Raw genomic sequence first — 144179 nt, forward strand, 5'->3', positions numbered from 1 at the left:
GTGTGTTTTTTTTTTTTTTTGTTCTGGCTGTTGAGGGCGTACTCCACTGTCAGTCTGCCCTAAATAATTATCTGTACCTGAAGGGTAGGCTGTGAAACAGATTTAGCCGAGGTAGGACAAGCTAAGGCCACTTTCACATTTGTGTTCAGAGCGGATCCGTCTGAGACGGATCCGCTCATATAATGCAGACGATGGATCCGTTCAGAACGGATCCGTCTGCATTATATTGTAAAAAAAATTCTAAGTGTGAAAATAGCCACAGACGGATCCGTCCAGACTTTTACATTGAAAGTCAATGGGGGACGGATCCGTTTGAAAATTGAGCCATATAGTGTCAAATTCAAACGGATCCGTCCCCATTGACTTCAATTGTAAGTCTGGACGGATCCGTTTGCCTCCGCACGGCCAGCGTTCAGGTGCCCGCCTGCAATTTTTTTAAATTGCATTGTACTCCTTTTGAGCTAAAAATAATTTTTTTAATTGGTCTTTATTACAAATATAGAACCTTTATTTCTGTACAGGGATCTGAATTTTCTCTCTCTTCAGTCAGCTACTGTACCTAATCTCTGTTCTCTGAAATTATAAACACTCATTATAGCACAGTTCTTATCTTACTGATAAGAATGTGGCTTAAATAGGTGTTTATGACCTCTTAGTAAATTAGAGATAACGGTTATTAGATGACTGGCACAAAGTGAACTTAAAAAGTACGATTTACACAGCTAAACAGTTAACCCTTTGTGACAGAACGACTCAATATTTTTAATAAAGACCAATTGAAAAATTATTTTTAGCCTAAAATGAGTAAAATGTAATCATAATTTTTTTTGCCCCCGATGTTGTAAATAGCCTTTAAGTCCTTAGGGTGTTGAAGTGCCTTGTGAGTCAGACCTAGGGGCTGTGGGATCACACATAGCAGATCATGGGGAATCTGCTTGGCAGACTGGGTGGGTACCCGAAGGGAAAGCCAGACAGATAGTGATGGAACGAGAAGGAAAATAAGCAGTTGAAGAATGTCAGGTTATGTTGAAGAAATTAGGATGAAATCAATAGAAGAATCCACAGCACTCGTCCATTCCAATAATCCAGTGTTTATTTACCCTTTCAGGACCCTACGATATTTCACCTTAAGGACCAGGCTGTTTTTTGGAAATTTGACGTGCCACTTTATGTGGTAATATCTTTGGAATGCTTTTACTTATCCAAGCCATTCTGAGATTGTTTTTCGTGACACATTTACTAAATAATAGTGATAGAATTTAGTCAATAGATTTCATTTTTATTTCTTAAAAATCCCAAATTTACCCAAAATTTGAAAAATTTGCAACTGGCCATAGTCAGCAGGCCTCTGACAAGTGGGCCCATATTTAAAACTCCTTCTTTCGTCGTACATGTATCGGGTTGGTACTCAAGGGGTTAAGGGGGAAAGCGAACATCTACAAAATGGCTTGGCTTCATTTACAACTGGGTGGGATATTTCAGTGCTTACATATAGCTGATAAGATATCAAGTGTGTGTGGTAAGGAAGCAATGTGAAAGTACATTGAGGACAGACAAGGCAGTCTAATGTGGGGCTTTGGTAATGTAGCAGATTGCAAGCGCTGCTAGTAATTAACCAGTCCGTTCTCCTCTCCGTACTTTCACTTCACTCCATCTTATCAACTGTACTTAAGATCATCATTTATGGTAGCAAGAGTAGTTAGGAGGGCTGAGAAAGCTCTTTAGCTAACTGCATTGAAGCTCTAAAGTGTACCCTCCCAGCTGTGTTATTAGGACGGGTTTTGTGTGTGCTAGTAGAAGAGTGGCCTCTTTCCTCTGATGCTTGCCCCCTATAGAAAACAAGCTATTATAAATAATGAAGGCTATTTGGGAAAGTGTTTATAATAACATAATATTTAGGTATTTTCAGTCATTTTATTTTTAAATTCTCGGGGAACCCCTTTAAAACGGCCTGAGGAGTTTTATAGGCCAGAGAACACTGTACTGAAATTCTGGGAAGAGGGTATGCAAAAGATCGAACATTGACTGACAGAATAGCTATCTTATTGTCATGCCTTCAGCAAGTTTATTGTTAATTTATGCATAACTTTCATACATAGTTAATATGTTTTCTGTATAATTCTCTGTTAATTGTGTAACAGCTCCATTTAGTGGCCGTTTTACATACAATTGCAGCTATTCATACTACAAGTTGGGTCTACTACAGCTTCCTTATCTTAGTGACATTATCATCCCTGCACATAGCAGCCATTTTCTTCATTCACAGTCATCACTGCCTTAGGATGGCACATGGCTTGGAAGCCTCTTGAGACATCCTCCACATCTAAGCTCACAGTAGCATGGCTGTTTTACCGCACACTGATTTACATCCTTGCAATAAAGATAAAGTTGGACGTTACTCCATTGTCAATTCATTGCCGGGATAAGGTTTAGCTGTCTGTCAAGCTATGTACCTTCACACATAAGGAGGACAGACCAGTAAAACAGCGGCTGCTTACGAGCTAGATACGAGGAACTGCGACTCCATGACCGCAGTGAAACAACGGCTTTTTACAAGTTAGATACTAGAAACTGTGATTCCTCAACCCTGCGAGTCAACAACATCTAACAGGCTAGACCGCATGGTACTGAACCCTGCAAAGTGCAGTCATCCACAACATTTGCAAGTGTGCAAACCTGTTTGCAGGGCAATTATGTCGTCAAGAGAATCCGAACTGTATGAGACGAGGTCTCGCATCTTGGCTAGCTCCAGAAGTTCAAAGAGATCAGTCAGCAGCTCCACGGTCGCCATTGTCCGCACAAAAGCTGAAGCCGGCAAAACCCGCACTACATTTGCCGAGCAAGAAAGACAGTTAAAGGTGGAAAAGGCTTGTATGGAAGTGGAGAAAGCACACATGGAAGCAGCCCTGGCTGAACAACAAGCAGCTCTGGAAAAGCTAACTGTGGAAAAGGAATCTGAGGCTGCTGTAGTAGAGGCGTTAGAAGAAGCAGCAAACTCCGCAAGTGATAGACCCAGCAGCATAGTTGAGCCTGAACCTGCTCATAACGATAACTTGCAACACATTTCAGATTCAGTCATGCAGCACGCGGAGTCGGATGACAGTCTAAATTCAAGTCCAAAAGCAGTGTCAACCTCTGCTGAAGAAGACGCCTGTCACACAAGTGACCAAAGTTAACCAAAAAACCCGCTTTGAACGAGACAACAGTTTCATAGGACATCAACTCCCAACGCAACCTGCATTCAGACCCGCAAATGATCGCAGTATAGTCAAATCCTTTAAGAAAGAACAAGTATACGGTGACTACTACAGCAACAATCCACCAAACAAAGAACCAGGTATGCCAGAGTTCTGGAAATTGCTTGCCCAACGTGAGTTAATAACCAAGGGGCTCTCCAAGTTTGACAGACCCGACAGCTATAGTTCATGGCGATCTTCATTCAGAAATACAATAAGAGACCTAGATCTGTCTGCATGTAAGGAAATTGGCTAGGAAATGTCAAGTGGCTAGGAAATGAATCGGCAGAGCATGCAAAACGGATTAGAGCCATTAATATTAACTACCCAAGCACTGGGTTAAACATGATATGGGAGAGACTTGAGGACTGTTACGGCTCACCAGAAGTGATAAAGAACACACTCTTCAATAGAACTGAGGATTTCCCCAAAATCCAAAACAAAGGGTTCCAGAAACTGAGTGAAATTAGTGATCTGCTGACAGAGCTCCAAGTTGCCAAAGCTGAAGAAGATTTACAAGGTCTGGCATTCTTAGATACTGCACATGGCGTAAACCCTATAGTACAAAAACTACCTTATAACCTGCAAGAGAGGTGGATTGCTCAAGGTTCCAGGTACAAGCAACAGCACAATGTCCCATTTCCTCCATTCTCATTCTTTGTGAACTTTATGCACCAGCAAGCAAAGACTAGGAATGATCCCAGCTTTGACCTCTCAATGTTTGACACCACTCACCCCAAACCAAGTAGGCCTGTCTTACTCCGTAACATGAAAGGTACACCTGTTGCAGTACACAAGACCAGTGTATCTTCCAAAGATCCTTCAAACAAAACCTACAGTACCTCAGAGGTTGAGAAGATCTCAACAAAAGACCCATGCAGAGAATGTCCTGTACATAAGAAACCACACTCATTGCTGAACTGTAGAGGATTTAGAGAAAAACTTCTCAGGGACCGCAAAACTTTCCTCAAGGAGAACCACATTTGTTACAGGTGTTGTGCATCAACCTCTCATCTTGCAAAAGACTTGTCACAACCAGACAGCTGTGACAGAAGCCTTTCAGAACCTCCTCCTTGAGTTTTCTTTGTTTTGGTTTTCAGTTCCTTATCTCGTTAGCCTCTCTCAGCTGTCATGTAGTTGGACTGATTGCATCCCTTTAAATTCCTCCCCATAATGCATTAGTGTGTGGTTTATACAACTTCCTGGAGTATGTGTGCATGCTGATCCTATTTCCCAGTCTTCTACAAGATAAGTGCTGTACACTCATTTGTGATTTTCGGTTTGCTGGATACCAGGTGACCCTGACTCCCTCCGTGTCTAGTGTAGGGAGCCGGTGGTCGTGTCCCCTCACTATTGTAGGGTGTTCAGGTGTTATATAGTCGAGGTACGAGGATATGCGATCATCCACCATTGGGGTGTTCGCATAGGCTGAGCAGTCAGGGAGAGTGCCAGGTCTTATGCAGGGGTCTCCCTTTTGTTCCTTAGTTTTGGATCCAGTGAGTCATATATTCTTTTTGCATTGTCTTGTTTCCTGTACACCTTCCGTGACAAGACTGTACCGTAAACATCAAATGCTCTGAATGCAACAGGGAAGAGCACAATACAGCCTTCCACCCTGGGCTAGCTCCATGGACTTTCACACCTCCAGAACAGGCTGTAGAGCACAGCGGGGAGGAGAGAGACACAGTACCTCCTGACGTGACATCCCTGTGCACCGAAGTCTGCGGAAAAGGTCTTAGTAACAAATCTTGCTCCAAGATCTGTCTTGTCACAGTTTATCCTATTGGACATAAAGAGAAAGCAGTAAGGTTGTATGCCATCCTTGGTGATGAGAGTAATAGATCTCTTGCTAACTTGACTTTCTTTGATATCTTCAATATTAAAGGACATAGCTCTCCATATTCATTTAAAACTTACACAGGTGTGAGTGAAGAAAAAGGCAGAAGAGCTACTGGCTTCCAAATCGAATCCATAAATAGTGAAGCATCCCTATCTTTACCTACCTTGATCGAATGCAATCAGATGCCAAACAATAGAGAAGAGATTCCTACACCTGAGGCAGCATTACATCATGGACATCTAAAATCCATAGCACAGCTCATACCTGCACTCGACCCAGAGGCCCAAATAATACTTCTGCTAGGAAGAGATATCATAAGAGTCCACAAGGTGAGGAAACAAATAAACGGTCCTCACGATTCTCCATAGGCCCAGAAGCTTGACCTGGGGTGGGCCATTATAGGTGATGTCTGCTTAGGAAATGTTCACAAGCCTACCACAGTGAATTCTCTTTACACGACTACCTTGGCGAATGGATGTCCCTCTTTCAGCCTTGTCCTAACAGATTTCTTGTAAGAGAGAAGCCGACAAGTTTGCTGTATCGTGACTTTTCAGAAATCGAGAACCATTCTTATGGTGAAGACCAAGACCACTTGGGCTGCAAGGTGTTCCAGAGGACAAAGGAAGACTACAAGATAGCTCCCTCTATTGAAGATGAGGCCTTCTTAAACATAATGGAGCAAGGATTCTTCAAGGATAAAACGAACACCTGGGTTTCACCATTACCTTTCAAAACACAGAGATGCCGTCTTCCCAACAACAGAGATCAAGCCTTTAAACGCTTCTGTTCACGCCAATGCAACTTTCAGAAAAGACCAGAAATGATGGAACATTTTTTCTTATTCATGGACAAGATATTGGAGAACAGTCATGCAGAAGGAGCTCCACCGCTAAAAGAAAAGGAAGAATGCTGGTACTTACCAATCTTTGGTGTTTACCACCCTAAGAAGCCAGGACAAATCTGAGTAGTATTTGATTCCAGTTCACAATATGAGGGAGTCTCTCTCAATAATGTCCTTTTGACAGGACCAAACCTCAACAACACACTTCTCGGTGTCCTCATCAGATTCAGCAAAGAACCCATTGCTGTAGTTGCCGACATACAACAAATGTTCTATTGTTTCCTAGTTAAAGAAGAGCACAGGAACATCCTAAGATTCTTTTGGTTCAAGGACAATGAGCCTACCCAAGACATCATCGAATATCGCATGAAGGTGCATGTTTTTGGCAACAGCCAACAGTCCATCTCCTGCAGTCGCTATTTATGGACTCAGACTTTCTGCCCAAGAAGGTGAAAAAGTCTATGGGGAGGACGTTAAGAAGTTTGTTGAAAGAGACTTCTATGTAGATGATGGCTTAAAGTCGCTTTCCTCACCAGAGGCTGCAATTGGTCGACTCAAAGTATGCTTGCTTGTTCAAACCTCAGGCTACATAAGATAGCTTCAAATAGCAAAGTTGTTATGGAGGCCTTTACTACTCAAGATCATGCCACTGATTTGAAGGATCTAGACTTGGCAACAGACCCATTACCCATGCAGCGCAGCCTAGGGCTCAGCTGGGAGCTCAAGTCTGACGTGGAGTCCTGTCCACCATCAACAGTCTATACAATCCACTTGAATTTGCAGCCCCTTATGGTCATCCAAGGTAAGACTCTGAAAGAGGCACTATGGGTAACATGGAGAGACTCTCTAAAAGCATTATCTAACGTGTGTATACATAGGCCATATGCCCACTTCTCTCCTGCTGAGGTTTAGTCCAAGCAGCTGTGCGTGTTTTGCGATGCCTCAGTAAAAGCAATGGCTGCAGTCTTTACCTTAAAACTATAAACATTAAAGGCCAGGTCCAAATTGGTTTTACAATGGGCAAAGCAAAGCTGGCACCAAGTCCTGAGCTTACCATACCAAGATTGGAACTTTGTGCTGCTGTTCTAGCAGTAGAACTAGCAGATCTTGTTGTGTCTGAAATAGATGTAAATCTTGATAGCACAGTATTTTATACGGACAGCAAAGTAGTGTTAGGCTACATTTACAATGAGACTAGGAGATTTTATGTCTGTTCATAATAGAGTCCAAAGAATCAGGAGGTCTACACAGCCTACCCAGTGGCACTATGTACCTCAACCCTGCAGACCATGCTACAAGAGCCATTCCTGCTGCCCACCTTAAGGTCACCACACAACACATTAGAGGAGGCCATGCTAACAGTAAACGCTGGGCAGTCATATTTATGTGCATGAGTATCAGGGCTGTGCATATAGAAGTTATTGAGTCTTTGGATACATCCAGCTTTATAAATGCCCTCAGACATTTCATTTCCATTAGAGGCCCAGTTAAACGTATCCGCTCTGATAGGGGTACCAACTTCGTTGGAGCCTGCAAAGAACTGTATATCCCATCAAACATTGACAGTGATCATGTAGAGAAATATCTTGCTGACCAAGACTGCAAATAGTCATTCAATCCCCCACACTCTTCTCACATGGGAGGCTCTCGGGAGCGTATGATTGGCTTAGTCCACCGGATTCTTGATTGTATCTTTTTAGAGCTGGGAACTTCAAAGCTCACTCATGAGACACTCTCAACCTTCATGGCCGAAGTAGTGGCGATCATAAACGCCAGACCTTTGACCTCAATATCTAATGACCCAGAGGATCCTTTCTTGCTCACTCCTTCCACTCTTCTCACCAAAAAGGTCGGTACAGCATCAGCTCCCCCTGGGGAGTTTAGTACTAAAGACTTGTACAAATGTCAACGGAAACAAGTGCAAACCCTAGCAGATGCCTTCTGGAATAAATGGAGGAAACAATACCTCTCTACACTATATGTCCAGAATAAATGGCAAACCAGCAAACCCAACATGGAAGTTGGTAATGTTGTCCTTGTTAACTTCTTGGGGACACATGACGTACCGGTACGTCATGATGTCCTGGTACTTAGGGACACATGACGTACCGGTACGTCATGTGTAGTTCCGATCACCGCCGCCCGGCGGGCGGTGATCAGAACTGTGTGCCTGCTGAGATCAATCAGCTGGCACCCTGGGACAATGAGCGGGGGGGTCCCGTGAATTCAGACCTGCAACAGACGGTCGGCGGTGCCATCGGGTCCCCGTGCTGCTGTAATGGGGACCCGGTGGCATGGAAGGCAGCGCAATGCTTCCTTAGGCATCGGCACTGCCTTCCGGGGAAAAGCTTGTGAGATCCAGTCCCCTGGATCTCACAGGCAGGTAGCTGTATGAGTAATACACACTGTATTACTCATACAGCCAATGCATTCCAATACAGAAGTATTGTAATGCATTGCAAAGGGGATCAGACCCCCAAAAGTTGAAGTCCCAAAGTGGGACAAAAAATAAAGTGAAAGAAAAGTTAAAAAAATAAAGTTTTCCCCCACAAAAATTTCAAGTTTAAAGTAAAAAAAACAAAACGTAATTTCCCCCAAATGAAGTAAAAAAAAAGAATTGGTAAAAAATAGGGGGAAAAAAAGTTGACATATTTGGTATCGCTGCGTCTGTATCGACCAGCTCTATAAACATATCACATGACCTAACCCCTCAGATGAACACCGTAAAAAATAAAAACTGTTCTAAATAAACATTTTTTTTTGTCACCTTACATCACTAAAAGTACAACAGCAAGGGGGTGTGGCTTGGCCGCTGAGTGGAATGGCCGCCTGATCTTAGAGCTCCTGCACCAGAGCGACTGCAATAGCGCTTCCCAGAGCTTCCATCGCACTCTCCACTGCCCGATTGCCCTGGAAAGAAGCTGGAAGTCCTACCAGACGACATGGGAAGGACCAAGAGACAATTACCTAAAATGCAGAGCGGGAATCTGGACGGCTTCTTTGAGAGGGGCCCGTCCAAAGATGGCGCCGGATCGCACAGCGACACTTACCCGCCATCGCCCTGCAGCAGCACTTCGCCGAAACACGGCTCACCGTTATACTCGCCTCCTCCGGAGCCCGAGGCCTTCTCCATGAGCGAAGCAGAGTTCCCAGCGCTCCCTCCGACGCCAGGTGAATTTAAGTCCTCTGCGAAAGCAAGCCCAGAAAATGGCGCCGCAGCATACCGGAGCCGCTCACCCTCGGCTAGCCCTCAAAAGCAGAGACCGAGACTGGATTCATCCACTTGTCCAGAGGTCAGTACTGCATTACAGGGGGGATCAACAGAGGCTTTCCATATAGCCCCTATTCTTACATATCAAACTTCTGATAAGCCGCTCTGTGAAGACTCCATAAAAAATATGCTCCTTGCCCTGCACCAGTCACTCCGTGCGGACATGGCAGAGATGATTAACCCCTTAGCTGCCAAAGTTAAGGACAATGAAAGCAGAGTAGCCCATGTGGAGAGTAAAATGGCCGAATTTGCGACCTCACAGAATAACATCATAGATGCACATAATGATCTAGCAGATGAACTTGAATCTCTAAAATACAAAATCGCAGATATGGAAGATCGTTCCAGGAGGAACAATGTGAAATTCCGGGGTATACCAGAAGATGTGGCTCCAAGAGACCTGCAAACATATCTCAAAAGCCTGTTTAAATCACTTTTGCCGAAAATACCGGTTCCGGATATGATCATAGACAGAGCTCACAGAATTCCTAAGCCGGCTCATTTAAGCGCGGATATCCCAAGAGATACCTTAGCCCGCATCCATTTTTTTCACACAAAAGAGGCCTTGATGTTAGCAGCCAGAAACTGTGAACAGTTGCCAGCTCCTTTTCAATCGGTCAGGTTGTTTGCTGATTTATCTATGGCGACGCTGCGGCAAAGAAGAGAGCTGCAACCGGTTACATTAGCTCTAAGGGAAAATGACATCCAATACAAATGGGGTTACCCACAGAAACTCCTAATACGAAAGGATAGCAAAACTCATGTGGTAAAATCAGTTGAAGAAGGACAAAATCTCCTCCAAGTGTGGGACATTCGTTTTTCTGTGGGAAAGCGAGGAAATTATCGGCACAATGATCCCCTTTCTTCCCCTAACGTAAAGGACACCTGTTTTCTCAAGTCAAAATTGATGGGACTTATATATATCCCATAAAGTGTCTTTCTATTTGTTTGGAAGGGTTAAGGAATGGTGGTGAATAATTGTACCGTCTTGGAGGGGTTTTATATATTTTCCTTTATTATCTAGGTGCAGTATACCTGAGTGAATAACTACACCGGTTGAGCCTTCCCTTGGCCTTTCTTGTGGACTTACGCCTCTTGAACCACACAGTCAGGCGTCACTGCCTGGTATTGTAGTATCATCCTTTCTTTCCCTGTTGTGTTATCCCTCTGTTCCTTTTTCTTTCTTTATTGTTATTTTACCATTTATTGCATCAGTCTTACCTAGCATAGTTACCTCTGGTAAGAATAGTGTCACTGAGCACAAGACTGTCTAGCTAATTGTTTAATATCTATTTTGCACATATAGTGGCTACGGCCCCTCCTCACTCATATGGACCTTAAAATCTTATCACTCAATGCTAAAGGACTTAATTGTCCTCAGAAGAGGTCATATGTTTGGAGAGAGGCGAACAAAGCAGCAGCTGATCTTGTATGTGTTCAGGAGACCCATTTGTTGCAAGAGGATGCAAAGCGCATTCATCATCAATCTTTTCCTCACATTTTTCATTCTCATTTCAGCAAGAAATCTAGGGGAGTTTTTATAGCCGTTAAGAATTCAGTCGCATTTAAAGTGCTTTCTTCTAAGGCGGATCCCAATGGCAGGTACATCATCTTGGTATGTTCGGTTAATAATGTTACTTATAGATTAGTCAATATCTACTTCCCAATGCTCATCAAATAACCTTTTTGCGTAAATTACTTAAAAAGGTTAATGCCATGAAAATAGGTAAAACCATTATGTGCGGGGACTTCAACATGATAATGGATAGATTACTGGATTCTACCTGCTCCACAAGACGGCTGGAGGGAGGAATCGCATCTCTCTTGCAGTCTGAGGGTCTTATTGATGTTTGGAGAGCCCAGCACAGTGCGGAGAGGGACTATACCTTCTTCTCACCGCCCCATCATTCATACTCCCGTATAGACATGTTTTTAATTGATCATACCACCTTGATGCATACAAAATCCTCAAGTATAGGACTCATTCAATGGTCTGACCACGCCCCAATTACTTTGACCCTGGAAAATCTTTACCAATCCTCAAGAGCTCCCATTTGGCGAAATTATGTCTTTCTTTTTCATAACCGAGAAGCGGTGGAGGAGTTGTCTAAAGAAATGCAGGAGTTTTTCTCTTTTAATGAGGGGTCGGTCTCAGATAGTTATATGTTGTGGCAAACCCATAAAGCTTTTATAAGAGGCTCCTTGATTAGATTAAAACATAAATTGAGAAAGGTTAGAGAAAAAGAATCTTCACAACTGTTGCAATCTATTGCAGATCTTGAGAAAGTTAATAAGGCAGCACCGACGGTCCACGTCTCTAACTTACTGAGGGTAGAGAGGGATAAATTGAGATGTCTGCTCTCCCATAATTATTCCAGGAATTTGCTCAGAATGAAGTCGAGATACTACGCTCAGGGCAACAGAGCAGGTAAACTTCTGGCTAATCAAATCAAAATTCGCCAATCTAAATCAAAAATTCCATATCTCTTGCATCCATCTTCTAATGCTAAGTTGTTGGATCCTAGAGAGATCGCAGAACAATTTCGTTCTTATTATCACACTTTATATAATCTTAAAGATGACATTCCCACACCAGATAATTACCCCAGTCTTGTGGAGGACTTTCTAGCCAAATCTGACCTTCCTACTGTCTCCTCAACACAACTACAGTTGTTAAATTCCCCCGTCACTCCAGCAGAACTTCACAGGACGATCATGTCTCTTCCGCAGGGTAAATCCCCAGGTCCGGATGGATTGGCAAGCGAATATTATAGGAAATTTCTCCCTACCTTGGCACCATATATGTTAGGAATTTTTAATAAAGCCTTAGAGGGAACTCCTTTCCCTTCGGAAATGCTCACAGCTTTAATTGTTACTCTGCCCAAGCCTGGGAAATCTCCAGATACTCCCAAAAACTTTAGGCCCATTTCTTTACTTAATTCGGACATAAAGATATTCGCCAAATTGATTGCCACTAGATTATCTCCTATACTGCCTTCTCTAGTCAAAGACGACCAAACAGGTTTTGTCAAAGGCCGGATCTTATTAGATAATACCAGAAGACTGGTAGATCTGTTTAATTATGTAGAACAGAAAAATACTCCTCTGCTAGCTGTGACACTTGATGCTGAGAAAGCGTTTGACCGCTTGCACTGGTCATTCGCTTTCTCAGTCCTCCAGAAGATGGGGTTCAGTGGAAAAATAATGAATGCTTTTCATGGCCTATACCATTCTCCTACGGCCAAAGTATGGGTTAATGGGGTAATATCGAATCCCTTTCACATTACTAATGGATCACGCCAAGGGTGTCCTTTGTCGCCCCTTTTGTTTATTTTAGCCTTGGAGCCCCTCGCTCAACATATACGAAATTCTCCCCTCATACAGGGGGCAGTAATAGGTGGGAGAGACCACCGGATTTCACTTTACGCAGATGACATTATTCTCACCCTGTCGAACCCCCTCACGTCTTTAAGCCACGCCTTAGATATTATAAAGCACTTTGGCTCGCTATCATATTATAAAATCAATAATTCCAAATCACAAGTCTTACCGATAAATATCCCTCAAGATGAAGTTACGCTTCTAAAAGGTATGCACTTATTAGATTGGCAGGAAACTGAGCTCCCATACTTAGGAATAAAACTCACATCCCCGTGTTCGCTTTTATATAAACGCAATTATGAGCCCCTCCTTACGACAATGACTTCCGACCTTACTCAGTTCTCAATGAGAGAAGTTTCATGGATAGGAAGAGTAGCGGCATTCCAAATGATGACATTACCTAAATTGATATATGTTCTGCGTGCTCTCCCGATCCCGGTCCCACAAGTATTTTTTAAAAAGGCGCAAATGTGTTTATCTAAATATATTTGGAGGACATCCAAACCTAGGATTGCGCAAAAACAACTTTTCTTGAGGAAAAGTGCTGGAGGAATTGGACTGCCCTGCATCCAGGATTACTACAAAGCAATAGGTCTTTCGTTAGCTAGGGAATGGTGGATGTTAGATTGCACTAAAGCCTGGCACCAAATTGAGTCACACTCGATTGGCGGAGGATCTCTGAGGGATCTTCTGATTAGAATTATATGGAATATGAGGGTTCCTGATCTCACCCTTTTGACAATGAAACATGTGGGAAAATTATGGCTTCTAGCACACAACTCTTCCCCAGATTCTAAAGATTTGGTATTTTCCCACTCTGACATACACACTTTAGAGTCCTCTCTACAGAACATTAACTTGGCTAAATGGCGAGATGGTGGGTTAGAGAAATTCCAATTACTGCCTGGAGAAATATTTAATTATCTTAGAATTAAACATTTCCTTACAACTATACTAAAATCTCCCCCCAAGGTTCATGAAGGAATCCTTCAATTGTTTCAAATCCCAGGCTTGTTGAGGAAAGGGGCGACTGGTTGCATTTACAACTTCCTTGGTGACAAAACAAAATTTATCAAAACTAGACCTTTCAAACAGTGGGAACAGGTGATAGGCCGTTCATTCTCAGATGACTCGTGGTCATATGCTATTGGCTTCTTAACATCTAACTTCAAGTGCATCACTCATTACGAGGCGGGTGTTAAGACTCTCCTAAATTGGTATTTTACTCCTCAGAGATTACACACCATATATCCTTCTACCTCCCCTTTGTGTTGGAGAGGGTGCGGTTGCGTCGGATCACTCTTTCATATCCTCTGGACATGCCCGGTTATAGATACTTTTTGGAAGCAAATCTTCACATTAGTTGGGGAATTGGCTGGTCATGCCATATTGTCGTCTCCAGAGCTTGCTCTGTTATTTGTAGATATCCACTGTATCCACCCGACGATTAGGCCAATAGTGGGACAAATTTTTCTCAGTGCCAAACTGATTGTGACACGACATTGGAAACGTCAAGCTCCTCCTGAACTCTCGGAGGTGGTCAATGAACTGAATATGTCCTGTAGATATGAACGATTGCTCCCACCTTCAATACTTTCTCAGGTGCGATATCAGAACAAGTGGTCTCCCTGGACCTCTCATCCTTACTTCTCCCAATAGGTTACACTTCACCTATATAATATCCAGTACTGTATTCCCCCTGAAAGATAAATCATCCTCTTAGACAATTTGGCGTACATTGAGGTCTCTCCTAATATTAATGACACTAGATGGGTCTTTTTGGGTTTTCTTTGTGTTTTCTTTATCTCTTATGAACGCATACATACTACTTGTTGACTCAAGATTAGTCACCCATGGCTACACCTCGATGGACTTCTGTTAACAGTCCTTGCAAGCACTTGCACTAGTTTGGAGCTGAATACTATGATAGTCTCTGTAACTTACGTGGTATTGGCTTATACGATTTGTTCATGTATCTTAAATGTTTTCTTCTGCCTATTATGGGTTGAATTTTGATCTTGCCTTGCGTGGTGAGGATATGTCTAAAATATATGCCCTTACTGAGTGGCTGCGTCCACCTTAACGTGTCTTTTCTATATTATGCCAAATTATTCTTTCCTACTGTCTATTACTAATGTTTTTTATGTCATGAAAACCTTAATAAAAAACATTTGATTTAAAAGTACAACAGCAAGCAATCAAAAAGGCTTATGCCCACCAAAATAGTACCAATCTAACCGTCACCTCATCCCGCAAAAAAATGAGCCCCTACCTAAGACAATCGCCCAAAAAATAAAAAAACCTATAGCTCAGAATATGGAGACACTAAAACATAATTTTTTTGGTTTTAAAAAGCTGTTATTGTGTAAAACTTAAGTAAATTAAAAAAGTATACATATTTTGCCACGTCGGTAATAACCTGCTCTATAAAAATATCACATGAGCTAACCCCTCAGGTGAACACCATAAAAAAATAAACATAAAAACGGTGTAAAAAAAAAATATTTTTTGTCATCATACATTACAAAAAGTGTAATACCAAGCGATCAAAAATTCATACGCACCTTAAAATAGTTCCAATTAAACCGTCATTTCATCCCGCAAAAAATGAGACCATACTTAAGATAATCACCCAAAAACTGAAAAAACAATGGCTCTCAGACTATGGAGACACTAAAACATGATTTTTTTTCTGTTTTAAAAATGATATTATTGTGTAAAACTTACATAAATAAAAAAAAAGTATACATATTAGGTATCCTTCTGCGCCCTGCCGTGTGCCCGTACAGCAGTTTACGACCACATATGGGGTGTTTCTATAAACTACAGAATCAGGGCCATAAATATTGAGTTTTGTTTGGCTGTTAACCCTTGCTTTGTAACTGGAAAAAAAACATTTAAAATGGAAAATCTGCCAAAAAAGTGAAATTTTGAAATTTTATCTCTATTTCCATTAATTCTTGTGGAACACCTAAAGGGTTAACAAAGTTTGTATAATCAATTTTGAATACCTTGAGGGGTGTAGTTTCTAGAATGGGGTCATTTTTGGGTGGTTTCTATTATGTAAGCCTTGCAAAGTGACTTTTTGGCCTGAACTGGTCCTTAACCACCTCAGCTCCCCTAGCTTAAACCCCCTTAATGACCAGACCACTTTTTACAATTCTGCACTACACTACTTTCACCGTTTATTGCTCGGTCATACAACTTACCACCCAAATTAATTTTACCTCCTTTTCTTCTCACTAATAGAGCTTTCATTTGGTGGTATTTCATTGCTGCTGACATTTTTGCAAAAAATTTAATTTTTTACTTTCAGTTGTAACATTTTTCAAATAAAACTACATTTCTATATACATTTTTCTCTAAATTTATTGTTCTACATGTCTTTGATAAAAAAAATGTAATAAGTGTATATTTATTGGTTTGCGCAAAAGTTATAGCGTTTACAAACTATGGTACAAAAATGTGAATTTCCGCATTTTGAAGCAGCTCTGACTGTCTGAGCACCTGTCATGTTTCCTGAGGTTCTACAATGCCCAGACAGTAGAAACACCCCACAAATGACCCCATTTCGGAAAGTAGACACCCTAAGGTATTCGCTGATGGGCATAGTGAGTTCATAGAACTTTTTATTTTTTGTCACAAGTTAGCGGAAAATGATGATTTTTTTTTTCTTACAAAGTCTCATATTCCACTAACTTGTGACAAAAAATAAAAACTTCCATGAACTCACTATGCCCATCACAAAATACCTTGGGGTGTCTTCTTTCCAAAATGGGGACACTTGTGGGGTAGTTATACTGCCTTGGCATTTTAGGGGCCCTAATGCGTGAGAAGTAGTTTGAAATCCAAATGTGTAAAAAATGCCCTGTGAAATCCTAAAGGTGCTCTTTAGAATTTGGGCCCCTTTGCCCACCTAGGCTGCAAAAAAGTGTCACACATGTGGTATCGCTGTACTCAGAAGAAGTAGGGCAATGTGTTTTGGGGTGTATTTTTACATATACCCATGCTGGGTGAGAGAAATATCTCTCTAAAAGTCAACTTTTCCCATTTTTTTATACAAAGTTGTCATTTTAGAGAAATATTTCTCTCACGCAGCATGGGTATATGTAAAAAGACACCCCAAAACACATTGCCCAACTTCTCCTGAGTACGGCGATACCACATGTGTGACACTTTTTTGCAGCCTAGGTGGGCAAAGGGGCACAAATTCCTTTTAGGAGGGCATTTTTAGACATTTGCATTCCTGACTTCTTCTCACGCTTTAGGGCCCCTAAAATGCCAGGGCAGTATAAATACCCCATTTTGGAAAGAAGACACCCCAAGGTATTTCGTGATGGGCATAGTGAGTTCATGGAAGTTTTTATTTTTTGTCACAAGTTAGTGGAATATGAGACTTTGTAAGAAAAGAAAAAAAAAATCATCATTTTCCGCTAACTTGTGACAAAAAATAAAAACTTCTATGAATTCACTATGCCCATCAGCGAATACCTTAGGGTGTCTTCTTTCCAAAATGGGGTCATGTGTGGGGTATTTGTACTGCCCTGGCCAGCATTAGGAGTTTCTGCTATTCTCCTTATATTGAGAATACAGGTAATGAGATTTTTCTTTTGTCCTTTCAGCCTCTGGCTGAAAGAAAAAATGAACTGCACAGATTTCTTCATTCGCATCGATCAATGTGGATGAAAAAAATCTCTGCCCAAAAAAAAAAAAAGGGGAAGGGGAAAGGCGTCTGCCAGGACATAGGAGCTCCGCCCAACATCCATACCCACTCAGCCCCTTTGCCCTGGCAAACCCGATTTCTCCATTCACATCAATCGAAGTGGATGAATAAATTATTGGGTTTTTTTATTTTATTTTTTTATATGCAAAGTGTTTGCCAAAGCATATGAACACCGCCCCTCAGCTCATAAGCCTTGGCAAACGTATCTTTTTTACTGCAGAGGAGAAATCTTGTCTTGCAGCGCCGCATACACCGACTTTTGTGTAATCTGACAGCAGCGCAATGCTTCTGTCAGAATGCTCATCACTGCTGCAGCTGGTTGGTAAGGTAAGTAAAAAAAAAAAAAAAAAAAAACAGGCCGCTTGGGTTGAGGTACCAGAAACGACATGGGGCCACGGAACCTCCTGGATACAGGAAGTTCTCGATGATCTCTTCCTGAAATTTGAGGAAGGATCCTGTTCTCCCAGCCTTACTGTAGAGAACAAAACTATTATACAGAGCCAATTGAGTTAAATATATAGACAACTTCTTATACCAGCGTCTGGTGCGGCGGGACACTAAATAAGGAGCCAACATCTGGTCATTGAAGTCCACCCCTCCCATGAGCAAATTATAGTCGTGGACCGAGAGGGGCTTTTCAATGACACCGGTTGCTCGTTCAATTTGTATTGTCGTGTCTGCCTGAATGGAGGAGAGCATGTAAACGTCACGCTTGTCTCTCCATTTCACCGCAAGCAGTTCTTCGTTACACAAGGCAGCCCTCTCCCCCCTTGCAAGACGGGTTTTAACGAGCCGTTGGGGGAAGCCCTGGCAACTAGGTCGCGCGGTGCCACAGCAGCCAATCTTATCTAAAAACAAATGCCTGAAGAGGGCCACACTTGTGTAGAAATTGTCCACATAAAGATGGTACCCCTTGCCAAATAAGGGTGACACCAAGTCCCAGACTGTTTTCCCACTGCTCCCCAGGTAGTCAGGGCAACCGACCAGCTCCAGGGTCTGATCTTTACCCTCATAGACACAAAATTTGTGCGTATAGCTTGTGGCCCTTTCACAGAGCTTATACAATTTGACCCCATACTGGGCGCGCTTGCTTGGGATGTATTGTTTGAAGCCAAGGCGCCCGGTAAAATGTTTAAGGGACTCGTCTATGCAGATGTTTTGCTCAGGGGTATACAAATCTGCAAATTTGGTGTTAAGGTGGTCTATGAGGGGCCGAATTTTGTGGAGCTGGTCAAAAGCTGGGTGGCCTCTGGGACGAGAGGTGCTGTTGTCACTAAAGTGCAGGAAACGCAGGATGGTCTCAAATCGTGTCCTGGATATGGCAGCAGAGAACATGGGCATGTGATGAATTGGGTTTGTGGACCAATATGACCGCAATTCATGCTTTTTTGTTAGACCCATGTTGAGGAGAAGGCCCAGAAAAGTTTTAAATTCGGAAACTTGGACGGGTTTCCACCGGAAAGACTGGGCATAAAAGCTTCCCGGGTTGGCGGTTATAAATTGAGTGGCATACCGATTTGTTTCTGCCATTTTGTTTCTGCCATGACTAAGTCCAAGAGCTCCGCAGTCAAAAAAAACCAGTGCAGATCCGATCTGAACTCCAGACTGGGCGGTGAAAGGGGGAACTACTGGTGCGGCTGAAGTTGGGGGGTGCCAATCAGGGTTTGCTAGCACCTCAGGGACTCTAGGGGCTCTAAGGGCCTGACTGTGCGGTGGCTGTGACGGGGGAACTACTGCACGTGCCACCGTACCAGCTTCAACTGCCCTTCTGGTGCTCGCCACTTCACCATGTTGTACGGCAGTGCTGGTAATAGGTCCAGGATGTGCTGCGCTGCTGGTGTATGCCTCACCACGTAATCCGACAGCGCCAGCCCCACTCTGCTGCCCTTGAAGCGGATCCTGCACAACCTGTGGTCTAGCAACACGGGGCCGGGTACGCCTGGTGGTATCAGGGACCTCAACCTCATCATCCGAACTTTGGGTCAGACTGCCACTGCTTTCTAAAGGTTCATATTCTGACCCGCTGGATTCATCAGCTGAGGGTTCCCATTCCTCATCCGACTGTGTCAGAAGCCTGTAGGCCTCTTCAGAAGAATACCCCTTATTTGCCATTTGGTCAACTAAATTTAGGGGGTATTCCCTGAGACTACCCAAGAAAAAAGCAAGCCTGTCTTACAAACGGGAGGCTAGTGAAGTACCGGAAGCCGCTGCGATTGATAAAAAATATCAAAACTGATTTTTTTATCGCCGCAGCGCTTGTAAAGTGATTGTGCAGTGATCAACAACAAAAAAAAATGTTGGCACTGTGGCAGGGCGGGCGTGGGTGAACGCACGTGTGGGCGACCGATCAGGCCTGATTGGGAAAACACCGCGTTTTGGGTGGAGGGCAAGCTAAGGTGACACTAATACTATTATAGATCTGACTGTGATCAGTTCTGATCACTTACAGATACTATAAAAGTACCAATGCTGATTAGCAGTGACTGCGGTGCGGTGGGCTGGGCGCTAACCGACGCTAACTACCTAACAAAGGGGCCTAAACTATCCTAAAACCTAACCGTCAATACTAGTGAAAAAAAAAGTGACAGTTTACACTGATCACTTTTTTCCCTTTCACTATTGATTGACAGGAGTGATCAAGGGGTTAATTGGGGTGATGGGGTGATCTGGGGCTAAGTGTAGTGTTTGGTGTGTACTCACTGTGATGTGTGCTTCTCTGCTGGGAACAACTGACCAGCAGAGGAGCACACAAGCCATTTAACACCTTATATTTATAAATATAAGGTGTTATATGGCTTCTGATTCGATTTTTTTAAAATCACCAGCCTGCCAGCGATGATCATTGGCTGGCAGGCTGGTGACGAAATACTACTTTAACTTTTGCCGGCCCGCAATGCGCATGCGCGAGCCTGCTGTGTGCATCATCTCGCATCTCGTGAGATGATGCACGGATGCGTCGCCGAGGAATGAATCGACCGCCTCCGGACCGCGATCATGCGTTAGGCGGTCCGGAGGCGGTTAAAAAGTGGGTTTTTGAAAATTTCTGAAAAATTTCAAGATTTGCTTCTAAGCCTTGTAACGTCCCCAAAAAATTAAATGTCATTACCAAAATGATCCAAACATGAAGTGGACATCTGGGGAATGTAAAGTAATAACTATTTTTGTAGGTATTACTATGTATTATAGAAGTAGAGAAATTGAAACTTGGAAATTTTTGGAAAATTTGGTATTTTTTTTATAAATTAAAATGAATTTTTTTAACTCCATTTTGCCAGTGTCATGAAGTACAATATGTGACGAAAAAACAATCTCAGAATGCCTGGATAAGTCAATGTGTTTTAAAGTTATTCACACATAAAGTGACACTGGTCAGATTTGCAAAAAATTGCCTGGTCCTTAAGGTGAAAATGAGCCCATTCCCTAAGGGTTTAAAGACCCTCAGTCGAAAAGAAATGGCTGGCCTTTGGGACTAAATGTGGTATCCTATAGATACCAGATGGGGAGTGTCATGCCTTCAGCAAGTTTATTGTTAATTTATGCATAACTTTCATACATAGTTAATGTTTTCTGTATAATTCTCTGTTCATTGTGTAACAGCTCCATCTAGTGTCTGTTTTATATACAATTGCAGCTATTCATACTACAAGTTTGGTCTACTTCAGCTTCCTTATCTTAGGGACATCATCATCCCTGCAAATAGCAGCGATTTTCTTCATTCACAGTCATCACTGCCTGAGAATAGCACATGGCTTGGAAGCCTCTTGAGACATCCTCCACATCTAAGCTCACAGTAGCATGGCTGTTTTACCGCACACTGATTTACATCCTTGCAATAAAGATAAAGTTAGACGTTACTCCATTGTCAATTCATTGCCAGGATAAGGTTTAGCTGTTTGTCAAGCTATATACCCTCACACATAAGGAGGACAGAACACTTATATCTGGTAGCTTTATAGGCAGAGTTTCTTAAGAGCTCATTTGCTATTTGCATTAGCATTGTTATTAGTCAAAACCATGACTGAGAATACAGAGTTCATCTCCTGTTTGTCTAGCACTGATAAATTATCATGCTCTTGAGTCTTGACTTATATTTGAATGTTCTTTCAGCAAATTTTCTATACTCTACTGACCTTTTTAGAAGTAATACCAAATGCACCTAATATCTGTTGCTAGAACAGTTCTTTTATTGTGCTTTAAAGTCTCAACCATGTGTATTACAGAAGTATATTTCTCTATCATCCTATAATATAGCACCTTTTAAGTACCATGTGGTAGCACAGTGCTCGGCTCTGTCCTGTACCGTTGTTGCAGTGATTCTAATCTGAATGTACAATTGTAATAAATTATCCATCTTAATATTATTATAAATATTCACTATCCTTTCAACAGACAAAAACATGCACACATCATGTAATATATCTTACCAGAGAAAATGTCTCTTTTCACACTTATCGGACTCTTTTCCTGCCCCTTTTCCTCCTAACGTTCCCTGTTCTGAGAGACCAATATTGACAGCTCACTAAAGGACCAGATTAAATGCTGCCCACAGAAGCGTTGGAAGAGTAGATTTAGGGTGAACTGACAGTCATCTTTGGTCTCTTAATATGGAAAATGTTAGTTTAGGAGGGGGTAGAAAAGAGCCCGATAAGTGGAGTATGAGGCATTTTTCACTAATAAGACATATTACAAAGTATCTTATATTTACAACTACTATTGTTTTTGCAAAGTTCTGTGAAAAATTAGTGACCATTTAAGCATGTCAAAATAATATATTTGACATTACTTGATATGACTTAATGGATTTGCTTGTTTACTTTTATTCATTTTGGGCTAAAAATCATTTTTTCACTTGGTCTTTATTAAAAATTTTCAGCAGTTTTTGCTATACATGAGGCTAAAAATTAGTCTACTTGCAGACTATCCCTCCTGAGTTCTGTCAGCTGACGACTGATATGAACTCTTATCTCTGATCTCCTGATTTAATAAACACTCATTTAAAGGGGTTGTCTGGGTTCACAGCTTAACACTTTCGTCCCCCATTAAGCACCACTAAGTTGAGCTCCGATGCTCTCCCTTGCCCTGCGCAGTATATCACAGTGCAAGGGTTTTTTCTTAAGATCCGGTGACATACCAGGCTATGCTAGGCAGAAGCTTCTGCCTAGCAGTGAGCCCGGTGACGTCACCGGCTCTAATGGGCTGTCTTTCGCACTGCCCTAGCCAGTAAAACAGGCCAGGGCAGCACTAAACACCACCCATTAGTGCCGGTGTTGTCACCGGGATCACTGCTAGGCTGAAACCTCTGCCTAGTAGTGTAATAAGGTAAACAAACAGCCCTCGCCCTGTGTGATGCAGCACAGGGCAAGGGGGAGCATCGGAGTATAAATGCTCAACTCAGAAGGGCTGAATGGGGGAAGTAGGGGTTATGTCCGAGTTCAGCTCTGAACCTGGACAACTACTTTAAGCCATATTCTTTTCAATTAGATAAAGAGTTTATTTGACTGTAAACTTGACTGTATAATGCCAGTTTATCAGGTCAGGAGATCAGAGATAAAGCTTCACATGAGTCGTTAGCTGATGGAACTCAAGAGGGTTAGTCTGCAAGTAGACTGATTGTTAACATCATGTATCACAAAAGTTGCTGCAAATGTTTAATGAAGACCTATTGAATAATTATTTTTAGCTCAAACTGAATAAAATGCAATCATAGAAAAAAATTGCCCTGAAGGTGTCCATAGCTTTGAATGTAATTAAAGTAGTTGTCCCCAAAAAACTATATCCTATATATGTGTGCTTGTGGAGGTCATAGAGGAAGCTCTTGCAGTTATCCCCACTTTTGTAGCCAGAAAATCTCCAAAAGAGCAAATCTTGTAATAAAGGACCTTTGATGAACCTTTTAATTCAGATCAATATTTTCTGAATGGGTTTATGAACAATCTGCAAACAAAAAATATTTATTCAAATTTGATGGCATAAAGACTGATATGATGAGTGTCACTTTCATGATGATGATGATGATGGTAATAGTGGTTATTATGATGATGGGGGTTTGTACTCGTATTTTTTTTAGAATGTTAACCACTTCAGCAAGCATATGGATATATATCAATTAGCAACCCAACTGTTTGATATCATATTCTGCTTGTGCCTTTTAGAGGCAAAGTTCTCGTGTTCAGGAGACAATAACTATATGACCTAAAAAGGATTATGTGTTGACAGTTGTAGAAGAAATCAAAATATGCAACATAAAGAAATCAATTGTATTGTACTTGGACAAGTAAAAGAACTCAGGTGTGATGTTTAAAAGTGTCAAAAACTGTTACAATCAAAGGCTTAAATGATTGCTTTGAGATTTCTGTGTCTTTATAACTTTGCACTTTATATTTGGACATGTCATTGATGTTAATGTTTGTTGTATTTGACATACGGTTATGCTCACAAGAAAGGTCCTTTGTTGATGGTTTTTGATATTTAGATGTTACTTTTTTGTTTGTTGTATTTGACATGAGGTTATGTTCACTAGAAAAGTCCCTTGTTGATGGTATTTGATATTTTGATGTTACTCTTTTGTCTATTGCATCTGACATGAGGTTATGTCCACTAGGAAGGTCCTTTATCGATGATTTTTCATATTTAGATGTTACTTTTTTGTTGGTTGTATCTGACATGAGGTTATGACCACTAGAAAGGTCCTTTATCGATGATATTTCATATTTAGGTGTAACTTTTTTGTTGGTTGTATTTGACATGAGGTTATGTTCACTAGAAAAGTCTATTGTTGATGGTATTTGATATTTAAATGCTACCTTTTTGTCTATTGTAGCTGACATGAGGTTATGTCCACTAGGAAAGTCCTTTATCGATGATTTTTCATATTTAGATGTTACTTTTTTGTTGGTTGTATCTGACATGAGGTTATGTTCACTAGAAAGGTCCTTTATCGATGATATTTCATATTTAGATGTTATTTTGTTGGTTGTATTTGACATGAGGTTATGATCACTAGAAAGATCCTTCATTGATGTTATTTGATATTTAGGTGTTACTCTTTTGTCAATCTTATAGTTGCCCGCTTTTGAATCAATCATTGACTCAGTGGAAGATATTGGATCTAGCCTCATCTCTTCCTGACACAAGAAATCTTTCACGTCCTTTAATTCGGTGTTTTCACAGGTTGCAGATAATGGGTCACTAATATTTTCCATTTGTGTATTATCATGCTTCATCACATGTAACATGTCCTCTAAACTGCCCCCTTCTGTGAAATGATGTGGAACCTCCAATATGTCATTATTTTTCTCCTTTGAAGCACATGTCATAGTATCCTGTGTGCTGGAGAGGTCTCTTCCTAATTGAGTTATGGAGTATTCTTTTCCATCTGCTGCACATTGTTTTTCATTTAGATAACCCAAAGACACTTTATTGGCCCTTGTTTCCTGTAGACCCCCTGTATCTGTATGTGATTTAGCTTTCAAGTTGTCTTTGTCTCTTTCTATACAATGTTTTATTGGTGTTTTATCATATCTTGATAGTTTCTTTGTAGTATTCTTTGCTTCTTTAACATTCAAATTGTTTTGATGAACATCTACAGTTGTAGCCAAAGCCATGTGACATAGAACAATTGGTTCTGTGCTGCAAGTTGCTGTCTCTGTAAGAACTGAAGGAATCAGTTCTGGGGTCTGATCTGGTACATACATCTGACAAAGATTGCCGTATTTGTTTTTTTGTTGATTGGGTGCCTTGTTACTGCTTATGAGGTTTTTCATTGCAGGACACAGAGGACTGTTTATGGCTTCTTCTCTGCTCATGAGACCAGTTTGACGTAAACAAATATATGGGGAATCCAGAGCAACTTCTTCTTTATGGATGGCAAAGTTAAGTAATGTGTGTCCTTCGACTATCTGGCCACCAAGATCAACCTTTATTAGCTCATTTTTCTTTTCCATCATACAGATGTTCTTTAGTTCAGTATCTTCCGACTTCATAGTGCATATGTTATTACTATTATTTGAAACTTTGTGCTCTTTATCAATGCAGTCATTCAGAGCAATTTCTTCTTTATGGATGGCAAAGTTAAATAATTTGTGTCCTTCACCTATCTGGCCACCAAGATCAAACTTTATTAGCTCATTTTTCTTTTCCATCATACAGATGTTCTTTAGTTCAGTATCTTCCGACTTCACAGTGCATACGTCATTACTATTATTTGAAACGTTGTGCTCTTTATCAATGTAGTCATTCTGCTGTTTACTTTTATTCTCATTTAAAACAACTTTGTTAGACCTATAGATCTGGACATCATTAAGTTCAATATTTTTAGTATTGTTATTAGGTATACCTTCATTTAAAATGTGATCTATAACATTATTGCTAGTTTCCACCTTCTGGCTGTTGTTCTGCTCATTTGTTATTGTGCTTAAACGTATAACATCATTACTTCTATCATTCGGCTGGTTGTTGTGCAGACTGTCCATACAGTCTTGTTTACCTAGATCCAAGTTTTTTGAGGATGGTCCGCTTTTGTCCCACAACTGAACATCAGCTACCGGTTCCATTTCTACATTACTAAGAACTTTTATTGCATCTAAACAATTGCTAATGGCTGACTTTGTGCCAGACACGTTTTCCATTTGTATTTCATCATTAGTATATAAGCTTTCTATTCCATCTTCTCTAATCCATCCATTTGTTTGTCTTTTTTCTGAATAGTTGCTTTTCTGTTCGTTTTCATCTGTTAAATTTTCTTTATTGTCCTTCTGTGTAGCACTAATGCTATCTTGATTCACACTTATATTTTTCATTATTGTAGTGGGTTTAGTGCATTGCCTCTCTTCACATATTACATCATAATCCTTTTTATCATTTCTACATGTGTGTTTCTGTGAATCCATATTCCTGGAATTTAGGATTAATGTCTTTGGACCATATACTTTCATAGTTATGCTCTTAGCCTGGATGGATGGAATAATCTGTTCCTTTAGAGCTGCACATTCTGGTTTTGGACGTTCAATACACGTTGTAGTCATTGTGGTGATATGTAATACCAGAGCCTCTGCTTCTCTAATACATTTAGCACTTGAAGAGTCTTTCACAATACGTTCCTTAGGAGGCAGTGAAGACTCTGCTCCTTTTACAGAGTGGATTGTACAGTTTTGTTCAAATTTCTCTTTTAGGGCAGAAATAATTGTGCTTTTGTTGAGTATTTTGGGCACATTATTTTTTATATTTGCTGACTTTATTTTACTTTCTTTTTCTTCCGCAACAGTAAATTTTGTCAAAATGGCTATTACTCTGCCTTTCCCATTGCTTTTATTCCACTGATTTCTTTCATTATGAAAGTGTAGGTCATTCCTTGCTTTTTCATCCTTAATTAGTTTTAATCTCGATGGGTCTAATTTTTTTACAGTATTGCCTTTGGAAATTCTACTTGTACAACGATTTTCCTTAAAAGTTAATTTGCCTACTTCCTTTGGCCTCTTCTTTGGAGGTTCATGGTTTGGATTTAAAAACTTGGACTGTAAGAGCTGAAATCTGGAAGGTCTTAAGACATTTTTGCCGTTATTGTGTTCCTGCTTATTGTGTTGTGGTTTGTCTCTCTGAAGCTTAGGAGTCTTTTCATTTTTCGTTAATGTTGTGTCATCAGAATCATTCAAATTACTGATGTACTCCAGTAGACTACTGAGAACAGCCTGTTCACCTGGGTTCCCAATTTTATTGGCCTTTTTCTTCAGAAGGATCAGATCTACTGATATCCTACCACCATGGGTTTTTATGATGCTGTGTAAAAGAAAATGAATTGACTTTATAATCATTATATTTAACATCAGTACTATACTCACTGTATAAATCTGCTTTACTTTGTAGAATAGCATACATTAGATGCAGCATGTTATAACATAAGGAATGGTTTTCTATTAGTCACATCAGCATTTATAGATGTAATTACAATAATGGTTAATTTGGATGATAACTCTGGAGTGATAGGTATTATTAAATGTCTATATACCACTTATAGATGAATAGATAGATGATAATAGATAGATAGGGGGCATGGCTAGAGGGGAAGCAGAGGAAGCGGCTGCTTTGGAGCAGAAGGGGCCCACTGAGGAGAAGGACTAAAAGAGTTTGTTGTTAGAGCCCCCTCAACAGTATTTCTAAATGACATTGTATAGAGCAGGGATCACCAACCTCCGGCACTCCAGCTGTTCTGAAAATACAACTCCCAGAATCCTTCTTTCACTTCTGGGAGTTACAAGAACAGCCAAGAAAGCGTGCATAATGAGAGTTGTAGTTTCACAGATTGCTGATCCCAAGTATAGAGAGACACTGTGGGAAATAGACTGAGCGGCTGCCAGGCCTCGTCTGGGAATGCAATCTTGACTAGCAAAGAGTAGTGGGGGTTGTGAACAATTGTCTGGGGTGGGGACCACATTAAAAAAATTTGGGGTCCAGTCATTTCTAGTTATGCCACTGAGAGATAGATGATAGATAGATACTCTTCAACTGGATCAACACAGCCTTGTGGTAGCAAGGGTGTACCTCCTTAGCATATATATCAACAAAAAGAGAACCGGTACAAGATATTACCCAATAAAATGAAATTTTATTATGACATAAAAACATACAGACATAGATGTAGAGACCATACAGCGTGCCTCAAGAGACAGTCCACAATAAGTCCACCATTAGCAGATATTTACTCGTTTGATTCCCTCAATCACAGTGAGGGTGTTGTTGGATAAGAGGTCTAGATCATCATATAATATTCAAAAAGCTGTGTCTAGCCATAAAACCACAACTACCTCAGCTGTGAGGCGAATCTAGCATAAATGAATATCGGGTCTAAATAACATCCATATATTCTGGTCCTTACCATCCACACAATTTAGTATATCATAAGCCTGCCATAAAGAGTGTGTCGGACCGATCTGAGTTTCTCACTTACCCGATATTCAGTGGTGTACGTGTGGGCTGTTTCTATCTGGCGTACTCCTCGACGTACGTTTCGCTAATGCTTCATCAGGAGGATTGTGTGGATGGTAAGGACCAGAATATATGGATGTTATTTAGACCCGATATTCATTTATGCTAGATTCGCCTCACAGCTGAGGTAGTTGTGGTTTTATGGCTAGACACAGCTTTTTGAATATTATATGATGATCTAGACCTCTTATCCAACAACACCCTCACTGTGATTGAGGGAATCAAACGAGTAAATATCTGCTAATGGTGGACTTATTGTGGACTGTCTCTTGAGGCACGCTGTACGGTCTCTACATCTATGTCTGTATGTTTTTATGTCATAATAAAATTTCATTTTATTGGGTAATATCTTGTACCGGTTCTCTTTTTGTTGATATAGATAGATAGATAGTCAGATAGATTAGATAGTCTCCAATAGGAAATGTGAAATGTTTAAACATTCAAAGTTTTACTCATCTCTATTAAACTGGAGATATTAAATATGGTTGCAATGAATTTTCTTCATCTGGGATATTTTTTCATATATGATTGTGTTTGGCATTCTTCCTATGAACATTACATAAAGTTTTGTGCATCTTAATTAATATCAAAATAGAAGATGAACATTAATTAAACAAACATGCATAAAATGAAGCAAGCATTGATCAAATCTACAAGCATACATGCATGACAAATGATTCCATGCAAATTGGATTACGCCTGATATCTCAAGGGCATTCCTATATATTTGCAGATTGTGCAGTGGTGTCTAGAAGTGCCTATGTAGAGCTATAAGATGTTCTCTCTACCATTGGTGTAGAGCAATACATTCTCAAGTCATTTGTGATATCACATGTATTTTTATACGCTATTGAACTGCAGACTATATACCGTATTCCATTGTAGAATCAAGGCAATCAGTATTATTCCAAGTTGAGATCTTATTTTTAGTGTCTTTGCTTAATTAGTTTTCAATTGCAGCAAACCTTTTTGTATTATCCCATCAACATAGCTGTATAGTGGTTTGTGTTTTTTTTCTGTGATGAATTGTAGTTTTTATTAGCAGCATTTTTCGTTGCATGTCATTTTTTTATTAAAAAGGTTTTTCTGGTTTGGAATATTGATAGTCTCTCCTCCCAATAGGCCCTCAATATCAGATAGATTAAGGTCTGACGTTTGGCTCCCACATTGATTAGCTGTTTGAAGGGGTCCAGCACTTTATTGTTTACCTGCACAGCGGCAGTTCAGTGTATTGCAGCGCCATCCCGTTCACTTAGATGGGACAAATATTTTACAGTATCTTTTTAGCTCCATTAGGGGGCTTGAGGCTGTAATTTCTGATCCCTGCATTGCAGAAGGAGAGCGACTGCGTGTTACAATTGTGCTGCTGATACTGCCTTGTGGTTACAATGCGCAGTTCTAGGATCCCAATAGTGGATACATCCATCACCGGCTGTGAAAGGGTCAAATATTTTTTCACAGACATAGCTGACTCTTCACGTTATGTAACCATTGCAGACAATGAAGGCGCAGCTATGTTGATGCCATATAACCATGCCAAGATTGTCTGCCATGGTGGTGTGATTTAAGGTCATTATCCAACATTGTGGGGGTAATAAGTGTTACAAGTTATAAGTGGAATAATTCTATTTTTCTACAAAGCACACATTAAATGGATTTAGGTAATTTTTTTCTCGATGCAGACCTTAAAGTGTATAAGGATATAAAAACATTTTTGTCTAACAGATAGGCGTTGTTTTTAAATATAAAATAAAAAAGTCACCTCTTTAATCTCGCAGTGCTCCAGCAATGCTAATTGAATGGTCCTCGCCAGTCTCTGTATACTTGTGTGCAGCTTATCATGTGCTAACTACTTGACTGCTGCAGTCAGTCACTGGTCTCAACAGTTTAGTGCTGTACATACAGACAAGACTACTGAGACCAGTGACTGCTGGCAGCAGTCTTATGGTTACATGGCAGATGATCAACATGTACTATCAGATCACCTTGGCTGACGCTGCAGGTTTTAAAGCAGTGAATATTGTTTTTAAATTTCCTTTTAAGCATTATGCCCAGGACAACTATTTTAAGCTGGTGGTTTAATGCATTTTTAAGGACCAACTTGAGGTTCTCAGGCCCTGAACACTTTGGAGGATATTGATCAAGACCAGCGCATTCTGTTATCCCCTGCCCTGCCGGAGAATACAGCTATTTTAGGAGGAAGCTCGGGCCTCGTTATAAATTAGGCGCATCCTCCGGCAGTCCATGCTCCTAAACAGAAATCTACGACAGCTCTGAGCGGTTGTAGATTTCTGGGTTCATTTGTCTCAGAAAACTGGTGTAAATGAAGATACATTTTTCATGGCTGTGGGCTACGTCCCCTTCTTGCCCTTGCCACGTTTCTGAAAATTGGCGAAGGTGGCGTAAACACCGGGAGAAGTGACAATATTAAAAAAAAGTTGTAGTTAAAAAGTCGCAAATACATAGTTTGCGACTTTTTAACTCCACTTTTCAAGTGCATGGGAAACAATAAATCCCCTTTACATTTTTTTTTTTAAAGTTGCCTTTATGATCCCCCAAGAACCATGGCCTGAGAATGACTTTACCCTCTGGTTTGTTTGTAAGTTTAGGCAGCTCAGAAAGATTTTCATCACAGTTAGAAAGGATGTTTGATGCCAGCAAATAAGCATAAGGCCTCTTGCACACAATGTATGGCTTTTTTTGTATTTTGCGGTCCGCAAAAAATACGGATGACGTCCGTGTGCATTCCGTTTTTTGCAAAACGGAACAGCTGGCCCCTGATTCGTTATGCGGACAATAATAGGACATAACGGGGAAAAAAACTTTGTGTGCAAGTGGCCTAAGGGTCCATTTACACGTCCATAGTGCAATACACCCGGCCAGCACCCCCATAGAAATGCCTATTCTTGTCTGCAATTGCGGACTGGAAGATCGTCGGCGCACTCCGGAAATGCGGATGCGGAGAGCAATTTGCGGAGCGGATGCGGACCCATTATTACAGACGTGTGAATGGAGCCTAAGAGTCTTTGTGTTTTGGTGATGCCTTTATAAAGATGATGACTGTTACATCACCACACTAATTTTCAAATACAGGTTGAACTGAATCTACTCCTATGCACAGGGTGCACAGTAGACCATAAATGTCCACTCTTCACCCTGTCTTCAACAATGCAAAGTTTTAAAGGATAAATACACTAGAAATGTATCTCAGCAGATGATGTTGGTGAGAATTTGTGATATACATGTATTACTTAACTAATGCAGAATGGTTTGTAAAGGGCTCAAGGTCCTATGGAGCTTGTCAGAAACTTCCGATAATACAAATTTTAGACATTTTGAACAAAGATTTGTCCCAAAAGTCAAAAGAAGGATAAAATGCATAATTACTGAAGTTGTTAAAATTGACTCGAGCAGGTGGCAATTTGGTGATATGTTTGTAAGATAATCACAAATTGTACTAAACATTTATTTTGCCTTTACAAAGTTCTTGTTGGCTCATATATGTCAGTGGCTAACTAACTGCATGCTTAAAATGTCTCTTTCACCCACACAACACAACAGAAATAACAGAAAAAAATCATAGTTTATTCACAAACATATAAAGCAATAGTGGAAAATCTCCCAGAAACATCAAGGTCAGTCCTATTTAAGGGTATATTCACACATTGCAGAAATGTCTGCACCTGAAAATCAGTTACATTAGCCACCATGGATTTGCAGGTGACAAATCTGCAGTGTTGCACAGTAGAAGAGAAATCATGCCGTTAGGAGTTTCTGCCCCAGAATCCTCACTTAACTTGACATTGATGTGAATTTTAAATGCAGAGGCTGAAATCTGCAGGAAATCCGCATCGTTCCACAATAAAATCCACAGAAACATATGCACAATTTGGTGCGGATTTCTCTGCAGAGGATTTCAGCCAAAACCACTGCTGACAATCTGCAGCAGAACGACCACATGGAAAACCGCCTTTAATCTTAAAGGGGTTGTTCTGGCAGTCAGGATGTGAATTTTTGAGAATCCCATTAAGATGAATGAGACCGTAACAAATGTTTGCATCAAATCTGCTGTGTATGAATTCACCCTTATTTGTATTTTACATATATGTGCACCTGAATGCAGATCAGCCCCCTGCCAGGGGGATTATATATGCATTATTCCATCCGCCAACATCAGAAGATGATTGCATAGTTTGTGCATACTCAACAAGTGTTTATATAATGAGCTCATACAATTATGCATCCATACATGTGCATCTGTGATTTCATATATTTAGTTTAGAATAGGAAACATGTGGATGTGGCAGTTTTCATTATGCACAGACACACATTCTACTGGGCTGTCTGCAGAAAGCAGTTACAGACCTGATATTTTATATCTGGCATTTGCAGAAATTGTAGACACTGGGCTGTACAGTTACAGTTATGTAATATTTTTATTTGTGCTACAACTTTTACTGTACAAATCCATCTCCAGGAAGGAGACGGTTTTTCAACTTTTCTGAGAGGTCAAGCTGCATGCTGTTCATAAAAGTCTATGGAGAGGGAAGGGGGAGAAGGGAAAGTAGCTGCTATGATGTCTGCCACTTAGGCACACATAGAGGAGATTCTGTTCCCTCATGTCTCTGTACAACATGCTCACTACACAGTGGACGGAGTTGTGTAGTGCCAGAGCTATCTGATATTGATGACATATCCAAAGGATTCATCCTAATTTTAGCTCTGTTCACATCTGTGTCTTGTCTTCCTCTAATAACAGAAGCTGCAATGCAATCTGGGATTCCGCGTATGACAGTTACTACAGTTAGTACCAACGTTCGACAGATCCAATTTACTTTTAATGGGCGCCAGTCAGTTTCTTTCAAGGTTATTATGACAGAAAAATAGCACTGCACATTATTTTCAGCAGAACAGAGACCCCAGCGCAAATGTGAATAACACTGTATATGTCATATGTGTAACTAATCTCACATGAATTCAAAGATTGAAGAATAAATAAGCTTACCCAGGCTAATTGATAAAATCATTTACTAAGTAAGAATAAATATATTAAAGACAAGACAAATATCTCATATACATAGTAAAAAATAATAATAATCCCTCTAACCTATGTTCAAATGAATGAGCAAGCTCCAGTTGCCACGCTACAAAGTAGCACATGACTGATGCCCGAGGTTAAACTTGATGCATAGTGACAAAGAGCTTTAAGCTCCAGGAGACATCATGTGGAGAAGGATGTCTGTCACTTCACCATGTGCTACGTTGGTAGAGTGGTTGACTGAAGCTTGCTCATTGGTTTTAACATGTTACATTAATTTGTACTATGTATGTGAGCTCTTTGTCTGTCTTATCTTTAATATATTTAAACTCACTTAGTAAATATTTTTATCACTTAGGCTGTATAAACCTATTTATTCTTAAATCTTTGAATTCATGTTATAACATAAATGAAGTATGGTACGTAAACAGGGAATTTCTGGCAATTTAAAACTACTTCTATTCAAATCTTATGCAAAGTTATATGCAACTATATGAGACATGCTATTTTTTTTATTGACAACGGAAAAAAAACTAGTAATAAGTATGTCATGTAGAAATGTATTTGTGCCAGAGGTTCCTAGCCATTGTAAATTTTCTTAGATCTAGTATTTTAGGGCCCACTGGAAGTGCAAGAAAACTAAAAGCAACTTTGTGCGCAATCCTTGATTCATAAGCATGCAAAAACTATGCATCAAGTCTTCTGCAAATCATATTCTAAGTTCTGTCTTCTGAAGTTATATAATAGCACATGCAACATGTATATTTCTCCACATGCATACAGTTCCGTAGTTGGTTCTCTCCTTATTTATAACTGAGGTAGGATGACTGATGCAATTGACCAAAACAATATGAATATAAGAATTACATATACAAAATTTTTTTTAAAAATTCAAATACCCACAAGTGCACACTAAAATACTGCTAATTTACACTTCTTTCAGCATTAATAAATTAAAAATAGCAGTTTTACTTTTCCTTTGAAGAGACTTGATGGAGCTTCTCGCCCAAATACATGAGCCTTTCTTTTAGTTCAAGTTCCTGGTATAGACCCTTTGGTACATTGTTTATACCATACAGCAACCCAAACAGACACCCAGCAATAGATCCGGTAGCAGCACTTTCTCCTGCAACAAAAAGGTAATATTCTATAAAATATTGATAAGAGAGATAGATAGATAGATAGATAGATAGATAGATATAGTGCAAGCATGAAATGTGGGATCAAGATAGGAGATCACAAAATTCAACTTGGCACTAGAAACTACATACACACATAAAAATGTGAATATATTTTTACCTCTACCATGGGCAGATCGTTTTTAAATGGTCCTCATTAAAAGTTATAAAATTTTTAATGGTTTAGAAAACTCACTCAAATATTAGGGGTACAGATAGGGCGATCTGTCACAAAGACCGGGATCGTAGAATGGTGTGTTGTCTTCCTGGCGCTCGAGTTCGACACATCGCGGATTGGGTTCACAGATTACTGGAATGGTCTGGAGAAGATCCAGCGGTCATGGTCCATGTCGGAACCAATGTAAAAAAGTTAGAGGTAGGTGGAGCGTCCTTAAAAATGATTTTAGGGATTTAGGTCAAAGGTAGTATTTTATGAAATACTACTGGTACCACGAGCCACACAAGAAAGGCAGCGGGAGATTAGGGAGGTTAACAAGTGGCTCAAGAACTGGTGTAGGAAGGAGGGGTTTGGGTTCCTGGAGAACTGGGCTGACTTCTCTGTTGGCTACAGGCTCTATCATAGGAATGGGCTGCACCTCAATGGGGAAGGGGCAGCTGTGTTGGGGGAGAAGATGGCTAGAAGGTTGGAGGAGTGTTTAAACTAGGGACTGGGGGGGAGGGTAATTATGTTATACGATGGGAATATAGTTCTGATAGAAACCTGGGGTAAGGTAATGGGACAGGGGGAGAAATGGAAGGAGGGACTAGAACAGCTCAGAAGCAAAAGTGTAGGATACAAAATATACATAAACCTCTTGTATGCATACTATGTATGCATACTATGTATGCATACTAATGCCAGAAGCCTAAATAATAAAACTGGGGAACTAGAATTAGTGATGTGTGAGGAGGACTATGACATAGTGGGAATAACTGAGACATGGCTGGATGATAGCTATGACTGGGCAGGTAATGTACAAGCTTACAGTCTGTTTAGAAAGGATCGCCAAAACCGGAGAGGGGGAGGGGTCTGGCTTTATGTAAAGTCCTGTCTAAAGCACACACTCTGGGAAGATATAAGTGAGGGACATGAACATGTGGAGTCACTGTGGGTAGAAATACATGGAGGCAAAAACAATAATAAAATACCAATAGGAGTTTATTATAAACCACCTCATATACCAGAGTCCACCGAAAATCTGCTACCAAACGAGATAGACGAGGCGGCAAATCATAATGAGGTGGTTATTATGGGGGACTTCAACTAACCAGATATAGACTGGGAAACTAAAACTTGTATATCTCATAAAGGAAACAGGTTCTTGGCAATAACCAAAGACAATTACCTTTCCCATCTGGTTCAGGACCCAACTAGAGGGACCGACATACTGGACTTAGTATTAACCAACAGATGTCCAGGTCAGGGGACAGCTGGGAAATACTGACCATAAAGTAATAACCTTCCAATTATCATTCTAAAGAGTGTTTCTTCAGGGAGGAACAAAAATACCAAACTTCAAAAAAGCTAAATTTAGCCAACTAAGAGAGGCCATAGGCCTAACTAACTGGGAAAAAGTCCTTAAAAATAAAATACAGCCACAAAATGGAATATTTTTAAAAGCATCCTAAAATCTAATTGTGAGAGGTACATACCTTATGTAAATAAAAGGTTAAGGAACAAAAAAAAACAATGTGGATAAATATAACTGTAAAGAAAGCAATAAATGACAAAAAGAAAGCATTTAAATCACTAAAACAGGAGGGTAGCGAGGAAGCACTAAAATGTTTTTCAATTATATAAATGGTAAAAAGTATAAATCTGAAGGTGTCGGCCCTCTACAGAGTAATGAGGGGGGAGTTGTAAAGAGCGATGAGGAGAAAGCAAAGCTATTAAATATTTTTTCTCCACTGTATTCACTGAAGAAAATAAACTGTCAGATGAAATGCAGAATGTAAAAGTTAATTCCCCATTAAAAGTGCCCTGTCTGACCCAGGAAGAAGTACAGTGGCGTCTTAAAAAGATTAAAATAGACAAATCGCCAGGACCAGATGGCATACACCCCATACCCTAAGAGATTTAAGTAATGTCATAGCCAGACCTTTATTTCTGATATTTAATGACTCTATACTGACAGGGAGTGTTCCACAGGTTTGGCGCATAGCAAATGTAGTGCCAATATTCAAAAAGGGTCCAAAAACAGAGCCCGGAAACTATAGGCCAGTAAGTTTAACATCTGTCGTGGGTAAACTGTTTGCATTGCAATACCGGATCCGTTTTTCCGGTGTCCTCAGGCAAAACGGATCTGTTTTTTTCTTTCTCATTTTTAAAGGTCTGCGCATGCGCAGACTGGAAGGCTGGATCCGGCATTCCGGTATTTTGAATGCCAGATCCGGCACTAATACATTCCTATGGAAAAAAAATGCTGGATCCGGCATTCAGGCAAGTCTTCAGTTTTTTTCGCCCGAGATAAAACCGTAGCATGCTACGGTTTTCTCTTTTGCCTGATCAGTCAAAATGACTGAACTGAAGACATTCTGATGCATCCTGAACGGATTGCTCTCCATTCAGAATGCATGGGGATATGCCTGATCAGTTATTTTCCGGTATAGAGCCCCTGTGAAGGAACTCTATGCCGGAAAAGAAAAACACTAATGTGAAAGTAGCCTTAGAGATACTATCTTAGAGTACCTCAATGAAAATAAGCAAATAACGCCATATCAGCATGGTTTTATGAGGGATCGGTCATGTCAAACTAATTTAATCAGTTTCTATGAGGAGGTAAGTTCTAGACTTGACAGAGGCGAATCAATGGATGTCATATATCTGGACTTCTCTAAAGCATCTCACACTGTACCGCATAAAAGGTTAGTATAATAAATGAGAATGCTTGGACTGGGTAAGTAACTGGCTCAGTGATAGAAAACAGAGGGTGATTATCAACGGTACACACTCTGATTGGGTCACTGTCACTAGTGGAGTACCTCAGGGGTCATTATTTGGCCCTATTCTCTTCAATACATTTATTAATGATCTTGTAGAAGGTATGCACAGTAAAATAAAAAAAATTGCAGATGACACTAAACTGTGTAACGTAATTGACACAGAAGAGGACAGTATACTGCTACAGATGGATCTGGATATATTGGAGGCTTGGGCAGATAAGGTTTAACTCTGACAAATGTAAGGTTATGCACATGGGAAGGAATAATGCAAGTCACTCGTACATACTAAATGTTAAAACACTGGGAAACACTGACATGGAAAAAGACCTAGGAATTTTAGTGAACAGCAAACTAAGCTGTAGAAACCAGTGTCAGGCAGCTGCCCAGAACTGTACACAGTACTCCATGTGTGGTCTGACTAGTGATTTGTAAAGTGGCAGGACTGTGTTCTTATCACGGGCATCTATGCCCCTTTTGATGCACCCGTGATAAGAACACAGTCCTGCCACTTTACAAATCACTAGTCAGACCACACATGGAGTACTGTGTACAGTTCTGGGCTCCTGTGAACAAGGCAGACATAGCAGAGCTGCAGAGGGTTCAGAGGAGGGCAACTTAAGAAATAACTGGAATGGGGCAACTACACTACCCCGAAAGATTATCAACATTAGGGTTATTCATAATTTTTTTTAAAAAAAACGACTGAGGGGAGATCTAATTACTATGTATAAATATATCAGGGGACAGTACAGAGATCTCTCCCATCATCTATCCCCAGGACTGTGACTGTGACAAGGGGACATCCTCTGCATCTGGAGGAAAGAAGGTTTGTACACAAATATAGAAGAGGATTCTTTACGGTAAGAGCAGTGAGACTGTGGAACTCTCTGCCTGAGGAGGTGGTGATGGTGAGTTCACTAAAAGAGTTCAAGAAGGGCCTGGATGTATTTCTGGAGTGTAATAATATTACAGGCTATAGCTACTAGAGAGGGGTCGTTGATCCTGGGAGTTATTCTAATTGCCTGATTGGAGTCGGGAAGGAACTTTTTCCTCTTAAGTGGGGAAAATTGGCTTCTACCTCACATTATTTATTTATTTTTTTGCCTTCCTCTGGATCAGCTTGCAGGATAACAGGCCGAACTGGATGAACAAATGTCTTTTTTCGGCCTTGTATACTAAGTTACTATGTTACTTGCCAATAGCACGATTAGTCAAAAGAGAGATTGTATACAAAGATCGTCATTTGCTCTGAAGGACCTTATTACATAACAACCCATTGATTTAAAGGGAATGTATCATCCGAAAAAAAACTATTGTGTAAATTAGAGTTTTATTTATTCATTCATTTCAAGTCATTTTCTATAAAATGTATATATAATTGATTTATAATATATAATATATTTAAATAATATAAAGTAATTCATGTACATTTAATTTATATAGAAAAATTTTCTTTAAAATATAATCCTGAATATTGTAGTTTCCACACTGGCCCCTGAGACTTTCAATAAGGTGACACTTGCTGTTCTATAGGGGTCACCTTTCCACAGTCATCTCATTATCATCACAGACAGGATTACAGTGAATAAAAACACTCTCCCAATGAGTCATCTCCAGACACCAGTTTCCTATGGTCCATGTGGCTCCTGTAAAGTATATATGTGAATGCTGTCCACAGAGCAGAGAAGCAACTCATGTACAATTTATTTATTTTTTTAAGATAACAGAACATAAAAATTTTAATTAAATTTAATTAAAATTAAAATATCTGCCTTGTGAAAATTGGTTGCAGCTTTCCCGAGAAAAAAAATACTCGGGAAATACTTTGGTCTGAAGCCTGTATTGCAGGGGATCTAGTCTGTGGTATGTATCAAGGGGTGTGGTCTTGAATCTGTAGTACGGTGGTGCCTCATCTGTGGTCTGTATTAAATGGATATCCACAAGCCTTAAATGCCCAATAGGTGTGTCCCTATCTCAAGAACGAGACCCCTGTGCACACTGCAGTGAATTGAAGGGTGACCGCACATGTGCAGAGTAAAAGGGTAAAGGTTTTGTGCCAAATAATAATTTTTATTCAAGGGATACAGTATATATTTTTTGTGCTACTAGGGGCCAGCGATGCAAGCTTTCTTTACTGCATTCACGGGATGAGGAACAAGGATGCGAGCTTCATCCTTGTTCTTATGACAACGGTGGGGCAGGGACGACCTGGCCGCGCACACCTCCACAGCGTGGCCGGCGTCCTCCATTCCCCAGGAGACAGGAGGCAGGGAAACTGAGCGCTGATGGCGCTCATCTACAATAGACCTGGAGGGACGGGTCATGTGACACTGGCCACGTCACATGACTCTATTACCTCCGGTACAGGCAGCCTGCTGGCCACAGGTTGCCTGTTATTGGGTCTGTTTTACCTACCTGCTGCGTTTGTGTTCTCTGCATTTTCTGACCTCGGCTTTCATTTCTGACCTCGCTTCTGTTTTAACCCCGGTTTTTGTCTTGACCTACTGACTATTTGACCTCGGCTTGTTGTTTTACTCTCCTATTGTTTATTGCTTGTGTACTGACATCCTCTCCTGGTATTGACCTCGGCTTGCTTCATCTTGCTTTTGTGTTTTGTGTGTCCTGTTGCTTGTCTGTATTCCTCCCCTTCCCTACTCTGCACTTACCCAGGTTAGGGACTGTCGTCCAGTTGTGCACCTTTACCTAGGACAGATCGTGCAAGTAGGAAGGGAGAGAGGCGTGGGTGGCAGTCAGGCGTGCACGCTTCCCTACCCCCCTGTGACATTTTGCCTTTAGATATATAAAGCTTACATTCCTTTCTAATCATTTATATGTACAGTAGTCGGTGATATATACTATGATTTTCAGAAATAGTGACTTACCTCCATGGAACATGGCTCGACTGCAGAGCTCTTTCCAATCCCCACCAGCTCCTAATAGAGCATCATATGCAATCATTGGTGCATCATGTCCTCTTCTTCCTCCACGGCCCTCTGAACTCCATTTCTTATATGTCTATATATTAAATGTCAGTACATGTTAAATTCCTCAACTTGCCTGGAATACTAACTCTTTATGATATAAATATTCTTTGCAATGCAATCTGAAAGCACCATGTTATAGAACAGGATAAACAAACACATTGATATATAGTTTTGTGGGAAAAGATTCAGTAAAACCTGTAGTTTGTACATGTATACAATATCTTTGCTTTTTTCACTTTCTGTGGTACAGGGAGAAGGTGTTATCAGTGACTGACTGCTATCTCTTATACAAACAATGCTATCAGTCACTGATAACACCTCCCTCCTGTACCAACAGTTGTTAGAAAAAGCAAAGATATAAATGTAAAAATTAAAGGTTTTACTGAATCTTTTCCCACAAATATTTAGCAATCTGCTCGGGGGACTGGGAACTTAAAGTGGCCCTGGAAAAAATACTAAAAGTGGCCCCCTTTTGTAGTTGGGTCCAAATTAATGGAAGGCAGGGCCAGCAATACCATATTGTGGCACATTTTACCACTCCAACAGAGCCAACTACCACAGTCCATCATAAAATACTGCCCCAAAAATTATTTCCACTGGCCGGCTGTGAGGAGGGCCCAGGCGGCCCCCTGAGCATTAGCCAGCTGGGAATATACCATGTAAGGTCTATGGCCAACCCCTGACCTGCTCAGCTTTTCCTGCTCTATAACATGGTTTGAGTTGCATTTTGTGGTGACAGGTCCTCTGCCCATTTTAACACAACTGGTGACCGTTAATAAATCATCATGAAATGAACTTCCTATTTCAAAGTATTAGATAAGGCCTCATGCACACGGACGTTTTTTTTCACGGTCCGCAAAACGGGGTTCCGTTGGTCCGTGATCCGTGACCGTTTTTCCGTCCGTGGGTCTTCCTTGATTTTTGGAGGATCCACGGACATGAAAAAAAAGTCATTTTGGTGTCCGCCTGGCCGTGCGGAGCCAAACGGATCCGTCCTGAATTACAATGCAAGTCAATGGGGACGGATCCGTTTGATGTTGACACAATATGGTGCCATTTCAAACGGATCCGTCCCCATTGACTTTCAATGTAAAGTCTGGAGTTCTGTTATACCATCGGATTGGAGTTTTCTCCAATCCGATGGTATATTTTAACTTGTAGCGTCCCCATCACCATGGGAACGCCTCTATGTTAGAATATACTGTCGGATATGAGCTACATCGTGAAACTCATTTCCGACAGTATATTCTAACACAGAGGCGTTCCCATGGTGATGGAGACGCTTCAGGTTAGAATATACAAAAAAACTGTGTACATGACTGTCCCCTGCTGCCTGGCAGGTGCTGTCAGGCAGCAGGGGGCAGACCCCCCCCCCCCCTGTTTTTAACTCATTGGTGGCCAGTGGGCCCCCCCTCCCCTGTTGTTAACTCGTTGGTGGCCAGTGTGCGCACCCCCCTCCCTCCCTCCCTCTATTGTTTTAATACATTGGGGCCAGTGTGCGCGCGCCCCCCCAACCCCCCCTCCCTCCCTCTATTGTTTGAATACATTGGGGCCAGTGTGCGCGCGCCCCCCCAACCCCCCCTCCCTCTATTGTTTTAATACATTGGGGCCAGTGTGCGCGCGCCCCCCCAACCCCCCCCCCCCCTCCCTCCCTCTATTGTAATCATCATCGGTGGCAGCGGAGTGGAAGATTTTCATACTTACCTGGCTGCTGGCTGCTGCGATCTCTGTGTCCGGCCGGGAGCTCCTCCTACTGGTAAGTGACAGGTCTGTGCGGCGCATTGCTGTCACTTACCAGTAGGAGGAGCTCCCGGCCGGACGCAGACATCGCAGCAGCCAGCAGCCAGGTAAGTATGAAAATCTTCCACTCCGCTGCCACCGATGATGATTACAATAGAGGGAGGGAGGGGGGGGGGGGGGTTGGGGGGGCGCGCGCACACTGGCCCCAATGTATTCAAACAATAGAGGGAGGGAGGGGGGGCTGGGGGGGCGCGCGCACACTGGCCCCAATGTATTCAAACAATAAAGGGAGGGAGGGGGGGTTGGGGGGGCGCGCGCACACTGGCCCCAATGTATTAAAACAATAGAGGGAGGGAGGGAGGGGGGTGCACACACTGGCCACCAACGAGTTAACAACAGGGGGGGGGGGCCGCACAATGATATTCAAACTGGGGAGGGGGGGGGGGGGTCTGCCCCCTGCTGCCTGGCAGCCCTGATCTCTTACAGGGGGATATGATGGGGTTAATTGTACTATCATATCCCCCTGTAAGAGATCGGGTGCTGCCAGGCAGCAGGGGGCAGTCTTGTACAAAGTTTGCAGTGTATTCTAACTAGAAGCGTCCCCATCACCATGGGAACGCTTCTGTGTTAGAATATACTGTCGGAAATGAGTTTTCACGAAGTGAAAACTTAGATCAGAAAAAGCTTTTATGCAGACGGATCTTCAGATCCGTCTGTATGAAAGCAACCTACGGCCACGGATCACGGACACGGATGCCAATCTTGTGTGCATCCGTGTTCTTTCACGGACCCATTGACTTGAATGGGCCCGTGAACCGTTGGCCGTGAAAAAAATAGGACAGGTCATATTTTTTTCACGGCCAGGAAACACGGCTCACGGATGCGGCTGCCAAACGGTGCATTTTCCGATTTTTCCACGGACCCATTGAAAGTCAATGGGTCCGCAAAAAAAAACGGAAAACGGCACAACGGCCACGGATGCACACAACGGTCGTGTGCATGAGGCCTAATTCCCATAACGTTGTTGGAAATATATATGCTGCTCCTCACTGCAGTCAAGCTAGTGGAGGATCGAAGGTTTTGGATCCCTATCTGGAATACCCTTTCATAAAACGATTACAAAATTAACAGCCATACCTTGTCTCTCTCATCAGCATCATACTTATCAGGAAAATTGGGCTTGTTCATATTTTCTTCTTCTAGTTCTCTTTCTTCCAGATAAAATTGCCATTTAGCTTCAAAGTAGAACCAATGCTCTTGGTATTCTATATACAATCAAATCCATCAATGTGGGTCAATAGGCAAGAATAATTTTTAAGTATATACAAACAATATGTTTTATGCTTCAGAATATTATGAAGGACAGGGGTGTAAAACTTCTGTACTATATTAGACCAACTGAATTATCATGGATTGCCTAATATTCTTATATAGTGGTATATCAGATACTGGTTCAATTAATAAGGAAACCAGAAAGGCTGACATGTAGGCCATCAGCACACCTTAACACAACAGTCAGTCTCCTTTTCTATTTACAGTTGTTGTAGGTCCTGTAATTTTATCTGTATTCTAAAAGTCATATGAAATAGTAATATATATATATATATATATATATATATATATATATATATCAAGCATTATATAAACAAAAGGGTTAATCTATCAGTCAAGACACTAAAAATATAGTCAATAAATATAGTTCGATATGTAATCAGCAGCACTTATACTATTTCTTACAGCTTGACAACATTGATACCAGTCAGCTTATCTGCAACCTGAATTTGTTTAGGGTATGTTCTGTGGTGTGATTTAATTTACAGACCTGGGCTGGGGTCTGAATATGTGTTGCTATAGACGCTAGAAATGGTTGGAAAAGCAAGGAGCTAAAGTTATTTCTGCAGTAAACTCTGCAGTCATCAGGAAAAGTCATCATGGCAGTCTGGGCTGAATGGAGAACAGAAAGAAAAGAACGTCTACAATGAGTAACAGGATTTGACTGTACTGTAACCATTTATATGGTCTGCAGAGCTCTTGTGCAGAACTAGTATATATTTTTATATATACTGTGTATATATATATATATATATATATATATACAGTACAGACCAAAAGTTTGGACCCACCTTCTCATTCAAAGAGGTTTCTTTATTTTCATGACTATGAAAATTTTAGATTCACACTGAAGGCATCAAAACTATGAATTAACACATATGAAATTATATACATAACAAAAAACTGTGAAACAACTGAAAATATGTCATATTCTAGGTTCTTCAAAGTAGCCACCTTTTGCTTTGATTACTGCTTTTCACACTCTTGGCATTCTCTTGATGAGCTTCAAGAGGGAATCACCTGAAATGGTTTTCACTTCACAGGTGTGCCCTGTCAGGTTTAATAACTGGGGTTTCTTGCCTAATAAATAGGGTTGGGACCATCAGTTGGGTTGTGGAGAAGTCAGGTGGATACACAGCTGATAGTCCTACTGAATAGACTGTTAGGATTTGTATTATGGCAAGAAAAAAGCAGCTAAGTAAAGCAAAATGAGTGGCCATCATTACTTTAAGAAATGAAGGTCAGTCAGTCCGAAAAATTGGGAAAATTTTGAAAGTGTCCCCAAGTGCAGTCACAAAAACCATGAAGCGCTACAAAGAAACTGGCTCACATGCGGACCGCCCCAGGAAAGGAAGACCAAGAGTCACCTCTGCTGTGGAGGATAAGTTCATCCGAGTCACCAGCCTCAGAGATCGCAGGTTAACAGCAGCTCAGATTAGAGACCAGGTCAATGCCACAGTAGAGTTCTAGCAGCAGACACATCTCTAGAACAACTGTTAAGAGGAGACTGTGTGAATCAGGCCTTAATGGTAGAATATCTGCTAGGAAACCACTGCTAAGGACAGGCAACAAGCAGAAGAGATTTGTTTGGGCTAAAGAACACAAGGAATGGACATTAGACCAGTGGAAATCTGTGCTTTCGTCTGATGAGTCCAAATTTGAGATCTTTGGTTCCAACCACCGTGTCTTTGTGCGACGCAGAAAAGGTGAACGGATGGACTCTACATGCCTGGTTCCCACCGTGAAGCATGGAGGAGGAGGTGTGATGGTGTGGGGGTGCTTTACTGGTGATACTGTTGGGGATTTATTCAAAATTGAAGGCATACTGAACCAGCATGGCTACCACAGCATCTTGGAGCGGCATGCTATTCCATCCAGTTTGCGTTTAGTTGGACCATCACTTACTTTTCAAGTTGACCCCAAACACACCGGCTGTGTAAGGGCTATTTGACCATGAAGGAGAGTGATGGGGTGGTGCGCCAGATGACCTGGCCTCCACAGTCACTGGACCTGAACCCAATCAAGATGGTTTGGGGTGAGCTGGACCGCAGAGTGAAGGCAAAAGGGCCAACAAGTGCTAAGCATCTCTGGGAACTCCCTCAAGACTGTTGGAAGACCATTTCAGGTGACTACCTCTTGAAGCTCATCAAGAGAATGCCAAGAGTGTGCAAAGCAGTAATTAAAGCAAAAGGTGGCTACTTTGAAGAACCTAGAATATGACATATGTTCAGTTGTTTCACACTTTTTTGTTATGTATATAATTCCACATGTGTTAATTCATAGTTTTGATGCCTCCAGTGTGAATCTACAATTTTCATAGTCATGAAAATAAAGAAAACTCTTTGAATGAGAAGGTGTGTCCAAACTTTTGGTCTGTACTGTATATATATATATGTCATAGGATCAGTTTATGGTAGTGTTATGCAATACCTTACCACAGTACCTATTTGCATTAACAAGCCATTTATTTCCATGAACACCTTCTCAAATATGATGGTAACTGAATTACCCTTCATATGCTGCTAGATGTGACTATACTGCTAACTCTACCTATGCTGCTCAATCTGCATATGTTGCCTCAAACTCTAGAGATCGTATTCTGTTTATCCTGCACCCTTACAATTCTCCCAACCATGCAATAAATCTCGCCACGCTACCTCTAAATTGTCATGCCTTATTCATGTAATCTCAATAGGAATGAGACCTGTTTTTTCAGGGTGATGCCAATCAAGGACCACTTATGGTCAGACTAAATGCTACCATCCATATTCATGGCACAGTTTAATTTATGTCAAATGCAATTTCAGGCAATTAGTCAATAAACACAGCAGAACTATGATGTTTAAATATCCACTTTATAACCATCAGAAGTTTCGGTCCCTCCAAACCTTCTTCAATGGTATATCTTGTGCCTCCATGTGAAACTACATGTTAGCCTGGACTGTCCACATAGCATTTGAGCTTCATGGTTTGGGTTTCCTTGCAATCACTATTGAAGCAGTGGAAATACATTATCTGCGGCGATATGTTCAGTATATGGACTGGAAGATATCCTGGCCCATGCGCTCAACATAGCCATGGGGCTCTTTACCAAAAGAGTGACCTTTTGGTATGTGCTAGTACACTCATTTTCATTTATAGTAAACCTATTATTCTTATTATTCTTAAATATCAATAAAAAAATATTCCCCATGTTAGGTAACTTTTGTAACATGGGGTCTTTGTATAACATATGGCACTATATGCCCTACAAACGCATATGCCTGGGCTTTACATTCAGCACATATGCCTATATTCAATGCATATGCTTATATCTTACCTGCCATATGACGAATGGTTTTCTTACAGTATTCTTCAGCCATTGGAATGACCTTAAGCATATCTCTTCCCCATTGAGCCAAAGGCTTTCCTTGTATTGCATAAGAAGCAAACAAAGCACTGCAGAGCGAACCCAGAAATCCTGCATGTTTGAATACATAAATGAATCACTAAGTACTGAGATATATGATGCGACAGAGAAAAAATAAAGGTATACATAGCTATAGGTACATAAATATAATCTATTTATTCATCTGTCTAGGTTGAACCAGTATGATTAGGAATATACACTAATGTAGCTTTGAATTTATCACTGACACTTGACACTATGCCAATGAGACATTAGGAGATGGGCACTCAGGTATGTGACTACTTGATGTCTTAGATCTTAGGGATGTGGTTGGTGTTATGCCCAGAACATGTTCTGTGGAGCTATGCCAAGCATGAAAATGGAACAGTGGAATTGACCCTAGCAATGGATCAGTCAGCACATAATATTCTCTAAACTACATTAGAAAATATAAAAAATACTTTTGTGGCGTATATCTGGTGCAGATTCTGTTGCACGCCATGGTGCGGCAGAATCTGTGACTACAAGTGGTCCAGGCGTCTAACAGAGATCGCCTTGACGCTTGGCAGACGGGCTCGGATAGTTTTGTACAAAACGATTTGCCAAGTATCTCGCACTTATAGTGTAGCACTTGTTATTATTATGCAATTTTGTACTTTATATTGCAGTTAATTGTCGCATTGCATGTTTTTTGTCTTTCTATGTTGTTCCCTGCTATAGCAATGCGCTCCTGCGGTTTGGTATGTGCTGACTGACCCCCTTTTTTAGGTTCTTCTTTGCAGTTTGTCTTGGAGGTGTGGCTGCCTCCTCAGTCTTGCACTCCTGACCACCCTGTCTGTCTCACAGGCTGATTTTAATTAGTGTTAGTACATAGTCTGGCCTGCTCCCCATCATTCACTGAAGCCATGGCACCAGGAGTGGGATAGTTTGTGGACTCCCACTGCAGTCCTTGGTAGCCGTTTGGCGCCGGTGGTGTTGTGGAGTGGGCCTGCTGTGTAACCTGCACTCCCTGGTGTATGGTAGCCATCTTGGCACCTAACAGGTAGGATTCAATGCAGGAATGTGGAACCTACACTCCCTGAAGTGTACGGTAGCTGTTATGGCACCTAACAGGCAGAATTTAGCGTAGGAACCTGTCTAACAGAGATCGCCTTGACGCTTGGCAGACGGGCTCGGATAGTTTTGTACAAAACGATTTGCCAAGTATCTCGCACTTATAGTGTAGCACTTGTTATTATTATGCAATTTTGTACTTTATATTGCAGTTAATTGTCGCATTGTATGTTTTTTGTCTTTCTATGTTGTTCCCTGCTATAGCAATGCGCTCCTGCGGTTTGGTATGTGCTGACTGACCCCCTTTTTTAGGTTCTTTTTTTTTTTTTTTTAATGGACGGGGATGGGTCAGCAGGCCCATCTCATTCATCATTTTCTACGTCTGATTTAGGTGTAGAAAATGGTCTAAATATAAGACAACAAGGAAGCTGTCTTACATGTATAATCGGCACTGGATGCTCCAAAGTTATGTAGAGGCCGGCGCCTCTACATAATTTCGGTGATCCACTGCCAGCTATAGGGCTTTTTAAGACCAGTGTCTAAAATGCCAGTCTTAATAAATGTGCCCCACAGTTGCTATAAAAACACACAATACTTTACTTTGCACTGTATTTTTCCTAATAGAAGATAAGGGGAAAGGAAATGTCTCTCCATAGAAACTGAGCAAGAGTATGCCCCAGGCGATATCCCTTTCGTGTTTTAGATAGTATATTACTGTGTTATACTTTTTCGCATTCTTTTTATGGTACTTTGCAACTGTTTGAAGCTGTCTGTGTTGTTGATGTTGTACCCCAAAATAGTTTTGACCTAGGTGACAGATAGGTGGCTTATGACTCCTGAACATAGCTTTGGAATGACATAGCTTTGGAATCTGCCACTCCAAGACAGGTGTCTGCAGTCACAGGTTCCATTATGAAGCCCTGTGATGGCAGTTCTAGGAATGTGCTGGCGCCAGTGTTGTGCTGCATTGATCATGGGAAGGGGCTAGACACCTTAGATATAGGACTCGTTTTTTGGCACCAGTTAGTTGGGTGTATGCCTGATGTGGGACACAACCTAGAAATAGAGAGTCAGAGCCGTTAACGAGTGAGCACATGGCTGAAATAGCAGATAGGCCAGAGAAAGAGTACTTGCTGAGCATGACTAAGTGAGATTGCCATGTTCCAGATGCACTGGCAGGGTCGCCTGGACCTCCCTGGATGCCTGAGCCCCCAGCAGGAGGCCACTGAGCTGCTTGAGTGGAGATGTCAAATGGGACTGGTAATGCCCTAGAAAGCGAGAGTACAAAATAGTGTTGGGGTCTAAGCTGAGCTGTTGCCGATAAGCAAGAGAGCCCCAAAGATTGTGTTCATTGTGCTCCAAGTGCCAAAGAGCAGCAGCTGAGAGAGGGATCTAAGCTCCCTTGCAACACTAACCCAAGGCCATGAATACAAGTGCCATCTCTTAGTGCACCAAGTAACCTAGTGCTGTGTCAAGCATCATTCCTGTAGAATCGATCCTCAACTCAAAGACTGTTGTGGACTAAGCAGGCCACACACAGTGAGAGACTATATTTATATATTTTCCCTGCTCTGCAGAAGAACAGTAAAGAACTGCACCCCAGGTAGTGATTAACTGTTCAAGCTTGTGCCTCCTGGTGACATTCATAATAAAGCTTCATTTGCTCTTACCACTTCCATTCCCACAACATTTAGTCGGGGTTCCAGGCTGGCAAAGCACCCGCATCATATTAACACTCACTTTCTTAAGAATCCTGTTAACTTAAGCATTTTAATATGCAGTAAGTTGTGCTTAGTTATACCTACATATGCTGTTGGCTGCCAGCTCTAGAACAAATCTTGTCAACAGACTCGGCTCACTTTTTAATGGTTTATATATCGACTGCATCAGCTCTGTGATATTCTGTCTCACTCTGGATTTAGTGGATGATTTAATAAGCCAGGAGTTTTTACTGGAAGAAGATATCCTGCCTTCAAACGATATTTTTATATGGCTACTTGAAACTTAGTACCCACAGGAGGAGCTATACAAACAGATCCAAGGATTCTTTGTAATTACAGGTTCTGCTTGCAATATTATTTTTCTTCCAATATTGTTTTCCTTACATTTAGGGACAAAAAAAAATCAGTACATAGAGTATGTAGGTTTCTTTATAGATGTATACATGTCCTTCCAGAAAACTGTTCAATATTTAAGTGCAAGCTTTGGGAAAGGATTTCTGGATCTAACAGCCACCAAACACAAAGCCTAGGCACAGAGCTGTAAAACAGTCATATGTAATGAGTTTGGGTTGGAAAACTCAATGTCGATAAGTTGATAAATCTCCCCAACTTTCTAGCTGTCAGTGCATTTAAAGGGAGTCTGTCATCAACCTGACCGGTTTTAAACCGATCACATAGTTCAGTCGGACACAAAGACGTGACACAGATGGTACCTTTTGTTTCATTTTTCAGATCATCCAACTCTGCCCCTCAGTAAACTCCGGCCAGCCCTGTGGCTCTGTGACATCATATTTCCCTATAGGCCGTTTGCGCTATGGTGGAGCGAGTGAGGCAGGGGAACTTGGGCACTTGCGACGGCTCATTAGCATATCATAAAAACAATTTTTGGGGCCATTTGGATTATCTGAAAAATGAAAGAAAAGGTACCATCTATGTCACGTCTTTGTGTCCCACTGAACTAAGTGATCAGTTTAAAACCAGTCAGGTTGGTGACAGACTCCCTTTAATCATTACATTACTAGGCTGAAAACTTGTCCTGATCTAAGGACAACTAGACTGCCAATTCAGAAAAGATTAAAAAAACTCACCAGGCTTGCAGAAAAATTGCAAATGAACATACACCTGTATTTTGGGTCGGACATAGACAAATTTTTCCAACCACCCAGATCACAATTTCGGCAGACAGAAGTCATTGTGAACAACAATTTGCGTCAAATTTTCAAACAATGGTCGGCTAGAAGATCAGATTGTAATTGTGTTAGACCGAGGTGGAGCGTTTCTAACCACTGCCCACTTTTCATAAAAATGTTGAAAGATTCGTACTAAGTGGCAAATATTTGCGCACTGCACAAAAATTTCCAACTTCTATACACTATGCCAATAGTCTCAGTCTTGCCATCAGTCTTTGCAAGGATCTTGCCTGTTGGGTGGTTGTGAGTCATCCTCCCACATTCAATGCTGACTTCAATCAACGTTTCAAGCCTCTCAGGTTTCCAGTATCTCATACCAATGGACATCGCTTTTGTGGCAGATCCAAATCCAGAACCTAGAGTGTACCAAGAAGATTATTACCATTGTACTACAACGGATACCTGTATAAGTTTATAGCTAGCATGTGACACAAATATCTGATCAAATCCGAAGTTATTTCTATAATTCAAAGAAAATAATTATGAAGGGGTTAATGTTAACCCTTTAATAACCGGGCCCAAAAAGGCATTAATGTCCAGGCAACTTTTTGTCATTTTGTGCACATGGTAGTTTAGTGACCAGATATTTTATTTGTTTGACTACAAAAATAATTTTAGCGATTTTATTTACTTATTTTATTTTATTTTACTTGCCTTCCTTTTTTAAGTTTAATTTTGGAGGAAAACCGCTAATTATTATTAAAAAGATTTTATTTATTTATTAAATATTAAAACTGACAAAAATTAATTATTGCAATAGATTCCCTATTTTGTGACGATCGTTTTCATATATTACATGTATAGGGTTGAGAGAACAGGGTGACTATAGTGATTGTTTGTGTTAGCGACTGCATTTTTTATTATATTTTTTTCCTTTTTTGTATTTTTTATTTATTTATTTATTTTTTACTTATATTTAAATTTTTTTTGAATACATAATATGTCCCCCAGAGATCATCGACAGAAGCCCCAGTTACAGGGCAAAACACCGCCGGGACTAACAGAGGAAGCACACTGCTGCTTCCTGCTCCCTCCACGATGCGCTCGGGTACCGCTCTGCTGCTGGCACAGGAGAGGACAGAAGCGGTAATAAACCGCTCCTGTCTTATCCTCAGGGTCCTTGCTGTGTCTGTCAGCCGTGACCCGACCTGCTCCTGCTAGATTGCAGGAGCAGGAGCTTTAATCCCAGCGCTGATCAGCACTGGGATTAAAGCACTGCCAGCACGTGTATATATGTGCTAGCTGCACGGGGCATGTGCAGATAGCACATATATAGCCGTATGGCAGTCGGAAGGGGTTACATATATTCATAAGGATATTAACACTTTTTCAATTAGTTTTGATTTCACCAATAGGGAATGACTGCAGTTTAATAGAGAACAAATGGAGTGCCATTGGACATGTGTGACCTTCCTCTCTATTCATACGGTGGCCCCAGGATCTCAGAGGTCCACCCCCACTGATTGGATACTTATCCACTATCTTCAAGATAGTTTCTTTCATAGCACAACTCCTTTAAAGGCTATGTACACCTTTAGGGGCAATTTTTTATTATTGCATTGTAATAATTTTGAGCTAAAATTTTTTTTTTTAATTGGTCTTTTTTTTAAAATATGACTTCCTTTTTTCTGTACAGAACTAAAATACTCTTGAAGTACCCTTTGGATTTTCTGTCTCTAAGACAGTATCCAGTAAATACTTCCCACCTGTGCCATAAATGCAAGGCGCGGTGCCGGAAGATGTTAAAAAGGACCTTTCGCCATGAAAATGCAGTGTAATCTTCAGGCAGCATGTTATAGAGCAAGAGGAGATGATCGCAAAATCTCCAGTCTTTCAGAGCTCAGCAGCCATGTGGGCCATATTATTGATGATTGACAGCCCTACATGTATAAGTGTGCATACAGAGATAGCTGTCAGTCACTTCCCCCATGAACTATGAAATCAGAAATAGCAGAGATATAAATGTATACGTTACAAGTTTTACTGAATCTTTTCCCATAAAACTATATATCTGCTCTGCTCCTTCTGCTCTATAATGCAGTGCCTGCAGTTTGCACTGCATATTCATAGTGACAGGTTCCTTTCAATAAGATTCTCTAGGAATAAGTGGGGGGGAACTTTGAGTTTTTTTTTTCTTTCACACGAAGAGACAAACTTATATTAAATAAAACTGCTGCCTGTATCAAGCTAATAAGAATCCAGCAGTTTTTGAAGTTAGAACATGAAATTAAAGTGTTAATCTCCTGTCCGATCTGACATCACAGAGAGAGATGCAACTGTAGACAATGTTGTACAATTGCTGAGGCAACCATACAAAACCCAAAGTGTATTGTGCGCAGGACCTATGAATTAGAATGGGACCAATGCACTATACATCCAAATGTTAAATTGGGTAAAAGAGTAACTTTATTTGTTTCTTGGCAATGTCAACATCCAGTCTTAAGTAGTTTTCATACATGCAGTCCCTTAACTTTGTACTTGGAGAACCCCTGGTAGAGAATCTGCAGTATTTTTTACATGTGAATGCATATTTAAAAAAAGTGAAGTTTTACTTTGGAGATCATTTAAATTACATTGCTGAGAGAGAGAAAAATGACACCTTTTTCATTAAATGGAGTATGCCATGCAAGCAAATAGTTATCTGGCTTAAGGTGAGAACAGCCTTCGATGGTTGCTGGGTCTGGCCTCCTCCCTTGTAGCTTGTCAACAGCATCAACATACTGCTTCACCATTTCCCGGTACAGATCTTCCAAGCACCAGAAATCTGAAAAAAATAAAATAAATCAAGAATACAATAAACATATTGTTACAGTGCATACAGAATTAAAGGGAATTCTTTCAAATATAATTTTTATTAAGGTTTTTTCAGTGTATATTACACCTAAATCATAAGAGTAAGTTTATGAAAAATACAAACATTAAGAAATATTTGCAAGCGATTTAGTTACAACAAAGTATTGGTAATATAATTTGAATGTGACCGGATTTATGCATTCCTTTGTTTCAATATATTACAAAGTAGAGTTTAACATGAAACATTAAACATAAGATATGGTAGAACTCGAGTTGAGCCTCGTAGTATTATTTTATTAGCAGTAGAGTGAACCGCTCAATTAAAGGGAATTCTGTATGCACTATGTTAAAGTGGACCTGTCGCCTCTCCTGACATTTTTTTTAAACAAAATTTTATTAAGAAAAGTGCCAGTACACATGTTGACAAGAAAATCACAGAAATCAACATAAGTGATAAGGTCACAATATTTGCCATTTTACCCACTTTTCACAATATGCAATTTACATTGTATCTTTACATTTTCTACAATAATAAAGCAAAAGTGAGTGCTCGTTATCTTCTATTTCTAAATTTTCAGTTTTTCTTTATAACTCCCCTAAGGGTACTTCCATACTTGCGTTGTGAGGATTCGGCAGGTTGTTCCGTTGCCGGCACTGCCTGCCGGATCTGGAAATCCCATAGCGGCCCCATAGTGGCCTATTCAGTGGCCTCTTCCCATAGGTGAGTTAATTTAGGGCATTCCCATAACCCGTGTAACAGATTAGCATTCTGCAGGTGGCATTTTGGACACCGTCTAAGGTAGTGTGTCGGTGCATCTTTGTACGAGAGGTCAAAGGCATATGTGACCTTGTGTATTATTCTAAATTGCATTTCTCTCCAAGTCTCACTATTGATATGATAACTTGTCTTACGCTTTCCATACAGCCCTAAACTTGGGCGTCAAAGAGTTGTCAATTCCCTTTCCCTAAATACTGTACCACCAAGTGGGGTTAAATATGTATTTTGGATTCTCTGGTACAAATCAGATAGTGAGCCTACTTCCCCCCCCCACGACCCACTAAGGCCTCAAACCACACCAATCTCTCAGAATCCCCCAGTGTATCTGCCTGTGCTGTACAGTATGATATTATTTGTCTGTATGGGAGAAAATGAGACAGCAGGAGATGGAATTTACTTTAAAACTCTTGCCATGAAAGTATCTCTCTTCCAGAGATTGATAGTATCGGCTTTACCTTGTTGATACCTTTTTCTCTCCACTTACCATACATCTTAGATTGTCTCCCTGAGGGGGAGGTCGGGAGGGACCACAATGGCTTATATGGTGTAATATACATAGGTAGCCTGTAGAGTTTCCTAACCCACCTCCAAGCCGCTGTTGTATCTTTTATCAGTGTGTAATTCTTGACCAATGGTGGTGTATCCAGAGGCGTACATAGGAATCACTGGGCCCCATAGCAAAAATCTGAATTGGGCCCCTTAACCCCGCCCACTACCCACCATGGCCCCTCCCACTTCCTGACTTTGCTCCTCCCATGCCACACCCCCATTAAATAAATTTATACATGACCTACAGAAACTGTTAGGGGTTTCCTGGGGGTGACCTGTCACATGGGATATCTGCTGCAGCCTGCAGGTCTCCTTATTTGGGGTGCCATGTTAGGCTACTTTCACACTTGCGTTCGGGTCTCCGCTTGTGAGTTCCGTTTGAAGGCTCTCACAAGCGGCACCGAACGGATCCGTCCAGCCCTAATGCATTCTGAGTGGATGCGGATCCGCTCAGAATGCATCAGTATGGCTCCGTCTGTCCTCCGCTCAGCAGGTGGACACTTGAACGCTGCTTGCAGCGTTCGGGTGTCCGCCTGGCCGTGCGGAGGCAAACGGATCCGTCCAGACTTACAATGTAAGTCAATGGGGACGGATCCGTTTGAAGTTGACACAGTATGGCTCAATTTTCAAACGGATCCGTCCCCCATTGACTTTCAATGTAAAGTCAAAACGGATCCGTTTGCACTATCATAAACAAAAAAAAAAATGTTTTTTTTTTTTGTTCATGTTAATGCAAACGGATCCGTTCTGAACGGATCTAAGCGTTTGCATTATAGGTGCGGATCTGTCTGTGCAGACACCAGACGGATCCGCTCTGAACGCAAGTGTGAAAGTAGCCTTAAAGGGAATCTGTCACTAGCAATTTACCCCCAATTTTTTTTTTCATGAATCCATGTTTAACAGAGTACCTGTTTTCCATCTGTCTTGTTCTTTTGATTGTGAGTCTTGTCATTTCTTCAAAAAATCGATTCTTATGATATGTAAATGAAGCTGTAAGGAGCCCAGAGGGGCGTTATTCTTTCTCCACGGTGCCCAGGAACGCCCCTCTGAAGTGCCGTGCCCGGCTAAGTTTGAAAACTAATAACGCCTCCAAGTTCATCTAAATCGCCTCCCAGAGGCACGGCTAAGTGCTCAACACCCCCCCTCCTCAGTGCCGCGCTCTGCGGCAAACACCCCGATCCTCCTCTCGCCGGCATCCCAAATCCCGCGCAGGCGCAGTGTCGTCAGTCATCTTATCATAGCGCAGGCAATCGCCGGCACTGCGCCTGCGCGGGATTTGGGATGCCAGCGAGAGGAGGATCGGATTTGGGAGGCGATTTAGATGAACTTGGAGGCGTTATTAGTTTTCAAATTTAGCCGGGCACGGCACTTCAGAGGGGCGTTCCTGGGCACAGTGGAGAAAGAATAACGCCCCTCTGGGCTCCTTACAGCGTCATTTACATATCATAAGAATCGATTTTTTGAAGAAATGACAAGACTCACAATCCAAAGAACAAGACAGATGGAAAAAAGGTACTCATGGATCCATGTTTAATAAAGTACCTTTTTTGCATCTGTGTTCTTCTTTTCCATGTCAGTCTTGTCCTTTCTTCTAAAAATCGATTCTTAGGATATGCAAATGACGCTGTAAGGACTGGAGCCCAGAGGGGCGTTTTTCTTTCTCCACGGTGCCCAGGAACGGTGCCCCTCTGAAGTTCCGTGCCCGCCTAAATATGAAAACTACTAACGCCTCCATGTTTAGCTGAATCGCCTCCCAGAGGCGCGGCTAAGTCCTCAACACCCGCCCCCCTTCTCAGTGCCGCGCTCTGCAAACACCCGATCCTCCTCTCGTCGGCGTCCCAAATCCCGCGCAGGCGCAGTGCCGGCGATTGCCTGCGCCTGCGCTCTGATAATACGGCTGAGGGCAACAGCTTCAACATCGTCACTGGGCTCGGCGCATGCCCAGTGACGATGTTGAAGCTGTTGCCCTCAGCCGTATTATCAGAGCGCAGGCGCAGGCAATCGCCGGCACTGCGCCTGCGCGGGATTTGGGACGCCGACGAGAGGAGGATCGGGTGTTTGCAGAGCGCGGCGCTGAGGAGGGGGGCGGGTGTCTAGGACTTAGCCGCGCCTCTGGGAGGCGATTCAGCTAAACATGGGGGGGGGCCCTGGGGAGAAAAGCAGCCGCATAGCCGGCTGCAGGTCATGAGTGGGCGGGGCCTTATCTGCGCTACGGGCCCCCCAGTGCCGCGGGCCCCATAGCAGTGGCGTGGTCTGCCTCTATGGGCGGTACGCCACTGGGTGTATCTCTAATTCTAGTATGTAAAAGCGCCACCAGATCCCAAGGGGCTGTTAGCTCTTTCTCTATTGGTGTATTTGAAAAATGTGATGTATCCCAAAGCCAGTCTCTGACATGTCTAATAAGGGATGCCATGTTATATCTCCTGATACTGGGTATCTGGAGCCTCCCCTCCCATTTTGTTAAGCAGAGTATATCATAGGCTATCTTAAGCCTCTTCTTTTTTCCACAAGAAGGATGTAAAGGCCTTCTGTAGTCTGTTTATATCTATGTGTCTTATTAGTAGGGGTATTGTCTGCATGGGGTAAAGCAGCCTAGCAAAGCTAACCATTTTTAGGAGGTGTGCTCTACCAAAGAGGGAGAGTGGTAAGTTTGACAATTTTTCCAGCTCTTGTTTTATTTTCTTTATTAATGGTGGATAGTTCAACGTATATAAGGTGGTCGGTTGTTTACCTATTTTGATGCCTAAATACGTCAAATGATGTGACATCACCTCTACCCTGTGGGCTATTGAGAATTGAGATTATGGGTCCTGGAGGTACAACAGCTAACTTTTGCTTCCATCTATCTTATATCCAGTGGCATCCATATAATAGAGCAGGATTTCTAGAACTTTTCCCAGAGGTTTATTTGGGGTATTCAAAAACAGCAGGATGTCATCTGCAAAGCAGATAAGTTTCTACCTCTTTCTGACCCACCTTTATACCCCGGAATGTATCTGATTGAATCAGAAAGCAAACTAATGGTTCCAAGGCCAAATTAAAAAGAAGGGGAGAAAGGGGCAGCCCTTGCCTGGGGCCTTTTATACATACTGTTCAAAACAGACCTAAACGGTCCCTGTATTCCAAACGCATCAAGAGCCCAACCAAGCCACTCCCAATTCACATTATCAAAAGTTTTTTCCGTGTCTACTGACAGGAAGGCTGGGTGACATTTTTTGTCCTGGTTATGAACAATAGCGTGTGTACTCTCTTTCAGTCGGATTAAAGAATCTCCATACATCTGTGAGATTTGTAGACCCTAAGAAAGGCTCGAGATTGCATCCTCTCAATTTTTTTTATGTGTAATTCCCTTCTGTGATGGCGGCGATCTTCCTGTACGCCTTGAAGTCTCCTGCCACTAATATCTGTCCAATTTCCTCCTGCAAGATTGCTGTCTCCAGCTCTCCGAAGAAGGCAGCACAATCAGAATTGTATATATACAGAATACATTGTATATAGTAAGCTGCCCTGCATCCGTTTCTAATTTAACCTTTTTACAGACGTCCCTTACCATCCTGATCTACTGAAATGATTTTATGAAGTAAACGTCTATGGACAAGCATCAACACTCCCGCCTTTCTACCACCAAAGGCGTTTCATGCGCCAGAAATCAGCCTCCTCCAGGTGCGTCTCTTGCAATAGTGCAATATCCGCATTTAATCTCCTGAGGTGACGAAGGATCATTATCCTTTTTTGTGGGGCTCTCAGGTCTTTCACATTCCACGTCACTATTTTAATGTTCTAATATTAATGTGTAATATACAGTTGCAAGAAAAAGTATGTGAACCCTTTGGAATGATATGGATTTCTGCACAAATTGGTCATAAAATCTGATCTGATCTTCATCTAAGTCACAACAATAGACAATCACAGTCTGCTTAAACTAACAACACACAAATAATTAAATGTTACCATGTTTTTATTGAACATACCATGTAAACAGTCACAGTGCAGGTGGAAAAAGTATGTGAACCCTTGGATTTAATAACTGGTTTAACCTCTTTTGGCAGCAATAACTTCAACCAAACGTTTCCTGTAGTTGCAGATCAGATGTGCACAACGGTCAGGAGTAATTCTTGACCATTCCTCTAGCAATATTCTTGGGATGTCTGGTGTGAATCGCTTTCTTGAGGTCATGCCACAGCATCTCAATCGGGTTGATGTCAGGACTCTGACTGGGCCACTCCAGAAGGCGTATTTTCTTCTGTTTAAGCCATTCTGTTGTTGATTTACCTCTATGCTTTGGGTCGTGGTCCTGTTGCAACATCCATCTTCTGTTGAGTTTCAGCTGTTGGACAGATGGCCTTAAGTTCTCCTTCAAAATGTCTTGTTAAACTTGTGAATTCATTTTTCCTTAGATGATAGCAATCTGTCTAGGCCCTGACACATCAAAGCAGCCCCAAACCACAATGTCCCCATCACCATACTTCACAGTTGGGATGAGGTTTTGATGTGCTGTGCCTTTTTTTCTCCACACAGCGTTGTGTGTTTCTTCCAAACATCTCATCTTTGGTTTCATCTGTCCACAGAATATTTTGCCAGTACTGCTGTGGAACATCCAGGTGCTCTTCTGCAAACTGTAAACTTGCAGCAATGTTTTTTTTGGACAGCAGTGGCTTCCTCTGTGGTATCCTCATATTAAATCCATTCTTGTTTAGTGTTTTACATATCGTAGATTCTCTAACAGGGATGTTAGCATATGCCATAGACTTTTGTAAGTCTTTAGCTGACACTCTTGGATTCTTCTTCACCTCATTGAGAAGTCTGCGCTGTGCTCTTGCAGTCATCTTTACAGGACGGCCACTCCTAGGGAGAGTAGCAGGAGTGCTGAACTTTCTCCATTTATAGACAATCTGTCTTACTATGGACTGATGAACAGCAAGGCTTTTGGAGATACTTTTATAACCCTTTCCAGCTTTATGCAAGTCAACAATTCTTAATCGTAGGTCTTCTGAGAGCTCTTTTGTGCGAGGCATCATTCACATCAGGCAATGATTCTTGTGAAAAGCAAACCCAGAACTGGTGTGTGTTTTTTAAAGGGCAGCTGTAACCAACACCTCCAATCTCATCTCATTGATGAGTCTCTCCAGTTAGTTGACAACTCTTTCCAATTAGCTCTTGGAGATGTCATTAGTCTAGGGGTTCACATACTTTTTCCACCTGCACTGTGAATGGTGTGTTCAATTAAAACATGGTAACATTTAATTCTTTGTGTATGATTAGTTTAAGCAGACTGTGATTGTCTATTGTTGTGACTTAGATGAAGATCAGATCACATTTTATGACCAATTTGTGCAGAAATCCATATCATTCATAAGGGTTCACATACTTTTTCTTGCAACTGTACATAGATATCCACCTGAAGGACACTTACATCTCCGGAGCACAATCTTCCATTCAAAACCATTGCATCCATGGAGCATAGCAAAACATTAACCTTTTCCCCTCCTCCCCCTCTACTCCCTCTATCCCCTTACCCCATTAACCTGCCTCCCCTGTCTAGGTTCTGGCAACCAGCATTTTACCTGTTTGGACTTCACTTTTTTCGCACTTCTCTCGCTAGAGTAGCTGACTTCTTTAGAACCACAATAACTTTCTAAATAATTACTCTCCTTCGAAATCAGGTATTTTCTATTCTATTGCCTACTTTCCCAATGGAGCCCTCCTCTATGGCTAAATATCTGTCTCGCAAATAAGAGGCTTATAACATTTATATAGCTTATATGACTTATTCCTCCCAACTCCTCCCTTAATATAACACATCAGGTAGCGTCCATCCGTACCCCTTGGATCCTAGTATGGCTGTGGATCTGTGGCTGTCGGTTGAAATCCGAGACTTATTTTCCTCAGTCCCATTCCGGACTCAATGCTTGATTAGGGTCTAGTCTGAGCGCGTTAGGAGAGGAACCATGGGAGTGTTTATGAGATATCCCTTGTTGGTGGCCACCTCTCGGTAAAGTGTTTCCCCTGAATGGCGTTTCTACATTGTTGCCTCTGCCGATGGAATTTCCCTATATTGCTGCGATTGCCTCTTTAGGTGATAAATATGTGTGTATGGTCCCACCTTCTCTAAAGACTCGCAAAACCGCAGGATATATGTCACGGACGGTGTACAGGAAACAAGACAAAGCAACATGCATATATGACTGAGTGGATCCAAAGCTAAGGAACCAAAAGGGAGACCCCTGCACAAGACCTGAGACTTCCCCTGGCTGCTCAGCCTATGCAAAGATCCGAAAGGTGGAAGGTTGCATATCCACGTACCTCGACTATATAACCCCTGAACACCCTACAATAGTGAGGGGACACGACCATCGGCTCCCTACACCAGACACGGAGGGAGTCAGGGTCACCTGGGATCCAGCAAACAGAAAAAAACTGATAAATGTTCAGCACTTAACTTTGTAGCAGACTGGAAAACAAGATCAGCATGCACACACACTCCAGGAAGAAGTATAAGCCGCCCAGTAATGCATTATGGGGCGGAATTTAAAGGGATGCAATCAGTCCAACTCCATGACAGCTGAGAGAGGCTAACGAGATGAGGAACTGAACAGCACAACAAAGAGAACTCAAGGAGGAGGTTCTGAAAGGCCTCTGTCAGAGTTTCCCAGCTAAAAAATATGGATGGACACCCGATGTATCGGGTGCTCGTCTCCAGGAGGGGTGGTAAAAAGCCCCTAGTAGAACAACTTGTAGATATCCAGAAAAATAAAAAACAGAGACAGCACATCCAAAAAGGTGCAAAAAGTGGAATTTATTCCGGATGCAACGTTTCGGCTGCGTGTTAGCCTTTTTCAAGCATGAAAAAGGCTAACACGCAGCCGAAACGTTGCATCCGGAATAAATTCCACTTTTTGCACCTTTTTGGACGTGCTGTCTCCGTTTTTTATTTTTCTGGATATCTAAGAGTTTCCCAGCTGTCTGGTTGTGACAATATATCAGCGCAAATTTGATTTTTTCCTGTACCAGTTGTGTACATACGGAGGAGAAGGCTCTTCTCTTTCTAGCCACTTCCACTGAATAATCTCCAAAAATTAAGATCTTATGTCCCCTCACTTTAGGCGGTTGTGTTGCGTATCTGTATCTGATCAAGAGGGATTCTTTCTGAGCATAATTGAGGTATTTTACAATCGCAGGTCTTGGTCTCTGCTTGGGCTTTTCTTTGTGTGATTCTCTCATAGGATCATTTCTGTGGGCTCTTTCCACTGTTAATGGGCCTTGGATTCCTAAGGCCTGGGGCAGTTCCACTGCGCATATTTGAATTAGCTGGCTTAGGAGTATCGTCTCCGGGAGGCCCTCAATCCTCAGATTGCTCCTTCGTGAGCGGTTTTCTAAATCCTTTACTTTATCTCTTAGGGCTTGATTTGTCCTGAGAGTTTCCCTGACCTGAATTTGCGCCCTCTCCAGCTTATCTTCTATTAATCCCACTTTCTGTTCCAGTTCTTGGATTTGCACTGAATGCTGAGCCACCTCACTTTGCATTTGTTTCATAGAAGAGGCGACTGTTGCCTCTAACGTGACCTTAAAGGGGTTATCCCATCTTAGACAATGGGGCATATCGCTAGCATATGCCCCCATTGTCTGATAGGTGCGGGTCCCACCTCTGGGACCCACACCTACAACGAGAACGGATCCAAAGAGAGTTGTGGCTGGATGACCCCAGGTTTCCCAGGGTCCGTCCACCACCAGGCGCAGCTCCCCGCCTCTCCCATTGAAGTGAATGGGAGCGCACCGCGCATGCGCGGCCACCTCTTCCATTCATTTTTATGGGGCCATAGAAATGAATGGAGGGCGGCTGCGCATGCGCAGTGCGCCCTCCTTTACTTTCTCCGCTCTGTTCTCCTTATAGGTGCGAGTCCCAGCGGTGGGACCCGTACCTATCAGACAATGGGGGCATATCCTAGCGATATGCCCCTATTGTCTAAGATGGGATAACCCCTTTAATGTCAGGCGCTAGCAAATTGGCCACTGCTATTGCAAGTTCCTTACATGGTATTTCAAACCCCTTTATTTGAGGGAGCATGTCTATCCTTGTGGTCCTGGACTCATCAGTTTCTAGCAGAGGAAGGAGTTGGGACAAGGAGCGTGTAAGTCTCTGCCTCCTGTCGGCCATATTGCCTTTCTGCTGTGTGCCGTTCTCTCGCTGCGGGAGAGGAGACTTTGTTGGCGGGGAGCCGCTACGAACAATGAAATTTTCCATCTGCATTTGTGCGACTGCGGGTAGTTTTCTTGGGGTTTTATCTACCTGATCTGCGGCTTATTCCCTGCGATGTTCGCCTGAGTGTCCAGAGCTCCTTTCCTGCACGTCTTCACATGTGCGCGCCGGAACCGGAAGTCCATGCATGCCTGTTTTAATAGCTTCATGCATTCTCCATGTAATAACAATTCGGGAGCATCTATACTTCTGGCTCTATGTTGTGCAATTCCTTTGTTATTTCTACTAGACGTTATGAATGAATAGTAAGTCTGTGCAGGTACACACCCCCAACTTGTTGCCACTCCTCTCTACCGTTACAGCATTTAAAGAGGACCTTTCACCGATCCTGACATTGTAAACTAAGTATACAGACATGGAGAGCGGCGCCCGGGGATCTCACTGCACTTACTATTATCCCTGGGTGCCGCTCTGTTCTCCCGCTATGCCCTCCGGTATCTTCGGTCACTAAGTTACAGCTTCTTTGTACCTGATGAAGGTAAGTGATTCCCCAAAACGCGTTGTATCGCTGCAATAAAAGATTCCTTCTTGATCCTGGTGACTGGTTGACGGTATTTCGCGCCGTGGGACGTACTTTGTTTTCTTGTGTTCATCATCTTCTTGGGGGCTCCAGGCTTCTCCATTTGAAGATCTTCTGTGATCCCGTGGCTGCAGACCGCTATATCCAGACGTCCAGGCTTGTCAGATAAACCCAAAATTAGTGTTGTGCCTACATTTGCACAACCACGTAAGGTGAGCCTTGCAAGTTCTCTCTGCCTACAATTTTATACTCACAGAATAACCCTATGGTGCGCACATCTGTTTTTTTTACAGTTTTAACCAGCCTGTCATATCACATCTAACTCTGACTTTAGGTATTGTGACACAGTGGGAGGTTTAGTCTGAGAAAACAGGTATTTTCCTCCCAGCTTGTGCTGCTGGGCTGATTTACAGCCAGATGAGATCAAATACCTGACCCGATTTTAAGTGCCGGACCAGATTTTTACTGCCGATCCAGGTTTTGGCAGCACCTGGCTGTCCTTAAATAGGCAGCTGGGCTCAGAAGCCATGTCTGTGTGCTGGGATCTGAGGCCTGTGCTAGGCTGGAGAGATGAGACACGTTTGTCAGGGGAACAGGCCGACTAAAGCCTGTATTTGGACTTTCTAAGGCAGAACTGCAACCAAGGTGATTTTTTGTTATATTAACTTGCCATTGGGTGTGAAGTAACACCAACACTGCAAAAGTGAGGTTTTGTTTTTGGCACCATGTGTGAATAAACACTGAAGTTTGAATTACGAACTTGTATTTTGCCTCTGTACTGCGCCCGCTTATCCTAACTACCAGAGCAAATCCCCACAGTACCCATATACCTTTGAGAGGCTAATTTGGCCAACCGCTATCTATCCTGACTACCTTATACACATGCACACTTGGCTCTGCTGAGAATGTCTGCAAATGTTTTCACTGCCAGACACCTCTAGTGGATGCTTACCTAGTGGGAGAACAAAAGATTGGGTGCTGAAATCCAATACACCCAATCCTTCTTTCCCCCAACACCATCTGTCAAGGAAAGTTGGGAGTTCCTCATACACATTAGATCGTTGGACAGCTCCACCAAAAATGGTGGGTTCCTCCAACAATACTCTAATGTCCATAAGCCTTTTCTTCAGCATAGTAAATATCCTAATATCTTAATCCAACAGCATTCAGATAGACAAATCTCATATTTCCCTTCAGAGCTGATATCATATAATACAAGACTACAGTGCTAACTTTTGAAACATGTCACTGGCTGACCAGCAAATTCCGGTGTGACCAGCCAACAATCTACTGTGTATGAGGGACATTTGGATTTTAATTACCTAATTATTTTGTTCTTGGGGAGATAAGCCACTGCTTAAGGAGTTCAGGAATCAGGACACATGCACACTTGTGTGAATAAGAGGATTGAAAGAGATACTGGCTGGCCAAAGAAGCGTTTAGACAGCAGCTATCTAATGTGTATGACTGGCCTTAATGCTATTGCACAGAAAGGTATTTGTTTAAATGCAGTCTTCATTATATTTAGATAGCAAGACAGTATACCCTATACAGGCCAACAAGCAGATCATTTTCTCCATTTGATCCTCCCCTCACCACCTTGGTCCCAGGTCTAAATACACCTACTGTAATCTTTAAGAAATAAAAAAAAAAAAAGCAGTCACCTAATTAACCTACGTCTTGGAAAACATAACCGCAATGAAAGCACCACATTTCTGCTAGAACAGACCTTTCTCAGTGGCCTCAGATTTACTGTTTCCCTTGCCAGCTTCAATACAGGAAATATCTAAAAATACAAACTAAAATTTCCTCTATTAAGATGAATACTTTGGATAACCATAACCAACGATCAAAAGGTTTTGATTGATTTTCATATTGATGGCCTGTCCTTAGGATAGATAATCAATATGAGATTGGCAGGAGTCTGATTCCCAACAGCCCCGCCGATTAGCTGTTTGAGGAAGCCACGGCACTCACTGGATCTCCGATAAACACCACGGTCTCCTCGGAGCTTACCATGCACACTGCCGTCCATTTGATATTGGCTGTGCTTGGTATCGCAGCTTAGCCCCATTTGTCTAAAAGGGACTGAGCTGCACCTAGGCCATGTGACTGATGAACACATGGCCTACGAAGAGGCTGATTGGATTCACTTGAATGGGTCCGCAATCCGCAAGATTCAGTCTGCACCACGGGCTTCCACTCCGTGCCTCCGCTTTGCTTCATTCCTTGCGGATTGCGGACCCATTCAAGTGCTGTTTGTGGGCCGCAATACGGGCACATACGGCACACATTTGTGTACATAAGGGCCGGTGTCAGCACCTGGCACACCAGGGCAAGTGCTGGGGTCCACTGCTCCTGGGGGCCCCACTTTTCGCTGAGTGCACTGCTGGGGTGGGCGGCCCCAGGATTTAGAACAGGGTAGATGGAGTTTTCTACTGGGCTAAAGGACCTTCCTGATGTCATCCACCCATGTGACCAGTGGGGAAGGAGCAGGAGGAGAAGAGAGCTGTGTTCCTGTATGGAGAGGAGCCTGGCTGGAGTGTGGTGAGGCCTAGCTGTATGTGTGTGTGTTTAAGAGGCATTGCTTAGACTCCATACCACAGTCTAACCCAGGGATGGGCAAACTCGGCCCTCCAGCTGTTGTAAAACTACAAATCCCAGTCTGCCTACAGCTATCAGCCTACAGCAGGGCATGATGGGATTTGTAGTTTTAAAACAGCTGGAGGGCCGAGTTTGCCCATCTCTGGTCTATCCAGTGCCTAATGGGTTACACCTTCTGGTACATGTTGATAATTCCCTTTAAACCTCAGTCCATGTCTCTGTTACGAACCAGCGGGTGTGAACCCACGGTGCCACGTGACCTACCTCCTCTAAGGGCTTTGTCTAAGTGAACCTCTCGCTCTTCACAGTACCCCTGATGGTGGGGATAGACTTTCCCAAGGGGAACACCAGGTTGCTACCTCTTGAGGAGGATAAGCACAGGAGGTAGCTGGTCCAGGCGGACCAGGAGGTACCTGAGAAAGGTACCAGAGGTACAAGCGTTGTCAGCAGGCTGAGTCGTTACCAGGAGCAACAGTGCAGGACCGAAGGATGAGGCAGAGGCAAAGTCAGACAGGCAATAGGTCAGGCCAGGCGGCACAGGTGCAGGTCAGGCAATCCTGTTCGGTAACAGGAGAGTCAAGGCAAGCAGGCATCAAACAGGTAGCAGAGTCCAGGAACACAAGTATGAGTCAGGAACACAAGCGGATATCAGGAACCTTAGCACGACACAGGGACCTTGATACTGAGGTATCTGGGAAGGGGGCCACTTATATATGTGCAGGAGGGCTAGGAATGGTTGGCGAGGTCACATGATCCAACCCATAAAACACAGGAAGTGACGCGCGCCGGCCCGTAAGGAAATGCTGCAGGAAACAAGCAGTAAGCACGGTGTGGCCAGGGCTGAAAGGAAACACTGGCAGCAGATCATCGCTGAACATGGCGCCGGGGACCGCGGTGGTAAGCAGGGGAACAGCGACGCATAGCAGCCGCTGTTACAGTCCGCTCAGTACTGGGAACCAGTGGGAGTCATAATAGAATGTAACAAAAGGTTGGAGCATAACTAAAAGTGGAATTCCCTTTAAATGCCCCCTTAAGGTGGCCTCACACATTAGGCTACTTTCACACTGGCGTTTCTGGGTCTGCTTGTGAGATCCGTTTCAGGGCTCTCACAAGCGGCCCAAAACGGATCAGTTCAGCCCCAATGCATTCTGAATGCATCAGTTTGGCTGTGTTTGTTCTCCGTTGCGTTTTTTAGACGGTCACTAAAATGCAGCTTGCAGCGTTTTGGTGACCGTCTGACGATGCAGAGCCAAACGGATCATCCTGACTTACAATGTAAGTCAATGGGGAAGGATCCGTTTTTCACTGACACAATATGATGCAATTGAAAACGGATCCATCCGCCATTAACTTTCAATGTAAGTCAAGACGGATCTGTTTTGACTTAGACTTTTTTTTTTTATATGAATAATGCAAACGGATCCGTTATGAACGGATAAAAGAGTTTGCATTATTGGTGTGGATCCGTCTGTGCAGATACAAGACGTATCCGCACCTAACACAAGTGTGAAAGTAGCCTTAGATAGAAGTTGGTTGACTATCTCACCATGGCACAGGTGTCTGTCCATATGTGTGTGTCTGTCCCTGTGTGTGTGTCCGTCCCTGTGTGTATTTGACCGTCCTAGTGTGTGTCCCTGTGTGTGGGTCTGTCCCTGTGTGTGTGTGTGTGTGTGTGTGTGTGACTGTCCCTGTGTGTGTGTGTCTATCCCTGTGTGTGTGGGGGTCTGTCCCTGTATGTGTGTGTCTATCCCTGTGTGTGTGTGGGTCTGTCCCTGTATGTGTGTCTGTCCCTGTGTGTGTGTCTGTCCCTGTGTGTGTGTGTGTCTGTCCCTGTGTGTGTGTGTGTGTCTGTCCCTGTGTGTGTGTGTGTCTGTCCCTGTGTGTGTGTCTGTCCCTGTCCCTGTGTGTGTGTCTCTCCCTGTGTGTATTTGACTGTCCCTGTGTGTATTTGACTGTCCCTGAGTATGTGTGTCTGTCCCTGTGTGTGTGTGTGTGTGTCTGTCCCTGTGTGTATTTGACTGTCCATGTGTGTATTTGACTGTCCCTGTGTGTGTGTGTGTGTGTGTGTGTGTGTGTGTGTCTGTCCCTGTGTATGTGTGTCTGTCCCTGTGTGTGTGTGTCTGTCCCTGTGTGTGTGTCTGTCCCTGTGTGTATTTGACTGTCCCTGTGTGTATTTGACTGTCCCTGTGTATGTGTGTCTGTCCGTGTGTGTGTGTGTGTCTGTCCCTGTGTGTATTTGACTGTCCCTGTGTATGTGTGTCTGTCCCTGTGTGTGTCTGTCCCTGTGTGTCTGTGTGTATTTGTCTGTCCCTGTGTGTATTTGACTGTCCCTGTGTGTATTTGACTGTCCCTGTGTATGTGTGTCTGTCCCTGTGTGTGTGTGTGTGTGTGTCTGTCCCTGTGTGTATTTGACTGTCCCTGTGTGTATTTGACTGTCCCTGTGTATGTGTGTCTGTCCCTGTGTGTATTTGACTGTCCCTGTGTATGTGGCTGTCCCTGTGTGTGTGTGTCACCATCACCATACCCACAGTGTTCCTATGTCTTGACGCAGCTGCATCAGGAAGTTCTGTGTGGGGCAAGAAGAAGAAGATGGAAGAGGAGGCAGCGCCGCCAGCATGGAGTCCGTGGGAGAGGCACACTAAGGATGTAGGTAACACTACCACATTATCAGCACTAGTGTAATCTTTTACATAGGACTGCAGGTAACGCTACCACATTATCAGCACTAGTGTTATGTGTGGTTTTAGACAAGACTGCAGGTAACACTACCACAATATCATCACTAGTGTTATCTGTGGTTTTACACAGGATTGCAGGTAACACTACCACATTATCAGCACTAGTGTTATCTGTGGTTTTATATAGAACTGCAGGTAACACTACCACATTATCAGCACTAGTGTTATCTGTGGTTTTACACAGGACTGCAGGTAACACTACCACATTATCAGCACTAGTGTTATCTGTGGTTTTACATAGGACTGTAGGTAACACTACTACATTTTCTGTAATCAGATAGCCATAACTGTGTAAGAGGGCCCACATGAGCCCGAAGCCGGCCCTGGCCCTAACCATGACTTTTTTAACTGTACTTCAGTTGAATAACTTTTATAACGTCCTTGCCTTTCATAAATTCTGTTGTTTATGTTGATCAGTGCGTTATTCGTAACTAACTTTCTTTCCTTCAGCCCTTCAAACGTATTTTTGTACTGATAATTGTTTCTGCCAAACCCAGTGACAACCAAAATGCTTTTAAAGGGACATTTCCATCAGAAAGGGTTATTTTTTTTAACTCACTATTCAAAGAAAACATTTTTTTTAGCATATTTGGCTATTTTTCTCTTTCAAAATGTTGTCATTCTGTAGCAGTACAAATGATAAGGACCTCCTATACAGATAGGTAATCAATTGTCACTTTACTGCTGCTGTAAGGGAAAGAGGTTATCTAAAGGGCAGTCATTATGATAACAGTGAAGTGAAGAATTGTGATAACAGTAAGACCACTCTATTGTTTTTTTAAGAGCCCGAGATAAAAACAACTATGCCATCCAATTGGTTTGACTTTGGGATAGACCTAAGGGCGTTATCCTGGCAGTTTCCTGTTAATCAACCTTTACAGGGATCTGGATTTGGCTGCTAGTCCCAGTGTGTTTGGCTGCACAGGCAACAGAGAAACTGATGGGTGTTTCCAGGGCCGGTTTTAGACAAAGTGTGGCCCTGGGCAAAATTTTAAGTGGGGCCCCAAAAGAAATATTGCACAGACAACACATCCACACATAGCCTGCCTGCACTGATTGCAGATTACACATGGTTTTTCCACGCAGATTCTCGTGCACAGAAACTGCAGTGTAATACGGTACCAGCAAGGTGTATAAGATTATCTTCAGGATAGGTCATCAATATCAGATCAGCTGGCGTCCTTCTCCCGGGACACCTGCCGATCAACTGTTGAGAGGCCAGTGATGTCACTGTATATCAGTCACATGGCCTAGTTGCAGTTCAGTCCCATTCAAGTGAAAGGAGATGAGCTGCATTACCAAGCATCGCTGCTGTCTAATGTAAGGTGCTGTATATGGTAAACTATAAAGAGACAGCAATGCTCACTGGAGCTCTAGTGAGCGCCGTGGCCTCTTCAAACAGCTGATCAAAGAAGAAGCAGGTTGGAAAGACAAACAAATATAGCCTTTAAAGTGTAACTCTCCTTTAAAAACACTTTCTACATGTCATAGTGACCACATACCTCTTACATCCAGGGACATCTATTGTCATGTAGACCTTCTCTTTCCTCTTCTCCTCCGTTTGACCCAGACCGCCATGACAAATTCTTTTAGCCACATCTCGTCTCTACAGAGTTTCTAACACAGACATGTTGGATTTCTCAATTTTTCCATCAACCTCCCCATCCTAGTGTCCCCACAGTGTCATCCTGCTGCCACTCCAGATACTGTGCCCATTGTGCTCCCCAATGTCCCAGGTACTATCCTGCTGAAAAAATTGTGACCCTAATAGACATAATTGGGGTCATTTATCAAACGTGTAAAGTAGAACTGGATTTCCAAAAAGAGCTTTCAAAAATGAAAGGTGAGATCTGATTGGTTACTATGGGCAACTTAGCCAATTCTACTTTACACCAGTTTGATAAATTACCCTAAATGTCCCTATAGTGTCCACAGCAGCTAAAATGTCCCCTAGAGTGACCCAGTAATAATAACACCCTATTTTGTGCTCCAGGTAGTAATCCCTGTATAGTGTCCCCACAAATAATATAATTGCCCCTATAATGCCTCCCCATTAGCAAGGCCCCCCACGCTGCCCCCATATAGTAATCTCCCATAATAATTTTCCCCCACACAGTAATCTCCCCCATATAGTAATTTCTCCCACGCTGCACCCCCATAGTAATTTCCCCCACACTGCCCCCACACAGTAATTTCCCCCACACAGTAATTTACCCCACACTGCCCCCACACAGTAGTTTTCCCCACACTGCCCCCACACAGTAGTTTCCCCCACATTGCACCATATAGTAATTTTCTCCCACATAGTAATTCCTCCCATAATAATTTGCCCCACACAGTAATCCCACCATAATATTTCTCCCCCACATAGTAATTTGACTCATACTGCAATTTCCCCCCGATGTACTATCTCTTCACATGTCCTCCTGTGTGTCCTCCCCATGTCCCCCAAAGCTGGCACATAAAATAAATAAATAAATAAAAGCTAAATACTCACCTGTGTCCAGGCACGCAATGGCAGACGTGCACACTTCATTGCGCTGCGTCCCGACACAAGCGCACACGATGACGTCATCGCGCATGCCTGCGTCAGGATTTCACTACCGCATAGGCCTCAGGCCTACTAGGCCTGAAGCCTATTGCGGTGATCGGCGGCGGGGCAGTGAACTATGCGCTCCCGTGCCCAGCCGCAGTATGTGGGTATTCGGGTCGGCGTTGGGCCCCCCAGCGGTGCTGGGTCTGGGGCTGCTGACCCGAACGTCATCCGCCACTGACTAGAAAGGGGCCCCTTTGGTGACGGGGCCCAGGGCAATTGCCCAGTTTGCCCCCCCCTAACGCCGGAGGCGGGGATCAGAGGGATCAGGCAATACTCAGTCAGAGTCAGACAACTAGCAGAGTTTGAGTGAATCTGTGATACAAATCAAAGGTCATGGCATGAGGCAAAGGAGCAGTACCAGGAATAGGCAGACAAATGGATAATAGCTCTTTTACAGGCTCTAGCAAGCTAAAGAGACCTAGCAAGATCTTTAGAGACAAACAGAGATCAATTGCTCAGGCAAGAATTGAAGGAAACAACTACATTTATATAGAAGCAGCAATTAGACGCAGCCATGCAGAAGCTCACAGAGCATGAGATTAACCCTAGTAGTGCTGCATACAGAGGTACAATGAATACAAGCCCTAATTCACACAGAGGAAGCTGGACAGTGGCAGCCATGAATAACCCTTTTAACAGTACCCATCTTCCCTCTTTTTTTTTTTTTTGTCTGGATACCTTCAGGAGGACAGGGTCATCAAAATTCTCCAGAAGCTCCCAGGATCTCTCCTCTGGTCCAAAAGCCTTCAGAACTGATATGATAAACAGCAGGTGCAGGACATCTGGAATACTGGTTGTGAATGACTGGCTCAGCAACTCTCTTCATACAAGCAGAGAAGCGTAGTAGGTAAGAGGGTCTTTTACCCATTCTGAAAAAATGACTGCCACAAAAGTCACCTGCTGATGCTTCTGGATACAATAGATTTTTGAACAACACCGATCTCAATGTTTTCTTTGACATATTCAGACTTAGCTTAGGTTTCAGGCACAGACAGAGGGTAGACCCGACCTTGGGGTGGAGAGGTGCCCAGGATCAGGTCAATAGGACAACAGGCATATGCAGAAGGTAGATCTTGCAGATGTTGGGGCACTGGTGAATTCCGGACAGGCTGAACAGTAGTCAGGCATCAGGAGTGACAATCAAAACTCTAATGAAGAATCTGCCAAAGTTCCAGTCAAAAACTGGCCTGTCGATGGAGCCAATACAGTCACAGCAGAAGTGGACAGGTAGACCATACATGGAAGTTTACTCTGAATGGAGCATGCACACTTGAAGCTCCAAGGGCTTCGTGATATACTGTATGGTCTCAGAGAGAACCTCTCAATTAGCTCAGGTCAACACCAAGATCTTTTCCAGGCTCTGGATAGGTATACAGTATTAGTTTACCAAGGCCTGATGCAGGAAGCTTCCTGCCGAACCAGAGAACAAAGAAGACCAGAACAGTAAACTGCATACCAATGCAAGACAAAGATACTGGTATAGTCAACTTTGGAGAGAGCTGGTCCTTTCCTAAGGCCTCTTATTGTCCCTAGGCTCAGACGTCCTGCCTTGTAAGGTTAGGTGCAGCCAATCAGACATAGTGCCCCTTGATAAGACAATACAGGCATAAGTTATTGGAACACCCACACAGATTTTCCTCTACAGACAACTTGAGCCTATTAACTTGCATGGCTTTTGGTGACGGCAAAGAAGAAGGAGAAGTAATCAAATATCTCTGGAAAGAAGGCACTAATTGTGGAGGTCCTTTTTCACGGACTGCTTCCTTGGCAAGTTCCTGGCATAAGAGATCAATGCGGATAGTAAGAGAGATTAAACCCTCCTGGCTACCCAGGACATTATGACCTGCCAATTCATACTTAATACAAGCTGACAGACCCTCCCAGAATGCTGCCACTAAAACTTTATTGTTCCAGGTCACCTCAGAGTACAGGGTATGGAATTGTATGGCATATTGCCTCACAGATAGATCGCCCTGGCGAAGTTGCAAAAAGAAGGAGGCAGCAGAAGAGGTATGTCCAGGTTTTTCAAAGACTCAGTGAAAGGTAGCTAAGAACCCATTCAGATTACTGGTCAAAGGCCTTACCAGACAGGAGCAAAATCATAAAGGCCACCTTGGCCTGATCAGAAAAAAACAGAAGTGGCTGTAGTTCAGAATGAATAGTGCACTGATTGAGGAAGTCACGACACAGTTTGAAATTTCCATCATAGTGTGGGGGGAGCGACAGACGTAAAGTGGACCCTCTGGCAGGCAAGACTTGAAGCAAAGTTGAAGCCGTGGCCAAAAGCATTCAGGAGGATGGACAAGTTGTGCAACAAATCCAGTAGTCGCTCATGGTGGTCACACTGTAGAACTAGCTCCTGGCATATCTCAGTTAAGGTCATCTGAGGTGGGTCAGCAGGATCCATGACCTGCACAAACTGCTACAGCATTGGTTGTTGAACCACTGTGCCAACCAACAGGTTTGACCTTGGTATAGACCTAAGGGCATTATCCTGACGATCCCCTGGTATTCACGCTTTAGTCCCTATGCATAGATCTAGACTTCTCTGCAGGGGAGCCACTAGGTCTCTACTACAAACCGGATTCCCAAAAAGTTGGGACACTAAACAAATTGTGAATAAAAATGAATGCAATGATGTGGAGATGGCAAATGTCAATATTTTATTTGTAATAGAACGTAGATGACAGATCAAACGTTTAATCCGAGTAAATGTATAATTTTAAAGGAAAAATATGTTGATTCAAATTTTCACGGTGTCAACAAATCCCACAAAAAGTTGGGACAAGTAGCAATAAGAGGCTGGAAAAAGTAAATTTGAGCATAACGAAGAGCTGGATTAGGTCAATTGGCAACATGATTGGGTATAAAAAGAGCTTATCCGAGTGGCAGTGTCTCTCAGAAGCCAAGATGGGTAGAGGATCACCAATTCCCACAATGTTGCGCAGAAAGATAGTGGAGCAATATCAGAAAGGTGTTACCCAGCGAAAAATTGCAAAGACTTTGCATCTATCATCATCAACTGTGCATAACATCATCCGAAGATTCAGAGAATCTGGAACAATCTCTGTGCATAAGGGTCAAGGCCGTAAAACCATACTGGATGCCCGTGATCTCCGGGCCCTTAAACGACACTGCCCCACAAACAGGAATGCTACTGTAAAGGAAATCACAGAATGGGCTCAGGAATACTTCCAGAAACCATTGTCAGTGAACACAATACACCGTGCCATCCGCCATTGCCAGCTGAAACTCTACAGTGCAAAGAAGAAGCCATTTATAAGCAAGATCCACAAGCTCAGGCGTTTTCACTGGGCCAGGGATCATTTAAAATGGAGTGTGGCAAAATGGAAGAATGTTCTGTGGTCAGACGAGTCACGGTTCGAAGTTCTTTTTGGAAATCTGGGACGCCATGTCATCCGGACCAAAGAGGACAAGGACAACCCAAGTTGTTATCAACGCTCAGTTCAGAAGCCTGCATCTCTGATGGTATGGGGTTGCATGAGTGCGTGTGGCATGGGCAGCTTGCATGTCTGGAAAGGCACCATCAATGCAGAAAAATATATTCAGGTTCTAGAACAACATATGCTCCCATCCAGACGTCATCTCTTTCAGGGAAGACCCTGCATTTTTCAACAAGATAATGCCAGACCACATTCTGCATCAATCACAACATCATGGCTGCATAGGAGAAGGATCCGGGTACTGAAATGGCCAGTCTGCAGTCCAGATCTTTCACCTATAGAGCACATTTGGCGCATCATAAAGAGGAAGGTGCAACAAAGAAGGCCCAAGACGATTGAACAGTTAGAGGCCTGTATTAGACAAGAATGGGAGAGCATTCCTATTTCTAAACTTGAGAAACTGGTCTCCTCGGTCCCCAGACGTCTGTTGTGTGTTGTAAGAAGAAGGGGAGATGCCACACAGTGGTGAAAATGACCTTGTCCCAACTTTTTGGGGATTTGTTGACACCATGAAATTCTGATTCAACATATTTTTCCCTTAAAATGGTACATTTTCTCAGTTCAAACTTTTGTTCCGTGATTTATGTTGTATTCTGAATAAAATATTAGAAGTTGGCACCTCCACATCATTGCATTCAGTTTTTATTCACGATTTGTATAGTGTCCCAACTTTTTTGGAATCTGGTTTGTACTTGGAATAGCCCTGGATCAGAGACATCAGTGCATGGCATTGATGGAACAGCCAATACTCATAGTTAGAAAACTGGCAAAGGTCTAGGCCGGCAGAGTTCGTGCAAATCCGCGAAACAAACCAAATGTCAGGGCACGCGGCAAAGGATAAGTATGGTAAACAGGCACAGGTCAGATACACAGGCATACAGATAATTGTTTTTCTTACAGGCTCTAGCAAGATCTGTAGAGACCAGTGGAGATCAACTGCTCAGGCAAAGACTAAAAAAAAAAGCCAGGTATATATGGAAGCAGCTGATAAGCTCGCAGAACAGGAGAAGATTAACCCTAGCAGTGCTGCAGACAGATGTACAATGAATACAAGCCCTAATTCACACAAAGGAAGCTGGTGCTAAAATTCTAAAGAGGAACATTTTTTATTATATCTAGGTACCTTATGATTTCCCTAGCCACCATGCTTCCACACAAATGTGTAAATACCTTATATGTGAGATTGAGCATACATGGCTTCTACATGGCCTTCCTAATTTGTTCATCGAGAACAAGGCAGCAGTGGAACATTTAAATTGTCAGGCTTAGGCTACTTTCATACTCCCCTGCCAAAACAACCTGCCGAAACCGTACTACCATTTGCACACATGTGCTGCTGGAAGTCCGCCCGTCCGTCCCCATTCACTAAGCTTTTCCTACCAGAAAAGCTTACCGCGATGAAACAATATCAGTCACAAAATACCCATATAGTTTACATATAGTGATCCTATGCAAAAAAGAACACCCTACAGTAACGTACCCACTCAGTGTACATCAACATACACAAACAAAGGATAAACGGAGACTAAATTGGTTTAGTAGCAAAATGTAAATATACTTTATTCAATAATTCTCATAAAAAAATATATATATATGATGTAATACATCAGATAAAAAGGTGGACTGCACCTGAGGGGACATAACACAATAAACCAGTAGGCAGAGGGCAATAAGACAACCACAATTGGCTGGAATATACACTAAATACACTGATAATAGAAATATCACATAAATATCACAAGTATCCAGATCATATCAAAGTGCAAGTGCATGTCTCTATAAGTACACATGACTATGACTATCGATACCCTAAGAATGGAGCCGAAAATAAAGGTATATACAGTATATGTATACAGATCGGTCACTTAAATGACCGGGCCCACTAACAGTGAACACAAAATTCACAAGGAAGAAAGATCTCAACAAGTAAATACAAAGATCAATCTTCCTATAACATATAGCAAATGGCCAAGTGTGCCAAAAGTAACATATGCAGGCACCAACCACTTATGCAAAAAACGACCTCACACCATAAAGTAACATACCCATAAGCAGTAGTGTCCACCTCAGGAGAGCCACGTACCCCAACGTGCGTTTCGGCTAGAATGCCTTCCTCTGGGGGATGTGAAAGCAGCCTTACTAAACATTACATAGACAGCTACAAGCTCTTCTGATAAAAGAGGAATCTTTCATTTAGCAGATTTTACCACTTCTTTGTCTTCCTGGAGGTATTTGACCCTAAGGCTACTTTCACACTTGTGTTGTTAATTCCGGTATTGAGATCCGGCAGAGGATGTCAATATCGGAATTAAACGCATCTGTTCCGTTAGGATGTGGTGGTGTGAAATAAAAACGGATCCGTCACTAAATACATTGAATGTCAATGGGTGACAGATCCACTTTTTTAGGCTCCATAAAAAATTGATCCATCACCATTGACTTACATTGTTTTCCCGTTTTTATGACCAGACACAAAACGGAATGCTGCTGGAACTAAAGATATTCTGATGCATCCTGAACTGAACTCTTTCCATTCAGAATGCATGAGGACTAAACAGAAATGTATTTTTTTTTTCCTGTATTGAGAAGTATTCAACTTTTATTCCTGTGTTTTAAAGAGGACCTTTTATTGCAAAAATATGCAAAAAAATATACAATGTGAAACCTGCGTTCCCTGAATGTAATGGAGGCCAGTATGGTACCAGTTAATGTGGTATTTAGTGTTAGGTTCCCGTCTTACAGAGATCGCCTTGACGTTTGGCAGACGGGCCCAAATAATATTGTGCAAAATGTATTTGCCAAGCATATCAAATTTATAAGCGTAGCATTAGCACCAGAATACTCTATTACTTTGGCATTGTTGCACTTTATTTGGTTTGCAGAGTGCTGTTGCATTGTATATTTTTTTGCTTTCAGCTATGGCAACGCGCACCTGCGCACTGGATGTGCTGACTGACCCCCAATTTTTCTTTGCAATATATATATATATATATATATATATATATATATATGTATATATATGTAATGACCGGCAACACACACAGGGAGGAAAACAGGGAAAGCCCTGCACAAGGGAGAGGGAAAGGTGGTGACCCCTAACTCACCTTGCAGCTGGTACCTGCCTGCCCTGTCGTCCCTAGACGGGTTCCTCACCCGTGCGGCGATCACGTGCCTAAACCCTGGCTTTCCCTGAAATGAGCCCTAGATAATGAACGGGCCGGTGGGATCGCTAGTCCTCACCACTGCACTAAGAGGGAAACACCAGGGAGAGGACAGACAAACACAGACAAACACAAACACCCAGGTGGACGGCAACAATTGTCCACAAAGGTCCAACAGGGATCCGGAGGGTAGCGTTCTAAGGCAACACTCAGAGAACGCAGCAACACAGCTCCAGTGGGTCAGAATAGATGTCCAGGCAGGAAGCTCTATATCTGGCAACCAGAGAAGTGTGAGAGGGGAATATAAGGAGGATTGGGAGTGCTGGACAAGGAACAGCTGAGAGAAGGAGCTACGGATCCCTGAGTGAGCCAAAAGGGTTTGTAAAGCAAACCCAGAAAGCTACAATAAGGAAACTTCCCTATCTGACATAGAGCGTGCAGCCAACCGCTGCGACCTCCTGACCCCGGGTACAACGGAGTCAGGCGTGGCTCTTGACACCCTCGTGACAGTACCCCCCTCTCTACGAGGGGCCTCCGGACACTCAGGACCAGGTCTCTCAGGATGAGAGGCATGAAAAATCCGGACTAGCCTGTCGGCGTTTACCTCAGACGCAGGAACCCACATTCTTTCCTCGGGACCGTAACCTCTCCAGTGCACCAGATATTGGAGAGAGCGGCGGACCCGACGAGAATTAACAATTTTGGATATCTGAAATTCCAAACTACCATCCACGACAACAGGAGGGGGTGGCAGCGGTGACGGTTCTAGAGGTGGAACATATTTTTTGAGTAACGACTTATGAAAGACATTATGGATTTTAAAAGTCTGAGGTAACTCCAGGCGAAAAGCCACGGGGTTGATGATGGCTACAATCTTGTAAGGACCAATAAACCTAGGACCCAGTTTCCAAGAGGGAACCTTCAACTTGATATTCCTTGTAGACAGCCACACATAGTCATTCACTCCTAGGTCCGGACCTGGCGACCGTCTCTTATCAGCCATGCATTTGTATTTACCTCCCATATTTTTCAAGTTAGCTTGCACCTTCTGCCATACTGATGAAAGAGATGACGAAAACCGTTCCTCTTCGGGAACCCCAGAAGACCCCCCCTCTTTGAAAGTACAGAATTGGGGATGAAAACCATATGCACCAAGAAAAGGTGACTTGCCAGTGGATTCCTGACAGCGATTATTTATGGCAAACTCAGCTAACGGTAAATATGACGACCACAACTCTTGGTTTTCAGACACAAAACATCTTAGATATGTCTCCAGGTTTTGGTTGGTACGCTCAGTCTGTCCATTCGACTGAGGATGGAAAGCTGAGGAAAAGGACAAGTGAACCCCTAAACGGGAACAAAAAGCTTTCCAAAATTTAGAAATAAACTGGGTTCCCCGGTCCGAAACAACATCGGAGGGGACCCCGTGAAGCTTCACGATCTCACTGACGAATACCTGAGCAAGAGTTTTAGCATTAGGTAGTGCGGGTAACGCAATAAAGTGTGCCATTTTGCTAAACCTGTCCACTACTACCAAAATCACTGTTTTACCCACAGACAAAGGTAAGTCAGTGATAAAATCCATAGACAGATGTGTCCATGGTCTATTGGGAATGACGAGTGGTAATAGAGACCCTGCAGGACGTGTATGTGAAACTTTTGCGCGCGCACAGGTAGAACAAGAAGACACAAAATCCAATACATCCTGACGCAACCTTGGCCACCAAAAACGACGAGACAATAGCTCTAAGGTTGCTTTACTACCCGGGTGCCCAGCAAGTGCCGAATTATGATGTTCCTTTAATAATTCGAGACGTAGGTTCAACGGTACAAACAACTTCTCTGAAGGGCAAGAGACCGGGGCGTCCCCCTGGGCCTCTAACACCTTCCCCTCCAAGGCAGAGTGTACCGCAGAGACAACTACTCCTCTTTGTAGAATGGGTACCGGATCACTCACATTACCCCCTCCAGGGAAACAACGAGATAGTGCATCAGCCTTGGTATTCGTTACCCCAGGACGATAGGTAATCACAAAGTTAAACCTGGTAAAAAATAGCGACCACCTAGCCTGTCTAGGGGTGAGACGCTTAGCTGATTCGAGGTACAGCAGATTTTTGTGGTCCGTAAACACAGTGACGGGGTGGACTGGCCCCTCTAAAAAGTGACGCCACTCCTCAAACGCAAGTTTAATAGCTAACAGTTCCCTATTGCCAATATCGTAGTTCTGTTCCGCTGCAGATAGTTTTTTAGAAAAGAAAGCACAAGGACGCCATTTGCCAGGAGACGGACCCTGAGACAGCACAGCCCCCACTCCCACCTCTGATGCATCGACTTCAACAATAAAAGGCTGAGAGACATCAGGTTGGACTAGTACAGGTGCTGAGGTAAACCTCTCTTTTAGAGAGGAAAAAGCAACTTTAGCGGCGTCAGACCATTTAGAAAAATCAGTCCCCTTCCTAGTCATGTCAGTAAGGGGTTTTACGATCACCGAATAATTTTTAATGAATTTCCTATAGAAATTCGCAAAGCCCAAGAACCGTTGTAGTGCTTTGAGGTTCTCAGGAAGATCCCAATCCAAAATTGCCTGGACCTTCCTAGGATCCATACGGAAACCTGACGCAGATAAATAATAACCTAGGAATTGTATCTCCTGAACGGCAAAAACACATTTTTCAATTTTAGCATATAATTCATTCGTCCGTAGGACCTGTAGTACTTGTCTGACATGCTCCTCATGTGCTTTCAGATCAGACGAATAAATTAAGATATCATCTAGGTATATTACCACAAACCTGCCGATTAGATGACTAAAAATGTCATTAACGAAATGTTGAAAGACGGCAGGAGCATTGGTCAGGCCGAAAGGCATAACTAGATTTTCATAATGCCCCTCAGGGGTGTTAAAAGCTGTCTTCCACTCATCCCCCTCCTTGATACGAATCAGATTGTAGGCCCCCCTAAGATCGAGTTTGGAGAACCACCTAGCACCCGCAATCTGGTTAAACAGGTCAGGAATGAGAGGAAGAGGGTATGGGTCTCGGATGGTTATCCGATTTAATTCACGAAAATCTAGGCAAGGACGCAGGCCCCCATCTTTCTTTTTAACAAAGAAAAACCCTGCAGCCACGGGTGAAGAAGAGGGTCTGATGTGTCCCTTAGCCAAACTCTCGGAGATATAATCCTTCATGGCTTGTCTCTCTGGACCTGAAAGATTATATAACCTGGTCTTGGGTAATTTTGCGCCGGGAATGAGGTTAACCGGGCAATCATAAGGACGATGAGGTGGTAACTTCTGACAACCCTTTTCAGAAAAAACGTCCTCAAAGTCCGAAACAAATGTAGGTAGGGTAGTTATGGAGGCGACTAAGCAATTGCTATTTAAGCAATTTTCTCTGCACGGCTCGCTCCACTCCAATATCTCCCTGGCCTGCCAATCCACCACTGGATTGTGCGCTACCAACCAGGGTAGGCCCAGCACCACCGGAGTGGGAAGCCCCTCCAGAACATAACATGAAAGCATCTCGTTATGGTGGTCCCCTACCCGAAGGTGTAAATTATGAACGATGTGGGTGAGGTCTCTCTGAGACAGAGGAGCAGAATCTATAGCAAATATGGGAATAGGTCTCTGTAACGTACAGAGAGACAAACCCATAGTGCGGGCAAAATGGGCATCTATCAAATTTACCCCTGCTCCACTGTCTAGAAAGAAAGAAACAGTCTCTGTCTTATCACCAAAAACAATAACCGCTGGCAACAAAAATTGCGATGTACGTATGGAGGAAACGTATACCCCCCGGCTGACATCCTCCACACAGCCTGGGGTTAGTAGTTTTCCGACGGTTTTTCGTTTCTGAGGAAAGAAGGACAGACGTTAATGAAATGACCCCTCTCCCCACAAAAAAAACAACCCCCACGCCTACGGCGAACCTCAGTAGGACGGACCTGACGAGTAGTTCCTCCTAGCTGCATAGGCTCGTCTATGTCCGTACAGACTAACTGCTGCTTGGGAGGGGTTATCAATGGCTCCGGTTTTTTCAACCTGTCCCTAAGGCGTCTATCTATACGGATAGAAAGGGACATAACTGCATCAAGGGAAAAGGGGGTCTCATACAATGCAAGCGCATCCTTAACCCTTTCGGATAACCCAGAGCAGAACTGACTCCTGAGAGCCGGGTCGTTCCATTGGGTATCCGTAGCCCACCTACGGAAGTCAGAGCAATACTCCTCTACCGGCCGCTCTCCTTGTAGGAGTCTCCGTAATTTTGATTCAGCCAGTGCGACTCGGTCAGGGTCGTCATATATGAGACCCAAGGCCCCGAAAAACTCATCCACTGACCGAAGAGCCTGGGAATCAGTAGGTAAAGAGAACGCCCAGGACTGCGGGTCCCCCTGCAGCAGGGAAATAACAACACCCACCCGCTGTTCTTCATTACCAGAGGAGTAAGGACGCAGTTTAAAGTATAGTTTACAGGCCTCACGGAACGTCAAAAACTTGTCCCTTCCCCCAGAAAATCTGTCAGGGAGAGGGACCTTGGGTTCCGCAACAACCTGGTTACCAGTAGCAACCGCTGGGCTTGCGGTCTGTTGTAATTGCTGCTGTTGCTGGAGGACCGACGCCTTCAATCCTGCCACCTCCAAAGACAGGCCATGAAATTGTTCGGACAGAGCAGCAATTGGATCCATACTGGATTCTAAGTAGGTAAAAAAAAATTTTTTTTTATTTTTTATTTTTAATTTTTTTTACCTACACAAAAATAAGGGCCAGATATAATGTAATGACCGGCAACACACACAGAGAGGAAAACAGGGAAAGCCCTGCACAAGGGAGAGGGAAAGGTGGTGACCCCTAACTCACCTTGCAGCTGGTACCTGCCTGCCCTGTCGTCCCTAGACGGGTTCCTCACCCGTGCGGCGATCACGTGCCTAAACCCTGGCTTTCCTTGAAATGAGCCCTAGATAATGAACGGGCCGGTGGGATCGCTAGTCCTCACCACTGCACTAAGAGGGAAACACCAGGGAGAGGACAGACAAACACAGACAAACACAAACACCCAGGTGGACGGCAACAATTGTCCACAAAGGTCCAACAGGGATCCGGAGGGTAGCGTTCTAAGGCAACACTCAGAGAACGCAGCAACACAGCTCCAGTGGGTCAGAATAGATGTCCAGGCAGGAAGCTCTATATCTGGCAACCAGAGTGTGAGAGGGGAATATAAGGAGGATTGGGAGTGCTGGACAAGGAACAGCTGAGAGAAGGAGCTACGGATCCCTGAGTGAGCCAAAAGGGTTTGTAAAGCAAACCCAGAAAGCTACAATAAGGAAACTTCCCTATCTGACATAGAGCGTGCAGCCAACCGCTGCGACCTCCTGACCCCGGGTACAACGGAGTCAGGCGTGGCTCTTGACACCCTCGTGACAATATATATATATATATATATATATTTATATCAAGGAGACATAAGAACAGAGCTACACCTTCAAATACGTACGAGACACTGACAACACTTATCTACCAAGCTTTGAGTGAGTTCATTTTCAGATAACTAGCATTCCCACTGAGTGAACATTGTAACTAAATTTAGGCCACTCTTGGCAAAAGATTACAGTTGCATTAAAACAAGTGGCCAACGTATCAAACAAAAGACAGAGAACATTCCAGGATCTATATATATTCAGATCTGGAAAAGACAAGACGATAGCAGCCAGCCTCATGCTATATACAGCCGTTTGCTTCTGATTCACACTAACTAACCCATTCAAACTAACGGTGGGCTTCATATACAGACAGCTGTCGCTGCATGGTGTAAGATAATATATGTTGAAAATACATTTTGGTTCCTGTGTTCAGGTTGTTATTTATTCGGAGGGCTCTGTAAGAATGCCGCTTGCCAGACTTTAGAATACAATATACTATACACTGCAGAGAAAAGGAGGCAGGCAATTTCATGAAGTCAGGTTCCAGCACTTGGTACACATGAGACAAAAAGTTGAGATGTCAGCAGGTAGAACATGTTGTTTCTTTTCGTGTTGGAAAATTCTGGCTTTCCCATCTCCAGTTTGAGAGGTAGGGGGTCACCAGTAGAGCTTTCACCCCAAAAGGATGGAAACACCCCAAGGTCAGCCCTGTGGAGTTTTTTTTTATTACAATTTGCTAACATTTACTATGAGACATTGTAATAATTATGCCACAGATATAAACACATCTGCTTCAATATGTAGACATTAAAGTTCAAGCAAACTCATGTATACATGGTAAAATAGGCATTGGAAAGGCTGATATCCAAGGCTGGCTCCAGGATTTCTGCTCTGGTTTTGCAGTTTGAATGCCACAGGTCTATTCCTATTCACCATGGCTAGAGTGCTGACACTTATTTTTAATTACATGGAATTACAAAAGTATTCAGATCCAGGTGCTGGTTTAATTGAGGACCAAGGGACGTATTTGTCCCATGTTTTTAATTGCCTGTATCGTCTAGCTTTTTGCCAGTTATTTCATGAAATGGCTTAGTTACAGCAACTGAAGTGTACGAACTTCAGTTGCTGTAACAAAAAAAATGTAGCTTCTTTTGGCCTTCCATTAAAAGTGACCTAAATAGTCACATTTGTCCCGTGTCATAACTCCTCCCCAAAAAATGTTGTTCAAATACATTCTTAAAGGGAACCTGGCACCGGGATTTTGTGTATAGAGCTGAGGACATGTGTTGCTAGAAGACCACTAGCCAGGGCCGGCCTTTGGGGTGTGCGGGCTGTGCGGCCGCACAGGGCGCCATAGCAACAGGGGCGCCGGGCGGCCGACAGCCCGCAATGTAATATGGGCAGGCGAGGCGGCACTTATGTTTTCCCACGGGGCGGGCGGGCCCCCGCCCCCTCCATCTCCCCCTCCCCTGTATTCAGCAGGGGGCGCACGTTGCGGTTTAAAAAAAAAAAACTTCGGGCGGCGGGCGGCTGGCGGCGCCCCTCATTCTGCGCCGCCTGAGTGGCTGAGGCTGAGCGCCTGCCTGCGCCTGCTGTGTGCTGTTAGTGTAGCGTGGCCGAGCTCTGTTCGATCCGCGGTACAGGAGCTTTTGTTTCCTGTACCCGGCCGGACTGACAGGAAGTGCTCACTTAGTGTGCACTTCCTGTCAGTCCGGCCGGGTACAGGAAACAAATGCTCCTGTACTGCGGATCGAACAGAGCTCGGCCACGCTACACTAGAGGTGGAAAAGAGAGTGGGAGGGGGGAGGAAATAATGAGAGTGATGGGGGGGGGGAGAGAAATAATGAGAGTGATGGGGGGGGGGGAGAAATAATGAGAGTGATCATGGGGGGGGGAGAAATAATGAGAGTGATGGGGGGGGGGGAGAAATAATGAGAGTGATGGGGGGGGGAGAAATAATGAGTGATGGGGGGGGGAGAGAAATAATGAGAGTGATGGGGGGGGGGAGAAATAATGAGAGTGATGGGGGGGGGAGAAATAATGAGAGTGATGGGGGGGAGAAATAATGAGAGTGATGGGGGGGAGAAATAATGAGAGTGATGGGGGGGGGAATAATGAGAGTGAGGGGGGGGAGAATAATGAGAGTGAGGGGGGGGGGAGAATAATGAGAGTGATGGGGGGGAGAGAATAATGAGAGTGATGGGGGGAGAGAATAATGAGAGTGATGGGGGGAGAGAATAATGAGAGTGATGGGGGGAGAGAATAATGAGAGTGATGGGGGGGAGAGAATAATGAGAGTGATGGGGGGAGAGAATAATGAGAGTGATGGGGGAGAGAATAATGAGAGTGATGGGGGGGAGAGAATAATGAGAGTGATGGGGGAGAGAGAATAATGAGAGTGATGGGGGGAGAATAATGAGAGTGATGGGGGAAATAATGAGAGTGATGGCGGGGGGGAAATAATGAGAGTGATGGCGGGGGGGAAATAATGAGAGTGATGGGGGGGAGAATAATGAGAGTGATGGGGGGGGAGAATAATGAGAGTGATGGGGGGGGAGAATAATGAGAGTGATGGGGGGAGAATAATGAGAGTGATGGGGGGAGAATAATGAGAGTGATGGGGGGGAGAATAATGAGAGTGATGGGGGGGAGAATAATGAGAGTGATGGGGGGGGAGAATAATGAGAGTGATGGGGGGGAGAATAATGAGAGTGATGGGGGGGGGAGAATAATGAGAGGATGGGGGGAGAATAATGAGAGTGATGGGGGGGAGAATAATGAGAGTGATGGGGGGGGGAGAATAATGAGAGTGATGGGGGGGGGGAGAATAATGAGAGTGATGGCGGGGGGGGGAAATAATGAGAGTGATGGGGGGGGAGAATAATGAGAGTGATGGGGGGGGAGAATAATGAGAGTGATGGGGGGGAGAATAATGAGAGTGATGGGGGGAGAATAATGAGAGTGATGGGGGGGAGAATAATGAGAGTGATGGGGGGGGAGAATAATGAGAGTGATGGGGGGGAGAATAATGAGAGTGATGGGGGGAGAATAATGAGAGTGATGGGGGGGAGAATAATGAGAGTGATGGGGGGGGAGAATAATGAGAGTGATGGGGGGAGAATAATGAGAGTGATGGGGGGGGAGAATAATGAGAGTGATGGGGGGGGAGAATAATGAGAGTGATGGCGGGGGGGGGAAATAATGAGAGTGACAATGGAGTCCCCAGAGCCAGACTGCAGCCAGAGTCCAGATCATCTTATTGTCCTGGTGGTAAGTAGACAATGCAATATGTTTATTATTTAATTGTTTAGTTATTAATACTACATTGGAAACTAATTTTCTCAGCTGGACACCGGCCGACATGCGCTGGGGGCCTCACCAGCGGTTAGGGTAGGGAAAAAGCACTGGCCCGTACGTAAATTTTTCCCTTCCCTAACCGCTGGTGAGGCTCCCGGTGCATGCGCAGTGTCGGCCGGTGTTCAGCTGAAAACATCCATCCGATCACTGCGCATTGGCCCATAGTTTTTCCCTACCCTAACCGCCGGCGAGGCTCCTGGCGCATGCGCTGCTGTGAAATTTCCCTAACCTGTCGTTGTGCGCCTGCGCGATGCTGCACACCTCCTCACGTCATGTCCGGTGCGACCGGAAGTGACGAGGGTAGGGAAATCTCACGAACTAGGGAAGTATAACATTACACCGGCCTTTGGGGTGTGAGGGCTGGTAACTACTTGGTTGGATAGTCAGCCAGCCTATGCCATGATGCCAGCAACAAGCATTTTTATTTTTATTTTTTTGGGGGGGGGGGGGCGCGCCACAAGGTTAGCTCGCACAGGGCGCCTGAACACCTAAGGCCGGCCCTGCCACTAGCACATCCGCAATACCCAGTCCCCATATCTCTGTGTGCTTTTATTGTGTCAAAAAAACAATTTGATACATATGCAAATTAACCTGAGATGAGTCCTGTCCCTGACTCATCTCACATACAGGACTCATCTTGGGGTAATTTGCATATGTATCAAATAGTTTTTTTGACACAATCAAAGCACACAGAGCTATGGGGACTGGGTATTGCGGATGTGCTGGCGGCCATCTAGCAACCCATGTACTCAGCTCTATACACAAAATCCCGGTGACAGGTTCCCTTTAAATGAAAAAAAATAATATTTTTTTTATATTGACGATGGTAATCTTATGGTCCTCAAAGGGTTAAAAACTGCCGAATATTTTTCATGGGACACCCCTTTTAAAGTGAGGATTACATTACCCTTAAAGGGATATTCTGGTTACTACAAGTTATCCTCTATCCACTAGATAGAGATTAACTAACTAATCAGTGGGGTCTGACTGTTGGGAGACAGGGGAATTCAACTCCCCTTGGCTGGATCAATGGGGGTCCCAGCAATCAGACCCCCACCGGTCAATTAGTTATCCCCTATCCCGCAGATTGGGGTTAACTTGTTGTAATCAGAATATTCATTTAAGTCTCTGGACTAATTCCACTTCTGAGCAGGAGTAATTCAGGTAATGGAGCAGGGCAGTGGCATGCAAATCATCAGAGGATGTGAACCCACTGCGCCACTGACCTTCTATACTCTGGAGGGGCGTGTCTAAGCAACTACCTGGTTTTCACTAGAGCCTCTAGTGGTGAGGATAGACTTGAGCAGTTAGAGTAGTTGCCAGGAGCTACTCCAGAGCAATCCCTGAGTCAATGGCAGCTGGTCTAGGCGGACCAGAAAATACCTGGGACCGCAAGTACAAGCGTAGTCAGGTGGCAGAGACATTACCAGGAGCGACGATGCAGGACACAAGTATAAGTGTCCTTGCAGGAGAGCCAGGGTTGGTCAGCGAGGTCACCTGACCTAACCCACTCAGCTCAGGGAGTGATGCTCTCCACCCTTAGAGTAATGGAACATGAAACCAGCCGAACACAGGCTGTGACCGGGACTGAGTTGAAGCTGTGGAGCGGAATCCTCAGAAGCAATGCACACACCCTGACAGAGTCCAGGACTGCAGCGGTAGGCGGGGGAACAGCGGCGCTCTGCAGCCGCCGTTACATCAACAGACTGGGTGCTGTTTATGGCAGAAGCTGTTACAATGTACTGATCGCCGGGCCACCATTCTGTAGCTTACACAATTTTGTATTCATATTTGGAATCATTTGGTTTAGAAAGGAAAGCAGTTGATAATGAGAGAAGAGGAGTGTTGTATGCAGGTCTATATTTACAACAGGTACTGACCACCGTAATGACTAGTGACGAGTGAACTTGTGGTTTCAAGTTCGGCGTACAAGGTTCGGGTTATCTAAGAATTCCTTTATGGATTCCGCTACCACAGACCATAAACTATGGGCCGTGGTAGAGGAATCCATAACGAAATTCTTAGATAATCCAAACCTGAACTTGTACGCTGAACTTGAAAACACAAGTTTCCTCAACACTAGTAATGACTGCTCGTATATCACTGGATTATATACGCTGAATAACAGCTGCCCAGTTCTCTCCATTGAGTAGAGTTTCTGACTATTGGAACTGACAGTGGTGCAGAACATTTTCTGGATCTACCGTTCAGCATGTTACCAGTGGGGGTTCTATTCTCAGGTGTCTCTTAAAAAACAGGTACTGGGTAATTACCCAGTATGCAACAGCCTAATTCTAATCCCATTTCTCTGCATAGGTCATCAGTATTTGATTGGTGGGAGTCCAACACCCAGGACCCCCGCTGACCAGCTCGTAGTAGTGCCGTGGCCTTCTCACAGCTTTCCCTAGGCCATATGATGTCACGTTCATTGGTCACATGGCCTAGGAGTAGCTCAGCCCCATTGAAGTTAATGGAGCTAAGCTACAATACCAAGCACAGCCGCTATACTATATATGGCGCTGTGTTCTGTGAGCAGAGAGAAGACTGGGTGCGTCAGTGCCTTCTCAAATAGCTGATCGACAGGGGCCTGGGAGTTGGACCCCCACCAATCAGAAAAAGCCTTTTAATGCCTGGGGAGCACAAATGAAAACTGTGGTTTCACATCCAGGCTTCCCAGGAACCCTGGGGTTCATTGAGCTCTGATAAGGGATTCCCCAGAAGATAACAACACCTGTCTCTTTGCAATAGACCAGCTGATTTCAGCCTGCTCAAAAATACTGTGCAAAGCAGTAAGGCCAAGTTCACATTTCAGTTATTAGGTCAGTTATTTCCATCAGTTATTGTGAGCCAAAACCAGTAGTGAATCCTCCACAGAGATAAAATATAATGGAAAGATTTCCTCTTGTTCTGTGTTTTCGACCCGCACCTGGTTTTGGCTGACAATAACTGTTAAAAATAACTGACCACATAACTGAAGTGTGAACTTGGCCTTAACTTACGGTATCTGAGCCAAATTATATCACGGGACAAGAATTATACCCACCACTACACCAAGCTTCTTTGAGGCAGCAGTAAGAATTCCAGGACTGGAAACATTTGTCAGGAGTTCCCCAGTGTTAATAAGTAGTGATGAGCGACTCTGGTTCTGCTGGACACCAGCTGGAATAGAAGCTGAGTTCGGATCCATGTTTTAAAGTGGTTTTCAACTTTAAAAATCAAATACCGAAGTTATTCAACAAAGTCCTTCGCGACTTCACAAATAGCTAACTTTGCCTCATCAGAGGCCGTACATTTTGCTGTACGGAGACGGATCTTTATACAGCATTCATACGAAGTTTTGAGCGAAGCGACTTTAGATCTAGGATCCAAAGCTCGCTGCGCTCATCACTAGTAATACGGTTTGGAATCTCTGGGTATAATCAGTCCAGAGCAGTAGAAGGGAGCAGAATACAATCAGACATGCTGAACTCAATCAGTGTCCTTTCCCAGCAAGACGTCACTGGAGCGTGGGGTGGCTCCACACCAAGTACTTAACACTAGACCACCAAGGATTTTACAGTTATCCCTCCTACTACCCTAAACTACCAGGGACTTAATAATTAAACCCTTTACTGCGCTAAGCTAGCAGGAACGTAAACACTAACCCTTTCACTGCCCTAGACCACCAGGGATTCAGTCATTAATCCCTTCCCTTGACCTTCATCTCTTTTTATTCAGCCTCAATGTCTCTAAAACCACATCTTCTCTAAAAACGCTCCTTGTGGAGATGTCAGGTGGTCAGTAAGAAGTTGCAACTAACAATTGTAAACTTGTTCTCTTGTTGCTAGCTTAACATGATAAATATGTCTTTACAACATAATGTACTTACTTTTAGATTTAAGAGTCTTACCTGTGACAAGAGCTTCTGCAGTAGCCATATGCATTAGCGTGTTGTGACTGACTGGCCATTTTTCGGCTGATAGCACCAACTTTTCTAAACTTCCTAGTTCTTTCACCTCCTCAAGAATCTTTACACCTGAACAGCAAATTTCCGAGCTAAAGTTTCTATATCCCAACGAATCACCCACCGCAGCCAGGAGCATAGCAGCTGTAAATTTCTCCATGATGAGAGGACTTCGCAGCTCGTACTTCTCTTTTGTCTGGCAATCACCAGGTCTAACTTTAGTGAGACTCTATGGCTGGCAGAGCTCCTGTCACTGGCTATAAATGGCACTGCTGCCCTTATCGCAGCCTGTTACATCCCTCTTTGCTAGTGTTTCTCTAACTGGACATTGTCTAGTCACACCACTACTGTCCAATGGAATATATGGATTACTGCTACTTTCCCTGTTATTACAGGCCAGTTTGTAAGGTTTGTTAGATTAGGATTACTGCAGACTATGACCTGAGCAGTGCAATCACATGCAAATTGTGGAACTCTAGACATAGCAGACTTTTTCAGTATTGCAAATTTGTGGATTCCACAGCAAAATTCACATATTGTTTTTTTTTTTCACAGCAAAATTCACCCCTTCAATGTATACAAGTGAAATCCGCTGTAATATTATCTGAACAGGAAGATACAAGAGCACATAGGCCTCTTTCACGCGGGTGTTGCGGGAAAATGTGCGGGTGCGTTGCGGGAACACCCGCGATTTTTCTGCCCGAGTGCAAAACATTGTAATGCGTTTTGCACTTGCGTGAGAAAAATCGCACATGTTTGGTACCCAAACCCGAACTTCTTCACAGAAGTTCAGGCTTGGGATCGATGTTCTGTAGATTGTATTATTTTCCCTTATAACATGGTTATAGGGGAAAATAATAGCATTCTGAATACAGAATGCATAGTAAAATAGCGCTGGAGGGGTTAAAAAAATAAATAAAAACAATTTAACTCACCTTAGTCCACTTGATTGCGTAGCCCAGCATCTCTTCTGTCTCCTTTGCTGAACAGGACCTGTGGTGAGCATTCATTGCAGGAATAGGACCTGTGGTGACGTCACTCCGGTCATCACATGATCCATCACCATGGTAGAAGATCATGTGATCGAACATGTGATGACCAGAGTGACGTCACCACAGATCCTGTTCAGCAAAGGAGACAGACGAGATGCTGGGCAACGCGATCAAGTGGACTAAGGTGAGTTAAAAAAAGTATTTATTTTTTTAACCCCTCCAGCGCTATTTTACTATGCATTCTATATTCAGAATGCTATTATTTTCCCTTATAACCATGTTATAAGGGAAAATAATAATGATCGGGTCTCCATCCCGATCGTCTCCTAGCAACGGTGCGTGAAAATCGCACCGCATTCGCACATGCTTGCGGATGCTAGAGATTTTCACGCAACCCCATTCATTTCTATGGGGCCTGCGTTACGTGAAAAACGCACAAAATAGAGCATGCTGCGATTTTCACGCAATGCACAAGTGATGCGTGAAAATCACCGCTAATGTGAACAGCCCCAAAAAAAATGAATGGGTCGGTATTCAGTGCGGGTGCAATGCGTTCAACTCACGCATCGCATCCGCGCGGAATACTCCCCCGTGTGAAAGGGGCCGTACAGTTGGGACCTCAGTGGAAGAGTCTGCAGTCAGTCAGGCAATCCACACAGGTTAGATGAAACAGAGAATTTAGGTAAAGCCCCAGAGAATCAGGGCTGGTTCTAGGTGAAATGGGGCCCTGGGACAAAAAACAATAAGGGCGCCCCCCCCCCTTCCCACATGACACTTGCTGACCTTAATGTCCCGTATTGTAAACAAATGCAAGTGGCAAAGCAACATGTACAAGTAAAAATGTATTTAATATTTATCAATCCCACCAAAATCAGTTAGGTCTGGCAGAGTTGTGTCTTGATTGGTATTGCAGATGGGGTATATGGAGCTTGGGTCTCTTGATGAAACAACCCCTTTAAAGGGGTAATCCCACAAATCCATTGCAATTCATAACCTGCTTAAATGTTTGTTTAAATTAGCTTTTTATTCACATATTTTGCCCCTGACCATAAGGCTAGCAGGTCTATGGTCTTGGCAGAAAACTTAGGGGCACATCTATTAAGACCGGCGTTTTAGAATTCCCGCTCTTAGTTAGGACCTGGCAGTGGACCACTGAAATTATGTAGAGGCGCTGGCCTATATACATAACTTCGGCGTATATACCATGATTCTAAATGTAATACAGCTTTCCTGCCGTCTTACATTTAGACCTACCGGCCTGTCCTCTTCCCTGCCACACCCTCTTTGTTAGACCTGGCTTGAACGGGGAAGAAGCACATGCACATCATGAGTCATCCCAGGCACCATCTCACCCGTGCCAGTGCCAGTGTACTAGCCCGCCCTGGTTCTGTTTGGAGTCAGTTGGACTGCAGAAATGTGCATTTGGAAGTGGGGGGGGAGGGGGCCAGTTACTGGTAAATTGGTTGATTAAATTGGATCGGATCCATCACAGGCACCATCTCACCCGTGCCAGTGTACAGTACACTGGCACTGGGAAGGGTGAGATGGTGCCTGGGATGGATCCGATCCAGTTTAATCAACCAACCTACCAGTAACTGCCCCCCCCCCCCCAAATGCACATTTCTCTAGTCCAACTGACTCCAAACAGAACCAGGGCCGCAAGGCGGGCTAGTACACTAGGACGGGTGAGATGGTGCCTGGGACTAAGTGAGTGGGAATGGATTGATCCGATACAGTTTAATAATAACCAACCTACCAGTAACTGGTCTGTTCTGTACTTTGGAAATTGGAAGTGGATGTGGAACTTGGCTGGCTTCCTGCTGCCTGTCTTCTGTGGGTGGCAGGCTGCGGGCCCTCCCTGGCAGAGTCAGACTCAGACTGTGGGCTGTGGCTGGCTGCCAATGGCGCTTGCTCCTAAGTTCTTCAAGTTCTCTGCTCTGGAGGGAGGGGCCTGTGGCAACGTCAGACAGACGCGAGACGTGCCTGCCTGTGCCGTGCGTGCTGCTCCAGCCACTGCTCTCAGTCTCAAGTCTTTTAAAGAGACAGGCAGGTCAGGTAGAGCGGCCGCCGGCGGGGGCCCTCCAGTTTAATTACATTACTCCAGACCGGACCGCCCGGGACTCCTGCGGGGTATTATCACTGCAGCGCCACCACACTGTCCTGTCCCACACAGAAAGAAATAGAATTATAGAATAGTAGTTAGTTGCGGGCCGGCGCTGGGGGCCCCTAAGGAGTCGGGGGCCCAGGGGCAATTGTCCCCCTTGCCTCTATGGAAGCGCCGGCCCCGATCAAGGTTTGGGGCTGCTTTGCTTCCTCATGGCCTGGAACCTTGTAATGATTGAGGGAACAATGAATTCTAAGGAGGAAAAAAAAAACATTTTAGAGAAGAATGTAAGGGCAGCAATCCATGACCTCAAGCTGAAGAGATGATGGGAGATGCAACAAGACTGTGACCACGCAAGTAAATCAGCTAAAAAAGATTTGTGCTTTGGAATTGCTAAGTAACAGTCCTGACCTTACCCCTACAACATGCAAGGCATCCCAGAAGTATCGATAAATCAAAACAAGTTTGCAAGCAGGAATGGTCCAAAATGACTCAACATTGTACAAATTATTTGCAGCTCTAGGAAATGATTTGTGGAGGTGATTGCCCCTTTCAGGACCTGTTCATTAACCCTTTCAGGAATTTTCAGTTTTTGTGTTTTCTTATAAATAGCTGCACCATAGTCAGCTCAGCTATCCAGATATAGCTGCACAATATTCAGCTATCCGGACATAGCTGTACAATAGTCAGCTATCCAGACATAGCTGCACAATAGTCAGCTACCCAGACATAGCTGTACAATAGTCAGCTACCCAGACATAGCTGTACAATAGTCAGCTACCCAGACATAGCTGTACAATAGTCAGCTACCCAGACATAGCTGTACAATAGTCAGCTACCCAGACATAGCTGTACAATAGTCAGCTAACCAGACATAGCTGCACAATAGTCAGCTACCCAGACATAGCTGTACAATAGTCAGCTACCCAGACATAGCTGCACAACAGTCAGCTACCCAGACATAGCTGTACAATACTCAGCTATCCGGACATAGCTGTACAATAGTCAGCTACCCAGACATAGCTGTACAATAGTCAGCTATCCGGACATAGCTGCACAATAGTCAGCTACCCAGACATAGCTGTACAATAGTCAGCTACCCAGACATAGCTGTACAATAGTCAGCTACCCAGACATAGCTGCACAATAGTCAGCTATCCAGACATAGCTGCACAACAGTCAGCTATCCAGACATAGCTGCACAATAGTCAGCTATCCAGACATAGCTGTACAATATTCAGCTATACAGACATAGCTGTACAATAGTGAGCTACCCAGACATAGCTGCACAACAGTCAGCTATCCAGACATAGCTGTACAATAGTCAGCTATCCAGACATAGCTGCACAATAGTCAGCTATCCAGACATAGCTGTACAATAGTCAGCTATTCAGACATAGCTGTACAATAGTCAGCTACCCAGACATAGCTGTACAATATTAAGCTATCCGGACATAGCTGCACAATAGTCAGCTATCCAGACATAGCTGTACAATAGTCAGCTATCCAGACATAGCTGCACAATAGTCAGCTATCCAGAAATAGCTGTACAATATTCAGCTATCCAGACATAGCTGCACAATAGTCAGCTACCCAGACATAGCTGTACAATAGTCAGCTATCCGGACATAGCTGCACAATAGTCAGCTACCCAGACATAGCTGTACAATAGTCAGCTATTCAGACATAGCTGCACAACAGTCAGCTATCCAGACATAGCTGTACAATAGTCAGCTATCCAGACATAGCTGCACAATAGTCAGCTATTCAGACATAGCTGTACAATATTCAGCTATCCGGACATAGCTGCACAATAGTCAGCTATCCAGACATAGCTGTACAATAGTCAGCTATCCAGACATAGCTGTACAATAGTCAGCTATCCAGAAATAGCTGTACAACAGTCAGCTATCCGGACATAGCTGCACAATAGTCAGCTATCCGGACATAGCTGCACAATAGTCAGCTATCCAGAAATAGCTGTACAATATTCAGCTATCCAGACATAGCTGCACAATAGTCAGCTACCCAGACATAGCTGTACAATAGTCAGCTACCCAGACATATCTGTACAATAGTGAGCTACCCAGACATAGCTGCACAATAGTCAGCTACCCAGACATAGCTGCACAATAGTCAGCTACCCAGACTTAGCTGTACAATAGTCAGCTACCCAGACATATCTGTACAATAGTGAGCTACCCAGACATAGCTGCACAATAGTCAGCTATCCAGACATAGCTGTACAATAGTCAGCTGTCCAGACATAACTACACAAGTCGTCAGCTATCCAGACATAGCTGCACAATAGTCAGCTATTCAGACATAGCTGTACAATATTCAGCTATCCGGACATAGCTGCACAATAGTCAGCTATCCAGACATAGCTGTACAATAGTCAGCTATCCAGACATAGCTGTACAATAGTCAGCTATCCGGACATAGCTGCACAATAGTCAGCTATCCGGACATAGCTGCACAATAGTCAGCTATCCAGAAATAGCTGTACAATATTCAGCTATCCAGACATAGCTGCACAATAGTCAGCTACCCAGACATAGCTGTACAATAGTCAGCTACCCAGACATATCTGTACAATAGTGAGCTACCCAGACATAGCTGCACAATAGTCAGCTACCCAGACACAGCTGCACAATAGTCAGCTACCCAGACATAGCTGTACAATAGTCAGCTACCCAGACATAGCTGTACAATAGTCAGCTAACCAGACATAGCTGCACAATAGTCAGCTACCCAGACATAGCTGTACAATAGTCAGCTAACCAGACATAACTGTACAATAGTCAGCTATCCAGACATAGCTGTACAATAGTCAGCTATCCAGATATAGCTGCACAATAGTAAGCTATCCAGACATAGCTGTACAATAGTCAGCTGTCCAGACATAGCTACACAAGTAGTCAGCTATCCAGACATAGCTGCACAATAGTCAGCTATCCAGACATAGCTGTACAATAGTCAGCTGTCCAGACATAACTACACAAGTCGTCAGCTATCCAGACATAGCTGCACAATAGTCTGCTGTCCAGACATAGATACACAAGTAGTCAACCTTTAGGCACAGCTGCATAGTAGTCAGCCATTCAGATATAGATGCTGAATAACCAGCTATCCAGATATAGCTGCACAAGTTGTCATCCATTAAGATATAGCTGCACAATAGCCAGCCACCCAGACATCTTTGCACAATTGGTCAGCCATCCAGACATAGCTGCACAAGCAGTAAGCAATTTAGACATAGCCAATCAGATATAGCTACATAAGTAGTAAGCCATTCAGATATAGCGGCACAAGCAGCCAGCCACATAAGAACAGCTGCAGAAGCAGTCAGCTTCTCAGACATAGGTTCCTCAGGGTTCAGTCCTAGGTCCTATACTCTCTTTATAGAGCCCCTTTTGGACAGACTATCAGGAGATTTGGTTTTCCGTACCATCTCTATGTTGATGACACCTAGCTAAACTTCAACCCGTGACATCACCCCTGCTGTATTACAGAACACCAGTGACTGTCTGTCTGCTGTCTCTAACGTCATGACCTCTTTCTACCTGAAACTGAATCTTTCAAAAACTGAAGTACTTGTGTTTTCTGTATCTGCTAACCTACCCAAACCTGATATTTCCCTCACAGTGTGTGGCACTACCATAACACCCGGGCACCATGCCCGCTGTCTCAGTGTTATGTCTGACACTGATCTTTCCTTTACGCCCTTTAATCGCTCGCCTGCTCATGCTGCCAGTACTCTCTAGTAAAAACATCTCTAGAATCTGCCCATTTCTTACTGTGGAAACAACAAAAACTTCCATTGCTGCCCTGACCTATTCCCATCTTGATTACTAAATCTCATTACTAATTGCCCCTCCCACTAAACTTTCCCCTCTCCAGTCTAACCTTAATGCAGCAGCCAAGCTCATCTATCTGTCTTATCGTTACACCGACTCCTCTGCCCTGTGCCAGTCATTGCACTGGTTGCCCATACAGGATTCAATTTAAGCCGATCATTGTCATCCATAAAGCTTTCCACAGTGCTGCACCCCCTATATCTCCTTCCTATCAGTGTTCTACGGCAAATGATTTATGACTAACATCCACCATAATCTGAACTGCTCACTGAGCCTCACTCCCGGCTCCAAGACTAATGGGCGTTGCTAGGGTCTCAAAAGATCTGGGGCCCAAGCCCCAATTTATATGGCCCAGTTCTCTAAGTCGCCCCCCCTCCCACCCACACACCACATTTTGCTGTTCTTGCTATACAGCAGCACATACCTGTCACATCCAGTGCCCCCCAGGTGACATCTCCTCCGATGTAGATCTTCTCTGTCATCATCTTCTCCATTTGGTCCGTACAACTTCTTTCAGCTGCCTCGTCTCTGCAGAGTGTGCACACGGACATCTTAGCTTCCTCACATGTCTATCATCATCCCCTAACTTGGAATCCCCACAGTGTTATCATGCTGCTGGCTGTGCTCCCCAATAGCCCCAAATACTATCCTGAAGAAAAATGTGTGTCCCCCATAGTAATAGTGCTCCTCATAGCCCCAACAATAGTAATTCCCTTCTAGAATGCCCTAATTAGTAATACTGCCCCCTACAGTGCCCCCAACAGTGATAATGCTTCCCAAGAATGCCCCAATTAGTAGAAGAGCCCTCCAGTATCAATAATACCCTCACAGAGCCCCCAGTAGAAATAAGGCCCCATACTGTTCCCCCAGTGGTAATAAAGCTCTCTACAGACCCCTGAGTAGTAATAAGGCCCTCATTGTGCTCTTAGAAGAGATAACACAGATCTCAGCCCTAACATACAGTCCCAGTCCCAGGGTGACCCCCACAGTAACCATGCTCCCCAAAATTCCACCCATAGAAATAATTATCTACCAGACAACACGTAGTAGTAATAGTGCCCGTACAGTAATAATGACCCCACTGTGTCCCAGAAGTAATAATGCTCCCATAGTGCTCATACTAGTATTCAAGTTCCTCATAGTCCCTCAACTGTAATAAAGCCCACCATAATGCCCCAAGTAGTAATAATTCTCTTTATAATGTGTGACAGTATAAAAATGCCCCCTTATAATGTGCGCCAGTATAAAAAATACCTCCTCTTAGTGCCCCCTGTAGAGCCAATGTCCCCATAGTACCCTCATGTGTGCCAATGCCCCCTACTGTGTGCAAAAAAAAACCTTAGTGCCCCCAGTTGAGCCAAGTTCCCCATAGTGCCCTATAATTTGCGCCAGTATAAAATACTCCTATATAGTGCGCCTCCCCTTGTCCACATGGTGCCTGACAATGTGCCAGTATACAGACGTGGACAAAATTGTTGGTACCCTTTGGTCAATGAAAGAAAAAGTCACAATGGTCACAGAAATAACTTTAATCTGACAAAAGTAATAATAAATTAAAATTCTATAAATGTTAACCAATGAAAGTCAGACATTGTTTTTCAACCATGCTTCAACAGAATTATGTAAAAAAATAAACTCATGAAACAGGCATGGACAAAAATGATGGTACCCCTAACTTAATATTTTGTTGCGCAACCTTTTGAGGCAATCACTGCAATCAAACGCTTCCTGTAACTGTCAATGAGACATCTGCACCTCTCAGCAGGTATTTTGGCCCACTCCTCATGAGCAAACTGCTCCAGTTGTGTCCGGTTTGAAGGGTGCCTTTTCCAGACTGCATGTTTCAGCTCCTTCCAAAGATGCTCAATAGGATTGAGGTCAGGGCTCATAGAAGGCCACTTTAGAATAGTCCAATTTTTTCCTCTTAGCCATTCTTGGGTGTTTTTAGCGGTGTGTTTTGGGTCATTGTCCTGTTGCAAGACCCATGACCTGCGACTGAGACCAAGCTTTCTGACACTGGCTAGTACATTTCTCTCTAGAATTCCTTGATAGTCTTGAGATTTCATTGTACCCTGCACAGATTCAAGACACCCTGTGCCAGACGCAGCAAAGCAGCCCCAGAACATAACAGAGCCTCCTCCATGTTTCACAGTAGGGACAGTGTTCTTTTCTTGATATGCTTCATTTTTTCGTCTGTGAACATACAGCTGATGTGCCTTGGCAAAAACTTCGATTTTTGTCTCATCTGTCCACAGGACATTCTCCCAGAAGCTTTGTGGCTTGTCAACATGTAGTTTGGCATATTCCAGTCTTGCTTTTTTATGATTCGTTTTCAACAATGGTGTCCTCCTTGGTCGTCTCCCATGTAGTCCACTTTGGCTCAAACAACGACGGATGGTGCGATCTGACACTGATGTTCCTTGAGCATGAAGTTCACCTTGAATCTCTTTAGAAGTCTTTCTAGGCTCTTTTGTTACCATTCGGATTATCCGTCTCTTAGATTTGTCATCAATTTTCCTCCTGCGGCCACGTCCAGGGAGGTTGGCTACAGTCCCATGGATCTTAAACTTATGAATAATATGTGCAACTGTACTCACAGGAACATCTAGTTGCTTGGAGATGGTCTTATAGCCTTTACCTTTAACATGCTTGTCTATAATTTTCTTTCTGATCTCTTGAGACAGCTCTTTCCTTTGCTTCCTCTGGTCCATGTCGAGTGTGGTACACACCATATCACCAAACAACACAGTGATTACCTGGAGCCATATATATAGGCCCAATGGCTGATTACAAGGTTGTAGACACCTGTGATGCTAATTAGTGGACACACCTTGAATTAACATGTCCCTTTGGTCACATTATGTTCTGTGTTTTCTAGGGGTACCATCATTTTTGTCCATGCCTGTTTCATGAGTTTATTTTTTTACATAATTCTGTTGAAGCATGGTTGAAAAACAATGTCTGACTTTCATTGGTTAACATTTATAGAATTTTAATTTATTATTACTTTTGTCAGATTAAAGTTATTTCTGTGACCATTGTGACTTTTTCTTTCATTGACCAAAGGGTACCAACAATTTTGTCCACGTCTGTATAAGATAGGGTCACCATAGAGCCCCCCCCTTCTCCATAGTGCCCCCCATGTGTGCTAGCATATAAGATAGGGCCCCCATAGTGCCCCCCATGTCTGCCAATATTTAAGATATAGCCCCAGAAGATGCCCCCATAGTGCTCCTCCCCCTCCATAGTACCTCCCATGTGTGCCAGTAACTAAGATAGGGCCCCCTAAAGTGCACCTCCCTCTCCATAGTGCCCCCCATGTGTGCCAGTATATAAAATAGGGCCCCAATAGTACTCCCCCCTCCATAGTGCCCCCCTTGTGTGTCAGTATTTAAAATAGGACCCCGGGGGCGTGGCCTGACCGGCGATGTAGAGAGACGCATGGTGCAGAGCTCCTGGATATACTCCTGTAATTGATTGTCTGCCTGTCTCCTACCCGACCTTAGCGGCGACCGATACTGCTTGGAAGCCTCCCTACTGCCGGGCACCTATCCGGACGCATTATGACCCGTCAAAAAACGAAGAACAAGGAGGGTAAATAGGGCGGCATGGAAACACCGAACAAGCAAAATGGCGCCGCGCAAGCTGCAAAACTTTCTGATGTGGCGGCGAAGCTGGGGAAGTTTGCCCGTACCTCGGCAGCTGCAGCCAGTGCTCCGATGCCTGATGATGCTCCGTCCGGTGAGTCACAGGGAGCGGGATCCTTGGAAGCGGCCCCACATGCCTCCGATGTACTGCAGAAAGTGGGCCCAGAGTTGCTGCCAGAGATGGCACCCATAACCGAGCCTACCATAGCAGATGTGTATAAGATGGTGGCGCAATGCAGCACAGCCCTCACATCCCTAAACACTAATGTGGGGAGCCTTAAAGAAGAGGTATTGCTGATAAGACTAGATATGTGGCAGTTTAAGGAGCGACTTGGAGAGTTGGAAGGTCGCATGAGTGAGACGGAGGATCATCCTACCACCTGTTAAGAGGGACTTGCAACGAGTCATACATAATGTTTCTCTGCTCATATCAAAATCAAATTATTTGGAAAACCGTCTGAGACGGAATAATGTGCGACTTATTGGTATTCCGGAGCGCACTGAGGGCTCAGACCCTGTTTCATTTATGGAAAAATGGCTGGTGGACACTATTGGGAAAGAGAAATTATCCCCGCTCTTTGCAATAGAAAGAGCGCATCGGGTGCCATTTCGCCCTCCGCCACCTGGGGCGCCTCCGAGACCTCTCCTGATCAAAGTTCTGCACTATAAGGACCGGGAGGCCATACTTAGAGCTGCCAGAAACAACCCTGATATACAAATTGGTGGTAACCGAGTCCTGATGTTCCCGGACTTTTCTGCCGAAATACAGAAACGAAGAGCAAGATTTTTGGAGATCCAAAAGCGGTTGAGATTGCTGCAATGGCCATAGTCCAAGCTATACCCGGCCAAACTTCGGGTGGTGGCGAATGGATCCACGCACATCTCTGAAGATCCGATCGAGGCATGTCAAAGGCTGGATACCCATGAGAAGGATCAGCATGGCAATAATACATGAAGAGATGGTGACACTTTAGTTGAAACTGTTTCATATATACGATAGTTATATATATATTTTTTAGGTTATTACCCTCTACTATATGCTATAGTTCTTTGGGATTATCGCCTGTTATCTTGAAGGGGGGGAGGCTACAAATGTTGACCTTTTACTGTGCACTTTTAACACTGTGTGGATCGTCGTGTGGTTGGTGGGGAGGGTAGGTGGACTAACCAGGTTGTAGTGTCTTTGTTAACTACGCATCTGATTTGTCACCTGTCCCTATATCGTTACCCCTGTTACGGTTGGGTTCACTTAGCGTATCTATTGTGTACCCCTGTTTACCTGTCTCATGATACGCATTATATTTGAGATGGTTAAGGGAATGTTGGGGAGGGGGGTTAATGGGGCAGGATATATTTCTCATCATGTTACTAGTGGGAAGTTCCTCTGGGGTTGTCGGCACTGGCTTCTTTATATGCTTATGAGACGTCATGATGTCTTCTGTTAAAATTCTTGCATGGAATGTGAGAGGGATGTCGCAAGCATCTAAACGATTGGCTATTTTCCATTCCCTGAAAGATGTACAGCCAGCTATTATATGCTTATCTGAGGCCCATTTAACCCCTGACAAGACGCATCTGATACATAAAGCATGGATGGGCTGCGAGTTTCACTCTACGCATGCCAGAGCTGTCAGTATTTTAGTACATAGATCCGTTTGTCACACAAGATTCATATATTGATAAATGATGGTAGATTTGTATGTGTAGATTGCCAGATTTCTCAATTCAGGATTATCTTGGTAGCGATATATCTATCCCCCCTCCATACTCGGCTGAAATTATGAAAATGGTTTTTACTTTCACGTCCAAATTCCCGTCAGTCCCTATATTAATTGTGGGGGATTTTAACATGTATACTGACGGCTCTTTGGATAAATTTCACACTGGGACAGGGAGTCACACTTCTGCCCCTACTTCTCTGGCAAGACTGCTATCAGAGGTAGATTTATGTCACATTTGGAGAACCATACATCCTGGCCGGCGTCAGTATTCCTGTTATTCAGCTTCACACAATTCCCTGTCCAGAATAGATTTAGCAATTGGATCCTTAGCTTTAGTAACATTGACAAAGGAGGTCTCTTATTTGCCTCAGAGTATATCGGACCATTCTCCACTATTGATTAAGCTTGAAATGGGGAGGCAATTACCGACAACTCGGCCTATTTGGCGCCTAAACCCGTTCTGGCTATCGTTAGTGGATACGGGTAATGATATTTCTAGGGCAATTGCTGATTATTTAGCTATTAATATAGGTTCTGCACCAGTGGCGATAGTTTGGGATGCCTTAAAGGCGTATGTTAGGGGAGTGTATATTAAACACACTAGTATTAAATAATCTAAAAGCAGAGTTCTGGATAGGGAGCTTTCAGATAGAGTTGTGCATTTAGAAGCTAAATTTATAGAGCAGCCCACATCGGCTAACGAGGCAAATTGGAAGGAAGCCCAAAAACTTTTGAAAGAACACATACAAACTAGAGCGGAGGATAAGCGTCTCTTTGTGGCTCAGAGATATTTTGCTGAAGGGTAAAGTGCGGGTCACTTATTAGCCACCGTGACTAAGGCGCAAGATGGTCCTTCCTGTATAGCCTCAATTAGGACTGGAGGACAATTAATAACAGGGGATGAAAATATATTGGGAGAGTTTTATGCTCATTTTGGGGAAGTATATAGGTCCAGACTGGTCATCAATGCATCTGATAGATCCAACTATTTGAAAGGGATAAATATTCCAGTTTTATCAGAGGAGAATAGGATGCTCCTTGATGAATATATAGTATTATAGGAATTAGAAATGGCCCTGAGCTCTATCCCCAATGAAAAGGCACCAGGTGGAGATGGCCTTCCTGGAGAATTCTATAAAAAGACATGGAGAGATATTGCCTCCGCAGCTTTTAACGGTTTTTGAGGAGGCTTTTCGAGAGGGTAGGTTGCCTTGCTCCATGAGAGAAGCAATTGTAGTTGTGATATCCAAACCAGGCAAAGACCCCACACTTGTGGATTCCTATAGGCCCATCTCTCTCCTGACAGTGGATGTAAAACTCCTTGCTAAGGTTTTTGGCTAATCGATTACTTAGGGTTATTCAAACTATTATCCATGACGAAATCTACGGCCTTAAAGGGATTCTGTCACCTCCCCTAACCCAAAATCGGATTTTAAAGCAGTCATGCAGCACAGCTTACCTTGAATAGGCTGTGCTCTTCTATCTTGTAATCCGTCCAGTAGTTTATGAGAAAATCGACTTGTATGATTATGCAAATTAGCCCTGATGGTGCCCAGAGGGGCGTTTGGTTCCCCTTAGTGTGCCCAGTAACGCCCCTCTTACAGTGCCCAGCCCGCCTTCCGACTGCCTAACCTCCCACAGCCTCTCATCCCTCTCCCTCACGGCCGAACGAACTCTCGCACAGGCGCAGTACCCTCTGAGGGCTGCGCCAGTGCGATCTGCAGGAGACTGAGGGCAGGAGCTTTAACCCCGTCACTGGGCATGCGCTGAGCCCAGTGACGTCCGATGCTCGCTCTTCCCTCAGTCAGTAATTTATCCCTTAGTGAGGCGGCGAGGCTATCCCAATTGTATTTAATCCATAGAGTTTATAAAACCCTGGTATATTATATAAAATAGGCTGTAGAGACAGTCCGGTTTGTCCAAAATGTGGAAGCGACGAGTCAGATCTACTCCATATGCTGTGGGCATGCCCCTTATTGACATCATATTGGAGGGCTGTGTTACGCCTGGTTAACAGGGTATATAGTGCCAATCTCACCCTTGATCCTAAACTGTGCTTATTGGGTATAGTACCAGAAGACAATCTACAATCTGTTATAGCCACTGGAATAGGTAGAATGTTTTATCAAGCAAGGAAGACGGTAGCGGCAAAATGGCTACAATCAATAGCTCCGGATATTTCGGAATATGTTAGTAGACTAAATATAGTGATTCGCCTGGAAAGGGGTGTATACCAAAAGAGGAATAATCTATCCAAATTTGAGGCAATTTGGGGAAGCTGGATTGATAATTCTGGATGCTGTAGCCCCTGGTTAGCGCTCACAAAAAGTTTATTACATTCTAGGTGAATATACTGAGTGAAGAGGATAAGAATGGATTGGAAGTAAGAGTGGAGGAAGGTCACAGAGGTTATTGCGTGAACTATATGTCTACCAAAAACGACTGTATGTCAGTTAAACTAGAGCTAGGATGTGGTTTAGAGTAGGTATGGATGCTTGTTGGAGATACTATATGTGTATGTATGCAATTAATGAGTGGTTATGTGTGTTGGATTGCTAGTGAGGTCTAAGGTGCCGACACCCCAGGGGAAGAGTTAAAGAAATTGGAACCTGCCAAGGGAGGAGGGATTTGTGCTATCCTTAGTTGGCTTTCCTATTTATTCCAAAAGGAATATTGATGAGATTACTTTGACTATGTCCTGCTCTTGTAGGGATAGGGGAGGTTACTTGTTAATGGGAGGTTTTATTGACCATTCTAAAAGTGTTTACATCATAAGATTGTATACTTGGATGTATCACTTGACTATGTCTATATAAGGTGTGTACTACATCTATTGTATGTCTCTGACATTGAATATATTTTTTTGTCTACAAACATGACATAATGTTAAAAAGACAAAAAACAATAATAAAGAAATATCTGATTTAAAATAATAAATAAATAGGACCCCCATAGTGCTCCTCCCCCTCCATAGTGGCCCCCTTGTGTGCCAGTATATAAAATAGGGCCCCAATAGTACTCCCCCCCTCCATGTGTATTTAAAATAGGGCCCCCCATGTGTGCCAGTACATAAGATATGGCCCCCAGTAGATGCCCCCATGAGTGCCAGATAGGGCCCCTAGTAAAGTGTAAATAAATAAATTCACATACTTACCTCCTTGCCGCTTTCAGCAATGTGATGCAGGGCTCTTTAGGCCTGTGTCCCGCGCTGTATGGCTCAGGCAGCGTGATGACGTCATTGCGCCGCCCTCTGATAGGCTACAGGCACTAGGCCTGCAACCTATGAGAGGACTGGGGAAGGGAGACACCTCTCCCCTGCCCCGCTGCAGCATCTGTATCGCCGTCCTAAGGAGAATATTATAAAGGTTTCATATATTTAAAAGGGAAAGGGGGAGATCTGCTGGGTCAACACAATACAAAAATATTTCATTATTGCGGTAAAGAATTCTAGGGATCCTATAAGGAGGAGTCCACACATCTACAGTGTTCTGCTGTGATTTTTGGAAAACTGGGTAATATATATTTACAAAACAACAAAAAAAAAAAAACAATGAAAAAGATGAACAGAGGGCAAACCCATCTGTGGAATTGACAGACTGACAATAGCCTCTCCTGTTGGATTTATATAAATGGATACATGTAATTTTGTTGCAGAAATTTCTGTAATTGTCCCATTCGTTTGATTGGAAATAGCAGAATTCCACATATCTGTCTCCAGAACAACCATATTCAGATGAAGTGTTCCTCACTGTATGGCTCCTTTTATTCAGGCAGATGATCGGGAATGAACAACACCCATTCCCAATCATTTCAGCGTGCAAATATGTAGCCCCCCGTTTGTCAGGTGATCGCATCTTTTATGCAGCACACAAAAGAAATGTGTAAACCGCACAACACCCCATGTAAACCGGGGATGTGCTGTAACTAAAGATGAGTGCATAAGTTCTATAGAATCAAAATTGAACCCACATTTTTCCAAAAATTCAAATTTTTATAGAGTCAAAATTTCATTCGATTCAAATCGGAAGAATTTTTGCAGCGAGATTAGTTCTTATATGCGAATTTCCATCGCTACTGCAGACAAAGGAAAGTTGTATGGGGACGCACGATCATAGTACTCATTGGTCTATATACAATGCTTGCCTCATGTAAACTGGACATGATGAGTGCTGATCGACATTCTCCTATGGGAAATGCATACATTTTAATACCTAAAAAAAATTGTAACTGCCTTTTCATTTTTTATACCCTAATGGTATAGTACACCCTGCTGTATAAATGCTTTTATGGTCAGGGCTAGGAAGACGTCGGCGTACGCAGAGACTCCCGTCCTGAGCAAGGTGGCTGAATTATGCCGGGAGCCACGGCGAGGGTACACCAAGAAAGGGGGCAAAAGCAACAATTAGGTACAATTCTTTATTATGTGGATTACAAAGCCAAGGAACAAAAGGCACGGGATATCTCTACTTGAGGATCAGGGATGTATCTATTGTAACAAGAGGACCGCCACCGCCCCATGCTCCGAATGACGTGAGCTGGCACCTGATGCCGTGATGCAGCTGAAGCCGCCCCTATGCGGAAAGAATGCCCTGATATTACGTTGGGGTCGTAACCTAGGCCTTGGGCGAGAGCACGTATATAGGATATGAACCGCGTGGCATTAAGGGGTTTGCCTGCGTGCGGCAGGAGTGGGCTGTCTGGAGAAGAGACCTGAATGTGTGATAACAATTGGTGCAGCACCTGAACTGGGCACCACTTGTTGGTAGTCGGATAAAATCTGATTGCGGTGGGGGGACCTGTCTGACTGGTTTTGGTGGAGGGTAGGAGGAGAGTGTAGCAACCTCGGCCCCATGACAGATGTTGTTTCAACGGGTGGCCCTGACGGTTTGGCCCGGCTAGGACTTCCCAGGGCCTAAGAAACCCATAAAAAATGAGATACATGGCCGCTTTCAGGATCAAGCTAGTGGAGGGCCCAAAAGGATTACCGTCCAACGATGAGGAGAGAGCCCTAAACAATTCGCTAGACACAGGTTGCCTACGGCTATGGGACCCCTTACCCTCCTTTTGAATACCCCGCAGGGTGGCCTTAATGGCCTGAACAGAGAAAAAGGACCCGCGGTGAGGATCATCCAGCATGAAGTGGTGTTGTAGTCCGGCTAAATAGAGTTTGATGGTATTGTGTGACAGAGATAGTTGGTAGTGACAATGAGCTAAGAAGGCCATGATGTGGGAAGTTTCGGAATGATGACCCCTTGGATGACTCCTGGAGAAATTATCAAACGCTCTCAAGCCGGCCTGATAATTCCTCGCCGTATTGCGCGACAGAGACTTTCTGACCAGACCCTTGGCTTCGTCTATGAGGGAATCTAGTCCAGAGTGAGGGTGCTGAAATGGGGCACGGGCGCTCCTGACCGATCCGCGTCGGGCATTTCCTGGAAAAAAAACTGAAAATTAAAGCGGGAAAGAGCGTCCGCGGCCCTATTCTGCTCGCCTGATATGTGAACACACCGAAAATGAAAATTGGCGGAGGGACAGCCAGACTAGTTTGCGCAACAAGGCCATGATCTTGAATGACTGGGCCCTGCCTTTGTTGACAATGTCCACCAAGGTCTGACTATCCGTGACAAAAGACACAGAAGAATTAGACCAATGGTGGCCCCAAACCTGAGCTGCCGCCATGACGGGATACAGTTCCAGGAGGGGAGAGGATTTGAGAGCAGCTGGATCTGAGGCCAACTCTGGTGGCCATCCGGCGGCCAGCCAATGGGACCTAAAAGTGGCAGCGAACCCGAAGGACCCCGCGGCATCAGAGAAGACAAGGGGAGAAGAGGAGTCCCACTGTGGAACGAACAGCGAAATGCCATTCCAATTGGATAGGAAACTGTTCCACATGAACAGGTCCGCGATGGCCTGACCGTCGAGATGGACGACAGAATCCTGCTCTGGAGCGGAGGGCAAAAGACATAACAACCTGGCAAGAAAGGCCCTGCCTTGAGGCATGATTCTGGTGGCGAAATTAAGCATCCCCAGCAAGGATTGCAACTCGACCTTGGTCAAAGAGTGGGACCGGACTGCTTGAGCGATGGCTGAGCGAATCCTGAGCAATTTCTCGCTGGGGAGGCTAGCCTCCATCTTGATTGTATCTAGAATGATGCCCAAGAAGGTGACCTTGGTGGCCGGACCCTCAGTCTTGGCGGTAGCGACAGGGACCTGAAGACGGGAAAAAATATCCAATAGAGTGTGGGGAATGGATGGGACCTGTCTAGGTCTTTCTACCATAAGGAGGTCATCCAGGTAGTGGACGACCATGGATAACCCGCCATGATGGATGAGGATCCAGTGTAGGGCTTTGGCCAGTTGTTCGAAAAGCCACGGGCTACTTTTAGACCCGAAGGTGAGCCGGTTGGCGAAGTAGAAATTATCCGCCCACTTGAAGCCATAATACTTCCAAAGCTGTGGATGGATAGGAAGCTGCTTGAAAGCATCAGCTATATCTACCTTAGCCAACCAAGCCCCGGCCCCTGCTTGCAGGATGTACTGAATGGCCTCATCGACCGAAGAATATTGCATTGAATATTCCTCGGAAGGAATGAGTGAATTGAGACTAGGGATGGCCGACATATGAGGCGCAGAGAGATCGTAAATGAGACGCTTTTTATTGGACGAATGCTTTGTAACAAGTCCAATGGGACTGATGCGCCATGATTGGAATGGAATTTCCAAAAAAGGACCAATGACAAACCCTTTGTCGACTTCCAATTGGATGAGAGAGGTGACTGCCTCGGGATCGCTAGCAGCGGATAACAGATTAGGGCCCGTCCAGCAGCCCTGGGGGAGTGTAATGAGGCCAGTATGAAAACCTTCTCTGAACCCATCCAACAAGAAGGAGACAAAAGGCCGATCAGGGTGGTCCCGCAGAAGAGCAGCCAATAACCCCAAATTAATGTCGGCCAGTCAGGAATCCTTGGCTGTCCTCCTGGGACAGGAGGGACGGGGATGGGCCCGAAAACAAAGAGAACAAATGTGGAGCGCACGGCAAGAATTAAAGGCACATCCCTTGGCATTAAAATTATTGCATACCTGGCTGCTACCGAGATACACAATCAGTCTGCCCAGCTTATCTAATGAAGAGGAAGACCTGGAGGACCCGGAAGGACCTGCCGAGGGAGCTGACTGTGGGGCTTGCACCGGATTAGGACACCACTCAGTGGAATGAAAAATAAACTGGCAGATAGCACAGAGAGGGGCCTTGAGACCCGCAAAATGCCGGCAAAACAATTCCATGTCCAAGTCAGCCCAGTTAGACACGAACTGGAACTGATTCAGAGCAGCCGCGGCTTTAGCCGAAAATGAACGATGGTAATCGTAGAAAGCCGTGCCGCCGTATTTGTGCCCTAAGTCCGTAATCCGGTACAAGTGTCCAGCTCTTCCCTGCGATCTGGCTGAGCGGAACACACCACGTCCCTGTAGAGGCTGAAGGCCAGGACAAACTCGGAAATAGATAACTTCCTATTAAGCCGAGCATCCTTAGCCTTCAACACTACAGAAACCTCTCCGCAGTTGATGACCCGATTCTCCGAAATATCCTGGGAGGCAATAAGAATGGACGCCAGATTCACGTCCTTGCCCGCCAGGATATCCTTTTTAATATGCTCCGGGACAAAGTGGGAAGGGGCGATCTGAGGAGTGGCAGAAGGCCTACCTGCAACGACCAGAGGAATGGCAGGGGTGACTGCCGAACCTGGAAATTGCGGTGAGACTGCGGGCCTGGTTTCCAAAACCGCTACCCTAGCCTGAATGTCCGAAACCGAGCCAGCCAGACCACTGATGGACGACTGGATCTGAGCTAGGGCCAGCTGTATGGAATCGAAGTTGGAATGGTCCGCCATCGGAACAGGGGCCGTCATCAGCAGGCGATACAACTCAGCCTTGCGGGCAGACGCCGGATGCCGTATCCCCCTGCGATTAAGTTCGGCGACCAATCTCGGCACCGTCCAACTTCTCAACGATGTGCCACTGTTGTGCCCTGAGACGGGAGTTCCTGGCATGGAGATGTTATCATCCATATCGGAGGAGACGTGAGACATACTTGACCTGAGAAAAAAGATGAATAATGTACACCTAGAAAACGAAAGGTACAGACGGATGCGGAGAGAGCGGACGGAAGAATTGTGAGAAAGAATGAAGATGAGTAAAAATGCCCATCGGACGAAAAGACCTACCTGGTAGGACACAAATGGATTTGGAAGCACGGCTCCAAACCCCCAATTGCTTAAGTTGGAGCTAATGAAAGGAAAATGACCCAGAGTATGAACCGATGTTTGACCCTGCCCCAATAACCATCTTTAACTGACTTACCAGAGAGCGCCTCAGAATTGCCTGGCCGAAACGTAGGAAAACGTAAAACTAAAAGCTAATCTAAAGGGAGGAACAACACGACGTCAGAATTAAAAGAAAATATACGAGCCCCCTGGAGAACCAGGAGACACAGACACCCTGGGCGATCCAGGCACATTGAGACCCTGGGCGATCCAGGAGACACAGACACCCTGGGCGATCCAGGCACATTGAGACCCTGGGCGATCCAGAAGACACAGACACCCTGGGCGATCCAGGAGACACAGACACCCTGGGCGATCCAGGAGACACAGACACCCTGGGCGATCCAGGAGACACAGACACCCTGGGCGATCCAGGAGACACAGACACCCTGGGCGATCCAGGAGACACAGACACCCTGGGCGATCCAGGAACATTGAGACCCTGGGCGTCCAGGAGACACAGACACCCTGGGCGATCCAGGAGACACAGACACCCTGGGCGATCCAGGAGACACAGACACCCTGGGCGATCCAGGAACATTGACAACCTGGGCGATCCAGGAACATTGACAACCTGGGCGATCCAGGAACATTGACAACCTGGGCGATCCAGGAACATTGACAACCTGGGCGATCCAGGAACATTGACAACCTGGGCGATCCAGGAACATTGACAACCTGGGCGATCCAGGAACATTGACAACCTGGGCGATCCAGGAACATTGACAACCTGGGCGATCCACGAACATTGACAACCTGGGCGATCCAGGAACATTGACAACCTGGGCGATCCAGGAACATTGACAACCTGGGTGATCCAGGGACCCAGAAAAACAGAAAGACCAGGAGACAGAAGCAAATTGAGACAGAAAGCGAAAACCCGCTGTCTTACCAGAGAGCGCCTCAGAATTGCCTGGCCGAAACGTAGGAAAACGTAAAACTAAAAGCCAATCTAAAGGGAGGAACAACACGACGTCAGAATTAAAAGAAAATATACGAGCCCCCTGGAGAACCAGGAGACACAGACACCCTGGGCGATCCAGGCACATTGAGACCCTGGGCGATCCAGGAGACACAGACACCCTGGGCGATCCAGGCACATTGAGACCCTGGGCGATCCAGGAGACACAGACACCCTGGGCGATCCAGGCACATTGAGACCCTGGGCGATCCAGGAGACACAGACACCCTGGGCGATCCAGGAGACACCGACACCCTGGGCGATCCAGGCACATTGAGACCCTGGGCGTCCAGGAGACACAGACACCCTGGGCGATCCAGGAGACACAGACACCCTGGGCGATCCAGGAACATTGACAACATGGCCGATCCAGGCACATTGACAACCTGGGCGATCCAGGCACATTGACACAAGACAGAAGCAAATTGAGACAGAAAGCGAAAACCCGCTGTCTTAAAACAGTAAAGTGAAATCATCCCCTGCACCTAAACCGCAAATTCTGGTATTATGATGCTGTAATATTTTAATTCTGGTATATATATATATTTTTTTAAATTAGAACAGTCTATGTATAGCTGCTCTGAGTTTAAACGGGCACATGCATTGAGGGCCGGTGTTTTTAGCCCGCAGGTAATCTGCTGGAGGGGTTGGGGAGCACAAATGAAGCTGCGCCCCCCCCTGAAAAACAGGAGTACTACCTGCATCATAAAACCAGAATTGCCAACACCTCCTGTGCTGGAAGCCCTAGGAGCATAATTGGTTTCCAGATGGATTTAGGAATCGGTATGGCAGTATAACTAAATGAGCATTTTATTCATTCATGACACACATCCTGAGCCGGCATGTGACCGGCAGGACACAAAGCTAGGATGCCGCTCCCCCAACCCAGCCGCCTGTCATTCCGTGGGCGGAACATACTGGGGGAGAGCGGCATCTCAACCCCGCACTCCAGGGGCTAGAGACCAGGCTGGGCGTGAGACACAGCTGGAGCGGGGCCAGCTGAGCCCCGATTACCTGGCAGGCTGGCGTGTGGCGATGCGGACGTCGGCGGCACGTGAGCACAGTATTACCGGAAGTAAAGACACTGGTCGGAAGAGGGAGCGCGATACCGCAGTGATGCGTGATGCTCGGGCGCCTGGCTGGAAGGTAACGAGGGGTATAAATGACCAGACGCCCCTCCCACAAATGCAGGCTGGTAACAGCCTTACCTATTTGTGCTTTATAATTTAATCATTTTCAGTTTCACCTCATAACACCCAGAAATGGGTGTCACTTTCACACTGAGCAGGCCTCTTCTTACAGCGTTGTCATGGGCAGGCATCTCCTCTCTGATATAAACAAGAGACGGGCAGAGCACAGCCCTGAGTGCCTGGGCTCCAGCAGAAAGTGGAGGGGGGAGGGCTGCTTTCTCCTGAATAGTAGCAGCTAGAAGCATGCAACTGGTCTTGTTTGACATTCCAGGCTTTCATACAAGAACAGAATGACAGCTAAAGTCCAAGCAATCGAGTTGGGAATAGTCGCCTGTAAAACCCGTTTTTTTTTACTTTCACTTTCAGCTTCATTCAGTGCATCTCGATTTCTATCCGTGATATCTTCCCCTGTACTGAACATATTGCTGTAATTCTTAACTTGGAATGTCATCTTTCAGACAATACAAAGGCCATAACTTAAGCTGGTACCAATCCAGAAATATGAGCAGCTAAAGCATCCCCCCCCCCCCCCCCCCGTCAGTGTGGACGAGAATGAGCTGACAGAGTGCAGGGGGAGAGAAAAGAATAGGAAAAATAAAAATGTGACATTATCATCAGTGTAGTGACCGACATAATAAAATGACATTATTTTTACCACACAGTGAACGCCATAAAAAAATTCCTCAAAATAATGTAAAAAATTGCATTTTTTTTTATCTTTCCCCTAAAAATAAAATAATTAAAGTTATTTAATACACTATATATAACCCAAAATGGTTCATAAAAAAAACGCTTTTATTATGACTATGAAGAGGCTAAAACAAATGCTTAATGATTTCATGTAATTGCGGGGCTTGTCTATGGTTAGCTGTATGTGAGGATACACACTGCTCTGGGGTAGTGGGGGAAGTTATCTGCATTCTGATTGGTCGTGTCTGTCTCTGGTTAGCTGCATGTGAGAGGATACACACTGCTCTGGGGTAGTGGGCGAAGTTATATGCATTCTGATTGATCTTATCTCTCTCTGGTTAGTTGTATGTGAGAGGATACACACCGCTCTGGGGTAGTGGGAAAGTTATCTGCATTCTGATTGGTTTTGTCTGTCTCTGGTTAGTTGCAAGTGAGAGGATACACACTGCTGTGGGGTAGTGGGAGATGTTATCTGCATTTTGATTGGTCTTGCTCGTCTGCTAGTTCATGTGAGGAGAGCAAGGGGTTATGGGAAGTGAGGGAAATACACGATGGCCTCAAGGACATGGCAAAGATCACCACAGGAAGTGCAGCAGGGGCCATTTTAGGAAAATGCTGAAATAGAGGCACAGAGAAATAGGGTTGCTAAGGGCTGAATACAGACATAAGAAATGTGAAGTTGACTGAAAAATAAAGCTTCATGAATATCTTCCCTTTAGCATCACATATGTTAGGAATTTCATTTTTGGTACTGAAATGGCAGTTACACTTTAATAGCAGTGATTCCCATTTACTTACTTCTTATGGCCTAACAGTCTAATTTGCTGCTGTGAAAACAAGGATGGGACATCTGGGGTTTTAACATATCTGATTCATCATGCCCCCAAGAGGATTTGGCTGCAGATTATCTCCTCCTTAGGGCTAATTCAGACGACCGTATATCTGTCTCCTCATCTGTTCCGCAATTTTGTGGACAGCACATCATGTGGCAGGTCTTAAACCACAACTTGAGCTATCAAGTCTATTAGCTGAAGTGTATGAAGGATAATAAGATACAAAATACCATGTAAGGTTCCATTAAAGATTTAATTTATAACACAAATACTGCTTTTTATATAGATACAATATAATACAGCTGTTCGGTAACTGCTGGTGTTTATTCTGGCTCGTAAACTGAATGGCATGCTTTTAATTGTCTTTTTCCTCTCATTTCCTTTAATAAAATGGCCTCTATTTCAATAGATCCAAAGTATAAAATCATGCAATCTCTACATCCTATATGATACAACCAATATAAGATATGAAGCCAGCATCCTACAACAGCCAGTGCTCCCACTGCCAGTAAGTTCATCCATTTCTTGTCTTGTCCAAGGGCTGTCCACCACAATGTTCCAAGGCAGAAGTCAGACAGTAGCATTTTCCATGTCCATGTGTCCAGGTGACTGCCGCTCAGTTATTGGCCAAAAACAGTCTTCATTATCTAATGAAATGGCAAAAAGCATCACTAGTTCTTTTTAAGTCTATGGTTAAAGAGGTTTACGCTTTCCACTCGTCACTAATGGTCTTGCATACTCCACAAAATCATCTATAAGAACAGGCCATGCCCCTGAAAGGAAAAAAAAACACATTTTTATTAAATCCAAACTTGTGTACAGCAGTGTGTTTTACGTGTATATTCAATGCTCAGTCCTTTTTCTTTCATGTATCAGTGCTTGTTGGACAAAATGTACTTTTCAATAACACCACTGAATGTACCATACAGTGTAATGGGGAGACCAAAATATTTGTAGGGTTGCGTGGGAGAAAAGGCATTCCTTTATTGTTTGGGTTGAGGTTTTACAGCATTTACTGTGTGATAAACAGAACAAACTAGTTTTAGGGTCAATACAATAACAGCAATACCAAATTTAGGTTTATAGTTTTTGTTATGTTGACCGTAGTATTCTGGCATTCATAACTTCCTATTGATGGTGCTAGTTGAGGGCTTGTTCTTTGAAGGGTGAGCTGTAGTTTTTATTTTATATTATTGCATTTTGTGGTATTACAGTACATAAGTAGTACAATAAAACTATCAAACAAGAAATATGTAGTTTCTTCATCATTGAACAACTCAACATATGCACAAAAACATTCAATTTAAGAAAATAGAAGAAATCATCCTTAAAATATACAGTTCTATAAACACAGTGGAAACATATCAATGACCCACGCCAATAATAAGGAGCAAAAAAGAAACCAGACAAAAGATGATGACACAAGGCACAAAAGGGAAATGGGTGGAAAATCTCAATTATCGTTCGTAAGGGGGTGGAGTAAGCTGAAACGTTGCGCTGCGGGGAGGAAACACAGACTATGCTAGACTCAGCGTCCCACATGTTGTGTGTATGCTGGATAAGAATTCAAAAAACTAAACAAATTAATCTAAAATGAAAGGTGGATTAGTGAGTCTGCATTTTTTTTGGAAGAACGGCTGCTATATGGCGTTGTGAAACTCCCAGCAGATGTGACAAGTTATAGACACAGACTTTGTCAAAAGGTGACCCCATTCACTTTCATTACTGGCACTTGAGACAGCTCTTCACTGTGATCTTTGGTCACAAAGTATCTGTGTAGGCTCAGTGTAGATGTTGCTGCCGTAAATTCACAGTCTACACTAAACAAGGCGGTCGCTCAGTCCATAGTTTAGTGTAAGCAGTGCCATCGGTCAGTCCACAATCTGCAGTAAACACTACCGCCCAATCAGTCCACGGTCTAGTGTACATGCCGCGGTCAGTCCACAGTCTGAGGCAAAAACTTTCACCGATCAGTCCATTGTCAAGTGTAAATACTTACATATAATAATGCAGATTTTTTATTTGGCAACCAAAAAATAAAACATAAGCCTGGAGTCCCGGGCAAACAATGTTTCCATTACCCAACAGCAAACAAGGATCTTAAAAATGTTGAGGGATTGAAACACAGAACAACTTAGAAAGTAGCAACAGTAGTCCTGTGGGTATACTATAAATGTGCTAATTAATTTCACTAGTATCATTTTATCATAAAGCAAAAACTTTTAGTTGTTGATTATGCTCCAAAAATATGATAAATCTAATATTGTAAAATACTGTTGGGAGTGAGAAGAGGAATTCACGACGTAGAATAAAACATTAAAGTCAATACCTTCTTCATCATAGTTGGACATGTCATCTGCAATTATGTTACCAAAATCCAATAGTAGGTTCCACGTGTCTTTTGGGATTGACCTCTTATGGTGCTCCTAAAACATGGGAACAGAGATGATATAAATATCCCTAGTTTAGGACTGTATGTGAAGTCTTCCTAGGTAATAAATATGGCACAAGTCTGATACAAACATATGCTGGCGTTTTCTAGTAAGCTCTGTGTTTGGAGGGAATATTTAATATACTGGGTTCTACAACAGGAAAGTTGTATGGGCAGGAGCTAATCACCAGTAGGAGAAAGGCATATTAGAATCCACCATGGTTGATGCTTCTTTCTCCTAACATATGTCACTGGAGGAGTGTCAGGACACCTTCATACAAATTACTAGGCTGTTCCAACTAAAATCAAGTAGTTTGGTCAACATACTAAATGTGTACCCCAACTCTTCCAAATTCCCAAATGGTGAAGCATCTGAGACTAATGAGCCCACATGTTGTTAAAGACCAGAATCACAAGGTTGTCTTCACAGAAAAGCCTGTACACCTCACTCATTTTAGCACCAACATGATCTAAAGCAGGGATACTCAACAAGCGGACCCCGGACTGAGAAGACAAGCTGTCTGGACCTTTGCATGTCTTCAGGGTGCAGAACCAGTCGAATACTGTGTTGAGTCACTTGGAGGACATCCTACTGTGAAGGGGCACTTAGGAGCAATATACTGCAGGGGGTATCATACTGTGTGGGGAGGCACTAAGGAGGATAACACTATGTAGATGCACTAAAAGGGCATAATTACTGTCTGAGGTGGCAGTAAGGGGACATTATTACTGTGTTGGTGCATGTTACTGTGTGGGGAGGCACCAAGGGGTCACTATTGCTGTGTGGGGGCACAAAGAGGATTAGGCGTGAATAGAGGCATAGCTTATTGTAAAAAAAATAAAAACTGCTGCAGCATGCTACTGATGGTGACACTCAGATTTTTCGTGTGGACCTTTATCCGAAGGCAGACCCAGGTAAGTGGATCATAACAAATATTATTGGAGTACCCCTGATCTTAAAGTAGAACTGTCTTTTTTTTTTTTTTTTTGAGTATTGGATTGTGGTGATTAATATCTCCTTGGTGGCCCTATTTCAACTTTTCACTGTGTACTCAATTACCCCTTAATTCCACAGTTTTGTTCCCTGTACTGCCTACTTTTACCTGTGCTTAAAATCAGGTTGCTATGCAGGTTCGTCTATGTGTTGAAGGACGGAGGACTCAGAAGCACACAGCGTGCAAGGTCAGATTACTGACAGCCAGGGACTGTAAGTAAATGATTAAAGCCAGGTCCTCCCCAGCAGCTGATAACAGTGCCTGGGCTGTGTGCACTTCTCCCTGTCCCTGCGCTTGGCAGACGCTCCCTCACTCAGCAGAGCTGGAGAATGCAGGGTTGAAGCAGCGCAGACCAGGGAAGGGAGATCTGCCGTCTGCTCAGTGTATAAATGAAAGCAACATGTGGTAAGAGGACCCCTTTGTGCTGCAGGAGATTAACCCTTTAGGGGGAGGGCTGTGGTTACTGACACTTTTGGGGGACTATTGTTACTGGCTAGTGAGGGCAGGCAGGATTAGCCTCAGGGGGAGGGCAGTGGCGGCCATCTTAACTGAATAGTGAGATTGCAGTTTTATGCAGACTGGTTGCTAAGGGCTCAATCTTATTAAATATGGGGTAAGTCAGTCTAATAGTAACTGATTCTGGAATATCATGTTATTAGCAACTACATATATGAAAATTGAAATTAGGGTCTAAGTGTGACAGTTATCCTTTAAGGATTCCATTAGGTATCTGTCAACAACCCAGTAATGATCAAGAATGTTGCATTTGTATGACTAGAGGGGGGGCTGGGAAGAGCTGTTGGCTGAATGAGCAGTCTGTGTATGGACACTTATGTGTATAATGAGATTGTCAGCACATTTAGCTGGATCTGCTAATGGTCCGCAAATATGGCCAGCTTTAGATCTGCCACTGTGTAAAGTATTATAGTACTGGAACCTCAATTTATCTCATTATGACCTGTGAAACTTTGTGAAGATCAGCGACGCTTACCAACAAAAATGTATTCCAGAGTTCTAGAAATTTGAACCTTCCCGACAATACTAAATTCCAGTATGCAATTGCCATATCTAAATCTGAAAACACATCAAGAAAGGAGAATATAGTTAATCACAGGGTGCGGCAGAATAGATATAAACATACTTCCACATAGAATCATATAAATACCTTGTCAACCGTGAAATATTGCATGTGCAGTAACTAGAGGAGTACTCTACACAGCAGCTTTAGCCGTGTGTCCCCCACTGGAATTAATGAGCTGGGACTACATTACATTGTACTAATGCTGCAGTCAGCAGTATGAATAAAGATTTCCCACATATTTGAACATAGAAATCATTTTTCCCATGTAGAACTATGCACCGTCCTACATGAATGTTGGTGGATTAGTTCCGAAAAAAAAAAAATCACGTTCGTTTTTTTGCAGCCCCATTGAAGTGAGTGGTTCTGACTACGGGCCGCAAAAAACCTGGAATAGACAAGGGAAAAAAAAAAAAGCAGCAAGTTTGTGCGCATGAGCCCTAAAACAGGTTTTTAAAGGGATTCTGTCACCAGGATTAACGATATGTAGATATTTATATGTTCCCATTAGTCTTCATGCAGTGTTTACAATGACCCCTCTGTTTATGCTCTGTGTGCCTTATATTCTTATAAAAAAAAAAAGCGATCTTATTTATATGTAAATCACCTCTGTCAGGAGCCCAAGGGGTTGTCCCACGATCTCCTGGAGCCCAGCCGCACCCATCAATCCGGAGCCCAGCACCGCCTACCACTTAATTTATTCACTGCACTATCCTGACGTCATGTAATCTCTGCTCCGTAGTCTCGCGCAGGCGCAGTGGACACTGTAGTCTGCGCCTGTGCGGACTACTGGCACCGGCTTCAACTTGTCCACTGCGCATGTGCCGGCTCCCTGCGCACCTCATGAAGACTAATGGGCACATATAAATATCTACATATCGTTAATCCTGGTGACAGAATCCCTTTAAATGTTTTTTTTTTTATTGTCAACAGTATTTCCTCCTACAGCCTTCATCTGCAGAATGTTGTTTTCTTTATACCTACCAAGCCCTTTTTGTCCAGGATTTTTTGCAAAATTAAATGTAAACTGATAGAAGTCTTTAAACTTGAGAGGGTCTTTGAGCTCTTGTTCTAGTCTAGGAAGCTGGGCCCTTAGCTTGTCTGTACTGTCGCACCTGCAAATGGAAAAGAAATAGGAAGACATTCAAGTCTTTTGCCTTTTATAACCACTTGATTTCAACTGCTACTAGACAATTTCTGCTAAAGCTACCAGTCAACCACTTTAAAGGGACACTTCGATGAGAAAGGGGTATTTCTTTTAAGTTTACCTATCATCACAATCAACCCAATTAAACCAGGCAAACTGTCTGCTAGAGATGATAATGGTGATTATAATGAGCCATTGCCCACGGAGCAGCGTTTACTTCTGTCACTGTGTTGGCACTCTCTCTCCAGGCGAGACTGACAGGGCCAGGCCTCCTCACAGTTCCAATGCCTGGCCCCTTAAACTGTACGTATGCACTGGAGGCAGTACTATCAGAGTTGTCCTTTTGTAGCAGTCAACATAAATTATAAATCCTCCTATATAGACAAGTAATGCACTGTCAATTTAGTGCTGCTGTCAGGGGCCTGTGTTACTTCTCATTATACTAGTACATGCACAACTGGAATAACAGTATGACAGCTCTATTAGTTTCTTGACAGGCCCGGACAGATGAAGATGCCCACGGAAGAGCATGCTCCGAGTCCCTACATGGGGTTTTCTCTGGTCACAGTGATGCTCGGACCGAAAAAGTCAAGGGCTGCACGATATGGGAATTTTGTGCGATTGCGATTAGGGCCCTAAAAATTGCGATAACGATATGCGATGCGATATTTTAAAGGAATTGTGCTAGAGGTCTATTTGCTTGGATTTTCCCATATGAGCCGCTGACGCGGCTGGGTATGACATAGTTATGGGGGATCTGTGGATGACGCTGTGTTGTGGGGGATCTGTGGAGGGCGCTGTTATATGGGGGATCTGTGGAGGGCGCTGTGTTGTGGGGGATCTGTGGAGGACGCTGTGTTGTGGGGGATCTGTGGAGGACCCTGTGTTGTGGGGGATCTGTGGAGGACCCTGTGTTGTGGGGGATCTGTGGAGGACCCTGTGTTGTGGGGGATCTGTGGAGGACCCTGTGTTGTGGGGGATCTGTGGAGGACCCTGTGTTGTGGGGGATCTGTGGAGGACCCTGTGTTGTGGGGGATCTGTGGAGGACCCTGTGTTGTGGGGGATCTGTGGAGGACCCTGTGTTGTGGGGGATCTGTGGAGGACCCTGTGTTGTGGGGGATCTGTGGAGGACCCTGTGTTGTGGGGGATCTGTGGAGGACCCTGTGTTGTGGGGGATCTGTGGAGGACCCTGTGTTGTGGGGGATCTGTGGAGGACCCTGTGTTGTGGGGGATCTGTGGAGGACCCTGTGTTGTGGGGGATCTGTGGAGGACCCTGTGTTGTGGGGGATCTGTGGAGGACCCTGTGTTGTGGGGGATCTGTGGAGGACCCTGTGTTGTGGGGGATCTGTGGAGGACCCTGTGTTGTGGGGGATCTGTGGAGGACCCTGTGTTGTGGGGGATCTGTGGAGGACCCTGTGTTGTGGGGGATCTGTGGAGGACCCTGTGTTGTGGGGGATCTGTGGAGGACCCTGTGTTGTGGGGGATCTGTGGAGGACGCTGTGTTGTGGGGGATCTGTGGAGGACGCTGTGTTGTGGGGGATCTGTGGAGGACGCTGTGTTGTGGGGGATCTGTGGAGGACGCTGTGTTGTGGGGGATCTGTGGAGGACGCTGTGTTGTGGGGGATCTGTGGAGGACGCTGTGTTGTGGGGGATCTGTGGAGGACGCCGTGTTGTGGGGGATCTGTGGAGGACGCCGTGTTGTGGGGGATCTGTGGAGGACGCCGTGTTGTGGGGGATCTGTGGAGGACGCCGTGTTGTGGGGGATCTGTGGAGGACGCCGTGTTGTGGGGGATCTGTGGAGGACGCCGTGTTGTGGGGGATCTGTGGAGGACGCTGTGTTGTGGGGGATCTGTGGAGGACGCTGTGTTGTGGGGGATCTGTGGAGGACGCTGTGTTGTGGGGGATCTGTGGAGGACGCTGTGTTGTGGGGGATCTGTGGAGGACGCTGTGTTGTGGGGGATCTGTGGAGGACGCTGTGTTGTGGGGGATCTGTGGAGGACGCTGTGTTGTGGGGGATCTGTGGAGGACGCTGTTATATGGGGGATCTGTGGAGGACGCTGTTATATGGGGGATCTGTGGAGGACGCTGTTATATGGGGGATCTGTGGAGGACGCTGTTATATGGGGGATCTGTGGAGGACGCTGTTATATGGGGGATCTGTGGAGGACGCTGTTTATGGGGGACCTGTGGAGGGCGCTGTTTATGGGGGACCTGTGGAGGGCGCTGTTTATGGGGGACCTGTGGAGGGCGCTGTTTATGGGGGACCTGTGGAGGACACTTATGGGGGACCTGTGGAGGACACTTATGGGGGACCTGTGGAGGACACTTATGGGGGACCTGTGGAGGACACTTATGGGGGACCTGTGGAGGACACTTATGGGGGACCTGTGGAGGACACTTATGGGGGACCTGTGGAGGACACTTATGGGGGACCTGTGGAGGACACTTATGGGGGACCTGTGGAGGACACTTATGGGGGACCTGTGGAGGACACTTATGGGGGACCTGTGGAGGACACTTATGGGGGACCTGTGGAGGACACTTATGGGGGACCTGTGGAGGACACTTATGGGGGACCTGTGGAGGACACTTATGGGGGACCTGTGGAGGACACTTATGGGGGACCTGTGGAGGACACTTATGGGGGACCTGTGGAGGACACTTATGGGGGACCTGTGGAGGACACTTATGGGGGACCTGTGGAGGACACTTATGGGGGACCTGTGGAGGACACTTATGGGGGACCTGTGGAGGACACTTATGGGGGACCTGTGGAGGACACTTATGGGGGACCTGTGGAGGACACTTATGGGGGACCTGTGGAGGACACTTATGGGGGACCTGTGGAGGGCAGCTGTTTATGGGGGACCTGTGGAGGGCGCTGTTTATGGGGGACCTGTGGAGGGCGCTGTTTATGGGGGACCTGTGGAGGGCGCTGTTTATGGGGGACCTGTGGAGGGCGCTGTTTATGGGGGACCTGTGGAGGACACTTATGGGGGACCTGTGGAGGACACTTATGGGGGACCTGTGGAGGACACTTATGGGGACCTGTGGAGGACACTTATGGGGGACCTGTGGAGGACACTTATGGGGGACCTGTGGAGGACACTTATGGGGGACCTGTGGAGGACACTTATGGGGGACCTGTGGAGGACACTTATGGGGGACCTGTGGAGGACACTTATGGGGGACCTGTGGAGGACACTTATGGGGGACCTGTGGAGGACACTTATGGGGGACCTGTGGAGGACACTTATGGGGGACCTGTGGAGGACACTTATGGGGGACCTGTGGAGGACACTTATGGGGGACCTGTGGAGGACACTTATGGGGGACCTGTGGAGGACACTTATGGGGGACCTGTGGAGGACACTTATGGGGGACCTGTGGAGGACACTTATGGGGGACCTGTGGAGGACACTTATGGGGGACCTGTGGAGGACACTTATGGGGGACCTGTGGAGGACACTTATGGGGGACCTGTGGAGGACACTTATGGGGGACCTGTGGAGGACACTTATGGGGGACCTGTGGAGGACACTTATGGGGGACCTGTGGAGGACACTTATGGGGGACCTGTGGAGGACACTTATGGGGGACCTGTGGAGGACACTTATGGGGGACCTGTGGAGGACACTTATGGGGGACCTGTGGAGGACACTTATGGGGGACCTGTGGAGGACACTTATGGGGGACCTGTGGAGGACACTTATGGGGGACCTGTTGATGGCACTGTTATAGGGGATGTGTGGAGGACACATAGGGCCATGAGGGGGGCCAGCTTAAGACATATAGCATCTTATGCTGGTCCCCCTCATGTGTCCTAAACTGGGCACATAACTGCCCTTTGTGTGTAAAGTGTTATACTAGTGTGTGTGTGTGTGTGTGTGTGTGTGTGTGTGTGTGTGTGTGTGTGTGTGTGTGTGTGTGGGGGGGGGGGGGGGGGGGGGGGGTGAAACACTCTCTTTCCTAACAGGTCCGGCCTCTGTACTCACTGACGTCACTTAGTAACGCTCCTGCTTCCTGAAGTGGGAGGAGCGTTACTAAGTGACGTCAGTCACGCGCCGGCCGGCCACCTCGCTTCCGCTTGCTGCAGAGCATTGCATTCAGAGTGAGTACAGAGGCCGGACCTGTTAGGGGAGAGATTGTTTCACCCCCACACACACACACACTAGTAAAACACTTTACACGAGCTGGCCGGCCGGCGCCTGACGTCACTTAGTAACGCTCCTGCTTCCTGAAGTGGGAGGAGCGTTACTAAGTGACGTCAGTCACGCGCCGGCCGCCACCTCGCTGCCGCTCGCTGCAGAGCATTGCATTCAGAGTGAGTACAGAGGTCGGACCTGTTAGGAGAGAGATTGTTTCACCCACACACACTAGTAAAACACTTTACACGCAAAAGGCAGTTATGTGCCCAGGGCCCCTTAAATAATCGCGGCATTTTCCGGTCGGCCAAATCGCCATATCGCATTTGCCGATTATCGCGATTCGATTACTTTTTCGATTTATCGTGCAGCCCTAAGAGAAACTATCTGCTATGCTAAACGTCCAACTAAAGAGGAAGTTAAAGAGCCAGGACAGGAAGTAGAATACATGGAGGGTCTTCAAAAAATGAGATTCAGAAACCCCCCCACGCTTTTTTGGTAGTATGTGACATAAGAAATTAATGGAAACATCCCTTGGAGTGGTCCAGCGGGATAACCGATCTGAAAACTATTGTAGAACTGGGGTACCGTAATAAAAGGACAATTGTGCATCATAATATACAGTAGAGCTGCTATTCTTATGGTCTAAAAACTCATCATGGAGCCTGAACAAAGATTAAAATAAATGTACTTTTAATGGCAAAGAGTGGTGAAGTGGACCTGCTTGCTTTGTTTCAATGTACTGAGATTCACCTTGGATTGGAGTGCTTATAAAAAAAATAAAATAAAACGGATCTGAATATATACGGACACTACTGATCTGCAGCATGTATCACTGGCTGGAAGATCACGCTATTCAACATGGGCGTACCGCCAGTAAAACACCAGTATACAGACAAAAATAAATAACGCACCAAGAACGAGCTGTTGGAATGTGTGATTGTAATGATGATATATGTGAGTAATTACAATTATTAGAGGGAGAGGATAAGTTTATTAAGGAAAACTGTCCAAATGGACGGTTAGGCCAAATCTATCCTGGATACAAGATGAGATACGGTTGGGCATGGAGGCATACAGGTTCAGTGTGGTATCCGGCAGCACATTTTCTGGCCTGTAGACCCTGCACACATATAGGTTGCCGATGCTGGCATCCCAACTGGTCCCATAAATGCTCAAATGGCGATAAATCTGTCAGACTAGCAAGGCCAAGGAAGTGCTGCAATCTGGCAGGGACATTCCTGGGAAACCCCTGTTGTGGGTAAAAATTATCCTTCTGAAAAAGGCCAGTTGGGAGCAATGCCCTAACATTTCTATCCGAGTGCGTTATTCCCTCCCCCACAATGTCTGCAAAGATGATGATAGCGCTTTATTTTGTGTGCATTAATCTCCCAACACAGGCACACGCATACACAGTAGATCTGTCTGGTAGAGATAATGTTTTGCAGAGCTCTGTACGGCATGCATACAGAAAAAACTGTCTAAGTATGAAGACTGCCCCTCTGCCCATGGGCATTTCCCTGATATAAAATGATCAGCCACAAACAACATTAGAACTACTGGCTCAATAGTGTACAGATTCCCCGCATCTGACTGTCCTGTGACCTCTGGCACCCAAGACATTAGCAGCAGGTCTCTTAGTTGTAAGGTGGAACCTCCGCGGCTCAGACGTGTTTTTCCAGCACGACTACCCACACATGCTGGACTGGATGAGATCTGGGGAATTTGGGGTCAACACTTTGTAATGTTCCTCAAGCCAATGCTGAACAATTTTTGCAGTATGGTAGGAAGCATTATACTGCCATTAGTGAATAATGCTGCCATGAAGAGGTGTGCCATCCATGTGGCTCCCTGTGTCCTTACAGCACGCACCACGTGCAGTAGCCGGGTCTCAATACCCCAGCTACATCAGCCTCACCACCGCAACAGCATTGCCTAACCAAGTACAATAGAAAAGCCACAGCGCTTCAGCTACATCTATTTCATCTCTGGCAAAGCATTGTACATTGTCAGGAAAAGTGACCGGGGAGCATTAAACAAACAGCAAACATCCAGCTGCACCTGCAGCACACCAGACTTGATAAAGGGGTCATGCGCACCCCGAAACGCGTTGTCTCTCAATAAACCCGTACTTGTCAAAATCTGTTGTGATTTGCGCCTTACGTCCACCAGCTTGCCAGACCACATAGGTCGTGACAGGCACTGTCAGTATTTCTAGTATTCAACGAAGTGGCGACTTGGCCCTCGCCCTTTGGTTCCTTTGGACGCGGCAGCTCCAACCTGACACCTAGCTAATCCAGCGGACCTTCATCACGGTTGCACCCAATCGGTGCAACCTAAACAGGTGAGCAGCACATACTTATCTTAAATTGAAGAACGCTGTTTCATCTTTACCTATTTACCCTATGAGCGCCTTTCTCATCCTGTGGCCACATATTTGCTGTCCATGTGGCTCGACAGACCAGGCTGTCATGTTGCACTGCTCTATAGCACATTTTTATGCCAAAGTGTTGATTGTATGCTTTTTTAGTGGGTCAGCATGGGCACTGCAGCCCCATATACAACAAGCTGTGACACACTGTGTATTCTGATATCTGTGGGATTGGACCAGACAGGCTAGCCTTATGCATTAATTTACTGGCTATCCTCATCGTCTACTCTGGGTCATTACTACCTCTGGGAACACGTTTTGGCGATGCCCTGACCCCGTTGTCTAGATACTACAATGTGGACCTTATGAAAGCTGCTTAGACTTCACATTTATCCCACTCCTTGACAGGCGCCATTGTCTTAAGATGAACAATGTTATTCACTTCACGTGTCAGTAGTTAAAGGTCAAGTTCACACGTCAGTTATTTCCATCAGTTATTGCACAAATCTTTCCATTATGCCTCATCTCTGTGAAGGCTTCAATACTGGTTTTCGCTCACAATAACTGACCAAATGACTGAACTTGGCCTAAAGGATTGAGGATTTTTTATTTATTTATATAAGATCCACCCCCCCCCCCCCACCTGAAGGTACCCATGAAAAAGTAGTATATTTACTCGCTCTCCATCACTCTGTGACGGCTCCGTGTCTTCACTGGACTTCCAGCCAATCTATCAACAGCTACACCTACAAAATCTTATGAGCCAATGACTATCCTTGGCATTAACATGTCTCCAAGTCACCTGTGACCTACCAGTGACAACCCGCTTGGGGGACACATCACCACTGAGACCAATCATGGACTGTAGCAGTGCAGGTGAGCCTGTCTGTATACAAGTTGATAGAACCACACTGGAAACAACCAGGAAGCTGGAAAGAAGTGGCGGAGAGCAGGTAAGTAAAGATTTCTTCACATGTATCTCTTGGCGGGTGGGGAGGGGGTTGAATAAAAAAAATCCTGTACAACTCCTTCAAGGCTGCCGGATGCGTCGGCCACAACCCTGTCAATATGCGTCAGCCAATGTCTGTAAACCCTCAAACCCAGGTGAGTAACCCTGCTTGCTTTAATGTAATGATTGATGGGTGAATACCTCTCCTCGAGCTACTTTAGAGAGCTGGGATGCTGCAGAAACCTGTGGTGTCCCGGAAACATTATTGACTAGAACCTGGCCAACCCATTTCATTCTAGATTTGTATAAAACGTATTTAATATTAGCGCTTTACTGTTGGCGATAGGTGAAAGGGTGACAACTAGATTACCACTAGGACAACACAGTGAGCACTGCATTAACAGATAGCACTACACCATAATACACACCCAAGTTCTGTCATGCCGTCTATGAATTCTTTTTTACTAAATTCACATTGTGTAGCAGCTCTGAGCTTCCATGCGATGACCAACACACTGGTACTCGCTGGATCCAAATGCAAGTCATCGCAGAACAACTGGATTCCATCTATTCCTATTTTATTTTCATCTTGAGGATCTAGAATTGAGAAAAAAAGCAAGTAAAATAGTTTTATAAGGCTAACCTAAAAGATATGGCAGATAATACATATTTGGGGTCATTTATCAAACTGGTGTAAAGTAGAACTGGCTTAGTTGCCCATAGCAACCAATCAGATTCCACCTTTCATTTTCCAAAGGAGCTGTCCAAAACGTAAGGTGGAATCCAATTGGTTGCAATGGACAACTAAGCCAGTTCTACTTTACACCAGTTTGATAAATGACCCCAATTGTCTTTCGACTTGTCCGCAGGGCTGCTCTGATCATGAAATACATACACAGAAAGCAATGTAGTTATGTTACCCATAAAGCAGCCTTCTAGTAAACCCTGTCCCTGCATGCAGCTGTGGCCCTGCAGTATAGAATAAGGGTCAATTCAGACATCTGTAGTGCATTGCGGATCCGCAATACACCCGGCCGGCTCCCCCTATAGAACTGCCTATTCTTGTCCGCAATTACAGTGTTCACAGTGTGCTCTCTGCATCCATTCCGTCCGCATAGAGAATGAATGGGTCCGCACAAGTTCCGCCATTTGCGGAACAGATGCGGACCCATTATACGAACGTTTGAATGGAGCCTTAAGGGGAGTTATGGAAATAATGATGGACTGTTCTTTGACCTGTATATACAAGAAGAGCTTGCAAGCGATGCTTGCTAAAATGCTGCCAACCTTTAAATGTGTCGATCAGTGGAGGTCCAGGAAGTTAGATGACCACGATCAAATACTGATGGCCAATCCTCAAAAAAGGAAGTCCCAGAAAAGCACTTTAACAAGTTTAAAGGGGATGTTCAGTTTTAAGAGGGAACAAGAAAATTTAGGGGATCAGCCTGTAATAAAGAACAGATAAATTCTTAACCGACAGATCCCACATGGAGGCTACCAATGAGGCCAGTGATTGGCTGCAGTGGTCCCGTTGGTCACCGCTGCAGGTGTGGGATCTGTCAGGTAAGTAATCAATTCTTTATTACAGGTCGATCCTCTGAGTCTGGTTTTCTTTTGAAACTGGACAACCCCGTTAAAAGCTTGGTACTGTCTTTTTTTGCCTTTCCCGAGATAATTAAAACTCTCGGACAACCCCTAGAATGTCTTGAAATAAAAAAAACACCATATGCTCAGTCACAGCGTCGTGCACAGTGAGACGCCTGGATTTGGCACCTGACCACTGCAGCCAATCACTGTCATTAGGCGTAGGCCACTGAGGACAGTGATCGGCTGAAGCAGTCACGTGCCATATCCAGGCAGAGAAAGAGCAGAGGGAGTAATGGAGGACAGCAGCAGAGATTGGCGCTGGAGTAAGGGGCGAGTATATGATTTTTTGTTTTAAGATATTGTAGAGGTTGTCTGAGATGTTAAATTATCTCAGGCAATCCCTTTAATGGTGATTTGTATGATAAAATATGATATGGAGGTCCACCTACTCCTGGCGTGGCTATATACACAATGTCACAAACATTTCTGATGTATAAGATTAGAAAGAATAATTCACATTTCTCCCCACAGAACATGCCACACTTGAATAAAGCTGAGCAGCAATACCAGACATGGTCCATAAACAAACTGGGGCTAGAGGTTGTTCCTGGGAGAAAAAGCAGATCATTTTGTCTAGTCTCATATACCCCTTTAACCATGTAGTGACATTTGCCGAATATTTACACCGTAATGGTGGAAGGGGAGTATAGAGGAGGCTTAGGAGCTGAGGCCAATCCATACGTGGAGGCTGCTGTCTGTGTACAGATTGGAGATAAGTTCGATCCTGATCATTTAACCCTTCAGATGCAGCAATCCGTAGTGACAGTGGCATCCGTGCAGTTAGAGGGAAGGTGCTCCCTCTGGTGAAATTGCCGGGGGCCAATTGACTACCAAGCCTGCCATTATAAACTGTGAATTAAAGGGAACCTGTCACATTGTACATGGTGTGAGCTGCAGGCAGCAGGATATAGCGCAGGTTGATATATAGATTGGTGTGAAGATTCGGTAAAACTTGTATCTCATACATTTAAATTCCTGCTCTGAGCTTTGAAGTCAAAGAGATGGTTCTATCAGTGATTGACAGGTATCTCTGTATGCACAGAGAACAAAAAGTGATCAAAAAGTCATATGTACCGCAAAAAGGTACCACTATGTACTAGAGCTCACCCTGTAAAAACAAGCCACAGCTCTGTAGATGGATATATAAAAATATGGGTTGCACAATGTGCAATACACAATAAATTGTGTATTTTTCAGTTTTACATTTTTCTTTTTAAAGTAGTAAACTGTAAGGCTACTTTCACACTTGCGGCCGGACGGATCCGACAGGCTGTTCACCATGTCAGATCCGTCCTGCCGCCGTTCCGTCCCCATTGACTATAATGGGGACGGGGGCGGAGCTCTGGCGCAAATGGGGACGGGGGCGGAGCTCCAGCGAAACACGGCGAGAGCCGCCGGACTAAAAAGTCCTGCATGTCCGACTTTCGGATCCGTCCTGCCGCAAGTGTGAAAGTACCCTAAGAAAAACTGTATATGATTGGTACTGTTGTAATCATACTGACCCCCAGAATAAAGGTAACATGTCAGTGGTACAGTGAACTCCATAAAGATATGATAAATTTAATGGTCTCTTTAAAAAATACAACTTGTTCCAACTTGTGAAAAAAAAAAGAAAAAGGTAAAACTGAAAAACTAAAGGGGTTAGCTACTTGATTAATTTTAAAGGGGTTGTGTGTGTGTATATTATATATACACACATACATACACACACACACACACACACACATCTCCGGAAGCTCAACCTTGTAGTGGACAGTGCTCGTCACTGCTGGGCCGCTCGCACGGAATCTCTTTTTATAAGATTTTTGAGTCATCAGTTGGTTTCTGGTTTCTTTTGCTTGTGACATGCAGAAAAGTACTACAACACTACCCGAAAAAATAACACTAACTGTTAAAGTCAATGACAACTATAAAAGTATGGATTAAAAATCTGCACTGTAATCTGCATGTGTCTATTTTCGGGTTCCCGTGGATTTCTTTGTGGATTCTGAGTTCCCATTGAAAATCCACATCATATTGTGTTTTCCAGACGCAGCGACAAATTTAAACTCCACAGAAATACCGTATATAGGGAACTATTTATGATGTGGATTTTTCCGTAAATATATTCTGCTACTCCTGAAGGCACCCTAAGGGTGGATGCACGCGATGCAGATTACGCAGTTTTTCCCGTGCGAATTTATGTGCAGAAAAACCCGCAGTTTTATACAGTACCAGCAAAGTGTATGAGATTAGAAAAATCTTATGTTCCCTGTCTTTTTTCTTAGGCGCAGAAATTGACCTGTTGTGAGGATTTTAAAATCTGCAGCCTGTCAATTGTTTGTGCGATTCCGCAGCTTCTGCAAAGTGGTTTTCCCCAAAGACTTCAATGGGGTTGTTAACATACAGAAAATCTGCAACAAAAAATGCGTAAAAAATGCACTAAACTGCAATAAATCGTGCGGATTTAGGTGCGTTTTCCCTAAGGAACTGTTCACACAACGGATTTTGAAAACACGCTGGAAAAAAAAATCTGCGTGGAATCCACGCATGTTTCTTTTTCAGCGCATTTTTCATGCAGTTTTTGATGCATTATTTTTTTTTAACCAATGGGTGTTGACTTCAATACAAAGGTTACTGGAGCAGCTGCTTCTAACTGAAATGAATGGGAGGATGTTTTGAGGCCATTTTTAGGAGCAGATTTTGAGGCAGAAACGCTCCAAAATCAGCCCCCAAAAACTTTGAGTAAACTGGGCCTTAGGACCCTTTCACACGGGTGCAATGCGTGAGGTGAATGCATTCTATTTTGTGCGTTTTTCACGCAACGCAGGCCCCAAACGCAGGCCCGCAAGTGCGGATGCGGTGCGATTTTCACGCATGGTTGCTAGGAGACGATCGGGATGGGGACCCGATCATTATTATTTTCCCTTATAACATGGTTATAAGGGAAAATAATAGCATTCTTAATACAGAATACATAGTACAATAGGGATGGAGGGGTTGAAAAAAAATCTAAAATAATTTAACTCACCTCATCCACTTGTTCGCACAGCCCGGCTTCTCTTCTTTGATGACCTGGGAGGAAAAGGACCTGTGGTGACGTCACTGCGCTCATTATATGGTCCGTCACATGATCCATCACCATGGTGATGGATCATGTCACAGACCATGTGATGAGCGCAGTGACGTCACCACAGGTCCTTTTCCTCCTGGGCATCAAAGAAGAGAAGTCGGGCTGCGCGAACAAGTGGATGAGGTGAGTTAAATTATTTTAGATTTTTTTTTTTTAACCCCTCCATCCCTATTTTACTAAGCATTCTGTATTAAGAATGCTATTATTTATAACATGCTTATAAGGGAAAATAATCAAATCTACACTACACCTAACCCAAACTTCTGTGAAGAAGTCCGGGTTCGGGTCTGGGTACCAAACATGACAATTTTTCTCACGCGCGTGCAAAACCCTTTAAAACGCTTTGCACTCGCGGGGAGAAATCACGCATTTTCCTGCAATGCACCCGCATCTTTTACCGCACGTCACCCGCAACGCCCGTGTGAACCCAGCCTTAGACTTCCGTTTAAATACGTAAAGAATGAATGTGTCAGATTCACCAGAAACAGAAGTACTTGCTGCCACTGTGAACAGGGCCTTTGACAAGAGACAAATGAATAATGATATCACAGATATGGATTTACCTGCTAATTTCCTGGGTATTTTTTTTTAGTTCCGTTACTAAACCTACATTTACTGGTAAAGGGAGTCTGTCAGCTACTTTTAGTGTTTTAGACCGCTCATATGATGATTTAGCACCGTTGCCCAACATAAAAATAGTACCTGTATTGTTTCTTTCACTTGTGTGCCCACATAACCGCTTCCCTTGGCCCACACTCCTGTCCTTGTTCATGCTCCTCCTCTGGTTTAGATCTCACGAAAGTGCTGGTCACTGCTGGGCCCGCGCATGTGCACTGCTCTGCCCACTATGGGCAGAGCCACTGATGTTAGCATGGTGCTCTCGTGAGATCTAAACCAGAGGAGGAGGATGAATAAGGAGAGGAGGGCGGCCAAAGGAATCCAAGGGGAGCGGTTATCTGGGCACATCAGAGAGGGTCCTGGGCACTTCCAGCCATAAAACTGCACCTTGAAAATTTGCAGCCCTAATTTGCATATCGTGCTAAAGGTTCCACCCCCCCCCCTTTTGTGGACAAGTGAAAGACCCAATACAGGTACTATTTTTATTTTGGGCAACGGTGCTAAATCATCATATGAGCGGTCTAAAACACTCAAAGTAGCTGACAGACTCCCTTTAAAGACAATGGGGCAGACTTACAAAGACTGACGGTTCATCTATTCCCAACATCTAGCGGAAATTGCTTCAAGCTGTCTATAAACTTACAAGTTACACTTCTAGTGTTCATCAAGTGTTCCAGTCTATCACATCCTAATACCTAATGGCGCTGACAGGGGCTGATGGCCCAAGGGGTCCGATCAAAACACCCTAGAGATGCTTCTGAGTGCATGGTGCACCTCCTCACTGATGATTGGTGGGGGTCCGATCCTGGGGCTAGGAGATGAGTGCCCGCTCCCTCCCACCCTGATAAGAACAGATAAGTAACGGGTGCTCCTTACCTTTGTAGCGATTATACAATTGCTCTAGCTTCTTTTTGTCTACTGTACTTTTCATTGACTCTTTGCAGTACAAGGCTGTATTCTGGAAGTAGTTGTCTGTTGCCAGTTCTAGTTTCCAGTCATTCTGTGTTAAACAGTATATTGCAGTCCTTTCCCCAGCCTGGGTAAATGCCATAAACTGGCGCACCTTGTCCTTCTGAGACGATTTAAGTTTATGCTTTGGGATGCAAAAGAAGCAGCAGAAGTGGTTTCAGCATGGTACTTATGTAATTCATTATAAAGATTTACGTCTCTTCACGTGCGCATGCTTCATGTCAGCATTATACGTCATATCAGCATAAGACGACAAAGCTTTGTTCTTCCGAGCTTAAAGTGTCTTATCTGTAAACTCAAAGGACAGCATCTATATATCTCTATTACAGGCAATCCAGATTTTAGTAAGACATTCTATGACTAAAGGCACCAGAAATCCATGGGTGACGTCCTATACACACTCAACCGCCTCAAATGGAAAGAAAATAAACTAAAAAAAACGAGCCATCTCCTCTGTAATTCCTCCTGGAAAAGTACAAATAAATTGACAACTGGGAGTTACCATTCCCTCATCAGTAGCTGGTTTAAAGGATAACTGTCACATTTAGACCCTAATTTCAATTTTCATATATGTAGTTACTAATAACATGATATTCCAGAATCAGTTACTATTAGACTGACTTACCCCATATTTAATAAGATTCAGCCCTTATCAACCAGTCTGCATAAAACTGCAATTTCACTATTCAGTTAAGATGGCCGCCACTGCCCTCACCCTGAGGCTAATCCCGCCTGCCCTCACTAGCCAGTAACAATAGCCCCCCAAAAGTGTCAGTAACCAGAGCCCTCCCCCTAAAGGGTTAATCTCCTGCAGCACAAAGGGGTCCTCTTACCACAAGTTGCTTTCATTTATACACTGAGCAGACGGCAGATCTCCCTTCCCTGCTCTGCGCTGCACCAACTCTGCATTCTCCATCTCTGCTCAGTGAGGGAGCGTCTGCCAAGCGCAGGGACAGGGAGAAGTGCACACAGCCCAGGCACTATTATCAGCTGCTGGGGAGGACCTGGCTTTAATCATTTACTTACAGTCCCTGGCTGTCAGTAATGCGAGCCTGCACGCAGCCTGCTTCTGCGTCCTTCAACAGAGAGACAGACCATGCCTAGCAACCCTATTTTAAGCACAGGTAAAAGTAGGCAGTACAGGGAACAAAACTGTGGAATTAAATGGATTTTGTCACCAAGTTTTAGGCTATAGAGCTGCAGACATGCACGGCTAGATCGCCGCTAGCATGTCCGCAATATACATGTCCTATAGGGCTGTGTGCTTTTATTTTCTTTAAAAAAGGATTTTAGAGATATGTAAATTAGTCTTGTAAGGTGCCCAAGGGTCTGTAGGAACCTTCCTGGTGCCCAGCCACGCCCGCCTGTGAAGGAGCCCAGCACCGCCTACGTCCTCCGAATCTTCTCCTTTCGTCACCGATAGATTGCCGTGAGCTCGCGCATGTGCAGTGCAGTATAGTGTTCCTTCCCTGTGCTGGCATCAGCTTCAGGGAAGAAACTGCGCATGCGCGAGCTCGCGCATCTCAAGATTACGGCAATCTATCGGTGACGAAAGGAGATTCGGAGGACGTAGGCGGTGCTGGGCTCCTTCACAGGCGGGTGTGGCTGGGCACCAGGAAGGTTCCTACAGACCCTTGGGCACCTTACAAGACTAATTTACATATCTCTAAAATCCTTTTTTAAAGAAAATAAAAGCACACAGCCCTATACAGGTATATAGCGGACATGCTAGCAGCGATCTAGCCGTGCATGTCCGTATCTCTATAGCCTAAAACTTGGTGACAGAATCCCTTTAACGGGTAATTGAATACACAGTGAAAAGTTGAAATAGGGCCACCAAGGTGATATTAATCACCACAATCCAATACTCCAAAAAAAAAAAAAGGAGTATTGGAGGAGTTATACTTTAATCATTATTGAACAGAGTAAGGACATGCTGTGCTGACGGGTTCGCATTCGCGTTGTGCAATTCTGTTATAACAGAATAAAACAGACTTTTAGGACAGAATGCAAAAATGGAAGGCTTGCCGTTTTTCTCCATCATAATACAGGACAGGGCTATTTTTTTCATCATTTCCTTTCCCACGGAAAGAAACAGAACCATTATGTGTCCCCATAGACATGTATTAGGACTGAGCAAAATGGAATCCCTCTTAAAAGGTTTCTGTCACCAGAATTAACCCTATTAAACTTGCTGACATTAGTGATGTGCTAATGTCAGCTGAACCTAACCAGCCTATTCCTACTTTTATCTATGCCCCTGTTACATCACAAATCTAACTTTTATAACATGCTAATTAGCCTCTAGGAGCAGGGGGCGCGTTGTTCCTGCTCCTACTAGAAGCTCCGTTCTCCCACCTCTGGACGCGCCCCGCTGCGCTTGATTGACAGGGCCAGGCAGCCTTGGTCTCCTCCTGCCGGCTGTGTCTGCCATGTATCTCGCGCCTGTTCCGTCCCATTAAGTGTTCGGCGCAGTGAGTGAAGGACGAGTGTCCTTCACTCACTGTGCTGAATACAAAACAGCGAGATACATGACAGCTAGTTTAACAGGGTTAATTCTGATGACAGAAACCCTTTCATGGCTTCCATTTAGCATTCCATCCTAAAATTCCGTTATTACTGAAAGTATAACAGAATTCTGTAAAGCCAGTGCGAACCCGCCCTAAGTTGTCAGTGCATTCAAACATTTACAGGAGGGATGACAGAGGAACAGCACAACACAAATTTCTAAGAAACGATGCTTCAGAACTGTGACTTTACAGGGAATAAAAGCATTTACTAATGCTGTGTTCACACCTGCATAGCATAGTAAACCTCATGGAAACCGGACCGATTCATTATAAGGGAGAGTTCACATCACCGTTATTGTTACGCTCTTCTGATCCATCAGAGGAACAGAAAAATAAAGAAAAAACTGGATCCAAAAATAAATAAATGGATAGATCAGAAGAACAGAACAATAATGGTGATGTGAACTCTCCCTAAGGGTGATGTCACACACAGCCAGAAGTAGAAGTCCTTCCTTTATATTTCTCAATTCCTTAAAACCCCTTCTGGTGTGGGTCAAAAAACTGCCACAAGAGCCTGTGTGTGACACCAGCCTTAGAGGGTCACTGCAATTTTTACACAATTTCATGTACTAGAGAATAGTGTAACTAGCAAATTTATAACGCATTTCATTTGAAAAATATACCTGCATCCACCTGAAAAATAAAGGCATGGCCACTAGGGGCCTCACTTCCAGCTAATTTGCAGTCCACTGCCTGTTGTCAGAAAAGATCTGTCCCTGATAACAGAGACTGGGGGGTCAGAGCTAGCTGAGCTCCTGAGCCTGATAAAACAACTGCTTCTACACTGCTTCTGAACATCACAGGAGCCTCCTGTGTCTAAGTGATTTATCCCTCTGTCTGAGTTCTGGAGCTGAAAACATAGTGGAAAGTAAGGTAAAAGGCGTTACAATACAGTGCTTCTATAGAAGGGAGATGATCCCTGCTTCTGAGTGAAATGCATCTAGCTGTACGGCTGAAACAGAAAATAATATGACTGGAAAAAAAATAAACATCATTAAGGACGCCCAAACATAACTGTTCCTTCACAGATATGATTGTACAAAGAAGCACAGCCAACGTGCAAACTTTTTTTGAAAACAGGTACTCTTTAAATGCCCCTACACATGGGTAAGGAGAGCTCCCGACTCTCCCCCAATACATGATGTCAAAGGGGAGAAGGATTGGACAAAGTGAACACTTTTGCTCAAGCCTTTTGTTCTCCTCTCTCCTCATTGACAACACATTAATGCCCGGCTTAATCGTATGTGTATATGTATGGGGAATTCAGGAGAAAGCTGTTGACTGTTCAGATTACAGCTAAGGGGTTGTCAGATTTCAGGAAAATGGAACACAGAGGACCCACCTGCAATAAAGAAGTTATCATTACTTACCTGGCAGACCCTGCACCACCAATTCGGTTCTCCCAGGCAGGTTCCGTTTATTAAGCTGCCAAGATGACCAGTGATTGCTGCAGCCAATCACTGGCCTCCGTGGTGCACCAAAGAGGCCTGTCATTGGCTGTGCTGTTATATGCTGATGACATGAAGTCACAGCTGCAGCTGGGGAAGCAGATCCTGGCTGGGAGAACTGAAACAGTGGTGCTGGATCTGCCAGCTAAGTAATGAGCAGTTCTTTATTGCAGGAGGATGCCCTGTGTTGTCCAGTTTCCTTTTGAAACTCAACAACCCCTTTAAGGCCCCATACACATTAGGATATTGCCGGTCGAACCTGTCATTTTTAGAAGGACTGGCTGAAAACCTAATGTGTATGGGGACCTTTTTTTTTTTTTCCATCTCACCACTGACAACACATACACAATTGGCCCAACCGAATAAGTATGTGGGAATTGGGAGAGAGCTATTAAAAGTGTATGGGCACCTTCACTCTGTAAAATACTGCTCAACAGTGGACACACATATTAAAGGGGCACCCTACTGTCAGAATAGGAGTCCCATGACACTATAGTTGTAGGGGCCACAGAGAAGGAGGCAGCTGGCCACTCTCCACTATAGGAGTTGACCAAACTGCCAAATGTATTTTTTTCCACTTTTTTGTATTATTATATTTTTTTATGACAAATGACATTTTCCTAGGAATTGCTATCACTTAATGATGGTATGACTGTCAGGATCCACACTATCCGCGTGACCTCACATGGCCTAGGAAGGGTGCCACAGTCTCTTCATACAGCTGGGGGTGTCAGGAGTTGGACCCCTACCGATTTGATATTGATGACCTCTCCTGAGGGTAGGCCATTAGAATCCTGGAAACCCCCTTTAAGGGATTCTTTCTTAAAATCATCAAGGGTCCAAGAAGTGAAACCCAAAAGATGTGTATACTTCTAAGTGCACGTTAGCCCACTATAGAAAGAGTGGTTTGTAGTGTAATGTCCTATTACTTATCAGGAAGCAGTAATAGTACAGCCTGAAATCGCCCGCTCAGCATGAGCACAGCACATTTCCCAGCTACTCAGAAGACAAACAGATTCTGTCAGCAATCTCCTGTGAATAAAACCGCTATACCCATGTCAGGCACTCCCGGGATCCTAGTACTGACGCCAAACCACTTAATGGGAAGCAGCAATGCCTTCATCAATATTCATATTTCACGGAGATTGCCCACCACCTCTCTGGGCTCCTCTTGATGCCTCATCTGTTCAGCCATGAAAGACTGCTATTGTATGCACGGTCAGCAGAAGGAGCAGGACCAGGGGCCAAACGCATACGGGAAAAGTCTTTGCAAATCACAGACTCCACAGCCAACTATTTATTGCGCCTGTGACTGTGTTAGGCTGGGTTCACACCACCCTTTAGTCGTCCGTTCTTCTGATCCGTCAGAAGAAGAGGAAAAGAAAAACGGACAGGTTATTTTGAGCATCAGTTATTTTTGAATGGAGAATAAGTCCTGCATGCAATAATGCAAAGAAAAACTGATCTTTGATGGAAATGACACAAACTGATCGATAACTAATGCTCAAAGTAACGGATCTGTTTTTTTCCTAATTTTTCTGTTCTTCAGAACGGAAAGAAAACAATGATGTGAACTTGGCCTTAGAGAAAGGCCTCATGCACACGACCGTTGCTGTGTCCTGTGTCCGTTGTTTTGTGTTCCATGATTTTCTGTGGACCCATTGACTTTCAAAGTGTCTGTGGAAAACTTCGGCTAATGCACCGTTTGTCATCCGCGTCCGTGATCCGCGTTTCCAGTCCGTGAAAAAAATAGGACCTGTCCTATTTTTTTCACGGACAACAGTTTGCGGACCCATTCAAGCAAATGGGTCTGTGAAAAAACACGGAGGCACACAAGATTGTCATCCACGCGTCCGTTTTTTTCCTATAATTTGCATGGCAAACTTGACAGATTTTTTTTTTTACTTTCCTTCGTGTCTGGAGATCCTCCAAAAATAAAGGAAGACACACAGAAACAAAAACGGACACGGAACAACGGAACCCCTTTTTGCGGACCGCAAAAAAATACTGTTGTGGGCAGGAGGCCAAAAGGATCAGGCATGTCCATGAAGCAGAGATTTGAGGACAATTCCCATTTCCCACCTCAGACACTGATGGCATAACCACTTGATAGGCCATAAAGATCTGGGACTAGCAGCCATCTCTAGAATGCGCCCAACCTACCCTCCAACCACTCATTCCTATCCATCTGGCCTGAATGTGGCAGCCAGGAATAGCAGAGCTGGCTCCGTTTCCACATCTCACAAGTTACAGGAACAGCGTGCTATGCCGATATTACACACACACTGGACCTCCGACTGTCTCTATTGCCCATAGCAATTATCACTGATGGTACACTGTTTGATGCTGTCAGTAATTAAGGCTGAATCCTCATACAGACCTAATACTGACTGGAGAGATCATTAAAGGGGGTCTCCGCTTTTCTTATATTCATGAGCTATCCTCAGGCTAGCTAGGTCATCAATATCAGACTGGCAGGGGGCTGACTCCCGGCGCCAATCAGCTGTATGTAGAGAAGGCAGCGGTCATTCGACCTTCACTGTTTACGCCATCAACATTGCAGCGGTGAGCAGTGTAATTACAGCCCCTCCATACCATTCACGTCAATGGGGCGGCTCTGGCTTCAAGTTAATAGGAGGGCAGTGAATGGTACGGTCAATAGCAACCACGGCATCTAAGCAGACAGGTGAAGGGGGTTACCTGTGACTCCTGCTTGGACCCCTCATAATACAATTGTGGAGTGCCAAGTGCTATTTGTTTTTCTAGCAAAATAGGCCCCCGATGAAACCGCTACATAGCACATGGGTGCAGAATATCCTGCACCCATGTGATATGCCAGGCTTTGGTGCAGAATACGTACACCACATACATGGCTACTGTGTACAATATGAGCTGCAGTGAAGAGCGCTTCAGGAAGGCTGAAACATCGGGGTCCCGCTTTGCTTAAAAAAAAAAAAAAAAAGCTACAAAAATTATTATTCGGGTATTTGTTTAAAAGAATAATGGAAGGTTTAGGCACACTTTACATAATCCCTGGGTACTGGGAGCAATACAAAGAGATTATTTGCCAAATGGAAGACTTTTCTCACTTCTCACTGTTCCAGAAACTATACTGAAGAAGTGGTTAGAACTTTCTCCACGGGCCCCGGGTGCTGGAGTTACTGGACACCTAGAGGGAGATTCAGCAAGCATCTGAGCAATCCTTTCATTTTCAGACACATCTGGAACCTGGTGGCCTGTGGGCAACTAAGCTAGTTCTCTGTTGTACCGGTTTTGATAAATCTCCCCCCAGATTCCAGTGACATCCACTATAGTGATTTGCATGGTTGACGGATTTGCCCACTTTCAATCACTTTTTCCTCTACTTTCTAATGTTTTTTCCTTCTTCTCATCCTCATTTCATGTAATCCTCCTTTATCTATGACGGTTGTTGCTGCTGTTTAAAGGGAACCTGTCACCTGGACTTTGGGTATAGAGCTGAGGACATGGGCTGCTAGATGGCCACTAGCACATCCGCAATACCCAGTCCCCATAGCTCTGTGTGCTTTTATTGTGGAAAAAAAACAATTTGATACATATGCAAATTAACCTGAGATGAGTCCTGTCCCTGACTCATCTCATATACAGGACTCATCTCAGGTTAATTTGCATATGTATCAAATAGTTTTTTTTCCACAATAAAAGCACACAGAGCTATGGGGACTGGGTATTGCGGTTGTGCTATCGGCCATCTAGCAAACCATGTCCCCAGCTATATAAACAAAATACCGGTGACAGGTTCCCTTTAAGGGGTGAGGTGCTGCCCTTTTTTTTTTTTTTATTGTTCTTTATTCTGTTCTAAAGATAAAAAAATAAAAATAAAAAAATGGAAAAAGATATATATATATATATATATATATATATATTTTAAAAAAACTGACAGAAAAATAAAAACTTATGGCTCTTGAAAGGCTGCAAGAAAAATGGATCAAAGATAGCTTTTTTAGGACATTTTGTCCCTGCCTGATTTTTCCATCAATGCATCCGTAAAAAATACTTTTTTGCTTGACGAGTTTAAATTTTTTTTTTAATGGTACCGTTTGAGTATACAAATTTTTTGGGGGATGGGGAATGAAAAAAAGCTTACAGCAATTATGCAAATTGTTGGACTTTGCTTTTTCAGTGGTTCTCAATATGTGGTAAACGTACCCCAAGGGGTATGTGCCGCAGGTTGAGGGGTACACGGGACTCATTGCCATCCTCTGTACAGTGATGCAGTTATATGGGTTTTAGACCTAGAGCCTGTAGCCTAATAGAGCCTGGCACAGGCGGCATGAAATAATCATCAGCTCAGGACACAGAGCGGAAGAGGGCTGACATTATGGGGGCTTTATCACTACTGGGGGCACTATTACTTCTGGGGCATACTATGTGGGCTTTATCGCTACTAGGGGGTGCACTATAGTGGGAGTCATTTTTGGGGGGGCACTTTAGGGGCATTGGTACTACTAGGGCACACTAATACTACAGGGGGAATTACAATGGTCGTTATAACTACTGAAGGGCACTGATGCATATTTTTTTTTTTAACTACTAGGGCACTATAGGCAGGGGCATTATGATGAGTACTGCTATTACTGGGGAAATGATTACTACTGAGGGGCATTATGGTGGGTTTTATTACTATTTGCGGGCACTATTACTACTAAGGGCACTTTGGGAGAGAATTATTAGTATTGGTGGGACTTTTGGGAGCACTATTACTGTGGGGGCACCCAGGCACAGTATCATATTTACATAATTATTACTCTCAGGAGCACTATTTGCAATTATTTCTGAGGGCAGTGTGTGTCAATTACCGAAGGAGCCACTGTCTGTATAATACTAGTATTGGGAGCACAGAATTGGGGGTGGCAGGATGGGGTGTTCAGAAGGTGGGAGGATGATGGAAAAGTAGGAATCTAAGATGATAACGCAACAAACTCTGCAGAGATGAGGCTGAAAGAAGTCATAATGGCTGTCTAGTCCAAATGGAGTAGATGATTAAAGAGAAAGTCTACATCAGAGGAGACATCACCGGATGTGAGAGGTATGTGGTGCTGTATTCTCCTGTATGTTTGGTAGTGCAGAATGTAATTTACCATCATGGGTCCTAATGCAGTCTGTCATTTTGTCAGGAATATTAAAAGGGTTTTCCCATCTCAGACAATGGGGGCATATTGCTAGGATATGGCCCCAATGTCTGATCGGTGCGGGTCCCACCGCTGGGACCCGCACCTACAACGAGAATGAAGCAGGGAGCGCTGTGGCTCGAGGACCCCGGATTTCCCGGGGTCCATCCACCACCAAGTGCTGCTCCCATGGAAGTGAATGGGAGCGCACCGCGC

General features: G+C 44.0%; 2 protein-coding genes across 3 annotated transcripts; both read right to left on the reverse strand.

Moving 5' to 3' along the window:
• Positions 1–22564: 22564 nt before the first annotated feature.
• Positions 22565–91252, reverse strand: ADPRHL1 (ADP-ribosylhydrolase like 1). 2 transcript variants are annotated; one of them, XM_044286430.1, is made up of 8 exons: positions 90961–91252; positions 53439–53603; positions 51070–51195; positions 46807–46947; positions 43293–43420; positions 40314–40446; positions 34283–34436; positions 22565–27066 (listed from the first exon to the last, which is right to left on the reverse strand). In XM_044286430.1, exons 1-8 carry the CDS (start codon positions 91172–91174, stop codon positions 23577–23579), a joined length of 4551 nt encoding a protein of 1516 aa, XP_044142365.1. In that variant the 5' UTR covers positions 91175–91252; the 3' UTR covers positions 22565–23576. The 2 variants fall into 2 exon arrangements, with proteins under 2 accessions (XP_044142365.1, XP_044142366.1); XM_044286431.1 differs by lacking the exon at positions 22565–27066 and having other exon boundaries at positions 31837–34436.
• A 24315-nt stretch (positions 91253–115567) lies between these two features.
• DCUN1D2 (defective in cullin neddylation 1 domain containing 2) lies at positions 115568–135391 on the reverse strand. The gene is made up of 6 exons (XM_044287371.1): positions 134703–135391; positions 128878–129046; positions 120822–120952; positions 119751–119833; positions 117663–117759; positions 115568–116106 (listed from the first exon to the last, which is right to left on the reverse strand). The coding sequence occupies exons 1-6, from the start codon at positions 134875–134877 to the stop codon at positions 116027–116029; spliced, it is 735 nt and encodes a 244-aa protein (XP_044143306.1). The 5' UTR covers positions 134878–135391; the 3' UTR covers positions 115568–116026.
• Between the last annotated feature and the right edge of the window lie 8788 nt (positions 135392–144179).

Source organism: Bufo gargarizans, chromosome 3, assembly GCF_014858855.1.
Source record: "Bufo gargarizans isolate SCDJY-AF-19 chromosome 3, ASM1485885v1, whole genome shotgun sequence".
NCBI lineage: Eukaryota > Metazoa > Chordata > Amphibia > Anura > Bufonidae > Bufo > Bufo gargarizans.

Excerpts from the sequence above, each read along its gene's own strand:
- ADPRHL1 (XM_044286430.1), bottom strand. The coding sequence starts at position 91,174 with ATGGAGAAATTTACAGCTGCTATGCTCCTGGCTGCGGTGGGTGATTCG. Across the intron at positions 43,421-46,806 it reads AACCATTCGTCATATGGCAG|AATACCAAGAGCATTGGTTC; the intron begins GTAAGATATAAG and ends GATTGTATATAG. Across the intron at positions 27,067-34,282 it reads CAAGTCTCTTCAAAGGAAAA|CATCATAAAAACCCATGGTG; the intron begins GTAAAACTGCTA and ends TCTTTTACACAG.
- DCUN1D2 (XM_044287371.1), bottom strand. The coding sequence starts at position 134,877 with ATGGCATTTACCCAGGCTGGGGAAAGGACTGCAATATACTGTTTAACA. Across the intron at positions 129,047-134,702 it reads ATTGTATAATCGCTACAAAG|ATCCTCAAGATGAAAATAAA; the intron begins GTAAGGAGCACC and ends TCTCAATTCTAG. Across the intron at positions 120,953-128,877 it reads GACGGCATGACAGAACTTGG|GTGCGACAGTACAGACAAGC; the intron begins GTGTGTATTATG and ends TTCCATTTGCAG.